Source organism: Zootoca vivipara, chromosome 15, assembly GCF_963506605.1.
Source record: "Zootoca vivipara chromosome 15, rZooViv1.1, whole genome shotgun sequence".
NCBI classification, from domain to species: domain Eukaryota; kingdom Metazoa; phylum Chordata; class Lepidosauria; order Squamata; family Lacertidae; genus Zootoca; species Zootoca vivipara.
This window is the reverse complement of record NC_083290.1, coordinates 22,524,076-22,645,772: the sequence shown is the minus strand read 5'-3', so window position 1 is coordinate 22,645,772 and position 121,697 is coordinate 22,524,076. Positions and strand designations below refer to the sequence as shown.

Here is a 121,697-nt window from a genome sequence, read left to right as displayed (position 1 = left end):
GGCGGCGGTCTAGTTTTGGGCAACTGTTTTGCTAGGTTAATGGGCTAATGCTAACTTTTCTGTATTTCAGTAACGGTGCAATTTTGATTACATGTAATGAAACAAACCCAGCTATTTCCTAAGGCCTACTAGCTCTCCAGAACCTACATGCAAATGAAACTAAATAGGAGAGCCTCGCTGTAATCAAAAGTGGTACAGTCAGTGGAGGTTCTTGTAACCCGCCCTGTTGCTGTTGTAAGCTGGCCTGGGACATAAAGGTAAAGGACAGGTAAATTAATAATAAGAGTAATAGTAATAAAATACTACTACTACTACTACTACTACTACTAATAATAATAATAATAAAGAATAGGTAGGGTGGAAGACAGGGAGGCCAACTGTAAGTGATTGGGGGGAGATCATTATCATTTTGTCCCCACCTGCCTCCCTGCAGAGTTCTGCAAGGGCAAATCTGAGACTGAGGAGGAAGAAGCTGAGAGGCAGGGTTATCCTTCTGGTTGTAAGAAGACAGGCACGTAGGTGGGGGCTGGCTGAGGGCAGAGGCAAGTTAGTAGGGCAGTGCCCCCTTTGCTCCAATGAAAACAGCATTCACTGCATACAGCGCAGTCACAGATTTCTCCCCCCATCTGCTGTTTGTGATAAGGAAGCCATGAAGCTCTGTTTTGATTGGGGAATTATTATAAATAAGGCTGACTACATTTACAGGCTGCAGGGCTGGCCCTACTATTAGACAGAATGAGGCAATTGCCTTGAGCAGCATACACAGGAAGTGGGGAACAGCAGTGAAGTGTTGAAAGGCAACACTGGGTGAGCCTCCATGGCCTGCCCTATATCCTCCTAACCCAGCTTGCTGCCCTTAGGAGTGGTGGAAGAAGCAGTACCATCTTCAACACTAAAGGAAGACCTGGTCTGCTTCAGTGCATGGAATGGGAAGACACCATTTTGTCCTTTGCCTCAGGCGGCATAATGTCTTGGACTGGCCCTGACTGGTTTCATGACAAACAGCTTCTAGGACTCGGCAGGTAGCCTGGCAGGTGTGTGTTTGCTTGTTTGTTTTGAACAGGAGTTGATTTCCCTGTTGTACATCTTAAGGGGCTCTCAGATTGCAGGCAGAGAACCTGAGAAGGAAGAGAAGGGACAAAGCAGGCAGAGAGCTGAGAGACACAGGGACATGAGGATAAGGTAGGTGACATGGGAGGTAACATGAGACAGGCTGTGGCCCACAAAAAAAAAAGAACAGGAAAGGAATGAGGCTGTGTTTGGAAGCAGGTCCAAGGGGCAAGGGGGCCTGTGTGTGGTAGCAAAAAGTGAATGGTGAATGGTCAGGCAGGAGAGCTTTGGAAGCCAGACCTTGCAGAGAGACAACTGTGTTAGGCTGGTGCAACAGCATTTCTGTGCATAGGTTTCCATGGAGTAGGTGTGCTGGTCTTCAGCTGGTGGGTCAGGACCTGAAGGTGCACCCCCCCAATCGTTCAGCCTGGGCACCGATGTCCAGCGCCGAGGGCCTTCTGGTGGTTCCCTTACTGCAAGAAGTGAAGTTACAGGGAACCAGGCAGAGGGCCTTCTTGGTAGTGGCACCCGCCCTATGGAACGCCCTACCATCAGATGTCAAGGAAATAAACAACTACTTGACTTTTAGAAGGCATCTGAAGGCAGCCCTGTTTAGGGAAGTTTTTGATGTTTGATGCCTTACTGTGCTTTTAATATTTTGTTGGGAGCCATCAAGAACGAGTGGGGCACGCAGTCGGATGGGTGGCAGGCCGATGGTGATGATGGTGATGATGATAATGTCATGGCCTGATCCAAAGTGGGTTGAGACAGGAGCACTACTGCCATGCAGATGTATGGTAAAAGATTAAGAGATCTTGGGTCCCCCACCAGTGCATGTTTGGGTTAAACGTAGGTCCTAGGTGTGAAAAGGTCAAAGATAATTGGAGTAAAGTAAGGATTCCCAAACTGTGGTCCACGAGTTTCCTTCAGGTGGTGGTTCACGGTGTGCCTGCATAAATACAATTAAAAACCACACACCATTTAGCACAGTACATTGCAATCATCACAACAGGCAGAGAAATTGTTAGGTGGGCCGCCAATACCGTCAGTAGTTTTCGACGGGTCTGTGGGAGAAAAGGTTTGGGAACCACTGGACTAGACCCATTTCATCGAATGCATGCAGTGCTAGTCTCAGTGGGTTCACGTGCAATACACACGCACAGACATAAATGAAACTGAACAGTGGTACCCAAAAGCCATAAGATACAGAAGGTACAGTATGTAGCACTTCAGCAGGAAACTCAAAACATAAACAAGAGAAGCACTGTGATGATTCTCAAAAATGGTAACAAACAGATCTCTTTCTGGCATTGTAGCTGTAATTTTAACACCTGATAGTGGGAGAAAAAACCCTTAGCTCAACTGAGTCCTAAATGAATATTTTATTCATTAAAATATTTGTATACTGCTGTGTCTATATATATATATATATATATATATATATATATATATATATATATATATATATATAATCAAGGTGGTTTTCAGCAATAAAAGCATATAATATAAACCATTTAAAAATTAAGAACAGGCATCAATTAACCACTATAGAAAAGTTTTCCATGGGCATTTAATAATAATAATAATACCCCACCCATCTGGCTGGGTTTTCCCCGCCACTCTGGGTGGCTTACAGCATACTGTATATAAAAACACACTAAAACATCAAACATTTAAAAGTTCCCAATGCAGGGCTGCCTTCAGACGTCTTCTAAAAGTTATGTACTGTAGTTCTTTATCTTCTTGACATCTGAAGGGAGGGCTGTTCCACAGGGAGAACGCAGAAGACTCCCGCTGAATCTCTATTGGTTGTACTTTTTACAGGCCAGAATATTACACTGATACATGAAGCCAAATAGGCAATGATGGGGAAACATGATGATTCCAGTGTGTTCTTGGATGTGATGGGAAGAGAATACAGCACTTTAGGTTTTGCTTTGGGCTGATCGCTGCAGAATATATATTTTTTTCCTACTTTTTCAGGAGGGAACAAGATGCTTTGCAAACATCTGACAGTTTCCTAAAACGAGATCCCCCTGAATTAGTGAGGAAACGCCAACTCCCTACGTTTCCTCAGCAGAGCTATGGAAGGGTTCATATTTGATAACCATTAAGCAGCTTAATGAAATAATTATAACTCAGGCTCCTGAGCCCCGAGCAATCGATAGCCATGAGCTCTGAAGCGGCCACACACTCTGAGCTCTGCCGTTTGCCCAGCGCTACCCAGCAGGCAGGCCATCGGCCTGCAAATGCAATTGATGCTAAAGTTGCATTAAAACATTCCCATCAAGGGCAATTGTAGATTAAAGGCTACCAAGGCACTGCGGTTTGCCGGTCAATATTCTTTATTTGCTGCATCAATCCACCCCCGCTCCAGCTCCCCCCCCCAAGTGCCTTGTCCCCTCCTGCACTCTATTAGCAGAAGTCAATTTGCTGTCAATGGGCAGCCGAGTCAAAGACACATTAATGCATGCTCACAAAAGCAGTGCACATGGCATTATCACTTCACTCGCTTTCAAATTACACTCTAACGCCAACTCCGGGTAGCTTGTGACTTGTTAGCACGATATGCGATTTGTTGCTACTGGGCGTAATATTTCATGCCTAAAGATTTCATCAGATATTTGATGACAGAAATAAACTGCCGCCCGTGGGGAAATCACTTTGAATAATAGAATTAGGTATTGTTGGGAAATCAATCAGGAATAAGCGAGGACAAGGAAAGCGAGGAACATATTCCCCCCCCCTTTGCCTTCTTAGAACCCATTTGTCTGCTAATTAAAGGGCTTATTATTAATAAATCATACTTAAGCAGCAGAAATTCGAAAGCAACCTCTTCCCTCTCTCAAGAGTAGGGAAAAGTTGATCGGTCAGGGTCTTTTTTCCACCCTTTAAAGCAAGGGGGGAAATAGAGTTAGTACAAACATCTCAACACTAACAGCACACCCTCGGTATTTTATATGAAATGGAAGCTAGCGTGCAATTTGCCTGGGTATCTCAGGGTTTTTCTTACAGGTCTCCCATTTCATTTTAGAATCAATTACTTTATATACAGTACGTTTATATGCATTCTCCCATCGGCTGTTTTGCTTTCAAGAAATAGTTTGCCTCTTGGCCATGGCTGGGGAGCTCTGAAGCATCCATTTCTTCCAACCACAGGTTTACCTTCTCCCCTTCCAGCAAGGTAGTCCACATCCCAGAGGAACTCATTTATACTGGATGAAGGAAAAAGGGAAAGGAAAGCATTTCACTGCACATGGAAAATGATCCCAGCAGGTCTGGTGGTTCTTGTGCCATTTCACAGAGACCAAACTGTATTTTGGGAACCAGCAAAGCAGAGTCAGCCTTACTGAATATGTGTATGTGTGTGTGTGTGTTGTTTTTTGCGTTGTCTGACTTCCACACACAGCAAGTGGCTCATCATAACTTTTCCCTCAACAGGCCCTCCTTAAGGAGCACTTACATATTCTTTTAATTTTCTGATTTGTATGCTGCATTTTCTTCTTTGTAGAAACACACACACTTCATCTGAACAAAGCCCATGTGATGTAGCGGTTATCAAGACAGAGGTGTATTAACAATCGGGACCAGAAGCCAGAGGAAGTGTGGGGTCATGGTGGTCAGAATGATGGAACAGAACTGGAGACGTCTGAGTTCAAATTTGTGCGCACACGCACACATACCACCTTTCAGAACTCAAAGTGTACTCGAGTGCGCTCAAGAATAGTGCACTTCAGCAGACTAGTTGCATCTCATGACGCATGCACAAATAACAGCTCTTCCTTCCATTGAAGTGAAATGGGGAAGTCCTTTGGGATGCTGGTGGAGAAATGCAGCAATGGCAATATCCCATTGGTTAGGATGTTTTCCCTGCCAGCGAAGGCAGTAGAGAAATAGCTTGGTGGCTCTCCAAGGGCAGGGAGTTCCAACGTTTAGGAATCACAGTAGAAAAATATTTACCTGTGCTGCCTACCCTGCTAATTTCATATCAGTAAAAGGGGGGGGGAGGAATTCATAGCAAGGATTTTTCTTCTGATCTGATGGGGCAAGAGGCTAGGTATTGACTGTATTAAGCATCTAATTCATTCCCCAATAAATGAGAGGGGGAGGGGGAGGGACTGCAATTAGAAATTGTACAATAAAGTTCCCAAGGGACCTTTTTTGCATTTGTCCCTATGCATCATGGACAGCCCATTTTTATTTTATTCATCTTTCTTCTAAGGAGCTCAAGGCATGGGCACTACAGTTCAAGGATACTGACAAGCTGGGACGTGTCCAGAAGAGGGCAACCAAAATGGTCAAAGGCCTGGAAACGATGCCTTATGAGGAACGGCTTAGGGATCTGGGTATGTTTAGCCTGGAGAAGAGAAGGTTAAGGGGTGATATGATAGCCATGTTCAAATATATAAAAGGATGTCATATAGAGGAGGGAGAAAGGTTGTTTTCTGCTGCTCCAGAGAAGCGGACACGGAGCAATGGATTCAAACTACAAGAAAGAAGATTCCACCTAAACATAAGGAAGAACTTCCTGACAGTAAGAGCTGTTCGGCAGTGGAATTTGCTACCAAGGAGTGTGGTGGAGTCTCCTTCTTTGGAGGTCTTTAAGCAGAGGGTTGACAGGCATATGTCAAGAATGCTTTGATGGTGTTTCCTGCTCGGCAGGGGGTTGGACTGGATGGCCCTTGTGGTCTCTTCCAACTCTACAATTCTATGATTCTATGATTATTCGCCATGTCATTTATATCCTCCCAACTCTCTCCCGGTAGCAGCCAGTACACAGGGCTGCAACACAGGATGGAAGAGAAGCAACACAAAACCATCACCTACCCAGCTGAGAAGCCAGGCTTTTCCCTCTGTTAACTGATCACCTGGCAACATAGCAGAGGAGGGAAGGGAAGGGAAACAAGGTCTCTGCATTGGCACAACTGAGATACTGATGGGATGGAGCAACTCAGCTCTCTAGAAAAGTTGCAACTTTTGTGGCCTTTTAGGTTAGAGAAAAGGTGAGTAAGAGGTGACCTAACAGAGGTGTATAAAAGTATACATGGGGTGGAGGAAGTGGATAGAAAAGGTTTTTCTCCTAAAACCTAGGGACAGCTAATGAAGGTGAATGTTTGAAGACACAGGACAAAAAAAGTCGTTTTAAAAAGTATTTATTTACATAGTGCAGAGTTAACCTATGGAATTCACTGCTGCAACTTGGATGACTTTGAAAGAGAATTAGACAAATGGATGAGGGAGACAGGGCTATCAATGGCTAGATTAGAAGCTGTGATGGTGATGTTGTGTCTCTGTTGTGGAAGCCGTATATCTCTGAATACGTGTTGCAGGGAATCACAAGTGGGGAGAGCGCTGTTGCCCTCGAATCTTGCTTGTGGGCTCCCCGCAACTGTGAGGACACGTTGCAGGACTAGATGGGCCTTTGGCCAGATCCAGTTGTGCTCTCCTTACATTGTTAGGTCTTTTTGCCTATACAAGGCAACCTGCAACAAAACTGCAGTTCAGATTGCTCTGTTTAAGGTTTCATCCAGCCATGTCCTTCTCTAAGATACCGTATATTCTGGCGTATAAGACGACCCCCAACTTTCCCAGTTAAAATATAGAGTTTGGGATATACTCGCCGTATAAGAAATACGACCCGGCGTATAAGACGACCCCTGACTTTTGAGATTTTCCTGGGTTAAAAAGTAGTCTTATACATAGGAATATACAGTATTTTGTTTTCACCCCCTGCTCAACAAATCAGTGCATTATAGGGGTTTCTTCTCGATGACTCCCTTGCAATTCTGCAATTCCATCAATGCAACCTTCTCCGCTTATTAGGAGTTTCCCTCACCACAACTGAGGGTTTTCCCCTCAAAAGTCCTTTTGCACTTCTGCAAATTACCCGCCCCCCAAAGCCTGTCATGTATGGATGGTGGTGTTTTGACTGCAGAAGGATCAGCAACGGAGGAGGTTGTTTTTAGTATATGTGATGACTGCCCATGCACATTAATTAGTCAGCAGTCAGGCCCAATCTAAGATGTTATTTTCCTCTAGCCTTTTGTCCTCTCCAGTTGGATGCTGTTGCGCTTGTTAATCTAAATTTAATGGCCATAATCCTAATATAGGGATGGGAGGAAAGGGGGGGGGAGAGATCTAGGGGCTGCTCCAAAGTGGTTGCAAAACACAAAAGGGAAGGAGCCAGGCTCAGTTTGCGCATTGTTTCGAGTTCCGTGAAGATTATGACGCAACTAAAGGGGCCTAAATAGCTTCAGATCAAACAGGCGGCTCGGTCCTTGAGGCGCCTGGCTGGGAATTATCCTCCTGAAAGGGGAACCAATGCAGAGATGGCCGAGACAGGAGTTAAAGTCTATGAGACTTTCCAGTCAGATGTGATGAGATAGCTTCTCGACCCTCCAATAAGCAAGGAATTAGCTTCCTGCCCTCTTTTAATCAGGCAGGAACTGGTTGATGATATAAAGACAGGCTCTCTCAGAGAAAGCTGGGGAGGGAGATAACCAGCTGGTTCTGGTGGAGGGCATATATACTGCGCCAGGCCTTTCCACACTTCATGCAGCAGCAAAGAGTGTGGTGTAGTGGCTATAGTGCCATACTTGGACCTGGGAGAGACCAAGGTTCAAATCCTATGAGCTCTTTGGAGGAAAAAAAATAATCCTGTTTTTTATTGTAGATATATTCCACCTTTTTCTCCGAGGAACTCAAAGTGGTGTACGTATGTGGTTTTCCTCATTTAACCTCCCACAACATGCCTGTGAGGTAGGTTAGGCTGAAAGGCACCGATTGGCCCAGGATCACACAGTGAGTTTCATGCTCCACTTCAAAATATGCTAAAATTTCCTTGTAGACCAGGGTCACCAAACTATGGCCCGGGGCCCGAATACGGCCCAATCGCCCCCCTGCTCGCAGCATAAAGCGGGTTATTTGTGGGGCCTGCCTGGTGTTTTTACACGAGTATAATGTGTGCTTTTATTTAAAATGCATCTCTGGGTTATTTGTGGGGCATAGCAATAAATTCATATTTTTTTCCAAAATATAGTCCGGCCCCCCACAAGGTCTGAGGGACAGTGGACCGGCCCCCTGCTGAAAAAGTTTGCTGACCTGTTGTAGACCTTTCATTACTGAGGCAATTGCATTCAACCTTTGCTAACTTCTCTTAGAATCCGTGCAGGTGTCTTGATTTGGGATGCTCCTTGCCAACTAGGGATGCATTGATTGGAGCACCTCACCCAAATAAGCAAGTGATGAGAGAAATTAATGCTTTGAAGTGCAACTGCTATGTGGCTGTCTCCCATGCTCTCTCTTGACATTTGAACTCATCCAGGAAGACCAAAAAACAAAACTAGCTGAGCTCCACATCCCAACTAGCTGAACTCCACATCCCCAACTCCACACAGCTTTTATAGATTAGTGACTGCTGACATCTGGTGGACAGAACAAGAATTTTGGTTTCTAACTATACTGCTTCAAAGAAAGGCCTAAAACTTGGCATGCCACCAACTCTGGGAGCTCACTGGGCAATCAAGCAATTAAATGGGGCATCAATACAGCAGCTATGCATGTGAAAGGCAAGTCTCCTTGCTTAAATAATTTTGGGAACTCAAAAGCTTTATTAGTCTTATATTTATTACATTTATATCCCACAGTTTTCTCCAAGCTCTCCCTCATTTAATCCAAACAGCCTTGTTGTGGCTGGTCCAAGGTCACCGCTTCTGGCTGAGTGGAGATTAGAACACTGGTCCCCCAGATCGTAGTATGACACACTAACCCAGGGTTTCCCAAACCTGGGTCTCCAGTTGTTTTTGGAGTAGAATTCCAATCATCCCTGACCACTGGTTTTGCTAGCTAGGGATGATTGGAGTTGTGGTCCAACAGCAACTGGAGACCAAAGTTTGGGAAACACTAACCAGTAAACACTGGCGCTCTATAAAGGTGTTAGACATGATGCAACTGCAAATTTTGGATCCCTCCCCCAAAACTAACACCACTTCCTCTAGGGAAGTGGACATGCTTCCATGCAGAATGCATGCGGTTTGGTTTCAATTAGGGATAGGAAGAGCTGAGCTTTTGTCTGAAACCCTGGAGCAACACTGCTAGCGGGTGTTGACAATTCAGTGGTAAACAAACAGATTTAAGACTGTTTAAGGCAGATCTGTGTTTTACTGGTCAAAGCAGCACCTTTATCAACATGGATGTTAAGGAAAACAGGACTGGTAAGGGGGCGAGAGGCTGCCCTGATGAAAGCCACAAAGACTGCCATCCTAAAGCCACTTGGGAGTAGGCCCCACTGAGTTCAGTGGGATTTACAGCATTAACTCTGGAGGTAGTCACCATCTTAATATGCTCTACTAGCTGCTATACATTTCAGGTTGCACCTAGAGTGCAGGGACCTTCTTCCTCCCTGCCCCTCCAAAGGAAAAACTGTTCTATCTCCCCCTACAAAGGGGTGGGGGGGGGGTGGAGAGAACTTCACCAACCAATCCGGCTTCAGTCTGAAAACATAGGTGTCTGATTTAATGAACTAGCATCATTAAGTGTATTATTAAAAAAAACCCTGCTAGAATACTTGTAGAATGTGAGGATGCTTTTGTGACAAAAAGGCCTAACCCCCTTTTGAATGTATCCAAGAGCAGGCCTTTCAATCTCAGGAAACCCTTGCAGGCAACTTCCATTTTGTATGCTTTTTTGTCACTTCTCTGAAATAAATATGGAAGACTAATTTTTAGGGGGCTGCCCTTCTATTGCTTCATCTAGGTTCAGATCCTCACACCCTTATTGTGGGTCATATGGTTTCTTTCCCCCATCAAACCTTGGGACAGAAAGAACAGATAAGCAAATTTGCATTGGGGTGGGATTGCTGGTTTTAAGGTTCTGGCTAGTTAATACCGTATTTAACCCATGTGTTTCATATGCATTCGAAGCATGTGTTATGTCGCTATTCACCGAAGTATTAAAGATACATTATGAAGGATTTCTGGAAATTAAGATACATTGTAACTTAGTGCAATCCCCCTGCTCTGGAACTCAGCATTAGAAAGGTATGCAAAATATAAAAAACCTACATATGTGTACTGTTGTGTAGCAATCATATTATGCCTCCCAGCTGAGTGGATTAATATTGGGTAGGATGCTCCAGAGGTTTTAAAACCCACACATTACAAACCTGAGGTGAGGCTATAACAACATGTTTGTGGGAGCTTGCAGGGTTTGAGGCAAAATAAGTCTGCCCTCCTCCCTTGTCAAAAGGTGGCAAGATGACAATTCAGCTAATATAGGAGCTATGCAAAAGCAGTGAATAGCCTTGAATTTTAAAAGGTCCAACCTCAGATCTACACTTACTGTGGAACAATTTAAATAAAAAAATTCCTTCAGTAGCACCTTAAAGACCAACTAAGTTTTTATTTTGGTATGAGCTTTCGTGTGCATGCACACTTCTTCATGTGGAACAATTTGGCATTCTTCTAGGTCTACAAATGACCTTATAACAAGGATGCTGCATAGTAGAAATTGGAAACAGCACCAGGAAGTTTCATGCAAAGTAGCTAAACGTAAATGTTGATGCCTTGCTCCTATGCAGTCTTTCCTGGCATACCAGAAGGATTGACCAAAATGGCTCCACCCCCTTTTGGAAGTTATTTCTTATAACCTTTCCCATTATAATGCACACTCTGCACCCATGGTTTTTTTATACCTGCACCCCATCAAATTCAGAAACTGTTCTACTTCACCTATTTCACTCTGGCTGTATCATGAGGGGGGGAAACCCAGACTGTATCCCTTTGAAACAACACAGCTGCATAAAAAATTGCTACCAATTACTCCCTACAAAAATCCTTCCAGTCTCTGGGACCTTCACTTATTGCTGCTGGTGTCAATCTGAAGACCCAACATTTTATTACCGCTGTTTCTCTTGCCAGGTTCTGGGCTTGTTATCTGTTAACATTTTAAACCACAGGCCAGATATTCAGCAATCCAGATTTTACTTTGCCACCTGCTATTTGACTCAATAAGGATAGCAGATGTTAAGATTCTGCTTTTGCCTACTAAGGAAGCACCACAAGTAAATATTTAATGTTGCCAATTAAATAAGTTTATTGGGACTCAAGTTGCATTTCTACTTTTATACAGTACTGGTAAAGTGCAGTGTTTGCCTTCCCCTCCCTGTGCACATGTTCAAAGTATCAAGAATGCCCTTTGTAATTTGAGTCCTTCAGTTCTGAAGGTGGTCCACAGAAATGTCCTCTCTAGAGCTTTAATCCACCTCCTCAATGGTTGGTCCAGAAGATGCTCCTCCAGAGGGGGGTGCTCCACCACCAGGGAAGCCACCAGGCATGCCTCCGGGCATCCCACCTGCACTCTGGTACAGCTTGGTGATGATGGGATTGCAAACCTTTTCCAGCTCCTTCTGTTGGTGCTCAAATTCTTCCTTCTCAGCTGTCTGAAAATATACAGGAAAAAAGCATCCGTGTTAGTAGTTTCCCTGTACAGTCGTATAAAAAGGGAGGATGCTTGGCTAAACCCAGTTACCACATCACACAGTTACTGCATCACATATTAAGCTATATACAAGCCATTCTAAGTGAACTTTGCCTAGTTTCGTATGATGCATAAAGCGTCTTTACTGGGCAATTGGGGGTTGCAATGCCCAAGATAAGAGATTACCAAGTGGTCGCTCAGACATCCAAGGAAGGTACTTTGAGCCAACACAGGTCTTTCAACCTCTGGTGGAAACTACGAATGGTTTTGGAATCTCTTTCATCATTGCAAACCACTGGGCTACTACTCTACTCCACACCTTTTTAAAAATCAAGGACAGACCCACCGTTTAAAGATTTGTAGCGCCACCCTACGCACTTGCTAGCTTTTGAAGTGTAGGCTGCCTTCTGCCATACAGAACAGCTTTGTGGACAAGCAACGTTTAAATGCTTTCCACCACTATTATTTGAGGCTTGAAGTGTAAAAACCCCTTCCTTTATATATCTGGGTTGGGGCGGAGCTACAAACCTGGTTTTTATCCAGCCAGTTGATGATCTCATTACACTTGTCCATGATCTTCTGCTTGTCTTCATCACTAATTTTGCCTTGAAGTTTCTCGTCTTCCACAGTAGCTTTCATATTGAAAGCATAGGATTCTAGGGAGTTCTTGGACGACACCTTGTCACGCTGCTTTTCATCTTCAGCCTTGTATTTCTCAGCTTCCTGGACCATACGTTCGATGTCTTCCTTGCTGAGACGGCCTTTGAAGAATAAAATAAATCTTGTGTTAAGTTTTTTTTTTTGGCAGTCAAACCACTATTTGCTGCCTAGGTTTTTTTTTAAAAGAAGTAAAGGCATCCTGGCATCTGGATTACCATCTTATTCCAAAGGGAGCCTACTGATGCCAGTGGGAAGGCCTGAACATTAGGTCAATTAGCTTTGGCTCATCTATACTGAGTTACCTACTTCCATTTCATAAACTTATTTCCACCCCAGTAACTTACCTTTGTCGTTGGTTATTGTGATCTTGTTCTCTTTGCCAGTGCTCTTATCTACAGCCGACACGTTGAGGATACCATTGGCATCAATGTCAAATGTTACTTCAATTTGAGGTACGCCCCTTGGAGCTGGAGGGATGCCAGTTAATTCAAACTTGCCCAGCAAGTTATTGTCTTTTGTCATTGCTCTCTCGCCCTCATAAACCTATAAAAACAATATAAAGTGTTTATCGCCAGTGTCTTTCACAAGTGTAAAGGGCTCTATTTATAGGTTTAGAATGCATTTGAAAATTAACTTCTTCAATAGGAAACTAAGCAGTTATGAGTCAGTTGGTCGCTCAGACATCCAAGGAAGGTACTTTGAGCCAACATAGGTCTTTCAACCTCTGGTGGAAACTACGAATGGTTTTGGAATCTCTTTCATCATTGCAACCAAACACCAGCCTGCTATCCTTACACAGAGTAATTCATGTGATGTCCCCCAGAAGTTGATACTCCCGTAAACTAAAACAAACACTGTCAAATGTCATGTTAGCCAGAGTTTCAGCACATCTGGAGGGCACAATTTTGGCTAGCCCTAGATTAAATGGCAGTATTTTTAGCCAAACACCTATGAAACATTTTTACCATACCTGAATCAGCACACCTGGCTGGTTATCAGAGTACGTGGTGAAGGTCTGAGTCTGCTTTGTGGGAATTGTGGTGTTTCTTTTAATCAAGACAGTCATGACACCACCAGCTGTTTCAATACCCAGCGACAGAGGAGTGACATCCAGCAACAGCAGGTCTTGCACGTTTTCAGACTTGTCCCCAGACAAGATTGCAGCTTGAACAGCTGTAAAAAGGAGGGGGGAAGGTTATGCATAAACCAAAGCACACACTATGCCCCTTTTAATACCCATAAATAATTCTACTCGCTCAGACATCCAAGGAAGGTTTGGACCATCATTATCAGCTTCTGGTGGAAACCGCGAATGGATTTGGAACCAGTCATCAGTGCAAGAAATCAAGTTTACAGGAAGGACTCTGGGTTCTTGGCTTGCGTGTAACACATGCTTAATCTACAGGTATATTGCCCCCAAAGTTTTGGTGTAACTGCAAGGGTGCATTGCTGATAAGCTTTCAGACTATTACTAGCTCTTAGTACTGACCTGCACCATAAGCCACAGCTTCATCAGGGTTGATGCTCTTGTTCAGTTCCTTGCCGTTGAAGAAATCCTGAAGGAGTTTCTGGATCTTGGGGATGCGAGTGGAGCCACCAACAAGTACAATATCATGCACCTGAGATTTATCTAGCTTGGCATCCCGCAAGGCTTTCTCCACAGGGTCAAGAGTGCCACGGAACAAGTCAGCATTCAGCTCCTCAAAGCGAGCTCTGGTGATTGAGGTGTAGAAGTCAATACCCTCATACAGGGAATCTATTTCAATACTGGCCTGAGTACTGGAGGAGAGGGTACGCTTTGCACGCTCACAGGCGGTGCGGAGTCTTCGAACAGCTCGCTTGTTTTCACTGATGTCCTTCTTGTGTTTGCGCTTGAATTCAGCAATGAAATGGTTGACCATTCTGTTGTCAAAGTCTTCCCCGCCCAAGTGGGTGTCACCTGCAGTTGACTTTACTTCAAAGATGCCATCCTCAATGGTGAGGATAGAGACATCAAAGGTGCCACCACCAAGGTCGAAGATCAACACGTTTCTCTCAGCACCAACCTAGGATACACGATAAAAGGAAAATGTAAGTGGAAATAAACACAAATGAGCAATACCCAGATATTCCTCACCATGGACTGGGATGGCTCCCACCACTTACTTTTTTGTCCAAGCCATAAGCAATAGCAGCTGCAGTTGGCTCATTGATGATCCGGAGCACATTGAGACCAGCAATGGTTCCAGCATCTTTTGTAGCCTGGCGTTGGGAGTCGTTAAAGTAAGCTGGGACTGTGACAACAGCATTTGTAACAGTCTGCAAAAGGTAAAAAGAAACTCGTGTTAAAGTATGGAAACAATACAGCATACAATCTGCGATTGCAATGCTATCATTTAAAAACCTCACCTTTCCCAAGTATGCCTCTGCAATTTCCTTCATCTTAGTTAGCACCATGGAAGAAATTTCCTCTGGATAAAAGCTTTTCATTTCTGCTTTGTACTCCACTTGGACTTTTGGTCTGCCAGCATCATTCACCACAGTGAAAGGCCAGTGCTTCATATCAGACTGGACAACAGCATCATCAAATCTACGGCCGATCAGACGCTTGGCATCTATTAAAATATTTTAGTTACTTGTTAGTAATCCTTCACTGGTGACTTCCTGTATCATTTTAATAATGGCACATTGCACTTTTCTAGTCTGAACAGTTTCCAAAAAAGTAGCTATGTTAGATTGAATGCAGCAAAAAAGGGTATTTCAGATTTAATTATACCAACTTTCAAAGCATACATGCACTTAGCAGAAAATGCTGCAACTTAATGGAAAGATGCCTGAATTTATTGATTAATTGAATTTGTACACGAAATAAAATGTACGTATAGATGTAAAATTTTACATTCTACTAAAGAAACATTTTATACACCCACATATACAAGTATATGTATGTATATGTACTTATCTCTGCCTAGTAAGAATTAAGTTAAACAGATCCATAAAACCTGATGCTGCAACAAACTTGTTGGCCTTTTAAGTTGCCACAAGGCTTATTTCCAATTTGAAGGGAGCACACACAAAGGGTTATACAACTCAATAAAACACCAAATCTTCCCAAAACTCCAGGTGGACATATTAAGCCTTCTCCACAGCACTATGATATTCTTGCCACTAATGCAGCTATTCGTATGGGGCATGTGGTATGGTCAGGGAAGTGACTCCCTTAAGGAAGTGGTTTTAAATATAATTCAAGTGGTGTTGAGAAACTTCAACTCCGCTGGCTTTTGAAATGTTCCAAGTTTTAATTAGCTGTGCCCTGCTACTATAATACTTTATTACCCAATCTTGTTATTACAGCAGTTGTATGACAGAACACCTTAAGCAAGCCTTAATCTAAATGACTATTGTGCAAGACAAATGCTTCCAGAGAGTCTTAATGATCCTTACCAAAGACTGTGTTTGTGGGGTTCATTGCCACCTGGTTCTTTGCAGCGTCACCAATAAGCCTCTCTGTGTCAGTGAAAGCAACATAGCTGGGAGTGGTCCTGTTACCCTGGTCATTGGCAATGATTTCCACCTTGCCATGTTGGAAGACACCCACACAGGAATAGGTGGTGCCAAGATCAATTCCAACAGATGGTCCCTTAGACATTGTAGCTGTGAACACAGTAACATTTAATTAGATATCAACAATTCATACCTGTAATGTTTAAGCATGAGAAAGCAACATATTGGAAGCAAAAACTATGTCAGCCGATTCACATTAAGAACAATCATTAAGACATTAAGAACTATTTAGTAAAACGTTTATCCTAGAGCCAGCCTAGTGAAGTTTCAGAAATGGCCAAGAGGACCATTTACCCATTTAAATCCCCATTTGGCCATAAAACTACCAGTAGATTAGCTCTCTGAAACAATTTGGAATTTTTCCTTGCCTTGAAATCAAAGCATTATTTGTGCAGGACTAGGCCTCTTTCCCAAAACGTTTCTTGCTTAGAGTCCCACTGCTCGGATGTAAAATTATGTTTGCTTTTACGCATTCCATTTTCATATCCCACCAGGCTCCCAGACTTGCAAATCTGAACCAAAAGAATGGGGATTGAAGGCGGTGGAGCGACTTTGGAGAAGCCACCACGTGGCCGAGGCGGAAGCGCCGTCTTTCCAGCCTCGAGGGGAACCGGAAGGATTGAATTACTCTTCCCGACATGCCCGCGCGGAGGGAAGGAGGTGGGGCTGCGCGATGGATTCTGGTAACCTCTTTCCCCCTCCCTCCGCGGCCTGCATTTGGAGCATGAGGCCTCGCCGTATGGGAGGAGCAATACCATACCACGTGCAAAGATGCCGGCCGGAACCGGCCGAGGGCGCTGCTGAGCACGTGGCGGGGAGGAGGAAGGAAAGGGCGATTAGGTAAGCTTCCTGCACCAGCAACGAAGGGAGAAGACATAAGATTCCTCCTTCTCACCCTAAAAAGGAACTAGACCTTTCGCCAGCAGTTACTTTACAACTTCCGCTTTTAAAGCAAGAATCCAATTATCTACGGCCCAGAGAGACAGCAATCCTGCCCCGCCTTGCCATCTGCGGCTCACTTCCTTGCCTCGATATTTGAAGGTCATCGGGAAAATAACGCCCGCTCCCATTTTCTAAGGCTTAGCGCCTGGGCTCGGTGTCCTAATGATTAAGACGCCCTCTGATTTCGTTAATCTCCCCTCATCCAAGTAAAACTGGATTAGCGGCACACGATACATAAACGTGGGGGGGAAAGGGGGATATTTAACCCCGTATTTAACTGGGGTTGCCCCCACCTAATTTTCCCGCATTGAATCAACGGGCTTGCCCGTGCAATCCTATAGCTTGGTTTAACGGGGCATAGGCTGAACAAATGCGTAGCAGAATTCAGTCTGCCTTCACCCTACCTTCCTTTTCACTCCCCCGTTCAAAGAAAAGGCCAATGCAATGCAGCTGCTTTATTAAAGGAGGGCGGCCCGCCCACGTGTACTTTAATCGCCTTAGCAGATTTAGCCTAGTTTTTCCAAAGCCAAGCCATACTATTATCTTCCCCCCCCCCCGCGCGCGCGCTTCCTCCTTTTCTTTCTTTAATACGATGCGTTTCGCGGAGCCTCTCCTTAATTTTTTTTCCTTTTATCGGTTTCCCTAAAGGAACACCCGTTCCAGGCGCCATTGTGACCCCCCCTCCCCCCCGACTCAGGCAGAGACCTCTACGTTAGAGAAGGGGGGCGCAGAGGAGAAAGAGGCTTGAAAGACGTTTTGTAGAGCTGAAAGGAAATGGAACAAAAGGAATCGGAAGCCTGCGAAATTAAGGAGCAACACGGGTTTTTTTTCACTTTAGCAAATTCTCTACTCTCCTCCACCCCAATCACAGAAGGAAAATAAATCAATGAATCATCTGCAATTTACCCATTAACTAGCGCATATAAAGACACCCACTCTGCATTACTGCCCCCCTTCAAAGAAATTACCTGCTTCGTTTTCCTTCAAAAACCAGGAAACGAGTAGCTGCTTCGAGTAGCTCTGGATAAAAAGCGGCTTTCTCGGCCCAGCCACAAGTCATTATATACTGCGGGAGAACCTTCCAGAAGGGCCACGCCTCTTTCCGGCCGACGGGCCAATCCTGCCGCGTCGGTCGCCCGCCTTCCCCGCCCACTTCACCCAATGGCCGTAGAGGCATTGCGTGAGGCCTATGTGACGCAACAAAGGAAAGCGAAGGGGGCGGGGAAAACCAGTGAGTCAACGGGAGCCGGCCGGCTTTCTCCTCCTTCCTTCTTCTGGTTCTAGAACTTTCATCTCTCCCAGCGCGGCAAGACATTGTATGTGGGTGGGAGGGAGAGAAATTGAGCTGCACGACGTGGATCTGGCCCAATGAAATTTCTCCCTCGGCCGCCTTTATTTGCATAACCGGAGAGCTGGGCCTGTTCTTTTTCTGTCTTTTGTGTTCTGATGTGGAGCCAATCCCTCGCAGAATCGGGTTCCCCCCCCCCAATATTTACACAATACCCGATTGGAGGGATTGGGCGGAGAAATGAGACAGGGAGAGAGAAGGGGAGCCGAGCTGAGTGCAAACTGAATATTCGGACGGGCGTGGGGAGTGACCAATGAGATGGTAGCGCGGGAGGAAGGGTTGAGAAGCTGGGCAATCGGATCGCTGGTTACCTCACGGAGCGGGAAGGCAGTGGGCGGGACGAGGGCAACCGCATTTTTGGAAGTGAAGGAGAGAGTCTGGCACAAAATGGCGGATTAGCGAGACCCGTTTGCCGCAGGGCGCTGGCTGACGGCCAAGGCCGGGGTTAGTTGGGGACGGCCGGTGCATGCTCGGGGGCCAAGGGGTGGACAATGCCGAACTATCTCGAGAGAAAGTAAATCGACTCACCACACTTAGGATTGTTGTGGCTTTTTTAAAAAACCTATTTTCATTTATTGCATTCATATTCCACCTTTTTCTCCAAGGTGGTGCACGTGGTTTTTCCCCTCATTTAATCTCCGCAGCAACCCTGTGAGGTAGGTTAAGCCTAGAGGCAGTAACTGGCTTCTTTCCAAGGTCACATGCCGTGAGCTCCCAGTTCCTAGTCGTGACACTTTTTATCAACTATGCCACACTGGTTGTAATATGAGAGAGTTTCTGAAGGGCATTCTGAAACCGATAGTCTTAACCTTTCTCCCTTTGCCGACCTGCTGTGCGAGGGAATTGCCTTTATAGAATTCTGCACATGCTCAAGGGCACATTGCACCCCACCCCCAGGCATAACCTGAAAGCTGCATAAGCGCCACGGGGAAAGGCAAGGGCTGGCCCAATACATTTTGGTACATGAGGCGAACTACAAAATGGTATCTGCCTACCCCTGCCCAGCCAGGGAAGAAAGGGTGAGTGAAGAAAGGGCGGTGTGTGTGTGTGAATAAAATCTTCAATGGGTACAAGGCTGGAGGAAGGGGTCTGCTCTGAATCCCACCTGGCAGGTGCAGAGTCCAGAGGGGAATTTATTAAGCAAAATCTCAGACCACTGCACACACTGTGGCTGTTAGATTTCATTACTGTACTGTATTTTGTATGATTTACATACCTATTGATTGTTAAACAACAACAACTGCCCTCCAAAGGGTTTACCAAACAACAACAACCCCAAGTTGTTCCTCCCACCCCCCCTACCACACAGCCTGTTGGAGAGTAAAGAAGAAGCTGAAAGTTTGCTTCCTGTTTCCTGTTGTGTTCCATTTTTGTTGGCCTAATAAGGGTCTTGTTTCTGCTCTCCCCCCCCCTAATGGGGTGACACTTTGTTTTTCCCTCTTAAGTTCATATACAGTACTGTAGTGCCCAGGTACTAAAATCAGGTACTGTAACAGATTAGCTGAGCCCCTGTCAACCTTGTTTGCAGTTAGCTCCACATCTCTCCTCAACAATATATGATGCTGAGATGGACGGTGGTTAGTTTCATTCTGACACAGAGTTATGTATTTCTGGCTTTAGAACAGGGGTGTCAAACTCAAATTCATCGGGGGGCCGCATCAGCAGTTTGGTCACCCTCAAAGGGCCGGTTGTATCTGTAGGACTATGTGTCCACTCTTTCTTATCATAAATTATTGTCACTGCATTCAATTATTACTGTTTTTTTGTAATAATGTAAGTAATAACTAACATAGTCAGAATAATGGCAAGTAGATATTCAAATGTACAATTATTGTACAATTTATTGAAAAATGATTTTTGGTAACTGCACTGGGTGGTGGAGGCTCGCTAGGATTTCATGCAGGAGCTTTGCAGAGCTACTGGTACCTGGAGATGCTGGGGTCCTTCTGCATGCAGGACAGATGTTCTGCCAGTGAGCCACCACCCTTCACCAAAGGGACTGGCTGAGGTTGACTCACTGGAGCTGTTCTCCTGGTTCCAGGGTTTAAGGGCCAGAAGTATAAAGCAGCATCCTATGTTTCTGAGGAGAGGGAGAGGGAGGGGAGGGAGGAAGGAAGGAAGGAAGAAAAGAGGGGAGAGAAAGAAGAGTAGGGAATAAAGAAGTAAAGAAAAAGAAAGAGGGAGAGAAGACAGAGATAAAGAAGGAAGGAAGGAGAGGGAAAGAAAGAATCAGAACGAGAGAGAGGAAGAAAGAAAGGGAAGGGGGGGTTGCCGCCTTGATTCAGCGCCAGAAAAGAGCGCAAAGGGACCCAGGGGCAAAAAGCATTTCCCGTGCAGCGTGAGGCAGCGGGTATCCATTTTAGGAGATGTGCGTAAAGCCTCAGAGTTGCACGTTCGTGAGGCTGAGCCGCTGCTGAGCTCACGTTCATGAGGCTGAGCCGCAGCAGGAGGAGGTGAGGCAAGAGGAGGAGAAGGCAGCGGCTTGCCGGGTCGGTGCCCGGCAGCGCCGTACGGAGAGTCCCGAGCCTCTGGGACGCAGCAGTGCTCTGTAGCACTTTGAATCCTCCTCCTCCACGCGGCGCTGCTGGGTGCTTTATCTGTGCTTCAGCAGCAGCAGCAGCAGCCGTTTCCTGGCGCCGAGCTGTGGCAGGAGGAGGAGGATTCAAAGTGCTACAGAGCACTGCTGCGTCGCAGAGGCTTGGGACTCTCCGTGCGGCGCTGCTGGGCGCTGACCCGGCAAGCTGCCTCCTCCTGCTGTGGCTCGGGGTGCTCCACGCAGTGCTGCTCCGGCCGCCTTTCTACCCCCCCCAGGCCCCAGCTGTTTGTCGGTGCTTTGTCGGCGTGGCGCTTCAGCAGCAAGGTCCTGCTGCTGGGTCCCGCTGGCTGGGGCGCTCGGCGGGCCAAATGACGAAGTCTGGTGGGCCGGATTTGCCCCCCGGGCCTTGTGTTTGACACCCGTGCTTTAGAAGGTCTTTCTTGTAATTTAGATGCCTGATGACCAGCAGACAGTTGCACAAAAGAAAGCAAATGAATTATTCACGTTTTTCATAGTTTAGCCCTGAAAAGGAATGCTTGGTTCTGGGATTAAAGGTGTAGGCCTAATGTGCAAGGGGAAGGGCTGAAAGCTCAGTGGTAGAGCACTTCCTTTGCATGCAAATGGGCCTGGGTTCAATCCCTGGCATTTTCTGAAAGCATTAGGAAATACTATCTGAAACAGTTGCTGCCAAAGTGTAAATAATGAGTTAGATAGATTTATAGTCTGACATGGTAAGGCAGCAGCGTCCCATGTTCTCTCTGTGAAAATCCCATTTCACAGTGGAACTTGTTTTTTAGTAATATGCATAAGCTTGCTGGCAGATAGAAGTGTACTTACTGAGGAGTAAAGCCCATTAAATTTAGTTGGATGCTTCTGAGTAAATGTATTTTTATTGCATTGACCTGGTTTGCATGCTCCTTTAAATTCTTGTTAAAATAAACTATGGATTAAATTTGAGTGTGCATTGTGCTAGTGCTTTTCCTTCCCCATTCCTGGGGAAGTGGTCTGACTTAAAAAGTGGTCTGACTTAATTCAGACCCAGACCCATAGTTTCCTCCTCTCCAAAAGAACCACAAATAGTAATCTAGTTTTGTTCATATTTAAACCAGAATTTATTTTAACTGTGGTTTACAGTGGCATGGGAATTGGGCCATTGTAAACCATGGCTAATTCTTGCTCCAATTAATTCCTCACATGAAAGAAATCCTTTTTTGCTATCCTCTGACTATTGATGTGGAAATTCCACTGCCCACCTTTTGGGTGAAAAATGAAAGTTGTGTGCAATTTATTTCCCTATCAATCTCATTATTTTGGGGCACTTATTCATACACAAATTTCTCTTTCCCCCAATTGTTACTAAATCCCTTTGGTTTGGGGGCAAAATTAGGATGTCCTTGTATTAGCCTGTTAAAAGTTTTCTTTTTCAAGTAGGCTCTTTGAAGTTGAAGAAATTTCTCCCACCTCTAATCCTGATACTGATGGATCTGTTTGAGGTTGTCAGAGGGAAGCTTTGTCCCTATCATCTTATGTCAAAATGTGCTTGCTAGGGTTGTTGGTTCTGAAGGGTGACTAAACCACTGTAGATCGGATCTATTTATAACTTCATTGATGGTTATATAATCCATAGGGCATTCTAGTTATAAGGTAAAGGTAAAGGGACCCCTGACCATTAGGTCCAGTCGTGACCGACTCTGGGGTTGCGCGCTCATCTCGCATTATTGGCCGAGGGAGCCGGCGTATAGCTTCCAGGTCATGTGGCCAGCATGACAAAGCCGCTTCTGGCAAACCAGAGCAGCACATGGAAACGCTGTTTACCTTCCCGCTGTAGCGGTTCCTATTTATCTACTTGCATTTTGACGTGCTTTCGAACTGCTAGGTTGGCAGGAGCTGGGACCAAGCAACGGGAGCTCACCCCGTCACAGGGATTCGAACCGCCGACCTTCTGATTGGCAAGCCCTAGGCTCTGCGGTTTAACCCACAGCGCCACCTGGGTCCTAGTTATAGTTATATGTGCATTCAAAAGCTTGAAATTTCCATTTTGTTGTAGGATTTCTTGGAATTTATGTTTATTCTGAAATAAGGCTTATTGCTGCTGTAATATAATTTAGCCTAATTAGCACCGTACAAGTAACTGCGAGTGTGAATAGCCTACTCTGTTTACATAGAAATGTGACAGGCTTGCATCGCATGACCATTAGGTCCCACTGCATTTTGTGAAGTGGGATCAGCAAAAAAAACATACCAGTAGGTCACAAGAAAACCATCAGACTCTTCATTGTTTATGTATAGTATAGACTCCCAAGTCCTAGATTTCCTGCTAGCCAGGATATGGAAGCCTACTACTACCCCCTTCTCTAATCTCTCCTCTAAACACTGAGTAGGTACCAGTAAGAGGAAGTTCCTCTCATTTTCCCTCTCTTTGATGCAGTTTGAAATAATTATTTGGACCATAAAGTTAGTTACATAACAAAATTGTGACACTTTTCCAGGTTTGGTTGAACTACAGCATTTATACTGCAGCCTCTTTTATTTAAAAACAACAACAAAATAACCTTACTAAATTGTTGATTCAAAGGAATCTATAATAAATGTTTGTTTCATTTTGTGTTGCTCATTCTGAGCACAAGTACACCAATAATAGCAGGTAGACGTAATCTCAGTTTACCAATTAAGAATTAAAACAAAACTAGAGAAGATTTATGCACCCACACTAAGTAGCAATTGGTATACAGAATAACAGTAAATACTTTAAATAGAATATTTTACAAAATAAAGCTTGGTTTCCCATAACATGAGTGTGATTTCCCTTATAAAATAGTGTTTAGTACCATGTCTACTTCAAAAGCCATTGCACTTAACATTCTCTTTAATTGTGAAATGTTTGATGATCTGAAAGAATATATTCCACCTTTATTTAGATCTTATCTCCCTTCTTAATACCTGTGTAATTCACTTGGGTTAATTTTAACCTATAATGCCACTGATGATGCGCTAAACTAGTAGAATCCATAGTTTGTACTTCGCTGTCAAAGAAATGACAGGCGTTTGTTTGGAAATTTAATAGCATGTGAAGGCTCAAAGTACAGTGGTACCTCGCAAGACAAATGCCCTGCAAGACGAATTTTTCGCAAGACGAATGCGTCTTGTGATCTGATGGTGACTCGCAAGACGAATTCGTTTTGCGAAAAAATTGTCTTGCAAATCGCAGTTTCCCATAGGAACGCATTGAAATTTAATTAATGCGTTCCTAGGGGGGAAAAAAGAAATTTTAATGCATTCCTATGGGAAACCGCGATGCGCAAGACGAATTTTTCGCAAAACGAATTGACTCACGGAACAAATTAAATTCGCCTTTAGAGGTACCATTGTACACGTGTACCATATATTTACAACTTAGCCAATTTGAATACAATGATGTAGATTTTCCTTTATAAATTAGAGTAATTTGTATGGGATAATTTAAATTGGAGTGAGGATTCAAGCTTCCAGTGCAAAATATTTTGATGCCCTAGAGAGTGATCTGGTTTAGTATGTTTATTTTACTTGTACAGTATTTAGTAAACAAAACTAAAAACTTTGAAATTGCCAGACTTGCCTAGTATTTTATTTGCAGTTAGTATCCACTCATTGTTACTACTGAGCTTCATGAATGGAAAAATTTCCGGAGGAAAAACGAAGTGTTGGAAAAAATTCCGCCACTTATCACTGTTTCAGTGTCCTTTTTTGTGATACAAATCATTAATCCATTCCTGTACTTGGGTCAGATCCTGAGTAAAGTGATCTAAACAGCTTCCTAGTTAAAAGTTTGAAAAATGAAGTTTACAATAAATCATAAACTGTTGACCACCTTGCAATCTTCTCTGTGGTGATTCAAATCAGTGCAGTGCTAAAACTGCTCAGTGGTCCATAAACCTTATATTTTAATTTATGCATGTTAAGGATGTGCATAATATGAATTCAGTATGACCTGTAAACTGTATTAGGTTTATTTTGAAGAAGGGGAAAGTAGGTTCCTTAGTTGGGGATAATAAAGTACTACTTTATGCACATTAGGAGCATGTTCTTCAACACAGTAGAATTCTGAATAAACATGTGGGGGTACTGTTAGGGTTGCATCCAGCTAGCTATACTTACAGTAGACCCATTGAAGTGAATTGACCTAAATAATTCATGTCCATTATTTTCAGTGGGTCTGCTCTGAGTAGGACTAACTGGATAGAACCAGGGCCGTCTTAAGCATACTGTATCTGGTCCCCTGGCGCCGTGGTGCGAAGATCCCTCCGGCGTCCCGTTTCCCAGTGCGGCTGTCTGGCAGGCGCAGTAGCGCGGCGCCCCCCTGGCGCCTTGCGCCACCAAGCCTTGCCTTAGAGCCGGCACTGGATAGAACCATTAGTATTCCTAGATACCTGATTTTAATCATACTGGAGCATGCTTCAAATACTTCCAAACGTTTTGTTAAAGAGACTCCCCAAGTAAAGGCTTTTCTCTCTTAGGAAGAAAACTCACCCCTGATTTCCTTTGAGAAACCTTTTTTGAAACCCCTTGTATTGTATCTAATATTAATGAATTGCCAATACAGTACATGATCCACTGGTACTTTCTAAGCAACCATTTGGGAATCATTCTTGTACTATGTCAGGCTAGTGGTTCCACTCTGAATGTGATAAAATATCAGAATTTAGGCTTTAAAACAATCAGCTGCAGTATGAACATTTTAAATCAGCCTAATTAGAAATTTATATCTTCAGTAACAAATAGTATTAATGGAAGTGTTTTTGTACTTTGGAAAATTTGAGGAATTCTTAAAATCAGCTATGGAATTCTACAGTTCTGGTCGCATTGTGTAAACAAACTTTCATTGGCTTTTTCCTTTAAATTTTGGATGTCTGAGTGTTTCTTTCACAAATATATTTACAACAAGATTTCCCAAACCATTAATTAGAAGTTTTACTCATCACATTTTCCATTTTATTCTGGCCTTTTAAAAAGCAACAACATAACTTTGGCAATATCCATCCTAAAAATGGATGGTGTTATTTCCAGTACAGAGAAGAGAAGTACACTGTCCATCACCCCCCCCCCCCGACACACTTCTGTATTGCTTCTTGTATACATTTCATGAAAACTGTACCAAATAAATTTCTACTTCAGAGATCTATTGGGATTTTTTGTGTCTCTTTAATTTTTTAAAAAATGGTTCAAGACTCCAGCACTTGATACCTGCCACTTCAGTGTTCCCTTTTCTTCCTTTTAGAGTTAATCACAAAAGCATTAAAAATAATAATAAAAAACAGCATGAGTTCACTTTTCAAGGCTACCTGTAGCAGAGAATACTGAGTGATGGGTTTTATTATGTAGTGGTTGAGTGTGTGTGGTGGGGGAGCTCCCTTGGAAGGTAAACAATCTAATACAGTGCTGCTGGTTTTGTGTGTGTGTGTGTGTGTGTTATGGGCATAGCTGGAGCCTGAATAGATGCGGAATAATCAAACTGACTGGAAAACCCGACTCTGAGCAGGCATCATGGTTGGTGTGGCTTCTGTTTTCATAAAGTTGGTGTGGTTTATTTTCTTTGGCTCAGTTTCCTTGCCATCTATCTCAACCTGGTTGTGTTGCGTTGGAGTAATATGAGGAGTGGCCTCTGTTGATAATGTCTGCTGGCTTCGGGAGGCACTGTTTGCTGTTGATCTTGTTGAGGAGGAACCAGAATGTGAACTTCTGGAGCCAGAAGAGGAAGAGCCAGGCTTGACTAATCGGGCTTTTGGTGCCTCTGCATCTTCTCTGTAATCAAGAGATGGTATGATTAAATGTAGAAAATAATAAAGACCAGACATATTCATTTCATTAATTTTAAGGTGCTTTAGAAGTTCAACGAGGTTTTGAATTAAGTGCTGATATATTCACCTGTATTACACATGTATATCATTCACAATGCGTGAAAAGAATAAAAATGCTTACTTCCATGTTATCCAAATCATCCTAATACCATTCTAAATAATTCAGGGTTTGAATGCAAAATGTAAATCCTAGAGGATTAAAAAAAATGACCAGTTACCTACTGTCAGGAAAGTTTGCAGGAGTTATTTAGCAGGAATATTGTGCATTGCATTGTGGGTGGGGGCAGTCTCTGAAACCAAAAGCTCATATGAATTGATATGCTACAAGTAACACCATAGATCTAAACTCTAAACTATGGCTTTTACAAAACCTATTAATTTGTATAAATACAGTATAAGTATTACCACAGCAAAACTGGCTTGAGTCCCTCCCCTTACACTATTGATTGTGTTGGTGTGAGGGGACACATTCTGCCTTCATACAGCCAAGTATGACATACATTTCACTTCTGGCCCCATGCACTGTGAAGATAATTAAGAACATAAGAAGAACCTGCCGGATCAGGGAAATGACCCATCTAGTCCTGTATCCTATTCTCACAATGGGCAACCAGATGTTCTTTTAGGAGTCCTTTGTAAATTTTCTCCTGTGATCGCTTAAATAAAATTCATGTGTATGTCACATAGCTGTGATGGGTCATTACTGCATTGGGTCAATCTTATATTGTGCAACAACTGCCATGCCATGCCCCAAAAACAAATCCAAAAGAACTACCACACTGAGTAAGATCAGTAATTAATCAAGTCCATAGTCATTTCCCAATAAGACCAACCCTGGAAGTTTGAAATGAGGTTGAGCAGCAACACAACTGAACAATCTAGTTTCCTGAGTATTTGCTTCTAGCAGCCAAAGGTTTAGGGGTTCCTTAACAATGTGTTTGTATTCCCTATCTTAATCATAGAATTGTAGAGTTTGAAGGGACCCTGAGTACCATCTAGTCCAACCCCCTGTAATGCAGGAATATGAAGCTGTCCTGACATTCGATTGAAAACACACACAATTGCACTTCTAGGCTGCTGTTGCTAAAATAACACATTCTGTCATAGTCTGCTAAAACTGTGTTTCTCAAGTTATCTGACATGGTGAATTGGCAGCCCCTTCTTCCCCGTGCCAAGAATTTACACCATATTTGGTCTCTGAAACATCCTACCTAACTTGGACCATGGTGGAAGCTGATGTCTCGTGGACTGGCACATGTCCACAGACCCATCACTTTGAGTAGCATTGCATTAAAATGTGATTGGGTAGAATTATTTTTATCTGCTTTGAAGCATCTTCTGAAGTGCTTTAAAACATGGTTTAAAGTTCCAGGGTAATAAAACCTTTGAGAATTTTTCACCCTTGACCAAGGTTGTAGTACTAGGGCAAAGTGCTGAGGCAGACTGTGTTAATAAGTCATTCCTTTATGTGTGATCTAACCCATATTAATATAGTGGAGTCAGCTGATGAGCCTGAACTACCTGTTGCAGCTTGAAAGTGGGTCACAGAGTGCTTTTGGGACTTAGGACAACTCTAGACATAAGTTGGACAAATCTAGTGTGTGTTACATTCCTGATATACAATTCAGTTGTGATCTAGAATTTGTTTTTTACATTTGTATCTCATCTCCCAAGTAACTAGGCTGTGCAAGTGTGAGTTGCCTGGGTCATCCAAGTGAACTTTGTAGGTGAATGGGTATTTGAGCCTGGGTTTCCCCACAGCCAAACTCAGTGCCGTAGAACTGTACAGTACTATACTATTTCTTGTGTCTTGAGAGATGTTCCTCTCTCAATCATTAATGTTATTTTTTGTATACCTGTCCTATATAAAATACTCAAGGTAGTTTGTGCACTTCTATTGTATCCCATGGCTTGCAATTTCTTCCTGTATCATTCTTGTGTATAGAAAAGGGCAGTGGAGTGAAATGAAATTTTCCAAAGATGCTAAAGTTGAAAGCAAGGGACAGGACAAAGTCCAGGTAAGTGTCACATAGGCAAATAATCTGTACTAATGATTTATCTTAGAAAATCCCAACCCTAATATACAATCAGAGAGATACAGAGGTTTTTTTAAAAAAAAAAGTGAAAGAGCACAGATACCAGCTTCATGGCTGGATTATAAAGAGAATAAATGGGATATTGTGAGTCATGAGGGCTGGGCAATCTTAAAGGATGACTGTTTCATTTTCTCTCCTGAGGGTGTAGGCTGAATCATGTAGTTTAGACTTGTTTTAAACATCCCACAAATAAAGTTCAGGAAAGATCTGGTAAGGGTAATGTGCTAGAATAAAGAGAGCTATGTACACTAAGTTTGTTGTCATTTGTCAGTTCTTGAAAGTATGTGCTCTTCCTTTCAAATGAATTAGTACTTCACAGTAGTGACAGAAATTATCATTGTTATAGCTATTAAATAATATACAACTTCAAACTAAATTATCTAAGAAGATCACTTAAAACAATAAATATGCAAAATACAATTACAAATTCAATTGACAAGCATAAGTATATAGCTGGGTGAATCTTGTATGGAATAAACTTTGTATTCAGCTCTGGGAAATGGCAGATAAAAGCTCTTTATATATAAAGAAGAGAAGAAGAAGAAGAGTTTGGATTTGATATCCCGCTTTAACACTACCCTAAGGAGTCTCAAAGCTGCTAACATTCTCCTTTCCCTCCCCTCCCCACAACAAACACTTTGTGAGGAGAGTGAGGCTGAGAGACTTCAGAGAAGTGTGACTAGACCAAGGTCACCCAGCAGCTGCATGTGGAGGAGCTGGGAATTGAACCCAGTTCACCAGACTACAAGTCCACTGCTCTTAACCTCTACACTCCACTGGCTGTGTCAGGGCAGTGGACAGTAAAGATACTATTTTCTACATGACTGCTTACTATATACTTCTGTGATATTGTGGTTGTGGTCCTAAATCAAATTTGGGTTTTTTAGTCTACAGCAGTGTTCCTCAGATGGTTGACTGGGAACTAGCAGTTCCCAGTCCACTAGCCCCCAAAGGGGAGAGGAAAGTGGGGACTTGCTCCTCTTGAGCAGAAGAAGCCAGAGCAGAAGAAGCCAGAATGAAATTAGAAACAGATTAAAGTTGTTGTTGTTGTTGTTGTTGTTGTTGTTGTTGAATAGTAAACAGAATAAAAAAGAATAGGATAGGAGAATGAAGCTGTTACAGGAAGAAATGAATGTTAAAAGAGGATTTTAAAAGGGACAGTTTGGTGGACATGAGTTAGAAGTTAATTGTGAAGGGGAGAAGAAATTACAGGGGATGAATAAAAACAATTTGAGAAGCACGAAAGGGAAAGTACCGGGATGTAAAATTAAAAGCTCTCTGTACATAGATCAGCACATTCTTCCTATATTGGGGAGGAGAGTCAAAATATTTCCAGAGCTGAAGTCTGTATTTAAATGGGGGGGGGGGGGGACGATGAAAAGGAACTCTCTGTCACAAGGGAAATGCTTTGGCAAAGAATTTAGCCATTTCTGAAGAAGCAATAGATATCAATAGACAATGATTTTAATCATCAGCTGATTATGCCAAACTCTGCCTCCATCTGCCACTATTTTGTGGCTGACTGCCCTGCACCACTGTTTTGTGACTGGTGAGTCTCAGTAATTTCCAGCCATCTCAAGTAGCCTTAGGAATAGAACGTTTGAGAACCTCTAGTCTACACCATGTTCATTAGCACTGACAAATTAAAGAAATGCACAAATGAGTATTTAATACCTCTCCAAAGGAACACAAGGTGCACAGTATTTTTTGTTAAGGATCTCAGCATTCATGGGTTAATGAGAATGAATATTTTTGAAATAGCATGTAACTGCACTGTTGTCCATACCCTTTCCCTACTGCAGGAGTGGGAAACCTGTGGCCCTCCAGGTGTTTTAATTAGACTCCAGCTAATCAGTTCCACCTGGCACGCCAATGAATATGGATGATGGGAGTTGTCGTCCAACAACATCTGAAGAGACACCAGTTCCCCACTATAGAATAACACATATCTAGCCTTGAAACTTCAGTCTTGAGTCATTTATACACTCCACTTGCCCCAGGCTTGCATATTGTAATGCAGCTAGATTCATACTGCATTTCCCTTTTAAATAGGTAGGAACAAACTTTAGTAGACAGTAATATAATTTATCTGTGCAATGACATAAATAAAAACTGGGCAGGTGAGTGATATGATAGCCAGTCTTTTCCCCTGCCCACATGTATTGTGCCTGATAACACAAGACAGTGGCTGGTATACAGGCAGCAACCATTTTAAGTGTGTCTGATATGTGCGTGACTGCACACCTGCATCTCGATGAACCTAGAAGTGACCCAAAAAGTCACAAAAGGGTGGAATGGGGTGTTTGCAGGCCTTTTCAGTGGTGTTTCAAATATATGCAATTTCACTTAAATGTGTGGTGCCTTTCAAACTTAACCCTCGTGTAAATTGGGAGTTGCCTGCATGCATATAAAGCTGCCATTTTCTGCATATGTTTAGGCTTCAGTGGAGTTGTCACCGACTGTATTTTTCAATATCATTTTGATGTTGCTAACATTTTTTCACTACACAAATACCTGCCTCATGTTGAAGTCCTGAAGCAGACTTTAGTCCAGGGAGGCTTATACTGTAATACTTTTGTAAATGTTTTAAGGATCACAAAACTCTTTGCTTTTGTCATATCATTAATCCAGCTGGCGTAGTACTATCTCTTGTTGCCTGTAACAGCTCTCCAAGGTATTGGCAGAGATCTTTCCCAGCTCTGTTACTTGGGGGCCTTTTAAATTGGGGTGCCAGTGATTCAGTCTGGGATCACATGGTAATCATGTGCTTAGAATCATAGAATTGTACAGTTGGAAGGGGTTCTGAGGATCATCTAGCCCATTCCCTGCAGTGGAAGAATCTCAACACACGGTGCCCCATCCTATTAGAAACCTCTATCACTGAGTGATAACCTTCCCCTCCCCCCTTCTGCCAGTTCTGAGACGCTTCTGTGACACAGGAAGGTAATGTGGTGTTAATTTGGTCTTTGGAGAATTGTAAATAGAAATTCTTTTGAGATAATTACTTGATTTCATTTGGAGTCTCTTCTTCTTCATATTTCTTCTTCTCTTTTTTCTTGATTGTCAGCCACACCGCCAAGAGAACCAGGGCAGGCCCCCCCATTGCTCCAAACACTGCTCCAGCAACTATGCCAAAATTTTGTGCATCTGTTAATTCATAAATGGATACAGTGTTACATTTGCCAAAGAACAAAATATTTTGCCACAGTATGTTGTGTCTCTTTCAGTGAGTTTCCGTGCAACTTAATCCTCTTGTATAGGAGTTCCTAAAGAAGTTCTAATACTGTGTCCAAAAGATAACAGCATACTCAAATTGTTATAGTGAGCTGCATTAACACTGTAGTCCAGGTTAAGCCCTTTTTACCTCTTCTCTGTTGAATGTCCCTTTATTCATATTTGCATTTATTTTAGGAAAAATAAAGCCTTGATAATCTCTGTCTACTTCTGGGTTAAAGAGGTGAAATTTAAGTCAGATCACTTTCACAAAGTGCTGTGAATGTTTTTAATTATGTTTATGAATTTGTATTACTGTTATTTTTTGTTGTAAATCACTTTGGGAATTTTTGTTGTGAGAAGTAATTGATACATTTAACAAATTTAAAGTAACTATAACAAGACTGGCTGGTTGAAAAATTCCTTTTATGTAGTGACTTCAAGTTTTCAACTTAAACATGCTCTCTGATACACATTCATTCAGTCTACAAATATTTTAAAATGTATCCATAATGTACATTTTATGTTTATTACAGTAAATGTTATGAAATGTGTAATATAGTATCCAAATGTATTATCGTTGTTTATTTACCGTATATTTTTGTTGCCTAATCTGTTGTTGCTCACGGATTCTTTTCACCTTGGTGTGCCATTATTTTGGCATTGTGACCCATGTATAATGGTTGCCGGGCACAGGCTTAAAGTGTTCGGTTAATATTTATTAACCAGCACATTGTAGTACAGTAGAACCTTCTAAGCTATTTATTACTTGATTGGGTAGTTATTACATTTATAACCTGTCTTTCTTCCATCTAGGAGCTTGCGGTAGTTTCCAGTCTCCCATCCAGTCATTAACAGGTTTCAGACCTCTTTATCTTGAGCAAGGTGGCTGCATCATGCATCATCAGACCATGTCATAGGACAATAAAAGTCTGTTGAGAAAGGTGATCTTGTTCATAGGTGATTGCTGCTGGCAGCATGGTGGTGTAGTTGGGGCTGTGGGGGTGCATCAGTGGAACTAATCCAGTGCTTCTTCTGGTATGCCTAAGTAGCCCTGACTTTGCTGCTGCCCAGTTCCACCCAAGGTCTTTCTAGGTAGGCTGCTGTGGCACCTGTCTTGGGAGCACAGCTCCTTCACACCACACAAAGCAGTTACTGTTTATTGTTGTAAGGACTCTTATTCCTCCTGCCCATTTATTTAAAAGCAAATCTATTCCTCATGGTTGCACACACCTAGATTTGTTTGTATGTTGGCAAAGACTTGTTGCCAACCATGTGAGGCTTACACTTACTCCCGTGTCATGGGGAAAACAGTTTCCCAAAAACCCTAATTGCTGGTTAAACTAACTTGGAAAACTTCATGACCCACAGTATTGCTATCATTAAGTGTCTAAGCAGGAAAGCAAAACTTATTCATCGCTGTGAACCCATCCCTTCCCATGTAGTTTTTACTCAGCTTCTGGTTATAAGTATATTTTATTGCTCTACAGGAAAAAAAAATCTTTCTGCCTCTTCAGTCAAATTGGAGGCTCAGTATAAAATTAGGTGAATGGATAATTCAAAAGTGTGGGCTTTACTTCAGAGACATAGCTAATTAATGAAAACTAGAGAAACTGCTTAGAGATGCAGCTGCTGCCAAAAATATCTTAGTTTGTAGGGATCCCTAAAACATGGAATTATAGAGCTGGAAAGGGGCCACAAGAGTCATCTAGTCCAACCTCCTGCAATGCAGGAATCTCTTGCCCGACCTGAGATGCAAGACCTCAGAATAAGAGCCTCATGCTTGGCCAAAGGTGAGCAGAGGCCACCTGAAATTGATAAATGAGAAAGAGGGGTGCAGCTTCTAGACCTAATGGCCGACTGCAGGGTCTTGGTTACTGTGCCTCGGGAGCAAAGCTTCATTGTGTAAAATGACAGCTATTGTGTGAAGAAACTGGGAGATGGAGAGTGATGAGGCCAAGATCTGAACAGTGGCCTTCTAGTTCTTCTGTTTTTCTAAAATGTTCATGAACTGCCTTTTTGGTTCAATTGACATTTATTGCGAATTTAATGTTTAATTTAATATTGGGCTACTTTTCCCTCCAACCTTAAAAACACTTGGGATTCCCTGTATACTTACACTGCACAGTCACTTTTACAACACAACTTTCCTGCCCTACTTCATTAGAGGCAGTACACTGGTATAACCCTGTTGCCATCCATGTGAGGTTCTTCAGCAGAACTTGTGCAGGATTGGAAAAATCTGGGGGGGAAATCAAGATTTAATGAATTAGGTAGCACAATGATACATTGTTTAAACTATGAAAATTGTTGTGACAAATGTGGGGGTGGCCACCAACTTTGAGGCTTTACATTTTATTTGCATTTTGGGTAATATTGCATATAGATTTTTCTTTTTTCTTTTTTGTACAGTATTGATCTTGGAGATATTACAATGTTTTATGTAAACCACTTTGGGATTTTGCATATTAATATATAAATATAATACCTAAATAATTAATGTAGAACCTTCTCGATCTCTTACAGGGAGTAAAGGTACTCTACATGTCAAGACTTTCAGCTTTTTATACTTGTGGTGAGCAGAAGACCCAGAAACCTTCCCTGCTTTTGATAGCTGCCATAATGAGCAGCCACAAGAGAAGGTGAAGGTGGTTTGGGGGCAACAATGGACTTACTGATATGTGCCATGGGTGGCAGGGACCCAGCCTTTCCATCCTCTTCTATACGCTCCCATTTGTACATTATAGGTGTAGTGCCAGAGGCAGTATTGCACTGTAAACTGATTTCTTTTCCTTCTATCATCTCTCCTTCTTTCCAGCATTTGGGTTTAGAAGGTTTTTCTGGGAATGGGGAAAAAAATATCAGATTCCTACTCTTAATTGTAAGCCAGAATAACATGATACTCAATAGATAAACTAAGTGCTTATCTTGGAACAACTTCATAAGAGCCTTACCCAGAACCTTCAGGGTTATGTGGGTCCATTCATACTGCCCGGCATTTTTAACTTTGCATGTGTATTGGCCAGCGTCACTAGGCTGCAGGAAAGAAATCTCCAAAGAGGCATCTCCAGTCCGGTTGTTGGAGGCAAATGAAACACGACCCTTTTGTTCATCATTAAAGTAAGTGTAGGTGTTGCTTCCTGCATAATTTATCACCTGAGAGGCAGAGACAGTCCACTCATTAGTTACTGTGTTCTTCATTTCACCATTGCTAGTTTAATAAAAACAAAATCTCTAGGATTTATTCTTATCCCAAGGGCTTTTCCACACTTGAACATTGTTCATCTGCTAATCCACTAGCATGACTACCTCTCTGGAGAGTTTTAATTCTGACTTTCATAATTTGTCCTTTTAGTTAAGGGTTAACCTTCAACATTCTCTGAATGAAAATTGGAGAAGTCTAAAGTGTTCTAGATGTGTCCTCAATGCTGTGATTCCTTCATTGCAGGGGGCTTCACTAGATGACCCTTGGAGTCCATTCCAACTACAATTCTGTGATTTTGACAATGCCTTTTTTCCTTCTACAGCTATACTTCCAATTATAGGAATTGTTTTGCGTTCTTAAATGCAAGATTGTATCCTACACACACACACACACACACACAAAATGATTTTGAGATGAGATCTCTAAAATTTACATTTTGTTTAAAGCCATGCTTTAATTCATTTCCTTTAATTTGTGTCTGGGGAAGAATATGTATTTTTATACACAGTAACATTGTTACTTGAGACAAAAGTCTTCTGATTCAAGCTTTAGCATAGGCTTTTAGAGGTAAAAATTTGCCTTCTTGTATGACAACAGATGTATTTAATCTTTTCACTTAAGATATTTATTTATACTCCATCTTTTTCCCTGATGGGATTCAAGGTGACATACAGATGAAAATAAGAACTGCTATTTTTTTAAAAAAAAATCATTGTAAAAAAAAAACATTGATAGAGTTAAAACTATATACAAATATAAAATCTATTGAAACCATACAAATAATTACAAGAAAAACACTGTGGCACCAGCCCTTTCATTAAAACTAGTCAGTCCCCCAAAGCCTGTTGGAACAAGAAAGTCTTCACCTGCTGGCAGAAGGACAACAAGGAGGGAGTTCCAGAGTCTGGGAGCAGCCACCAAGAAGGCTCACTCCCATGTCCCCACCTAGTGCCTGTGAGGCTGGCCTCTCCCAAAGATCACAAAACCCGTGCAGATTCATGAGAGGGAGTGCAGTCTTTCAGATAGCTTGGACCTAAGCTACCATGTAGGGCTTTATAGGTCATAAATGAACTAGTAGCCAGTGGAGCTGTTTTAACAAGTTGTATGCTCCCTATAACCAGCCCGAGTCAACAATCTGGCCGCAGCGCTTTGAACCAGTTTAAGTTTCTGAGCAGCTTTCAAAGGCAGCCCCTCATAGAGTGTTACAGTACGTAATCCAAACATAAAATAACTAAGGCATGTATATCCCTTCATGGAATAGTTTGGTGTTTCTTACACTGTTGTTGATGTCCATCTGTCTCACAGTGTGCCTAATGTTTAACAGAAAACATTTACAGCCAAAAAATATTTTCATGTCTAAGGCTGCAGTTGTATATACACTTACCTTGGAGTAAGCCCAATCAAACTTAATGGGGCATACTACTTAGTTAGACATGTTCAAGACCACTCCAATTCTTCTAAATTTTCTAAGCTACCCTTTTCACCAGAAATCTGTTGTCCGATGCAGAAGCTCTTTTAAAATGCTGACCTTTAAAGCCCTAAATGGCCTCCGTCCAGTATACCTGAAGGAGCGTCTCCTCCCCCATCGTTCTGCCCGGACACTGAGGTCCAGCGCCGAGGGCCTTCTGGCAGTTCCCTCGCTACGAGAAGCCAAGTTACAGGGAACCAGGCAGAGGGCCTTCTCGGTAGTGGCACCCACCCTGTGGAATGCCCTCCCACCAGAGGTCAAAGAGAACAACAATTACCAGACCTTTAGAAGGCATCTCAAGGCAGCCCTGTTTAGGGAAGCTTTTAATGTTTGATGGATTTCTGTATTTTAATGTTTTGTTGGAAGCCGCCCAGAGTGGCTGGGGGAACCTGGCCAGATGGGTGGGGTATAAATAATAATAATAATAATAATAATAATAATAATAATAATAATAATAATTAAAATATAAAATAGCTGGTTTGCCAAGCAGGCTCCTTGTATGCTTTTAAAATGTGTAGTGCTAAGTAATCAATGTTAACTAGTTTTGCTATCTTGGTATGACCAAAGGTGTGGCTGGCTCGTGTTTCCCAGTTTGCATTGTAACAAAAGCCTCTTCATAGGACTCTGAAGTCTCATATTGTTCTAAGCCAGGCATTCCCAAACTTTGGCCCTCCAGATGTTTTGGACTACAATTCCCATCTTCCCCGACCTCTGGTCCTGTTAGTTAGGGATCATGGGAGTTGTAGCCCAAAACATCTGGAGGGCCACAGTTTGGGGATGCCTGTTCTAAGCCAACTTTATAAGCATACATGCAGGGGCGAACAAAGGCTAACTGACACCCGGGGCGGGGCAAACTGCCGGCTGTGCACACGTTGCGTCACTACGTATGATGCATGCATGGCATCTCTATGTAGAGGGCATGTGTGGCGTCACTATGTACAGCGCATGCGTGTGACACCGCGCATGCGTTGCACATAGCGGGTTGCCGCTGCCGGCGCCCGAATGCCGTACGGACAGTGGCAGGATCCTTTGCTCGCGGCTGCAGCAGCGGCAGAGGGATCCTTGACTTGCAGTTGTAGCGGCGGCGGAGGGTTCCCACCAGCCTCTGTATGGTGCTCGGGCGGCACCAACGGCAAACCACTATGTACAGTGCATGAATGCGACACTGCACATGCATTGTACATAGCGGTTTGCCACCGGCGCTGCTCGAACACCATACAGATGGTGGCGGGATCCTCTGCTCGCGGCTGCAGCTGCGAACGGAGGATCCTCCACATGTGACTGGCGGCACAATGGCTGCTCGCGCCGTTGTGCCCGGGGGCAGTGAGCGAGCAGCTCGTGGAGTGCCACCTTGTCACCCTCCCAGACATGGCACCCAGGGTGCACCGCCCCCCCCTTGCGACGCCACTGCATACATGAGGGCAGAGTTATTTTTCAAGAAAAAGGTGTCTGAGCTCATTGTGAACTTCTCCCCCCTTCTCTTAGAATGGCAATGACGTCTACCTGAGGGGTGCTGGAGCTGAGCTCTAATGAGCTCCAGCTGAAAAAAGCCCTGGGGTGAGGGCAAGGTTGTTTTATTCCTTTAATCCCAGAATCTAGTGTTAACTAAGGAACTTTGAATTTCAGGGGATGGACATACCACTTTCGGTTCAGCATCGGAATTCTTAAGCAGCCATTCTATGTCTAGGCTTGTTTGCCCCAGGCGGTACAGTCGATGGTGACAGGGCAGAGTAATGTTTGCTTCGGCCACTTTCTTAAATTCTATCTGAGCCCGTGAAAGCCAAGTGGAACAGGATGCTGAAAGAGAAAGAACAAGTCAGATGCTTCCAGTAATCCTACACCAATAAATTGCTGCCTTGGCATTTCATAACAACATCAAACCTTTGGTTACGTAAAACATGCTCAATACCCACACGAGAATTGACCAAGAAGACCAGATAGGAACATTTAAAGCAATATTATTCCTATTACAAATGCAACTAAAATGGAGAGGGAGAGAGTGACTTGCCAAGATGATGAGGCTACACTGAGGTGGAATCTGAATACATCCATCACTCTGTCAAGAGGATCATAGTGACTTTTACCTATCTTTGTGTTATCATGGGATGCTGGGGGGCTTGTTCTGTTTTGCAGATCAGTTGCTTGGTAGGCATGTCACAAGTGCAGCCTCACTAAAACAGAGTTTGGTTATCTCTTGCTTTACAAAATAAAAGTTTATTTGTATCTATTTCAGATGGGCTGGCTGGTAGATTATTGACTGGTTTACTGCTAATCTACGGTAGATACTTTTTACATACTTTTTTTTTTTTAAAAAATTATGCTGATGCTGGTAAAACACCAGTGGTAAAAACCAGTGTTGCCATGTGCACCAAACAGATGGTAAACATAGAATTCTTTTAACTGTTGGAGTTGATAAAAGGAACATAGGAAGCTGCCTTATACAGAGTCAGACCTTTGTTGGTTTATTTCTGCACTGTCTACACCAGGCATGTCCAAAGTTCAGCCCAGGGGCCTCATCCGGCCCTCTGGTCAATTTAATCTGCCCCCCATGGCAAAACCCCCAGTAAAAGGTCAACAACTTCAATCCTAAAAAAAGGTCAACAACTATGGTCGGCCCTCACACACGTTCACTTCATCAAATCTGGCCCTCTGAAAAAAGTTTGGACACCCCTGGTCTATACAAACTAGCAGTGGTTTCAGGCAGGGGTGTATCTGGAGAAGCCATGGATTGAAATAGGGCCTTTTTGCATGCAAAGCAAGATACTTTACCACTGAGCTGTGGCTCATAGTATATAACAGTTGCTAAAATAATGGTAGGTTTGGTTGAGCCTAAAGGTACTGGTATTTATACCGGTAGTGAATGAGTGCATGAGTAGTGTATGTTTTAAAGCAACAATCAAAACACTTAACTCACTTTTCTTGAATAGTGAGTTGATTTTCGGCTGTTTGAGTACTCTGAGTATTCATCACAACAGTACTGGTGGTAGCTTCCCTCAAACTATATAAAAAAAGTAGAGCTTGAACTACTGGTTTTTAGATTCACACACTCTTGGCAGAAGCCCTGCCCAGAGCAAGGGATTTAATTTATGTGGGCTATGCATAAAGAACCTGTAGCTGAATATAGGCAGGGCTAACCTGGCAGCGGTTGTCCTGGTTCTACTGGCAGCATTTCCACCCATATTGTGTTGCAGTGCATTGATGGGTGGTGAAATGCCATGGACGCCAGTTCCCTCTCCTCAAACTCCATCCATCGGATTCTGCTACTTTGTGGTGGGATTAGGAACCAAATTTTATGACTTATGATTGATAAAGCTTTTGCTTACAGTTTGTTAATAAGAAACATGTTATTTTTAACTTAAAACCCTCCTACCAAAAGGAAACCAAGTAATCAATGGCAAAATTGTATACAGCTGACAATGCTATATTGATGCTTCCAGAGTTGGCCGCTAGAGGGACTCTGATACACATGTGAAATTTAGGCTGAGAAAGTAATGTAGACAAAACAAATAGATATGGAGTGTCTTTGTTTTTATCATGTGTGCTGTTTTTGAGAAGATCTCTTTTTTTATTAAAAAAAGGGAGAGGAGACGCCCCAGTGACAGCTTGTTTTAATTGTTTTTATAGTTGACCATCTTTAGAGCAGCCAGAAAAGAGAAGCAACAGAAAACTAATAATAAAATGTCACCCCAGTTCAGTTTACATTATTTTACTGTGAAATGGTGTGTTCATGAATGAGTTGATTCATTTGTGCTTGCATTTCAAAAAGCTGTTTGGCTTCATCTAGTTTTTGGCTAATTCCCTTATGGGGTATCCAGAGCCCGTATAGGGTCCCTCAGGAGATTTCTATTGGTCAGAGAGAAAGCAGAGGCAAAGCAGAGTATATTGAAAGGAAAGCAGCTAGTAAGCCTGACCTTTATTAAAGAAAATAAACTGTTGTAACAGAGTCCCCACTCACCACCCACAGGAGGGAGGAGAACCCCGAACAATGGTGTTCAAGCCCCTATAAAAACTTTTGAAATTGCCCACCCTGTAGCCCAAGACCACCCACAAAACATCATACATACATCACAGAAGGAGGCAGTCTCCAGCAGAAATTTGAGAGTCTTGCTTCTCTCCTATCTGCCATGATACCTGATAATGCCTTACTTGATTGCCTTTTCTGGGTTGCCTGGCCTTTCCTTTGAGATGGTAAATACTTTAGTTCCTGGAATCTCTTACGCATATTGATAGTTTGCTGAGCATAACAGATACTTGCCAGACTGTATTTGAAAAGGGAGGTGTAAGCCCCTACAGTCCAAAGACAATTGGAAAGCTTTTCCCATTTCCTTCCTCGTAGAGAAATATTTGTGGACAATTTGGGAGAGTCAAAATGGCTTCAGGATTGGTCTCCTGTACTATTTTAGACATGAGGTTTATATACTTATGTATGTGTTTGCCTTGTACATTTATGAACATTTATTCTGTATTTGAGACCTTAAAATTCTTATAACACTAGTTTGAGGAAACAGGAACAATGAGAGTGACACACACACACACACATTCCTGCATTCACCTTTTCAGGACAAATCCTAGCCTCCCAGGTATGCAAAAAAATTCTGCTTAATTCACTGTTGGCAAAGTAGCAACAAAGACCTTAGTCGTGTATACACAATATATGTAAATAAAAAACAGGCAAGAAAATGACCCTTAGATACATTAAGTCAATGATAGGGTGATAGGATCACATTCAAAATGTTCGGGCCTTGCATGTTACCATTTTTTCTTGTGTGTCAGAATACACATTAGGATTACTGTACTTATTTGAAAATTAATTACCATGACTTAACACGGGAGTCCCTTAAGTGAGAATCTAATATTCTGGGAGGAGAAAGAAGACTATTGCTTTCAACTATCACAATCTTAGCAGCTTTTTCTATCCCCACCCCAAACATACTTGTACATTTTGCAAACTATGCTGGGGTATATCGTAAATTGAAATGCAACCCCTTGAAAGTACACATATCTACACAGAATTTGCTCATGGGCAGGCATCCTTTGTTTTTGTTCTTCAAAAAATACTGCGAGAAGTTTCACTGAATCAGTGAAATTGTGTGAAAACAGTATTCCTGTTTTACACACAACTCAGCGCATATTGATGTACAGTAAATGCTCCACCTCTCCCCAGCTATAGCTAACACTTCTGTTAGTTAAACAGCCCAGGAACCAGGTCCATATTCCCCACCTTGTCATTGCATTCAGAAATCAAAGCATATGGCAGTGAATGTGCTCAGATTTGGCTTCATGAATGGCATTGAGGTGGAGAAAATTAAAATGAATGGTATGGCTAAAATAGTCATTTTTAATAGTGCTTTGTGTTTCTAAGAGTTGTACCACAAGAGGGCAGAATTCCCCCAAAGGCCATGGGCGTTTGAGCTTGTTATAGCTCTCCCTCTCTCTCTCCCCCCCCCCTCTTTCTTGATCACATGTGATAATTCATAATCTAGTGTATATGTGTTCTCAGAATTCAACCAGGTCATGTATGTGAGTTTCTATTTGTAAGCTGCATTTATAATTTGGTAAACCTAAAATCTGGGAAAGAAATAACATGTATTTTTGTATTTAGTGTCAGTGATTCTGAAGAAAATGCTACCTAACTTAAGACCTGAAAATCTAATAGCAAGGAACTTTCAGATTTCTCAAAATAGTTTGGGGGAGCCTAACCATCAAAAGGGACGCAGGTGGGTTAAAGCTGTGGGTTAAACCACAAAGCCCTAGGGCTTGCTGATTGGAAGGCCGGCGGTTCAAATCTCCGTGATGGGGTGAGCTCCCTTTGCTCGGTCCCAGCTCCTGCCTACCTAGCAGTTCGAAAGCACGTCAAAATGCAAGTAGATAAATGGGTATCGCTATGGCGGGAAGGTAAACGGTGTTTCCGTGCGCTGCTCTGATTCGCTAGAAGCAGCTTAGTCATGCTGGCCACATGACCCGGAAGCTGTACGCTGGCTCCCTCAGCCAGTAAAGCGACATGAGCACCGCAACCCCAGAGTCTGTGACTGGACCTTTAAGTCAGGGTCCCTTTACCTTTAACCATCAAACTGTTCATATTCACTAGCTAAGGCTGTAATAAAAGACTTCGATTTATTGAGCCTACAGTTGAAAGGGTTAACTAAGAAGGCACGGAGGTAGGAGATAAAATGGATTGTGATACACACTGCAAGTGTTTCTTCACTTTGCAATTTGGATTCACCTTTGAATCCTAGGCATCTTGAAAATCCTTTTCATCTACAGGGAGTTTCCATAAAATCCTATGTGAAATAACTGGAGATGGCCTTTTAACGAGGCAGGGATTTCATGTAAGCAGTTGGTACTGTATGGTGTTCATGTCTGCCCTTGCATCAATTGAAAAGCTCAGTCTTAAGCAATTTTGCAATGGAGTGTTCATCACACATAAGAAATGCATGTGTATCCTTCAGCTTGTGTCATGAGGAACTTCAAAAGTATATCTAAAACTGGAAATGTAAAAAAATGGACTCTCTAGTGAAGGGTGATGGTGGAGAAAGGTGGAGTTTAGAAGCTTTTTTATTTTTTTACTTCTCTTTTTTGACAATAGTAGTTATTAATTTGTTAAAGATGGATAAAGAGAGACATTGGCAGGCTGCCGTACAGCCATAGAAGAAATTGATGTTTGATTCCCATTTTAGCAAAACATTGCATATGCTCAGGAAATGCTTTTCCTTGAAATGCTTCTCCTTTTGGGTCTTGCTTCTGCATTGGTCCTGATGCTATCAACTATAATTTTATTAGATCAAGTGGTATCTTAACCACTCTCCTGCTGCTTCCTTGTGACAAATTTCCACTGCCATGTTATAATGCCTACAAACACCATGAGCTGTGACAAGAATAAAATATTGTGTAGATCAGGCATCCCCAAACTTCGGCCCTCCAGATGTTTTGGACTACAGTTCCCATCATCCCTGACCACTGGTCTTGTTAGCTAGGGATCATGGGAGTTGTAGGCCAAAACATCTGGAGGGCTGCAGTTTGGGGATGCCTGGTGTAGATTAACCTGGAGATGATTTTTCCCCAAAGAGTTCTGTGAATCTCATTCTATACTAACAAAAAATGATACATTAAAAACTGGGTTGTAGCCAAGTAAGTTCTACTCAGAGTAGACCCATTGAAATTAATGAACCTAAGTTAATCATGCTCATTAATTTCAATGGGACTACTAAGTACATATAACTAACATTGGCTGCAATTCTGTTTGCAGGCTTCCTTTTCTTCACCTAAACTTTAATTTTGCTATCCTTAATAACCTCAAATCTTGAGCCAATGTGCAAGTAGTGCCTTTTTGCAGATTTTTTCTTGCAGAGGAGGAGAAAGTTGGAACATTCTGTGAGATAATCACTCAGTTATGCCCAGACGATGTACATACTGGGACATCTGCTCTTTGTATTCTTTGGCTAGCAATGGAAGAGAGGCTATAGGTCACCTTCTCCCGAGAGTGTGAGCGCTCAGAGTAAGTGAGACCCGGCCCCACATGCATGATGCTTGCAGCCTGCTTTCCTAGTCTGATCTGTGGTTTCAGGAATTTGGTAGAGAGTCAGAAGTGTCTGGTTAAAAAAATATTTTATTGCAGTCAGCTCCCAGAGGGAGCAGCTAGCTAGGCTCAAAACAAAGAGGACAATGAGGCCCATCAATATAAAACATAGTGCCACAGAGGCGCTGACTAATTTGAATCACATGCGCTTGAAGTTTCAAGTGACACAAAGATAAAATGAAAATAAATTTCTTTGCTCTTTTAAGCATTGTGAAGCATTTGAGGTCTGAAGCTAAAGAAATTAGTAAGGATCAAATCAAACTATAAAGAACAAATTGTAGATTTAAAGATTGAATCCCCCCCCACATACCATTTAGAAGCAGTTATAAGGAGAAAATGTGATGGGTCCTGTGCAGATATATATATATATATATATATATATATATATATATATATATATATATATATATATCCCTGTTGAATCATGGGTGGTAGTCAGCAGCTGTGTAGGTGGGGAAGTGACCATTATTTTCCTGGCTTCTTCACAAAAGTTGCTGTACTAGCACAGAATTTACAATGAAATTTTGAGAGAGTATTAAAGTGGAATTGCTGATGGAAAAGTGGGCTGGAGATTGCTGCTGTTCTGTTTTTGGCAGAATGCCATAAATAAAAGGATATTGCCTTTAAATGTGGCTGAACAGCCATCATAATCAAGCTTCTTGGGGAAGAAGCTGAAGAAAGCATTATGTGTCAGAACCGGCCTACTTGAGAAATCACACTGAAAATTGGAAAGAGTTTTAGAATTACAACTGTTTTTTCTTCATATTTTATGTCAATATGTATTGCTAGTAAAATATGAGAAATCTAATAACCTGGCGATCAACAGTGGATAATGTCTGCTTTGAGCAATGTCTTCCCATTTTAACTGTTTACAAAATATTTATCCTATGAGCATTGCAAAGTTTTTTGTTTCCTGTTAGCCTGACAGGCTAGGTGCCCTCTCAACAGACAAAACAGTTTTTCCCCTGATTATTGTAACCTAACAAACAGCAGGTAAATTATAGCCTCTGATGTTCAGAGCTTCACAGAGAAGTTGACAGTACTGTACAAGAAAATTGTCTGTAGTTATTACAGCTGCAGCTGGAGACAGGAATACCTGAGGCATTTATCCAACTTGTTTCAATTGCAGGTACAAACTCCTAGGGAAGGGAAGAGAGATGGAGGGCAGATGGGTGCATGTACTTGCTTGTCAGATGTTCAGGTTAAGATGATAGCTAACAGAAAGCCCAATATATTTGGGTTGCTAAACCTTGCCCTGGATCTGAATATTGCACATATCAAACCTAATAATGCTGGTTGAAGGGAGACTATGATGAATGGCTAGATGGAAAAGGATGTTAAGAATAGGCTGAGGGGTAAACCCTACACATATCTGGAGTAGAGTCCCTAAGATGTTTAGATGGCATCTTGTATGCATCCTTCCAGCAACTCTTGCAGCCAAGCTGGTGCCAGATGTATTGCTCTGCTTTCCTTTGGACCCATCAGTGAGGGGCTTGCCATCTGGGCAGCCCAGGACCTTCATACACACTGCCCAGGATTGTGCCACGGAGAGATCGCTTTGATGCTACTAATGCAACAAAAACAACGCAGTAGGAAGCAGATATGAGTTACTGGTCTGTGCAGTAACAGCAGGCATTGATGCTCCAGGGTTTGACTTCACTCCCAGAAGCGCACTCCATTGTCTTTTGAGACAGATGGATGCCAACAGCAGTTTACGTATACAATGTATTCTGCATCATCATCATCATGATCTGGGATTGTGACTGATCTTAACAGTGCTAAGGAAATTGTTTTATAAAGGATCAAATTAGCCCTTAGTTCAATCAACTTCTGGTTCAAGTCCCTAAGCCAGAAAATTAAACTTTTACCTATTATATGACAAATACATAACTCTTCCCACAAGGATGCCCTGAGCACCTATCTCATAATTGTTGGACTATGTAAACATTAGATTTAATTATAATTTGTCCTTCTGTAGGCCATCAGAAGATTGTCACCATTCTGCACAGCAGAAGGCAAAGATCTACGAATGACAAAAAGCCTCAGCATGCATGCAGAAGGTTTCTTACTTATTGCTATTTAATACTTTCAGACATGTTTACCTCACAGCAAGGTACTTGTCTAACAACCTGTCTGGTTCCGGTGACAATCATATACTTGCTTGTGTCAGCTTTTCAGGTGTCCTCTAGATAGAAATAGTACTAGTATGATATCTGAACACCAAACATTTCTTGTACTGTATAGCAGTAGAAAAGTGAAGAGGGGGGAATAGGTGTTCAGAAGCACACGTTGCTAAGAGTTTACCATACAGCAAAAGGCAACATGAGGCAAGATGTGGATATTTCCAAGACCAATGCCTGTGCATGATAACACTAGCAAAAAGTGTGATGCAGAAGGCAGCAGATGTTGTTGCCCCTCAGAGACAAAACAGTATGTAAAGTTTGTGCATAGAGGCAAGTGAAGATATACATGCCGTTCTGTTGCTGAGTGTTCGCATTTATCCCTTCTATTCAGCTGCGTTTTGGGAAATCTGTTGTTCATACACCGATGGTGCATGTAAGATCAAAAAGTTACATTTATTCCAAGACAGCTACCCGCTTCTTGACATAGAACTTAACATCTTTATGTTGACCTGACTATAAGTGGCCAATTCAAGAGAAAATACATTAGGACTATAATGGCTAATAAGTCATCAAGCAGATTGTTGCCACCAGAGACCCAAACAATCTCCAAAGGAGAGATGAAGGGGCCAGCTGTAAATCTTCTAGTCCTGGGAGAAGATTTGTGAAGTTAGGCTGCTGAAGTTCCTTGACAATGGGTAGGCAAACTAAGGCCCGGGGGCCGGATCTGGCCAATTGCCTTCTAAATCCGGCCCACGGACGGTCCGGGAATCAACTTGTTTTTACATGAGTGTTTTATTTAAAATGCATCTCTGGGTTATTTGTGGGACCTGCCTGGTGTTTTTACATGAGTAGAATGTGTCCTTATATTAAAAATGCCTCTCCGGGTTATTTGTGGGGCATAGGAATTCGTTCACACACACCCATATACTCCGGCCCCCTACAAGGTCTGAGGGACAGTGGACCGGCCCCCTGCTGAAAAAGTCTGCTGACCTTGACAGTGCAGTAAGACCAGCATCAGCAGCTGGAACTTTATTGTCTGTTAACTTCCTTTTTGCTTTTATGTGTTTAAGTTGGGTATTTCTTTCGTAATATTGATTCTATTCTGTGTTTTGTTTAATTGTTGGTTTTGTCCTGTTTGAATTTATTTCTATCTTTTGCAGTGTGGCTAGATCTGCTAATTTTTGATGGGATTGAAGGTTTGCCTGACTCCCCCATGGATCCTGCTTCGTATTAAAGACTGGGGCCCGTGTGATTTGAACTCTTACTGCTGGCACTGGGTCTGGTTTAGTTCTGTTTAAAGTCCAGGTCCCAGTCCAGTTGGTAGTTTGCATGACATTTGCAGTGATCTTTTTTGAAAGGGGAAGATCTGAATTTTTTTTAAGTCATCAAAATTAATTTCTAGACGAGTCATGTTTATATCAAGACATTTGACGATAAACTGGTAGTGCTAGATATGTTGTTGTTGTTGTTTAGTCGTTTAGTCGTGTCCGACTCTTCGTGACCCCATGGACCATAGCACGCCAGGCACTCCTGTCTTGCACTGCCTCCCGCAGTTTGGTCAAACTCATGTTGGTAGCTTCGAGAACACTGTCCAACCATCTCGTCCTCTGTCGTCCTCTTCTCCTAGTTCCCTCCATCTTTCCCAACATCAAGGTCTTTTCCAAGGATTCTTCTCTTCTCATGAGGTGGCCAAAGTATTGGAGCCTCAGCTTCACGATCTGTCCTTCCAGTGAGCACTCAGGGCTGATTTCCTTAAGAATGGATAGGTTTGATCTTCTTGCAGTCCATGGGACTCTCAAGAGTCTCCTCCAGCACCATAATGCAAAAGCACCAATTCTTTGGCGATCAGCCTTCTTTATGGTCCAGCTCTCACTTCCATACATCACTACTGGGAAAACCATAGCTTTAACTATACGGACCTTTGTCGGCAAGGTGATGTCTCTGCTTTTCAAGATGCTGTCTAGGTTTGTCATTGCTTTTCTCCCAAGAAGCAGGCGTCTTTTAATATCGTGACTGCTGTCACCATCTGCAGTGATCAAGGAGCCCAAGAAAGTAAAATCTCTCACTGCCTCCATTTCTTCCCCTTCTATTTGCCAGGAGGTGAGTGCTAGATATAAACCTTGCCAAATTCTAACAAGTGATTTTGCATTTAGGAAAAAGCTTTATTTTGAAACACATGCACGGATCTTAAGAAGTAACCTTGGTATACCTCCCATCACAATCAATGAAAGTCACTTTTCAGGTACAAGCTTCATTCCCTGTTAGCCATTTTCAAGTTACAGTAGTGAAGTGCTCAGTTATGTTCCAATACTTGCTCATAACAAGATATGACAGTTCACGTACCCACTACAAGTGTTGCTAATATGAGACGAAAATGAATGCCTAATGTTCTGTGTCACTTTTCATATTCCCACCTATTCCAAAACATGCATGGATGACCACAGATTTCCTCTGGGCAAAAATATGAATGACAACAACAGCCACTCCCCCATGTTCTTTATAGTGTAGACTAGAGAATGTGAGTCTGTATCATTAATATATTTTTGTTTGGTACAGATTTCTATATTGCTTACTTTCACCCTTGTGGTGTGCATATCTACGAATGTTTCTTCATGCAAAAGTCACCTAGCATAAAAAGTATTGTGGGATTCTCAGTACCTCCAGACACGTCATTCCAAAGTTCTTCCTAGCCTACCCAAACCAAAAAAAGAAGTATATTTCAGGTTCTCCAAGTTGAATATGTTTGTCACTGAAGGGCGACTGGGGTGGGGGTGGGGTGGTGGGTTGTTGTTTTTTAAGTGCCTCCAGTATGTTTTTTTCACCACAGATATTCTGTGTCAGTAGTTCCACTAAACTGATATATTTGAAGCAGTGGTAAATCAGGTGTTTGGGAGCTAGGCCACAGTGAGTCTATTTAACCATCTAATCTACATATGGTACCAGAAGGCATTTTGCTGTGTATACAGAGAAAATAAGTAATAGCACGTATCCTATGCTGTACACACAGAAAGTAAGTAATATCACGTATCCTATGCTGAGGCTCTCCTCAGGCATATACAGTATAGTAATGAATCGATTAGATTATCACGTCTCCGAGCTATGCTGGTGTCTATTACAGTGGTACCTCTACTTACGAATTTAATGCGTTCCGAACGCACATTTGTAAGTCAAAAAAAAATGTAAGTCGAATCCCATAGGAATGCATTGGGAGAAAAAATTCGTAAGTAGAAGCAACCCTATCTAAAAATTCGTAAGTAGAAAAAATCCTATCTAAACCGCATCCAAGATGGCGGACGGAGCTCCATTCGTAAGTAGAAACATTCGTAAGTCGAGTCATTCGTAAGTAGAGGTACCACTGTATATTCACATTCCTCATAACAGTGCTTTTCCTTCTGAAGTGAACCTGCTTATTGCTCCCTTATTCTTAACAGCCTCACCCCTGCCTAGTTTTTATAGGTTTTGTCCCCCGTCACTATTTCTTCACATTCTATTTGTGTGTCTATGCGCGCGCACACACACACACACACACACACACAGAGCCTCTGATGTTTTCTCCTCTAGCTAAGGCCAAAGAGCCTAGGGATGTTGTCTGAGGAAAGCCCTGAACAAGAATAAACTTGTACTGTGTCCCAACAAGCATTCCTGTGACCTTTGCAGCTTCCATTGGGCACTTGTCCCAGTTTCAGAGTGAAGATGCCCTAGGTCTGGCTGAAGCTGCAAAGACCTTTGCATAAGCAACCATCTTGCTATCAGTGACCTGAACAGAAAGATGTTCCAGCTGAGAGCTATGAGATGTCATTGAGCTTGGGTGAGTGAGTGAGCATAATGTTTCTAACATGCTGAACCAGAACAAATGTTGCTTCACGTGGGCTGCTGCAGAGCATATCTGCTAATTAGATGTGAAAAGGCCAGCCATGTTACCAAGGAGCACATTCTATGAAGGTCAGAGGAAGTATATGTACCTTAGCCTAGGAAAAAGGGGTAGAGGGGTAATTTTCATTTGTGCCTAGGGCGCCCACTATTGCAAGAAGTTCTTTTGCGTTACAACACCTCTTAGTTGCGGATGGATTTTGGATCAGGTTTTCAGGATTCCCCCACCCACCCAAAAAAACAGCTGATATGCACACCAATAACACCAGCAGAATGTTTTTAGAAGTTCCATTTGATACAATGCTAGTTAGATTGGTCCTCTTTGATTTGTACTTGATAAAGATTCTTGAAGGCCTCAAAACGAACTTCATAGTTAGCTTAAAAAAACCTTCTTGAATGGGGAAGAAAGGAAATGCTCCATTTTGAAATCATCTTAAACTTTAATTTGATATAATGGCGAAACATTGACATTAATGAGCATTTTTGCAAAGGTATTGTATGCATACATTATGTGATGGGGGGGGGAGAAATGAGTAGCTTTGAAACAATGCCTGCCTTATTCATTTTAACTTCAGTGCAAACATTTAAATCAACTCATTTTGTCTCACTGGTGACTCTTCATAGCACATAGAACAGTGACTCTTAGCCTCAGGGAAGAACAGTTCTCTACAGTGAGGGGAGACAACAAAGAACAGCAGACAGAGGTTGCACAAAGGTAGCTCTCAAAACTGGTGAAAACAGTCAAACTTTACTAACGCTTATGATTTTTTTCTGTGGCATTTCCCCCACCTCCCTAAGATGAGCTCTCTTGGCAAGTGGTGATTGTTTTGATAAATCATACAGGGATACATCCTGTTTGGGTTAATGCAAAAGCAAATACACATGTGAAATTGAGAGCAGTATTTGATGGTATTAGAGAAATATATAACCAGTTTTTGCATCTGAGAAAACAAAGCTTATTTGAGATCTTGTTTTATTTGTACCACCTGTGTTCCGAGCTAATGTAGAATAGAATGGGACAGAGAAACCTAATCATTTGTAGGCTTAGAGATGAGTTTAAGCCAAATGCACAGTAATTCTCGGGGACCTTAATGCTAGTAGCATATATAATAAGAGTATTTAGATTTAAGCTGATACCTATTCACTAGAGTCAGGAAGACAAGGCAGAGTGCACTGATGGGCAAGAATCAAGTATCCAAGTCCGAGATTTTAAGTGAGGAGATCTGAGATGTGTCAGGATGCAGAAAGGATTAGGGGTTAATGCTGAATAAGATGTTCAGAGTTAAGGCAGTTTGGGTCCTTATATTGACAGAATGAACCTTGGGTATGTATTTTAGTACAGTGTTCCATTTCCTGGTGGAGCTTTACATAGTCTGGCATAACGTATAGGAATGGGCACAGTATGGCTGTCATCTTGACTGATTATCTGTAATTACAAATACTTTTTTGTTCCTCGCTTGACGCTCCTGCTGAGCACCAGAATCCACAGGTAGAAGGCATTTAAATCTTGTTTATCTTAAGCTTCATTTGTGAAATGCAAATTCAAAATTAATGAGTTTTCTCTTTGTTCGTTAATTAGCCAACCGGGTTAGGGACACGGCATATATGCCGGGTGACAGAGCCAACCCAGAGTTTCATCTTGCAGATCCTAAGGCCAATCAGTTACCCCTTGCAAAGGTTTGCTAAAACCACCCAGCGTGCATTTTATACTATTAAAAAAGAAACAATCTCATGGTTGGCACATTCCCGCTAAATATGAATTTATTTGGCAACGTTTGTGTATGGTAGGAATATGAACCTTTTACCTTTTATTCCGCTATGGAATATATCTTACACCACTCATTCATTTTTCAGCTTTCGATGAATCATTACAACTATTATTTTATTATCCTGTAATTTTATTCTTCCTGCTTTTATGACTGCTTTTATTATTACTTTCACCTTGATGTTTTGTTGCTTGTTTGAATAAAAAAATTTAAAGGAAAAAGAAAGAAGCTTCTAGCTGCTATCAATCTGAGATTCCAATGTGCTGTTTGCAGCTATTTGTGAAGCAGACACCACAGTTCTGCTGTGGCTTAAGGAGTAGCACAGCATTTAGCTTAAAGAGAGGCTCAGTGGATATAGAGTGCTTCCAGACTTCACATTTGCTCCCATGAAGTTGCCAATACCATGGGAGTAAAAGTAATGCCTGCGAAGTACTGCAGCCATTCTGCCATCAATATTTTTGGTATGCTTCCCAAAATTAGATTTTCAACTTTTTCCATGTTATTTCTTATTCTCATATATCCGATGCTGAAAATTGATAATGTAGTGAACATCTGTAAATATATTTCCCCACAACTTCCAGTACCAGTCTTCAAAGCGATTGTGGGCTGTGAAGGTAGAAAGACCTGTTTAGATGGGTAGACAATTATCAGATAGATGACATCAGTGAAGTGCAATTGAGAGCTATCCTAGGGTTTTTAGCTTGATGAAAGGCAGTTTAGAATTCCTATATATTTGAGTAAGGACAAACCCTCAGGAAGCCCATGGCTGCCAACAGGGTTGTCTCTGATGTTTGTCTTCTTAAGTCTTTATACCTTCCTAGGCTTTGTTTCAGAATTACCCATTCTTCAAAGTAGGGCAGCTTGACTTTGCAGACACAGATCTCTCCACGGCCATTCCTGGATATTTAAGTATAGACTCCCTTGGTCAGCTTCCCGTTAAATCAGCTTCACCCCGTCTTGACCTGGGCAAACTCCCTTGGTAAGCTGTTTCCTAAATAATGTCTGGTTTGAGTAACATGCCCCTGTGGACCTACTGTCCTGACAAGCCCATTGTGGCTTGTATTGGGTCCTGGTATTGTATGAACTAGCCATACTTTTCTGGCTTTGTTTTTGTTTGGTTGTGCAAACAAATTATAGAGTTGGGTCAGGCTGCTTTCCAATGATGCCACTGCAATGAGGAAATGAGGAAGTGTCATATGATGGAAGAAAAGGGGGATATTTGATATTTTTAGATACTACTGTTTTCTTGTGGTATTGAAACTGCTTAGGTGGTGGAACTAGCTCAGATGTAAGCCTGTAGGTGGCTCTGGGTTTTTGTAAGATACATTTTTTTCTCTTAGCCAAATCCACATATTCCTCAGAGAGCAGAAATGCACACAAAAACTATTATACTGAAAACAAAGAAAATATTGACTGAGTCAAGAACACTCACCTGTTAAACACAGGCTTGCACTAGGATTCCTAGATTTTAAATAGAACTGGGTCTGTTTGTGGCTGATTTGTGGCTGATTTTCCTCACATAAGCACGTAACCTAAGGTAATGTTCTCACAAAAACTTTTTTTGTAAAGAAGAAAGGTATAACTTCCATTTTTCAGTTTTGTGTGAGTGGCATGAAAATGTGTTGGACTTCTTATTTAATGGCAATTCAATTCAACTGTTGGGCCAAGAATGGAAATTCAGACACAGCTGCTTTCTCTAGGACATAATACAAATGCAAGCAGGCAAACAAAAAACGAAGCTTTCCTGCAGGAATGAGAATCTCCTTGAACAAAGGGCAAAGTGAGGCACATCCCACTAAGAGTGTGAGCTTCCATCATTGTCTATGGTGGCTTTTTTTTCTTTTTATGTACGCTATAGTTTATATTGTAACATGTTAAACAATTTGGTGGTGCTAAACTGTCTTGACATCAGTGGTTGGCTGAGTTCTGTTACAGAGAGGAACAGGGTGGGCAGAAGAACTTGGACAAGGGGAAGGAAAGAAGCACATCATATAAAAGGAGAGGTGGCAGGATATCTAGGGGGAAAGGGGGCTCTACTATAGGGGGGTTTTGTTTAATTAACATTTATAAAGCACACTTTCTTATAAAATATCACAAGGCAGAAGGTATAGGCTAGTGGAGTGATCAAAACAGGAAAGCTGGAAAGAACGTGGAGAGAGGAAAGGTGCATAGTGCATATCATAAAAAGCAGATATAAGGAAGGTTGCCTATTTGTTTAAAATAAGGTGCAAAATCTAGTTTTAATTTTAAATACTGAAACCAGTATTTGTAATTCTAATTTCCTTTATCCTTCAGATAGTGCTGGAAGACAACCCCTATTATGCCTGACCATTAGCCATGCTCAGCCACTGCCATTTGGAAGAATTCAGTGACAACTAGGCATAAAGAAGACACTTTTATGTATTGGGTGGCAAATGTGTAGAAAACAGGCTGCATTATTGTAACAAGATACATGTAGTTTCAGCACTTGCCTTTATTTAGCATAAAATTATAATTTGATAAGAAAAAGTGTTAGGTGTGAGAATCATATGGATAGCAGAAGACAACCCCCCCCCAACTTTCTCTTATTCTCCTTTCGTCCCGAACACTAGATTGCACCCATGTAGATAATGGAACAGCATCAACCCCACCATAGGCACTGAGTGTGAGGGACTGTGGGTGCTCCAGCCCCCCCAACATTCCCCATGAAGGGGCAGGGCACCCACAAATTTTTGCATGGGGCCGCACACTGTGGGGGTGTGTGCACCTGACATCAGCATGCCCAGCGGTGGAGGATATGCTCCCTTTTTTGCAATTCATTTTTATTAGTTTCTTTAAACATACATTCATCACATCACATTGTCATAACTTGGTTTTCCTGTAGGTTAAACATATACCTATTTATAGAATTTTTTTAAAAAAGTAACACAAAAATGCATACTTATTTGTTTGATTCAATTGTAATCCATTTGCATTTGACTTCCTTCCCCTTCTTACTTGGGTCCTCAGTTTCACTTAATTAACTGCCCCTCCTGAACCAACCTTTTATTTAGTAACCTAATTCCATTATATTTTACTATTTTTTTCTTATAGGAGGTATTCTAAACCAGTCAAAACTTTTAATTCTCCATGATGGTCTTTCAAATACTGTTTAAATATGTTCCAATCATTTTTACATTTTTACTTTGTTGCATCTCTTATCTGACCTGTCAGCTTGTCCAATTCCACATACAGTACGCCATCAATTTGATCAACCAGTCTCTCTTTGTTGGTAAGGTCTCCATTTTCCAGTTTTGGGCAACCAAGACTCTTGCTGCCGTGGTGGCATACATAAAGATTTTCTCAAAATCTCTTGGGATTTCATTCCAAATGATCCCTTTGGGCTTTGGGGGGAATGAGACTTTAAACATCTTTTTTAATTCGTTATAAGTTTCCTCCCAAAATCCCCACGTCTTTTTGCATGTCCATCAAACATGATATGGAAGACCACTTCGCCCAGCCATGCAGGGTATGCTGCCCAGCTGAGGAAAGGAGTGGTAATGCTGCTACAACTTTCCTTCCTCTTTCTGCCTCCGGAGTCAGACCTGACCCAGGAGGCTGGGTGAGAGGGAGCAGGCTGCACACACATGGCCCCGGGCACCCACTGTCCAGGGGGCCAAGCCGGTGGGCTTGAACCCTACAACCTTGCCTTGTTTTTATGTTTATTTTCTCCTGAAGACCGGATTGTGTCCTCAAAGGGAATTGTGGCATTATCAATGAAACAGGAACAAAATCCCATTGACATTTCCCATCAAAGTTCATTCTGAGAATTTAATCCAGCAATGTAACGTAAACTCTGCAACTTTACGAAACACGTCCTCTATCTTGAAATAGGCTTATACAGAATACCCACACGTTCGTAGTGCCCCATTACAGGGAGAGAATCAAAAGTAGGGGAGGAAAAGTGTAACAGGCAAGAAGTAAGGGAAAGACTAAATGTCTGAATGTGCTGAAGCTTGAACTCCGGAGTCTTAATAGATTCCACCTCAAGCATGTATCAAACATAATTAATGTTAATGTCATAGCCATCTTAATGTCAATTACTTTTTAATGTCATCGCCTTCTCTTTGCTGGTGACAGCAATGTTGTATTGCTGGGAATAAATTCCACTCACTAATTTAGAAGTTATAAAGAGAAAGATCTAGAGAAACACATTGCTGGCTTATGGTTCTTTGCTGTAGCTTCCTGATCTACGAAGGAAGCCATGAGTTCAATTGCATTTCAAAGGGCATTGATTATTAGAGCAAAATATAAAGCAGTCCGTCTCCTGCAGTGAAGGGTTTAGGATTTCTATTTTCTGAAACATGGTTTAGGTTGTACTAAATCTTTTGTGGTAGTCCTGCTGACAGTTGTTGAATTTCATTGGGACTTCTCCAGTACAAGGAAAATGTAGATGGCATGACAGGGAAGGGAGAGAGAGGAGAAAAACTTGTCCACCACATTTGAATAGAAGCAATTTATTCTGATGCTCTTATGCTAGAGTTGTACAACAGGAAACATGCAACTTTCAAATACTGTAATTAAAAATAAAACTAATCTATATATATATAAATGTAGGCATTGTGCATGCAGATGTAACAGCCTTTCTCCGTAACCGCTGAACTGTAATTTAACAAATTTGGCCACAACATTCCATGTCCATCAGTGAGGGATCTGGCATAATTTTTTCCCCCAAAAAAACAAACCTTTCATACCTAAAATAATGATTAAACACAAAAAGTGGCACTCAAATTAGACATCACCAGCAGAAGCTCTAAAGATTCCAGCAGCATCCAATAGAAAGGCAGATCGCCCACTGCTGCTTGCAAAGCCGCGCCACCAGATGACATCACAAAATTCCACAGCAACCAACTGAAATCAGGCTTTTGCAGCAACAAGGCCCAACCAACTGAAAACAGGCCTTTTGCAGCAACAAGGCCCAACATTGCCAAGTGGAGGTAGGGGCTGTCGGGGGGGATGCAGGGGCTGAATAGGAGGCAGGGATAGGTAATGGGTCAGAACAGGGTGGGGGGATACACAGAGATGAAACCTGCCCTCTCCACATATCTCGCCTCGGCTTTGCAGACTAGGCTGAGTGGATTTAGGAGCCTGCCGGGGGGGGGGGGCTGAATAGGCCGCAGCATAGAATCAACTGAATATGGGCCTTTTACAGGGCCGTGCCTTTAGGTAGAATAAATGTTATTTCACATAACACACATAGGTAGGGGAGTCAGGGTTGGGACAGGGCAAAATTTTACAGAACATGTGCATTGGGGGATTGATTGTGTGCAAAATGAATGGATCAAAGGGATAACCCGGGGGGGGGTGTTGGACGGAGGAGAGGAGGGAAATCACAGGGGTAAGGGGGTTAGGGGGCGGAGAGGGGGGTAGGTCATGGATCAGGACAGAGTTGGGGGATTCACAGGGATGAGGGAGAGGATGAGGGGGGAATCACAGGGATAAGCGGGGGAGGAGTGGGGGAATCACAGGGATATGTCATAGATCGGCACGGGGTAAGGGAAATCACACAAATAACCCACAGCAACGCGTGGCAGGGTCAGCTAGTATTAAATAAAAATCATTAATTTTAAGGAGGAATTCATTGTAGTGCTAAGGTGATTGTTTCATCAGCACAAGCATTTCAGCTCGTCAAATGGAATAATCTCCTCCCCCCCCATTTCTTCTGGTGGTTTTCCTAACCCCCTGGCCAATTTAGAGGGTGTGGGCTTCCTCTGGTGGGTCTGGTTGGTTGAATCTGATCTTGAAATAATAAAGAAGTTCAAAATACTTTGCAGCTAGGTGGGTTGTTGATGAGTTGTGGTACTTATGATTAATCAGATCAGCTCCTTTGAAGCTCATTTACATTTTCCAGGTATAAAACATTGTGGTGTAAGTGCTGTGGAAATGTAATATATCTGTTAACAGGAGCCTGTTTTCCAGAGCTGCTGGTCAGTTTCACACTAAGCATGAAATTCTAGGATCTAGGTTCTTTCAGCTGTCTTTGCTCCACTTTCCAAACATGACTGCTTTCTTAGCTGAAGTGATGCAAAGCACTGTAACTTTAACATGGACATGGAAAAGTCATGTGGCTAAAGACCTTGCGCATAGGTAAGCTTCCAAGAGGGTGGGAAGGAGAAATGCATGGCCAGTAGTGAAGACTTGTGCAATCATGCATATAGCCAGCACAGGGAGAAATGAAGAATCCTACACGACTTGGAAGTTAAGTGTATTCAACCTAGGTTAGTCAAGGTTTTTTGGACTAAATTGGCTTTTGTACATTTTGTACAGACTGTGACCCACACACAGACAATTTTGAAGGCCAGCCAGTTGAAGAAGAAAAATATAAGGAGTTTGCAAAATCTCAAGCCCACAAGGCCCCTAAAAACAGAGCAGGGTCATCAAAATAAAGTCTTGACCTTCTGCTACATTTTTCCACAACCACGAAAGCTAGAAATGTATTTTATGTTCTTTAATAAGCAATGCACACAGTGATATTGTGCCAGGTTTCAAATCTGAATTGGCCGCGCAGCTCTTTTTGTTGTTCTGCATACAGAATATCTTGTTCAGTGTCCAAAGCAGAATTATTTCTACCTCTTAAAAATTAGGCACTGGGGATTTCTTTGTATCCAAATACTTCCTCAAAGTAGTCCCATGCTAAGGTAATGCTGTGGGCATGATCAGGGGTGAAACCAGGCTTTATTTCACTCTGGTCAAAGATCCAGTTTGGCACCCCTCATGCGCATTTCTGTACATACCAACACAGGCTGGGAGCCTCAACGGCGCCCCTCTGGAGGCTTAACCCGGGCACAAAAAAACCATCTCGCCCACCCTCAACCCCCACCACATAGCAACGGCATGATCCAAGCAAAGTCAAGAAGTTAGTGCATGTGGGGAGCAGGAGAGTAGGAGAGTTATGGACATGATCAAATCGATTGGGCACAAAAATATTTAACTTTGGCTGGATCCTGTCACATATAAATAACATCCCATTTTCCTACGAAGTACTTGAGAAGTTTGTCATTTAAGTGTACATAAGTACAACAGCTAACTGCCTTCTTTTACACACTGTGCTTGGTTGACCTTTTATGGCCTCCTCTGCCAGTGGCAGGGAATGTCCTGGTCTTGGCTCCTTTTGGATGGGGGGGCAAGTTACATCATGGGCCATGCCTTAACTGTCGCTGGCCATTAGGATCTGTGGCTCATTCAGAATTTTAAGCAGCAAGAGGAGGAGCCCTCACTACTTTATAAGCTGCGTGTAATTCTTCAAGCAAGCAGAATTCTGCCCAGTGTGCCTTGCAATCTTGGGCTGTTTCCCATCTTGCCTCTTCGTCATTGCAGGCCCAGACACATCAGGCCTCATTAAAAAACATTTACTATAAATGGTAATCAGGTGAAATAAGCACAACTGCCAAAAGAAATAAGGCGTATCGTTCTGATAAGGCTTGTGTACCATACAGCTGACAGCTACCATAGCCCAGAGAAACCTCCCATTTCAAACAGCTCACATTCCTTCCCCCCAAGCTAAACTCCACACAGCCCTGTTGTTTAAACAAGCTGAAAAGAAATCCATGCCAGAGTTTTAATGCAGGGACCTCCTTCCATAACCCCAGTGCTCCCCAGGCGCAAGGCTCCCTAGCAAAACGCCACACGCCAGCCTCTCTTGTTTACACATTTCTGCATTATGAGACAGCCAGGAGGAGGTCATAAAATCTACTCGACTCCAGGGAGAGTGATGAATTCAACCAATCAGGGCGTAACCCAGAGATCACATGAAGTCAAAACCTGGACCATGTGTTTTACCCATTCTACCTACCTCTCATACTGGTGTGCAACTTGTTTGATACTAAGAACAGCTATAGAATCCTATTGTGAACTCAAAGCATCCTCCAGCAAGTTTTAATATGTTTTTAGTTAGGGCTGAAATGAAACGGGAGTCGAGGAATAACCGGTGCATAAATATTTTTATACATACCACAGTATGAGCCCCGCCTTTAAAACAATGTTCATACTTTTTTGTGGACGGTTATAATGTTTAGTAAGAGGGTGGTTGCCGGGACACTCTGAAGATGTTGCTGAATCGAGAGGGGCCAGCCTTTCTTCACGTGCAGATACACATTAAAATGCATCCTAGGAAAGTAGTTCAATTGCAATGGAACAACACCCACACTTGAATGTTATAGCTTTTGACACAAAGTGTGTGGGTGTGGGTGTGTGATCAGTGTAATAATCTTGGGTTAGACAAGTGGTTCTCACAGGGTCTGGCGCGCCACACAGGTGTGGCGGGAGAAGATGGCAAGTGTGGTAGGAAGATTCAAGGACAAATCAATATAATACTTTTGGAACGATGTTTTTATAATTTCTGGATGTCCCATGATCATATTAAAGAGTAGTTGTGTTCTATGTTATAATATAAAATCACACACTGTTAAGCGTTGTTTGTTTTTGTTTTCCAATGTATTTCTTGTCAATAAATTTTTTGGTGTGGCACGAGCAAATTTTTATTCTGAAAGTGTGGCCCAAATAAAGTTTTGAGAACCACTGGGTTAGATGAAACGAATTTTGAGGTCCTCTCCAAGCTGTGATTTTAAAGCTGTAAGAAAGGGACTACAAAAAAAAAAAAGCTCAAACCAGATTCATTGTTAGGAAATCTAGCTAGACACTTTACTTAACTATCTGCTTTGTTATGTAAACGTAGTCCAAAGTGAAACTAAAGAGCTGGAGACGCTTCTGGAAGGTAAACTGAAGAGGGTGGTAGGGGAAGTAGTAGGGGAAAAAATAGCAAGGCCATACTGGACTTGGAACAATACAAAAAGTATTTTCTCTTTTTTCTGAGAAACTGCTGCTATGGTTTTCGGAAGCCCACCCTAAAAAAGCAACCTATGGGGGAGCAGGATCTCCTCTCATAAAATGTATCTATATACCACTATATCATTTAAAAGAATATCTGTCTATCATCTATTGTTGTTGTTTAGTCGTTTAGTCGTGTCCGACTCTTCGTGACCCCGTGGACCATAGCACACCAGGCACTTCTGTCTTCCACTGCCTCCCACAGTTCCACTGCCTCTATACATACATACATACATACATACATACATACATACATACATACATACATATCAGGAGTTCTCAAACTTGGTTCCCCCCCAGCTGTTGTTGGACTACAACTCCCATCACCCCTAGCTAGCAGGACCAGTGGTGAGGGATGGTGAGAATTGTAGTCAAAAACAGCTGGAGACCCAAGTTTGGGAAACTCTGATCAATATACACACATATACATATTACAAACAATGACCATCAACTAACCATTATCCCAATAGGTTTTCTGAAGGTGCCTGCTATGTAATCCATGAATTGGTTAAATTTTTAACCAGCTAAAAATGAAGTGATTTATAATAAGAGGGTTTTATCCAACATTCTTTCAGTAAATTTTAGATCTGGCCTTTGGCCTTGTTATTACATCTTTTTCAGCAGGGCGTCAATGGAATAAGTTGACAGCCAAAGTGACTTGGATAACATTTCAACATAAGGAACACAGTGGAATTGTGATGTTATGTGGAAAGAGGCATGATTTTCTGGAATAAGGACTAGTTCACAATGTCTTAACTATTAATCTACATGTTTTACTTGCCATTTTTATATTTCTTTGCTGCGCATAATATCTGCTTGCACTATGTGGATGGGAAGGTGGAAGTGAGGCAACAACCTTCAGCGTTCTGTTCAGATCCCATTTGACCCTTGTAGCTACAAATTAATATCCTAATGTCACACCTAGATCAGGAAACAGTTCTCCTAAGAGCAACTTATATTAAATGCAAATAAGTATTGCATAAGATTCATTGTTTCCCACACTGTTTTTAGTGGCTCAAGAGTGTTACAGAGGAGCTTCAGATAGAAGAGATTATTACTGAAAAACTTGCTTTGCATGATATGTGTTTTGTTCCTAGTGGGGCTGTTTCAATCTGTAAGGTCCCAAAATTGGTCAGTCAGTCACACACACACACACACACACACACACGAGAGAGAGAGAGAGAGAGAGAGAGAGAGAGAGAGAGAGAGAGAGAGAGAGAGAGAGAGAGAGAGAGAGAGAGAGAGAGAGAGAGAGATTTGTGTTGCAGTTCAGGCCATTTCACTCAAAACAACATTTTTATTCCAGATTGCGACATCTGGATTCTGTTCTTGAGGATTTAGAAATGCTTTCCGGACGGAAGGATGAACAAATTTCTCTTACTCAAGGTTCCAGAAAAGCAAATGAAGATATTTGGCTGAGGGTGCTAGAGATATTTTGTTTTGCAAGAAAGTGTTTGTTTCTTTGCAATGAGATTTTAAAAACATCGTATTATTTTCCTTGGGTTGTGTTCAACTAAGTTTCATTCATAGCAGATCCATTAAAATAAATGACCATGATGAATTCCAGTGACTCTCTACACTGAGTAAAAGGTCGCTGAATACAATCCATTCAGCTCTTACTTTTCTTATCGTTAATGGCAAAAGTATATTTCATGAAACATTATATTGCACACTTAATATACTGTTGCTCCTTTGCAGATTGATCTACAAACACTTCATATTGCATTTAGAATTGACACCCGTTTTTACATTATTATGTATGGATTGTCTCAGTGCACACCAAGCATGAAGATCATCAAAAGCAAGTGCTTATAATACATGGCAAAAATTGCCTTCCTGTTTACAGGAGTTATAACACAGGAGTGGTTAGAAATGAATGCTCACTGGGTAAGCTTTTGAAGCAGGGAAAAAAAATAGAATGATAGAATTGTGGAACTGGAATGACACAAGGGCTCATCTAGTTCAACCCCCTGCAAAGCAGGAATCTTAACTACATCAGCCATGGGTGTAAAGCACAACAAAGATAATTACAAAATTGTATTATTTGCAGATGATAGCCTTTTATTTATTACAAAACCAGAAGATACAAATCCAAAAATTATGGAGAAAAAAAAACCTTTGGCAGAATATCGGGATATTCCATTAATTGGACAAAATCAGAGATTTTACCAATAGGGCCAAGGGCTACATTGTATAGAATTTCAGATGTGCAAAGATTTCATTAAATATTTGGGTATAATGATTTCATCAGATATAGACCAAATTGTAAAGTTAGCGATCGATCAGTTGGACATGCCTGTCATAAGGCTTAGTTTTTAGGCCCTTTATCATCTTCGTTACCAGTAGTACCTGTGAAAAGGGTCTAGGGGTCTTAATAGACCACAAACTTCACATAAATCCACAGTATGATGCAGCAGCAGCAGCAAAAAAAAAAAAAAGCTAATGCTATTCTAGGCTATTCTGGTACTGGGCCAAAACTAACATTTGTCCCTATTGAAATTCATTTTGTTAGCTTTGGCCCAGTACTTGAATCTGTTACGGTCATTTTGAATCTCAATTCTGTCTTCAGCGGCATTGGCTACCCCTCCCAGTTTGGTGCCATATGCAAATTTGATGAGCATCACCACAATATCTTCATCCAAAAAATTTTTTTTAAAAAAATCCTTCCAGTAGTACCTTAAAGGGTAAAGGTAAAGGGACCCCTGACCATTAGGTCCAGTCGCGACCAACTCTGGGGTTGCGGCGCTCATCTCGCATTATTGGCCGAGGGAGCCGGTGTACAGCTTCCAGGTCATGTGGCCAGCATGACAAAGCCGCTTCTGGCGAACCAGAGCAGCACATGGAAATGCCTTAGAGCACCTTAGAGACCTACTAAGTTTGTCATTGGTATGAGCTTTCGTGTGCATGCACACTTCTTCAGATACACTGAAAGTCACCAGACCCTTATATAGTGGTACCTTGACTTATGAATAACTCAACTTACGAATGTTTCGAGTTACAAATGGAGTTCCCTCCGCCATTTTGGATGCGGTTTAGATAGGATTTTTTCGACTTACGAATTTTTAGGTAGGATTTTTTCGACTTATGTTTTTTAAAAAAAAAAAATTCCCCCATTGACTTCAACTTACACATTTTTTGACTTACGAAGGTCTGTTCAGAATGGATTAAATTCATAAGTCGAGGTACCACTGTATATAGTGAGAGGGTGGGGAGCGGTATTACTCAGAAGGGTGGTGGGAATGGGTGATTGCCTGATAGGTGTGGTAAACCTGTTGACGACTGTTAACGACTGCAATTGGTCTTGCAGGAAAAAGCAAGGGGTAAGGTCTGGTGACTTCTGTTTCAGTGTATCTGAAGAAGTGTGCATGCACACGAAAGCTCATACCAATGACGGTGCTACTGGAAAGAATTTTTTTATTTTGTTTCGGCTACAGCAGACCAACACGGCTACCTACCTGTAGTTTCATCCAAATTGTTTATAAAACCTTACATTAGGATCTAGATTTGTTTGCTGGTCTCGTCCTGTAACAGTACTTGTGTCGCAGATGAAATCAAGGCAGTATTGGTATCTAAGATTCCCATATTTCAATAACACAAGGCATTCCAGAGCGGTTGTGTGTTCAGTGGAGGATGTTTGTCATGTTATGCAGTTTATGTAGCAATGGCAGTGGTATGTGCCAGTGACCACAGCATCCTGAGTTGGTGGACCTGATTCCCCTCGCCTTTTTTGCATCTTATCCCAGGATTTCCCCCCTCCATCAATCACTTTGTCCCTCATATAAACAGATGAGTCTGCTCGCCACATCCTTGCTGAAGGGGATTCCTCACTTTCAACCCCCCCCCCAGCTTGCTAGGGTAGGATGGCCTCTTTTAGTTGAGGCTTATAGGCACTGGCAGTGATGACACAGAAAAATAAAACCGAGAGTGATTTAAAGCAACAGGGAGGGCTCTCCTTTCAACATGCAGAGCAAGCAACTAATGTAAATTTATTGTTTTTATGGTTCAGCTGAACTTGGCTACTTTGGAAGTATTTCCAAGTATTAACTGAAAGCCTTCTGTTAGTTCTCAATTTGGATATAGATTTCAGCTCATATGAACAGAAGATTCTTTGCTACACAATATTTGCTACATAATATTTTTTACAAATTGTGGAAATGAAGAAGTGCTTGTAGGAGCATCATTTCAGGTTTTGGGAGAGCAAAGAGATTTAAGTGTGGGTGTAGAGGGAAAATTTTTTTCAATCAGTTTCAAATTGTGGGTGGTGGGTGGGTGGGTAACCCCATTAGGAACATTTGTTGTTTTTAATGTCATAAGCAGAGTTTAGGGCACTTAGGAAAAGTAATTGTATCAGGTCTGAAACATTCACTAAGCGGCACAATTGATGAGAAGGCTGAGCTGCACTAAATGTTAAATTTATTTTTACTTCAAAGCCCACATGCATAAAATGTGCTAATTTGGGGAGATAATTTAGAGGAAGATGTAAATTGGTAGCCCCGGTTAGTGCTAGGAAGTGTAAACTTGTTACATTGCAGTTATATTACTCTTGCCCTAATTTATCTACAGTACTGGGAAATAAGAACATAAAAGTCCAATAAACCCCTGTAAGTGGTATTGTAGAAGGCAAATTAGGTAGAACATTCTCCTTCAGTTCAAGAACCTCCTTAGGGCTTCCTACATGTCATCAAAAGATTGTATTGTGATGTTATGTGGAAAGAGGCATGATTTTCTGGAAGAAGAACTAGTTCTTGTTCATGATTATTTCTTACATGCCATCAACTGGGAAGCAAAGGGATCTCTCTCTTTACACACACACACACACACACACACACACACACCACTTGCATAGCCATACTGCAAATTCCTATAGCTTGATATTAATCCTCTAGAGATAATTGTATGCCAGGCTTTTCCAGATGTGGGCAGATCTTTTTTCTTCTTAGTTACGTGATGCAGCTGGAATCTGGAAATAGACATTTGAAGAGAATATTCTGCCTTTAAGCAGGAATATTTTCTAGGGTGGAACACCACAAGAGAATATACTGAGAAAAGGGCCGGGGGAATGCACCCCCTGCATTTCTGGGAGAGATCTTTGTTCCCAAATAGGCTGGCATTTGTCGTCGTCGTCCCCCGCCCCGATATCACTCGCCTCTTGTTCCCACCCCATCAAATGATAAAGCCAGATTTTGCATCTGAAGGGAGCACAGCTCTCTCATTTGGCACAGAATTATGCCACTGTGGTAACCATGTGTGGATTTCTACTGGGTGTGTACTGAAGTTGAAGCTTAAGTTGGACTGAGTGGGGGGTTATGGCTTGCTATATCTGACCCCTTGAGTTGCTTAGTAGTTAAAGTATTAAAATAGGAGCAGGGGGTGGAGCAACTTTGCTAAAGAGCATCAGGTGTCAATCTGTCAAAGGCCTGGATGAAGAGGAATTTTTTGCCTAGTGCCTAAAGGTCTATAATGAAGGTGCCTGCTGAACCTCCTTGGGGAGAGCATTATAAAATTATTCATGGCATGATGAAAGCGGATGGAGGTTTTTTCCTCCCTCATAATGCTACAGCCTGTGGACATTCAATGAAGATGAATGTTGGAAGATTCAGGACAGACAAAGTACTTCACACAACACATTGTTAAGCTCTTTATGGACCACATTCCCACATGAGGCAGTGATGGCCACCAACCCTGATGGGTGTAAAATATGTTAAACAAATTAATGGAGGAGAGGGCTACCAATGGCGACTAGCTATGGTGGCTATGCTCTGGCCCACGGTCAAAGGCAGTAATGCTTCTGAATACCAGTTGCTTGAAACTACAGAAGTGGGGAATGAATGCTTTTCTGCTTGGGTCCTGCTCATGGGTTGTTTCGCATTAGGACACCTGGTTGGCTACTGCGAGAACAGGGTGCTAGACTAGATGGGTCATTGGCCTGATCCATATTCCAGCAGGCTCTTCTTACCTACCGTAGGTTTAAACCCTCATTCAGTCATGAAGCTCATTGATAAACTTGGGCTCATTCTGTCTCAGCCTCACCTTATATCACAGGATTATTGCAAGTTTGAAATGGGGAAGAGAGAGTTTTGTCTTCCATCCTACCAACTTGCAGAGTAATAACCTGCAATAAAATAATAATAGCACTGCAGGATATTCACTCACTATAGTTCCTAAAAGTTAGTGAACAAGTAGTTGGTTCAGCTGGAGATTACAATTATACAAAAGAGAATTGAGGCTGCTTGGCATTCCTCTCCTCCCCTCTGATCTTTTCTCTGGTCAAACAGGTTTCATAGGATTTTGTAGCAGGACAACCCCTTCCCCATAAATTGAACAAACTGGAATATGTTCATTGTGGACAATAATGCCACTATATCAAAGTACCTTCAACTAGGGGGAGCAAACCCCAAACTATTGCTTGGATCTGCAGTATGGGAGGAGGTCACCACTGCACTATATCCTATTAAGGAAGGCTCCTGTGCCTTTAATAGACAACTTGAATAGCTTTGGGAAGAGTCGAGTCTCTTGTTTGCCTCACCATTAGAGAAGACAGACAATATTGGCATCTCAAGTAATTTATTTAACGGGCCACTTAAATAAATCCTTCCTCATGCATGAATGTTATCAACCCTCTTTCTCTTACATTTGTCTCCTATCAGAATTTTTCCATGGGAGGATTATCCAGAGAGGGAAAGGAGACCATTAATGCAGCTTCAGTTAGCTTATTTCAGTTGGAAAAAAAGCATTAATATTCTTGCAAATGTGAGTAGGAGGGGGCTGCTGTGGGGGATGGAGGAGCAAATAAATCAGAAGTAGGTTAGGCCTGGAAAGTATGTATTTGCAGAATTACTAGGGACACCGATGCTGTGCCAAGTCAAATGCACAAATTATTCCAAATTCACAGGAATGAAGAATAAATTACGTTAATTTCAGAAGTTCTGGTGCCACTCCCTGCTGACTATTGTGCTATTGGTCTGCGTACAGTTCCAGCTCTTGACAGGGAAGTGCATGATTAAATAGGAACCCAGTGCCTCATTTTCTGCTGTTTTGTGCGGGTCAGGTTAGGACATAAGGAAAGGCTTAGAAATGAAGAGTCCATGGAAGTACTGTTCCCTTCTCATTTTGGTGTTGGAAAGATGGCAGTTTGGTGGCTGTCTTTACTGATGAGTGTAATAACTGTTAAATGATTTGCAATTCTGTATGACAGGGGTGTCAACCTCAAATTCATCGGGGGCCGCATCAGCAGTTTGGTCACCCTCAAAGGGCCGGTTGTATCTGTAGGACTATGTGTCCACTCTTTCTTATCATAAATTATTGTCACTGCATTCAATTATTACTGTTTTTTTGTAATAATGTAAGTACAGTAATAACTAACATAGTCAGAATAATGGCAAGTAGATATTCAAATGTACAATTATTGTACAATTTATTGAAAAATGATTTTTGGTAACTGCACTGGGTGGTGGAGGCTCGCTAGGGTTTCATGCAGGAGCTTTGCAGAGCTACTGGTACCTGGAGATGCTGGGGTCCTTCTGCATGCAGGACAGATGTTCTGCCAGTGAGCCACCACCCTTCACCAAAGGGACTGGCTGAGGTTGACTCACTGGAGCTGTTCTCCTGGTTCCAGGGTTTAAGGGCCAGAAGTATAAAGCAGCATCCTATGTTTCTGAGGAGAGGGAGAGGGAGGGGAGGGAGGAAGGAAGGAAGGAAGAAAAGAGGGGAGAGAAAGAAGAGTAGGGAATAAAGAAGGAAAGAAAAAGAAAGAGGGAGAGAAGACAGAGATAAAGAAGGAAGGAAGGAGAGGGAAAGAAAGAATAAGAATGAGGGAGAGGAAGAAAGATGGGAAGGACGGAAGGAAGGAAGAAAGGAAGGAAGGAAGGAAGAAAGAAAGAAAGAAAGAAAAGAGGGAGCAGGAGGGAGAGAGGAAGGAAAGAGGGGAGAAAAAAGAGTAGGAAATAAGGAAGGGAATAAAGAAGGAAAGAAAAAGAAAGAGGGAGAGAAGACAGAGATAAAGAAGGAAGGAAGGAGAGGGAAAGAAAGAATCAGAACGAGAGAGAGGAAGAAAGAAAGGGAAGGGGGGGTTGCCGCCTTGATTCAGCGCCAGAAAAGAGCGCAAAGGGACCCAGGGGCAAAAAGCATTTCCCGTGCAGCGTGAGGCAGCGGGTGTCCATTTTAGGAGACGTGCGTAAAGCCTCAGAGTTGCACGTTCATGAGGCTGAGCCGCTGCTGAGCTCACGTTCATGAGGCTGAGCCGCAGCAGGAGGAGGTGAGGCAAGAGGAGGAGAAGGCGGCGGCTTGCCGGGTCGGTGCCCGGCAGCGCCGTACGGAGAGTCCCGAGCCTCTGGGACGCAGCAGTGCTCTGTAGCACTTTGAATCCTCCTCCTCCACGCGGCGCTGCTGGGTGCTTTATCTGTGCTTCAGCAGCAGCAGCAGCAGCCGTTTCCTGGCGCCGAGCTGTGGCAGGAGGAGGAGGATTCAAAGTGCTACAGAGCACTGCTGCGTCGCAGAGGCTTGGGACTCTCCGTGTGGCGCTGCCGGGCACCGACCCGGCAAGCTGCCTCCTTCTCCTGCTGTGGCTCGGGGTGCTCCACGCAGTGCTGCTCCGGCCGCCTTTCTACCCCCCCAGGCCCCAGCTGTTTGTCGGCGCTTTGTCGGCGTGGCGCTTCAGCAGCAAGGTCCTGCTGCTGGGTCCCGCTGGCTGGGGCGCTCGGCGGGCCAAATGACGAGGTCTGGTGGGCCGGATTTGGCCCCCGGGCCTTGTGTTTGACACCCGTGCTGTATGATCACTTATATAGAGACGCGGATGGCGCTGTGGTCTAAACCACAGAGCCTAGGGCTTGCCAATCAGAAGGTTGGTGGTTTGAATCCCTATGACAGGGTGAGCTCCCGTTGCTCGGTCCCTGCTCCTGCCAACCAAAGCACGTCAAAGTGCAAGTAGATAAATAGGTACCGCTCTGGCGGGAAGGTAAACGATGTTTCCATGCGCTGCTCTGGTTCGCCAGAAGCGGCTTAGTCATGCTGGCCACATGACCCGGAAGCTGTACACTGGCTCCCTTGACCAATAACGCAATATGAGCGCCGCAACCCCAGAGTCAGTCACGACTGGACCTAACGGTCAGGGGACCCTTTACCTATGATTGCTTATACACCACCCAGACACCCATCCCTTTCATATAAATTCCAAGGCAATTGATAGCCATACAACAAAAACAACAGTTAAAGGTTGGGTTGGGTTAAACAATACAATAAATACTGAAGGCAGAGACTTAAAGAATGTTAACTTCATTAACTATGAACCCTTGAATTTTGGGTCACCTCCAAACCGCTGCCAAAGCTTTGTAGTCATTTTGTAGGGTTTTGTTGTGTGAACCTGTGTTTTGTAGCACCCCCCCCCCAAAAAAACTGTGTAATTGAGAATCTATTATGTTTCAAGATTGCAGCCTTGCAGCAATTTACTACTGAGTAGACTTGCTATGGAATGTGCTGTGCTAGTATACTTATATTGATCCAAATTGCAATGAGCTCACTGGGATTTACTTAGGTGTGTAGGTACTGGGTGGCAGTGTACAGTGTTTGAAAATCAGTTACTGTGCTCAGCTTGGGGGCACTAAAAATGTGGGGTTTGTGCTACAAACCCTAGATAACTACTACAAAACTTTGGCACCAGTTTGGTGTGAATCAGACAGGGTTGGATTTCTGGGTAATACCTATGACCCCTGGTTAGTATGAATTACTCAGCTTGGGGGGCCCAACAAAATGAAGAGTTTGCGTCAAAACTCTACAAAATGACTTCAGAAACTTTGGCACTTTGGGGTATGTAGTTAATGAAGCTAAGAATGTTGTCTGTTGTTAGGTGTCCACACTGGAATGCTGTTTCACAAAACAGGAACAGCCAGGCTGAAAGTCCTGCTGTGAATTGTTTTGGATCAGGCGTCTAATATTTCAGAACTGCAAGGAGAGATTCTCCTGAACAACACAATGACCTATTGCATGAAGAGAGGGTGAGGCAGCCTCCCGATTCCCAAAACCTTAAACGCCAGTGCAGATTATACAGACGAGGGGTGTTATAAGCTGGCCGCAGTTTGCCTCACAAGCAGCCTAGGTGCCATATTCTGCATTAGTGGCAGCCTCCAGACAAACTGTGTGGGTACCCCACCTTGAATGCACTGCAGTAAATGTGAGATCCAACATAACGTAATTATGGGCAAGGAAATGCTTTAAGGATGGCCAGGTACCATTCAGGAAGGGTTAGGTTAGGTTGGCAGGTGTGAGAGACAGGACCTTTTTAGTGGTGGTCCCAGTAGAACTCTCATTCTTGGGAAATGTGCAATACCCTTTTTCTTTCAGGCAGATCCTAACAACATTATTTCTTTAAGACTGCTTTTGATTGTGGGTTCAGTATCCTATTTTAGTTTCTGTTGGATGACTTGCTGAAATAGATTTGGTTTTATTGTCTCTTCTTATTGAGGTATGTGGTTTTTATTGTGCATGTTTTCAGCTGATTTTATCAGACAATGTGACATTGAGAAAAGACTTCTGTTTCAAAGTTGACTTAACAAGCCTATCAAATAATTATTTTAAAATGCAGCTAACCTGTTTTTGTCTCTGTGTTGCAAACTACCAGTGCACATAGTGTCCAATGATGTTTTCTTTCTGGCACTGCTACACCTATATCTAGAATGATAGTTGTTGTTTTTTTAGTCTATTCTCCACATATGGTTAAAAAAGGAAGCTACAATAGCATGGTGGGGGGAACCATGAAAAACCAAGAAATTGATGCACCCTGTTTCTTTCAGTAGGTTCATTTACTAATGGATGTGCATTCACTAGCCTAGAATTGCAGCAGCATGCCCAGGGCATTGCCTAAATTGGAGAATGAGTTAAAGTAATTAGTGTATTACTGTGTATTACAGGATCATTAGCTTCAAAGCAAATGACCTTGGAATCCTCAAACTTTCTCATACTCCGGTCATTGTGTTTCCACGACAACTAGCATTTTCTGTACCACCTCATGTAATGGGCTTCTCTTTTTACGCTTGGAACCTCCTTTGAACTCTCTGTGATCGCTGCAAATCTAGTTAAAAAGCATCTGTAATAACAAAGAATCTTGCAGCACCTGAAAGACTAGCAAATTTATCGTGGCGTTAGCTTTCATGCACAAAAGTCGATTTTTATCAGATGCATCTGATGATGTGGGCTATATTCCACAAAAGCTTATGTCAAAATAAATCTGTTTGTCTTAGATGTCACAAGATTCTTTGTTCTTACTAATGCCCTGGGCATGCTGCTGCTATCCTATGTTTCATTGAAGTTCAGGTCACTGATGGGGAAACTGGCTTTCAGAGGCTCCGTACTTTTTCTTGTGATAGTATTCGCCAGTACTGTTCTGAGTACTGTCACCTCTTTTTTTTCCTGCCCCTGGCAGCCATTTTGTCCTGACGCCTGCAGCACTTTTGCCAAGATATCAGTACCACACCTAATTAAAATAATAATACCGTAATAAATTAGAAGCAACAGCAATGAAAGCATTGGGGAGGCTGAAGCTTATTCCCCTCCCAAAACATACACGTGTTTAACAAAAATGAGAGCCTAGTCTATAATACATTGAAAATAGATAACCGTGGGTGGAGTTTTGGGGGCATTTTAAAATGTGATTCTAAAACTGATGTTTGAATTTTCAACATATTAACATGTAATTAAAGAGCCGCATAAGAACACTGAACAAAAGGTGTACTTTAAAAAAAGCTCTTTTCCTATTGCATTAATAGCATTGGGAGGTGACATATTATAGGCTAAAATATGTTCCTTCTTTCACTTTTGAAAGTGCAATTGGAGCTTGATTCGAACATTCTGTGCCTCTAGCGCTCAGCGGTTCCATGATCCATCTTCCACAAATATTGCTGTAGCTATATGATAAATACTAAAAGCTTTTTAAAAAAGTTTTAATTCAGCAATCTAATACTTATATAATGTTTCAATATAAACCATTTTGTCACCCAAAGTTTTATATTAACAAACCTGATGAATTCCATGCAAGCAAGTATATATTGTTATAAGGTTCGGGGGGGCAAGACACCCCCCCAAAAAAAAACCCCTCTAGATTCAATAAAAGGTTAGAAATTTGAGCAAACTCATAATTTCAAGAATTTAGTAATGGCTGGAAATAACACCAGCTAGTTTCCTTGTGAAGCCAGCCTGGTGATAGCTCGTTGGGGGAAGGTCGATAATGGCATGGTTTGTTTGATAATGCTAAGCCACCTGCAAAACATAAGACTCTGACCAGTATAGCGTAGTTTGTCCACCTTTGGTCTCCACCCTGCACTCAGCTCTCATCTATGGCTCCTAGAAGCTGTCAGCACACCCCAGGAATGGCTTCAACTGGCTGACTTAACCAAGTGAGGGTTGCTGCTGGGTGTCAAACCTTCAGTGAGTTAGGGACTTCCCCAGCATGCGAAGACAGGCTCTGGCGGATTGAGTGGATGAGACCAATAGTGGGTCCAACGGTCAAGAAGGTGGTTTCTGCACGTGCTGTAGAGGGAAGTGAGGGCCAGATGGGGCCTGTGAACTTGAGAAAGTAGCCCAGGCATCCCCAAACTTTGGCCCTCCAGATGTTTTGGACTACAATTCCCATCTTCCCCGACCACTGGTCCTGTTAGCTAGGGATCATGGGAGTTGTAGGCCAAAACATCTGGAGGGCCGCAGTTTGGGGATGCCTGAAGTAGCCCATCTAGGAGAAGGAAAACTTCACTTCTTCTCTTTGGAAGAAGAAAGGCTAAAGAGCAAACCCTGCACAGTTCTGGAGTGGAGTCTCTAAGACAGTTGGATGGTACCTAGTACTGTATACCTCCTCCTGGCAATTCCTGCAGCCAAGCTGGTACTAAACGTATTGTTCCGCTTTCCTTGAACCACATCAGCGAACCTGGGGTGTGTGTGTCTTGCCCTATGGGCAGCCCAGGACCTCCATACACACTCCCCAGGCTTGTGCCCTGGGGAGATCACTTCAGCGCTCCAGCGGTTTGACTTCACCCCTGGAGGCACACTCCATTGTCTCTAGACAGATGGATGCCAACAAGAACTTTTAAAGCCATCCAAGTTGTTGGCCATCACTGCCTCATGGGAGTGAGTTGCATAGTTTAACTATGAGCTGTGTGAAGACGACATTTCCTTCACCTGTCCTGATATCTTCCAACACTCAGCTTCTTTGGGTGTTCACAAATTCTAGTTTATAAGTCAAGATAGGCAAAACAGCTGTTTTCAATGGATTCCTTTGTTGAATTTGTGACATATGGATTTATGGATCAGCCACTCAAAAGGCAAGGAGTGAGTTCCTCTGGAAACTTTACTCCACAGAAATCGAGATTGAACTTTACTTAACCTGTCATCCACTATCCAGTGAGCAGCCTTTTCTGGTTTATTTGGCACACACCACCACAAAGGGCATATTCAGACCCTGAACTAAGAAAAACCTATCAACATGTCTCACATACTATTTATACCATATATGAGCAAGGTTCATAGGATGCTGAATTGGGCTTAAAACTGAAACAAGGGGTAGAATCCTCCCACCTATTTTGATTAATTTGATGCTTTTTTAGAAACAAGGAAAGTTTGGGTATAAGGAGAGAGCTGAGAAATAGGCAAGAGTTCTAGTGTTGTTCCTTCAGTTTGTATCTTTGAATCCCCTGTTCACTAATTCTCATCTCCAGCTCTTCTGACAGGTTTCAGCTTGCTTCAGACACAACCTGATGCAGCACCGAAGAGCGTCAGGAGCCAAGTCACAGTTATTGTTCCTTTTATGGTTGAAGAGATTAAAACTAATGAAATTTGCTATGATCTCGTCTTAACTGATTTTAATCTCCCCTAAGCTGCTTTTGAAGTAGTTCTACTTTCTGGTATTGTGAAAACTGTTCCAACGCTAGCTGTGCCCCAGTCTTATGAAGGACATCTGACATCTGAGTGTATCTGTTACTTCAGCCTTGATTGATTGGTTGATTTTGTTCAGTCTTGTTTAATATACAGAGGATCCTACACAGGATTCTTAACACATAGTTGTTATGACTTCAGCTTTAAGTGATTATACACTTAGGGTTGCCAGACGCAATAGAGGACAGGACTTCTGTGCTTTTAATTGCCCTGCTCATTTTTGAGTCTGGAAACCTTAAAGAGAAACCAGCAGACCCTTTGTTTAATTTTGAAGCAAAGGGTCTGCTGGTTTCTCTTTAAGGTTTCCAGACTCAAAAGAGAGCAGGGCAATTAAAGGCACAGAAGTCCTGTCCTCTATTGAGTCTGGCAACCCTATATACACTCTGAGTATACACTGTTCCTGAAAAATACCAGCATAAGGCCCACCCAGTCTAGCATTGTTTGGATAATCCCAGCAACCAGTACACAGTAGTACAACGTCCACTGGAAACTGACTAACGCTCCATTGTGATTTTCCCAGGCCAGTAGTCTTCTGGTGGATTACTCCTCCTGAGATACTGAGAGCTGATTCTCACATCACAGTAAGAAGATATAAAAACCCCTCATAGAAACCAAATGATATTGTCACTCATTGTAATGATCCTAATGTCATGGGGGGGGGAGTGAAAATGAAGCAAATTACTGCTACAGTATCACATGAGTTCATTGCTCATGCAATTTGAGCTGTTAAAATGCACAAATAAGCAGCCAATCTTAATTTTCAAGATAGCCATAGCTTATTAACTATACATCACCGTTTTCTAATGGAGTACATGGTAATATCCTGTGACATACACAAAAACTTATCCTTTTGTTGAAATGGGAGTTCAAATTTGCCAGCTCCGGAATATTTTTCAGACTTCAGTTGACAGCTTATTTCAGGGGTCAGCAAACTTTTTCAGCAGTGGGCCGGTCCACTGTCCCTCAGACCTTGTGGGGGGCCAGAGTATTTTTTTGGGGGGGGCGATGATGAATTCCTATGCGCCACAGATAACCCAGAGATGCATTTTAAATAAAAGGACACATTCTACTCATGTAAAAACACCAGGCAGGCCCCACAAATAACCCAGAGATGCATTTTAAATAAAAGGACACATTCTACTCATGTAAAAACACCAGGCAGGCCCCACAAATAACCCAGAGATGCATTTTAAATAAAAGGACACATTCTACTCATGTAAAAACACCAGGCAGGCCCCACAAATAACCCAGAGATGCATTTTAAATAAAAGGACACATTCTACTCATGTAAAAACACCAGGCAGGCCCCACAAATAAACCAGAGATGCATTTTAAATAAAATGACACATTCTACTCATGTAAAAACATGCTGATTCCCAGACCGTCCATGGGCCAGATTTAGAAGGCGATTGGGCTGGATCTGGCCCCCGGGCCTTAGCTTGCCTACCCATGGCTTATTTCATACGAAAGACTCCAAAGTCTACAGCACTTTTGATCACAGTTCCTGTTTGGTTCAGTCTGCCTTGGCGGGATTTGCTCTGGGTTATTTCAGGTAGACCCCACAACGGAATCTGCTCCCGATACCCTTTGGTCCATCTTGGGCAGCACTTTGGTAAATTGCCCTTTTGTTCAGGAGGTGGGTTGGGCGGGAAGCATGATGATGAAGAATCTGGCTCAATTTCCCTCCTGTCTCTAGAATGGTGATTGGAAATAATTGGAAGTGGCACTGGAAGTAATCGGAAGCGACAGCCCCTGTGCTCTGAGGCTTTTGCTTGAAGTCTTAACAATCCCCCACAAAACAGAACCTAAATTTAAACAATGAAGTCACAAAGTGATTTGCCTTCAAGGTTGAAAGCCCTGTAATTTTAATTAATTAATCAATTTTTTAAAATAAATAAATAAATTGCAGCTTGAATGGGTTGGAGAGGAAAATGTTCTTGGCTATACATTTCAGCTTGGTTTTTTTCAAAGCTCTGTTCAATACTTCCTCGTGTTCCTCTGCTTCTTTGCTCTGAAGGAGAGTTCAGTTCTATATTAAACATTTCCATAGCCCTTAAAATTTTTATCAAGGCTCTTTTTTTAAAAAAAAAAATACTCGGCAGACTCAACTGTACAAAGCATCCAGTGGATGTCTCATAAATATGTACAGAATGGAGGAGTGCCGCCCTGCTCTGGTGATGCTTGTCCTAGGAAACAGCCTGGGGAAGGAATTGAGCTTTCTTTTCTTTTCCTTTTTTTAAATTTGTGCTTGATCCAGAGACCCAATTGGAATCGGGGATGTCATAGACATGCATACGCGGCGGACTTCCGGTGAGCTGCGGACACAGAAGGGAGCGCGCAGCGACCGCTCTGTGGTCGCTCCGGTTGAGGCGTGGAATTTACCGGGTTTCTGTAAGGCTAACGGACCCGAGATTCAAGGGGGACTTACCTTGAAGTCGCAGGTACTCAGCGGCGCCCAAAGCCGCTCTCCTCCCTTTCGGGGCCCGAATTAGTGGCCTCGGGGGGGGATTGAGTGGCGGGTGCGAGGGAGTACATCGCCTACCACGCCCCACGCAGCCTCAGGCTCCCGTGGCAAGCAGCTTATCTCCAAGACTTATAAAAGCAGTCTTGGCAGATATCTCGGTAAGCAGATTTACAAGCCGGGATGTTTGCTGAGCGCTAGAAGGCTTAGGAAGACTTATCGGAACCTCTCTCTCAGCTTGGAGTTAAATATGGCGCCCGCTACAAGGTTGCAGGAAAACGCCGACTATATCTAACCACAGCAAGAAGAAACATTCTATCGGTTGAGGGGGTTAAATGGACGGCGCTTCGCTTTTGTGATAGAGATCTAAAGACCCGCCTCCCCCCCCCTCCTGAGAAGGGAGAGGAAAGGTAAAACTACTCTTTGGTTTGCGTTCTTGGAGTCGCCTAGACGGAGAAGAGCTTATTTTAGGAGAACTCTCCCCGTTTGCGCAAACTAGCTTATTAGCTAGATTGACTTGAGATATATGGGGAAGGAAATTATATATGGCCTATCTTATAATGGAATATATCTGATACCTTTTTTGTTGGGGCACGGTGGAACCACAGCACGCTAATTTCTCGGATGTGTGAGTCTCTAGTGCAGTGACTTCGTGCCGTACCCTCTCTTTTCTCTAGTGTACTATTGAAGGAGATACCCAGCGACATAAAGCTGTTCTCTCTCTAAGTACTGTGAGACATAAATCTGCTATCTTTTGTGTTACATGAGGATTACCCTACCCCAGGATTATTGGAGGCTAAGTGGACTCTCTACCCTTAATTGGGGTGTGAACCTCTGAGATAAGTGCTTCTGAGTCAATATTATCCCAGAAGGACAGAACTAATACGGAACTACTGAGCTTTACCACGATTATTGAACTTTAATAGACTGTAAAGAACCTACCAGCAGTGAACCTCTATTGTTACAACGGAAGAAGAAGGAGAAGAAGAAAGAAGAAGAAAGATACCAACTCTGTAAATAAAACAGTAACAACGTCCCACTGAGACTTTGGGGAAGGTGGGAGGGTAGGGAGGGTAGGGAGTTTCTTTTCTCCTTTTTTGGGGGGGTTGTGTCTTTTTTTCTGTATCTTCTCTATCCCCTCCCACGGGGGGGAAATTTAAACAAATAAGGGACCTCGGCGGAAAGGAAAGGTTAAAACTAGTGGAGTGTTAGGGGAGGGGTGGATTGTTGGTAAAATGGGGGAGAAAAGAGGAGCAAAATCAATGGCAACGCCATCTGATAGACGCCCCTCCAGGCAGGAGGAAGGTAAAGAAGGTAAAGACTGGGAGGGACTCTTAAATGAAATCAAAAAAGAAATTAAGCAAAGTGAACAGAATATTGAAAAAAAATTGGGTGATATACAGGCTTCAATAGATCTAAAATTTGAGAAGGTGGTGGGAGAATTGACTCAAGAAATTAAAGAGGTAGCGGGGAAAACTAAAGGCTTGGAGGAAAACACTAAAAGAGTGCAGAAAGAGGTGAAAGAGATAAAGAAAGAAACTGAGGGTTTAAGGGAGGAGATAGCTAAACTAAAGAAGGAAAAAGAAGAAATGTTAGATAATATGGCTCTTATGGAACTTAGACAGAGGCAGCAAAATTTGAAATTTAGAGGCCTTCCTGAGGAGCAAGATGAGAATATAAAGGAAAAACTTTCAAATGGAATAGCGAACTGGTTGGGACGCACCAAAGAGGAGATAGAAGGGGCAATTCTAAATGCATTTAGAATCAAAGTCAAGTCAGTGAAGGCAAAGGCGAGAAAACTCCCGGGGGACTGCTTGGTAATATTTAATTCGATGTTTCTAAGGAATGAAATCCTTAGACAAAGCTTTATAAGTAAACTGGCAATCGATGGGAGGGAAATAACCATATTTAAAGAAGTGCCTACTAGACTGTTACGCAAAAGAGAAAAATTCCGAGAGTTCATTGAAGTATTAAGGAGAAATGATATTGGTTTTAGATGGGAAAACCCGGTTGGACTCACCTTCTATTATAAAGGCATAAGAACTACGGTCAAAAACCAGAACGATATAGGAAAGTTCAGAAGAAAGTACGGACAGGCCTTAGGAATGGAGAAAAGTAGTGAAGAAGGGGCAATAGGAGGGGAGGAAAACGATAATGAAGAAGACATGTTAGGGGAAAGAGAAGAGAAAAGCATTGATGAAGAAGAAAGAAATTCAGACGTAGATATTGATAAAGAGGAACAGTCATAGGACCAAAACCGGTATTTTCATAAACTTAATAAAAATCTATTTAAAGGAATAAACCATGGTATTGAAAATTAAATCTTGGAACGTGAATGGACTAAATAATAAAAGTAAAAGAAACAAATTCGAATATGTCCTGACAAAAGAAAAATTAGATCTAATATGCTTACAGGAGACACACATTTCAAAAAAACACGAAAGGGTCCTGGTGAATAAAAAATTAGGAAGGGAATTTACATCTTTAAGCGAAAAGAAAAAGAGAGGTGTGGTATTATATATCAAAGAGAAATTTAAACCGGAATTGGCTTTTAAGGATGAAGAGGGGAGAGTAATAGCAGCCCGAATCATGGTACAGGGGGAAAAGATTCTGGTAGTGGGAATATATGCTCCAAATCAGAGGAAAGCAATATTTTATAAAAAATTAGAGAAAAGGTTACTAGAGTATATAGAGGAAAAAATGCTCCTAATGGGAGATTTCAATGGGGTGGTGGACCCACTACTAGATAGAACGAAAAGGAAAAAAGTGAGTAAGGATGGTAAATTACCAAGTTCTTTTCTTAAAATGGTGGAAAGGCTGGACCTGATCGATGGCTGGAGACATAAAAATCCCACATCTAATCAATATACGTTCTTTTCCGAACCCAATCAAAGTGCGGGAAGAATAGACTACATTTGGCTATCGAGAGAACTAAGCACTAAAATTTTGAAAATAGATATTCCACCCAGGACACTTTCAGATCATAATCCAGTATATCTAGAAATGTCAGATGAGCAACCTTCCCCCTTTCGGTGGAAAATGAATGAAGGCCTGTTTCAGGACCAAAGAATTGTTGATAAAGCCCGGGAAGCATTCAAGGAATACCTTAAATTTAATCTAAAAGAGGGATCAGAACTTAACTGGGTCTGGGATGCAGGGAAAGCTTTTATGAGGGGTTTCCTAATAAAACAAAATAGTATAAAAAAAAGGGAAAGAGAAAAGAAGAAAGATCAAATAACAAAAGACTTGCTAGAAAATGAAAGACAACTGAGTTTGAACCCAGGGAATAAAGATATAAAACAAAAAATAAAGATGTTGCGGGCCCAATTTTCCACTCTGCTTAGTCAAGAAGTGGAATGGAAATTAAAATGGATTAAACAAAAGAATTTTGAACACGCAAATAAGTGTGGCAAACTTCTAGCCTGGCAACTGAAAAAAAGACAAAGACAAAACTATATTAGTCAAATACAAAAAGATGGTAAGGTGACAGGAAACCCTAAAAGTATAAGGAATGCATTCCAAAAATTTTATAAGGAATTATACCAGAAGGGGAAGGAAAAAGGAGAAGAAATAGACAGCTATTTAGAAAATTGCAGATTAAGGAGAATAACAGAAGAGCAAACTAACTTATTAAATGCCTATATAACAGAAGAAGAAGTACAGGAGGGAATAAAAAAAATGAAAATAGGAAAGGCGCCAGGCCCAGATGGGCTGACGGCCAAGTATTACAAAGAACTGAAAGATGAGGTGACGCCTATCTTGACTAAATTAATGAATGAAATTATGTTAAAAGGAAAGATTCCAAATTCCTGGGAAGAGGCCTATATTACCCTAATTCCGAAAGAAAATTCAGAATTGATGGATGTCAGAAATTATAGGCCGATTTCTCTTCTGAATTCAGATTACAAACTATTCGCCGATATCCTGGGAACTAGACTTAAAAAAGTGCTATCCGAACTTATACACAAAGACCAGACAGGATTTTTACCAGGCCGCCAAATGAAAAACAACGTGAGAACAGTGGTAGATATTATTGAATACCTGGAGTTAAGAATTGATAAAAAGGCAGCTTTGATATTTGTCGACGCCGAAAAGGCGTTTGACAATATATCCTGGGAGTTTATGAAAAAGATATTAGAAAAAAGAGACATGGGAAGGGAATTTAGACAAAGCATTGAAGCAATATACACCAAGCAGAGGGCCAAACTGATAATAAATAATACATTATCAGAGGAGATAAACATCAGGAAAGGAACAAGGCAAGGGTGCCCCTTATCCCCTTTGTTATTCATCTTAGTTTTAGAAGTATTGTTGGATAAAATAAGAGAGAACAAGGGGATAAGTGGGATAAAGATTGGAAAGAGAGAATACAAGCAGAAGGCCTTCGCCGACGACCTGGTGATAATCCTGGAAGATCCCGACGTTGGTCTAGCAGAATTAATGAAGGAAATGGGCGCATTTGGAGCAGTAGCAGGATTTAGACTAAATAAAAATAAAACCAAAATGATAGTTAAAAATCTGATGAAGAAGGAAAGAGAAGATCTGCAAAGGAATTATGGTATTGAAATAGTGAAAAAAGTAAAATACCTAGGAATATGGTTATCGGAAAGAAATATAAATCTGTTTAACGACAATTATATAAAAACTTGGAGTGATATCAAAAAAGACCTAGAAACATGGAAAAAACTATACCTGTCACTGTGGGGTAGGATCGCCACAGTGAAAATGAATATATTACCAAGGCTTTTATTTTTATTTCAAATGATTCCGGTAGTAAAAGGTGTCAGCATCTTTGAGGAATGGAGGAAGGAAATCTCTAGGTACATATGGCAGGGGAAACCCCCACGAATAAAGTATAAGATCTTAACAGATAGAAAAGAGAGGGGGGGGTTCTCATTGCCAGACCTTAAGATTTACTATGAGGCTTCATGCATGATATGGCTAAAAGAATGGGCAACTTTAAGTGATCCCGATCTCTTGGACCTTGAAGGTTTCAACAACAGGTTTACATGGCACAGCTACCTTTGGCATGAAAAAGTAAAATCGCACAGAGGCTTCCTATCACATGTGTTTAGGAGGCCACTGTATGAAGTTTGGAACAGAATTAAAAGCCTAATAGAAAGGAGAACCCCAAGGTGGCTGTCGCCAACAGAAATTTTAACAATCAAAAAAACGAACATGGAAACAAACTGGCTTTGTTATGAAGATCTCCTTATAGAAACTGAAGAGGGATGGAAAACCCTATCTTATGAACAATTGAAAGAAAAGGGTATAGGCTGGCTACAATATCACCAGATATATGATTTGTTCAAAAAAGACAATAAGAACCACGGTTTCGAGAGTAAAAAATCTAAATTTCAACTAGAAATACTGGAAGGTAAAGAAAAATTGTTAACTAAGATGTATGACCTCCTTCTAGACTGGAATACGAAAGATGAAGCTACTAAAGAGTGCATGATTAAATGGGCATTAGATCTAGGTCATAATATCAGTATTGATCAGTGGCAAAACCTTTGGAAGTACCAAATTAAATTTACAGCTTGCACTCTTTTAAAAGAAAACATCATGAAAATGATGTTTAGATGGCATCTTACGCCGGTCAAACTTGCAAAAATTAATAAGTCTAGTAATAAAAAATGTTGGAAGTGTAACATCAAAGAAGGAGACTATTACCACATGTGGTGGCTTTGTGAAAAGGTAAAAATCTATTGGGAACAAATATACAATGAACTTAAAAGACTGTTAAGATACACGTTCCCAAAAAGACCTGAAGAAATGCTACTAGGAATTTTAAGCAGAAGCATAAAGAAAGGAGATCACAAACTTTTCATGTACGCCACCACGGCCGCAAGGGTTATTCTAGCGCAAAAATGGAGAACAATGGAGGTGCCAACAATAGAAGACTGGAGAGAGAAGTTGATAGAATACTCAGAGCTAGCGAGGTTAACGGGGAGAATTAGAGACCAAAAACAACAAAAGTTTCAAAAAGAATGGGAAAAATTTATAATTTATAGGAAAGACTACTGTAAGATTTAGCAAAAGTAAGACCAAGGAGAAAACAAAATGGGGAAGGAAAAAAAAAATCGGTAAATGGCCATTACAAAATGCAACAAGAGGGTATGTAACCAGGACGTAAATATACAGCCAAGAATAAAATGGATAAGGGTATCTGGTAAAGCATATAGGGACGAAAATAATCGGATGGAAATAAAACCATAAGAGAGAGAGGGGGAAGTCAAATGGGGGAAGACGGGGCGAAGAAGGAAATGTGGATCAGGAAAGAAAATATTGCAATTTGAGATATAAACCCAGGTTGACGATTTGTATAAGATGATAACTTTATTTGAGGGATGTAAGCTGTAAAGGGATACCTGTGGATTACTTTTCCTTTTGGGTATGGTATTGCTTTTTCTTCCTTTTTAGGTGATTTGTTATTGTATATAAAATTAATAAAAAATTATATGGAAAAAAAAAAAAAAAAAAAAAAAAAAAAAAGACATGCATACGCTATGCATATATAATAATAGTACCTGGGACTTAACACAAGATGTGAGAAGAGATTGCCAGTTTACAAAGCCCTGAGGGGAAGGTGAAAGATAGGGACACTTCCACAAACGGCACCAAGAACGGCACCATCTGAGTTTAAGATGAATAATGGATGGATGGTGTTTATGCCCTATAAAAAAAAGTGCAAGAGAACCTTTTTAGAAATCAAATATACTTTCTAGTCGATGTAGCGCTTTGACCCGATTTACAGAGACGGGGGGAAAACAAGAACCGAAAAAGAGCGTCCAAATTAGACCTTTCGAGATCCTGTCATGGGCTTAAGTGTGAAGCACGACGTCCTATCTTTTTGAGTGCCCCATTAACGATGGCTTCTAACAGTGACTTTTTGGATTTGCACCTCTAAACTGCTATATAAATGGGTTCTGTAAGTGAGCCTCTTTCAAATCTTAGCGTGCGCACGCACGCACGCACGCACACAAACCCGTGTGGTGTTGAGGAGTCACTGTTGTGTAGCGGTTAGAGTTTTGAACCAGGATGTGGGCAGCCAGGGTTCGAGGCTGTTGCTCTCTTTGTCACACACACACACACATCCTCCATCTGGAATATATAATAATCCAACTGCCATTGATGATGATAGAATATAACAAGTGCCAGCAAACCTTCCACCACAGATAATCCAATTAACACCTTCATTTGAAATGCCATCTGTAGGATATACCCTGCAGGAGCATTGCTTAGCAGCTTCAGCATTGAGGGCAAGGGAATCTGGTTCTCACAATTGCTTGTAGGATTTAGGATTCCTTTTCCACAAGTCTCTTGTCAAAAACAAAAACAAAAAAAAACCCACCCCTCATCTTATCTTATCTGACCATGCTTTGTTTTACAGGACCTAATAAAGCTACATGCCTGTCCTCAAATGGCTACAAGCATATACTGCTGGCTATAGAGCAGCATTTCTCAACCGCTGTTCTGCGGCACACTAGTGTGCCGCGAGACGCTGGCTGGTGTGCCGCGACGTGCGGCGACGAGAACGGCGATTTGCATTGTCACGTGCCAATGCACACCGCTATTACCGCCGGAAAGCAATATTTCTCCTCCTCTTTCCCAAAGCTCAGTGCAAACGACTGGAGGGTGGTTTTAGAGTCTAGGGAGGCCCCCTAGGGAGGCGCACTCCAGATCTGCCGCCGGCCCCTCTTAAGCCGCATCGAGGTTGCTCCGCCTCCCCTGCCTCCTTCGCCTGTCCTTCGCCATGGCTGCGTGGCGGACGCTGGGCTTCGCAGTCCGGAATTACTCACAAGCAGCAGCCAAGGTAACCTTTCACCTTTGAGCCGCCCCGCAGCTCCCCTGGAAGTGTGCGCGCCCTTGTAATCCGGGGGCAGGCAGAGCCTTGCCTGGACTGTACCACTTCGGACCGCGGGAGAGGAGAATTGGGGGTCTGAAGGCTTCTCCCCTCCCATGGGGCGGCGGGAGGGAGATTAATTTCCTCCTTCCTACTTAATAGGGGGCCTATACATATTCAAATAAAATAAAATGCCTAGGGGGGAAATAGCAAGACAGGGAGATAGCTGGCTGAACTATTGTAATATTTTTTTTGGGGGGGGAGGTAAAGCTTAAAAAAATATTCATAATGTATATAAAACAGAACAGTTATGACAGCTGATGGAAATTAAACGATGAAAAACAAAACTATAAAATAGGCACGAAGTACAGTTGCACATGGGTTAAATTACAGTCATAATTATATAGTCAATATAGGGCGGCACAGAGTTAAATTTTTTAACTTTTTTAATGGTGGTGTGCCTCGTGATTTTTTTCATGGAACAAGTGTGCCGTGGCCCAAAAAAGGTTGAGAAACACTGCTATAGAGCAAGCGCTAATCCATCAGCTGTGTAAACAATTGAATGCACAAGAAAACATCAGCGAATAAAACAGCCTTATTCCACGCCCCCATGCCCCAATGAATAGCTGATTTTAGCTTGTTATATACATTACTAGATTGATGGAACATGGGAAATTAACAATGCAATGTGTGTAATCCTGTTTGGGGGGGGGGATTGTGCTCTGTAAGTCCAAGTTCTACAGCCAGAAAAGACATCTCCTGTGCATAAGTTATGCAGATTCGTATAATGGGCCAGATTATCAAACATGCCAAATATAATCAGTGACGCCCTGTTTCAGACCTTACAGCTCCAGGGTATGGTATCTCTATGCACAGCTCTAGGTATGCATTGGAGCAGTGGTTCCCAACAGGTGGTCCGGGGACCCCCAGGGGTCCGCGAGCTATACCAGAGGGGTCCGCAAGATGCTATTAGAATAAAAAAAAATTAAATATATTTTGTATGATAACAGATTTTTTGTTTTGGCCGCTTCCTGCATGAGCAGAGTCTAGCGCAAAACTAGAATTAGATAGAGGCAGTAGTTCTGCTGTATGCCGTTAGGTGGCGCTTTACAAACACTACTATTTTGCAAAGAGGCAGCGCGCGCATTCTACTAACGCTCACCTCCCCAAGATGCTTTGCGCACGTCGGCTTCATTTGTGCGCTACTGCGCAGGTACCCTGTCTTCTCCATTCCCCTCCCTCCTCCCTGGCATGCGCTGCCTCTTTGCAAAACAGTAGTGTTTGTAAACAAAGCGTTGTTTTTCGCGGAAGCTACAGTTCGCGTAGTTAAAAATGGACCGTTGGTTAAAAAGTGGTTCGTTAAAATGACAAAGGCCTACAGATGAAGAGGAAGAACTGTAAAAAACGTATAAATATAAAATATAAAAAGACTCTTAATTTGGCTCTCAGTTTTTAATTTTAGGATTAGGAATTAATGGGGGTCCTTGTCACAATAGCGGCTCGATGAGGGGTCCTCGAGAAAATTTTGTTGGGAACCCCTGCATTGGAGTATTCATAAGACTCGTTCAGCATACCAGAGTCTAAAGAAAACAAGGAGGTGCTTTGAGAACTTCAGCTTGGAAGTGGCTTGGAAGTGCTGGGTGGTATCAAATGAAACAGTTTCTCTACTGCAAGAACTATTAACAGCTACCAACTTTTTGTCCTCCATCATTCCTCATGCTTCCATCCTCTGTACCAGGCATAGGCAAACTCCAGCCCTCCAGATGTTTGGGAGTACAATTCCCATCATCCCTGACCACTGGTCCTGTTAGCTAGGGATGATGGGAATTGTAGTCCCAAACACCTGGAGGGCCGGAGTTTGCCTATGCCTGCTCTGTACTCTTTATAGGTAACCTGCCCTCTCCTCTAGGTATTTGATCTGCCCTGCCTCCATAAATCTGCAGGGGTTTGCGGAACCCTAATGTACGGAGCCGATTTACTGAGGGCACACAGTGGCACACGGGGAGAATAGTGGACAGGGCAGTGCCATTGCGCAGTCCTTGTCCCTGTGAAACTCTTCATTTGGCTATGACCCATTGTTGTTAGTAATAATAACAGGGACTGAAATAATTGGAACTTCTTTTTGTGCCAACACTACTAGATATTGGGACTCCTAACTTCTGCAAATTTTGTGCACGTAGGACCATGATGAGTGTGTTGACTTTCCATATTCTAACTTTTACTAGTATGGGACAGAACTTGCACAGTGAAGTCTCCTGCAGCATTTTCAGAACAGTAGCACAGCACAGCTCTTGGAACTCCTTTATTTTTTGTTACTTTGCCCAACTGCACATTACACATGAAAAATCTTTAAAGGCATTCTTTTCTACCAAAGAAATGGACAATTTGGCTATAGCCTTTAACCTTGCACAAAGCAGAAATGAAATACAAGCATGAATTTCTTCAGCAGGAGCAACATGGGCATAGTTAAATGGTTGCACAGAAATATGAGGATGGGTATGTGCTGTGTTAAAAGTGAATGTTTGAAAAAAATGCATTTCTGGTAATATTTGCCCACAAATTTATACGTTGTGCTGTCCTGTTGCAATTTCCATCCTCTTGCCTTTGAACAGAACTACAACTCTCCATACTCGTGTTCCTGCTAGTGAACTGGCCTTGAGGGCTGGCCATTGCTCAGTTTATCCATTACAAATCCCTGATATTATCCCAAAGGAGGAGGGAAACTCCCCGGTATTGCGATTTCATTCAAATGGCCACAAAATGTGAAAACTAGGGGAGAAACACTGCATGCAGAAGAAACCTCATATTACATGCTCTGTTGGATCATGCCAAAAACCTATTTACTCCAGCATCCTCCTTCCCACAGCAGCTGGCCAAATTGCCTTCAGGTATCCTACAAACAGAGCCTGAACCCAACAACCTTAATATGGAGTGTCTCCATTAGTCTTTTGGGTGGGTCATAAAGCAGTTTGTACCCATTTGTACTTAATTTGTTCCCATTGTATTCTATCAGTGCATATCACATTTCCTGCGAGTAAGCTGCCTTTGAATAGTTGTAGATTTTGGCAAAAAAAGGTTTGTGCCATGTTGGGGCTAAAGCAAGTGCAAGATATTGGTTGTCTGTCTTCTGATTAAGTCTGATGTGCCCAGAAAGTTGGGAAATGTGAAATACTGTCATTCTCAACCTACTATGTATTGGGACTTGGCGCCAAGGCTAATGAGAGAGGGCACGTGCTCCCACTTGCCTACCCACCGCGGACATTTTGCAACATCACCGCAACGTCCCATTTCCTGTGGGAGACCCAAAAGTTTGGAGTTGCTCAAGAGATGGAAACCTTTACACAGACTGCAGTATGTGACAGCTGGTAGGAGACAAGAATTTGAATAGGTCATTCATGTTTATGCCTCGCCCAGCTCTTGCTGATAATCCAGGGTCCATCGATTCACACCCTTAGAAGCATCAGCTAGCAAAACCTTGTACTCCATCCTTCCTCATGCTTTCATCCTCTGTACCATCTCTGGGTGGTAATGCTTCTGAATACTAGTTGCTGGAAACCATGGGGAGGAGGTTACTCTTGTGCTTGAGTAGTCTCTCTGTCGCACAGGCATCTGGGTGGCCGCTCTGAAAGCAGGATCCTGGGCTAGATGGGCCCTTGGCTTGATCCAGCAAGCTCTTGCTATTTTCTTATGTCCATCTGCTTTCCTAAAAGAGGAGGAGTCTCTGAATCTACTCTGGGTCTTCCAGACTGGTGAGGAGGGATGAAGGCATAGCAGCCCTTTGCGATGCGCTGATATGGGATTTTTCACAGAGCTGCCTGCTTGTCAATCCAATGTGGAAAGTGGAATTGAGGGGAAAGCTTGTTCTCCACACTGTGATGTCTCTGGAGAGGTGGAGGAGGCTGTGGCTGCCTCAGTCACAAGGGAGGCCAGCCTTCGTCTCATTTTACTCAAGCCTGCCTTTCTTAATCATTTCCTCCATCTTTTTACCTCCTCCATTTTACAGAGAATGCCTTTTATGTGGGACGTATCAGTACTAACTTAGTTTGCCTTTTATGAAGATGACACAACAGCCAGCAGCTTTTTGGGGTTGTTGTTGTCCTTGTTTGCCATCTACGGCAAATAATTATCAACCTTTTGTTGTGGTATAAGTAGCTGACGGTGATAACATGTATTATAAAAAAGCATTTTAAATAGACTTTTGAATAATTTTCAGTGCTTCACTGGTTCCCCTGGATTTCTCTCCCTGCCTTTCTGGTCCTTTCGCACACTGGACACAATCCAGCTCAAGTTAAACACTTAGAAGTCCCATTGATTTCAACGGAAGACATTTAAGAACATCTATAACCATGTAATTTTGTTCATGTCTGCTCAGAGGAAAGTCCCATTGAGTTTGGTGGGGCTTACTCCCAGGTAAGTGGATAAGCTCCCACTACTTAAATAAATGGTTTCCCAAGGTAGCTTAAAGTCAGCTGAAATGCCAGATATAATTTAGTTATGCAGCTAAAAATGGAAAGCGTGAAGGTGTAAGCAACACATTTGGGAAAATTTGAATCTTACAGGTACACTCATCAGCAAGCCGTTATTAGCTGCTGTTCTCTGTTGACTCTGTGGCAAACCTGATTCTCCTCTCTGTAATGTGTTAAATTACTTTCCTTTTCTTCCACTGTCTTTCTCTTGTTTCCTTTCCCCTTTTATTTCCCCTATGTTTGTCTTCGGCCCATTCTTATTTTCTCTCTTTTGTTGGCTCCCCACTTCAGTTTGTCTATCTTTTCTTCTCCCATGCATCCCCGCTCCCTCTTTTCCCCTTCTTCACCTCCCTCCCATGTACTTTTAACACATCTGTTTCTAATTTGGGGCTGTCGATGGTATCAGTTGGAAACAATGGGCTCCTTTAAAATATCAGAAATAAATTTCCGAGCAGAACGACATACAGTACACAAAAGTGAGCAGATTGGCCCCCGATCTTGAAACAATGCTTTGTTGGTCAAATGTGCGGATGGCAAAGTTGTCTAAGGCTTTGTATCGTAAAAACCTCAGCATTTTTATGTGTGTGTGAGCTCTGTAGGCAGCGTTTAAGATTTCTTCAAGAGAAGTATTTAACATTAATCAGTTTCAACAGCTTTTTGTGTAAAACAACAGCAGCCCACACCTTTAGGAGAAGAGAGCCTCATGCTTTAAACTCTATTCATTCCGATATGGGAATTGAGTTTTAACTCTCCCCCCCCCCTATTTTTGTTCTCCATAAAAATAATAAAAATGCCAAGAAATTGAAAACAGATGATCTCCATGCTCAACAAACTTCGATGCCAGCCCCCCGCTTTATATCATAAAAAGTAACTTATTTTTCCAAGAGCCCCTCCCTTGCTAGTTACTGTTGTGGTTGCAACTCCTTTTTTGTTAGAATTTTTTTTCCTTTTAGAAAATACTAAAACAAAAGCCTCCAACTTACCTAGAAACAGGATAGAAAGTGCAGACATTCCGTCTCTGTGAGAGAGACTTTTCTTCCCCCTTTTTTACTTCTCTCCACTCAGGAATGGCAGGCAGACCTGCTCAGAATTCAAAGTAACGCCTCTGGAATGTGCTCCATGTAATTGCATCCATGTGCCAGAAAAATAACCAACTTTGCTCCTTCTTCCCTTCTGCTATTCATTTCCCCCCATCCAGTTTCCATGCAGATACGAGGAGAGCCTGTTTCTCTCTGTCCGCTGGTTCGGAGCCTGTCAGCATCTGGAAGAGGAAAGACAAGAGGCGGTGCAGCTGAGAGACACATCTATGGCTGCACAGAGTAATTTCGCATGTCTGGAAAGAAAGAGAGAAAAGGGGAAGGAAAATACACAGCGCACAATTTTAACCATATGGCTGAATCCCAGAACAGCCCCTCCCTACCAACCATCAACCAGGATTAACAGTGAAGGGCTGCTCATGTGGTGAGCTGTTACTTACTCCTGTACGTTCTGTGGCAAAGCAAGTAGATTGCACTGGTGTCAAAATGGTTAAGTAGATTAAACTTGGAAAATAATTGTCCCTCGGGTAGGAGGGGCCTGTGGCATTCCAGGTGTTGCTGAACTTCAACAGCATGTTTTAAATATGTTTTGATTGCTTTGTCAGTTGTTTGCCACCCCAGGCACCTTTGAAACGAGGGGCAGGATATAAATTTAATAAATATTAATAACCACAGCAGCAGCAGCTCCCATCTTTCCTGTCCCTTGGCCATCCTGCTGAGGCTGATAGAAAGTGAAGTCCAACGACATGGAAAATAACAGTAATTCTCTCATAATTCTAGAACGTGTGGAAGCTGAATGTTGGAAGATTCAGGATAGATAAGAGAAAACATTCATACAGCACATAGTTAAACTATGGAACTCACTCCCACAGGAGGCAGCAATGGGCACCGACTTGGATGACTTTAAAAGAGGATTGGACAAATGCATGGAAGAGTAGGCTATCAGTGGCTACTAGCCATGGTGCTTATGCCCTGCGTTCATGATCTGAGACAGGAATGCTTCTGAATACCGGTTGCTGGAAACAACAGGAGGGGAGAATGCTTTTATGGCTGTGTTACATACAGAGGCGGAACTAAGGGGGCGGGGGGGGCACTGGGTGCTGCACTTATCGCAGGGCCTGCAGCGTGCCCAAGCCACACATCTCTCCTGGGAGTGACATGGTGGTTCGGGTGCCTGCAGGCTCCACACCGCCCTCAGGGTGCGCCCGCCACCCTGGGCGCCCGAGCAGCTAGCTACACCACTGGTTACACAGTCTTACATGCAGAAAAGCCTAGGTGATGCCTAGTGGTTTGAGGATTAGTGAAGTTAGACTCCTTTTCCCTCTTGTCTAGGTTTCCCCCATACAAATCCCTGTTGGCCAACATCATCAGTTGAACTAGTCAGAGGGAAGAGCAACAGGTAGCTGTTAACAGGTCACAGTACTGATTTCTTTTTTTTTTTGGTCTGGGTGTGAAGGCTTACCCCCCCTTCCCCCAATTCCAGGACATATCTTACATTATCTAGCAGCTGTGGTATTATGTAGAAGGTCGACCAAATCAGTTTCATTCACCCAACCAGAGTACAAGGTAGCCTGTGGTATTTCTGTACTTCAGCTTATTCTTACCCTAAATACAGGTAGGAAGTCGTGTTGGTCTGCCGTAGTCGAAACAAAATTAAAAAAAAATTCCTTCCAATAGCACCTTAGAGACCAACTAAGTTTGTCATTGGTATGAGCTTTCGTGTGCATGGTGTGCATGCACACGAAAGCTCATACCAATGACAAACTGAGTTGGTCTCTAAGGTGCTACTGGAAGGACTTTTTAAATTTTGTTTTCTTACCCAAAAGTTACTGGAATTTGAAACCCGCCTGGGTTTGGCAGGATCACACAGACACACACACCTCGTTGTTTGTTGCAACTTTTGGTCCCGCTCAGGTGGGGACAAAGAATGGATGGGTTTGTTTTTTTTAAAAAAAAAAAAAAGCTCTGCCTTCCTACTCCTTTCCGAGTGCTGCGTTTCTTTCAAACTCCAGTGGCTGCAAGTATCACTCAGCTCAGCAATGGAAAGACCAATGGGTGGCTGCTAACACTGGCAATTTTTGGTTTGGATGTTTAGCCTGGTCCTGGATTTGGGGGCAGTGTGTGTGTTGTGTGGACACTACAACTAGGCTAAGATGCCTAGTGCATCTCCCTGTCTCCAGTTTGCAGAAAGCTGAGTAATCTATCACCTTCCATACACGTGCCTGAAGGAGATGCGAAAAATACAATAAAAACAGTCAAAAACAAACACAACACAGCAGTTAGGCAGCAGGTCTCACTCATGGGATGAGCAAGTTAATACCAAACAGCAGATATCCTACGATTCTCTTTTCACAGTTGCCCCTTCGGATTAGCATTATTCGGCTGCGGTCTCAGATTCACTTAAGAATCTTTTAATCAGTCTTTTATTTTCACAGTCTGGTTGCTTAAAATTTGGTGAAAGGGGGGGGGAGATAACCCCCCCCCAACTCCATGTCCTGTGCTTCCCCCTGCTCAGATTAATAGACACTTTTTCTTAGTTCTGCATGGTAATGTATGTACTGCATGCCTATGTATTATTTGAGTTGATTATATCCTCATATGTCTTACATATGCCAACATTTGTTTATAATAATCGCTTCACATCCTACAGTATTTGAAAGGATGTAAACTGGTCCACCCCTATTTATTTATTTATTTATTTATTTATTTATTTATTTATTTATACATACCACTTTTCAGGCAAACCTCATAAAGCAATTCACAAAAGCCCATTAAAAAGACAAAATTGACACTTATTGTTGTAAGTTACAATAAAGGGGAAATGCAACTGTTTGCTTAGAATGAGCAAAACTGCTTCTTCTCCACTCAGGGCAAGATGGTCCTTCAGAAACCCCTTTGGTAGCAGCTGGAGTGGGGGTAAGACATAGGCCTCAAATATGTTACAAGATTTCCAATTTCCATGGGGAGAGACCATAGAACTCTCTTTATCTTAATATAGAGCACAGGCTTTGAATGTAGGTGTCAGGAGTCAGGACCAATCTCAGGCTTCTATAGTTCGGAAAGGATGAGCTAGCAAGTGAGGAGCAAGGATCTTTCTGAGTTCTTGCAGAGCCACTACCAATCAGAGCAGGTGATACTAGCTAGATGGACCAATCCTTTGACCTGGTTCTGTGCCTACAAGATGTTTAAAATCAACATGAAAAGGACGTCCGATGATCTAAGCGGAAAGCCACTGGGTGCTTTGCCAGATATATAACAGTCACCCTGACTGATAGATGAAAGGTATTGTATGAAAGCTATTGCTAGGTCTTGAATGAAGCAGGAAAATAGAATTTCTAATAGACTGGTGGATCACAAGCTTCTATCCTGTACCCTCCCTCTTCAAAGATAGCTGGACTAAATAGATGCAAAGGATCAGAAACAATTGTAAAGCTGAAATTGCTTTTGAGCTTTCGTTGCTATTAACTGATCAATGTGGAAGGGAACTCAGAGGAGCATTTGTAATGTAAATGAGCATTTTGGCAAATGTAGGCTTTATATTTGCATTACAGGCTATTGAAGCAAAAGGCTCCTGAAGTCTCCTGTGAAAAAAATGTCCATAGGCTTGGCCTTGCTCTTTCCATTTCCCCTCTATATGAGCTTCATAAGGATATAAGAAGTGCCCAGCTTCTGGATCAAGCCGAAGACCCATATCATTCTGTTCTCACAGTGGCTAACAAGAGGCCTTTGAAAAGTTTGCAAATGAGACATGGGTGCAACAGCTTGTTCTCCCTAGTACTGTATTTTTCACTCCATAAGACGCACCTGACCATAAGACTTCGTTTCAGAGGAGGAAAGGGGGAAAGCCCTGTTTTTTGGGGGGTCAGCTCACAGTTGTGCAGCTTCTTTTGCAAAGAGGAAAACCCCCATTTTTAAAGGATCAGCTCAAAGTTGTTGAGTTTACTTTGCAAAGGGGAAAAAATCCTGTTTGACTCAGTTCTGCAGCTTCTGATAATCTAATAAACCAGATAATCCTCCTGTCACATGTTGCTGGGGAAACAAACAGCCTCTCTCTGCAGAACATTCAACAATGAAGGCCTGGGCAAGGGGGCGGGGTGGGAAGGGAGCTAGCCTCCCTTATCTCCCTCCCTGATCTCTTGCAATCAGCTGCTGAGCGGCTTCTTTTCAACACCCCTCTTTCCCTCTTGTTAGCCTTTAGCGCTCTCTCTCTCTCTCTCTCTCTCTCTCTCTCTCTCTCTCTCTCTCTCTCTCTATGGAATATGTAGTCTTCCTAGAGCAGCCGTAGGAAAGGAATACGGTAACTTAAAATACTCTCTTGGCTAAATGCTTTATTAAAAGCAAGCCCACCCAAAGCCAGCAAAACTCATCATTAACAACCAAGCGCAACCTTTGCTAAAAGGGAGCAGCATCTACATATTTTGCTTACAAAAAAGAGAGGTTGGTTTCCTTTTGAACTTCAGTACTTGCCTGACTGAACAGGCTGCTGGTTTCTAAGCACTGGAGCCAGGAGCATGGCTGAATTTTCAGCATAGGACACAAATCAATGGAGAAAAGTGCATTTCCCCCCATCCCCCACTCTCCCAGATTCAAGAAGCACTGAGCTTGTCACTCCACATTACAGCTCAGATAGACGACATCCCAAGCTATGCCGTGAATGCTACCCAAAATGTTTCATCATTTTAATAGAATCAATGCATCAGGAGTCGAGAGAGAAAGAAGCATCATTCCTTGTGCTTATTCCCCAGTGTCCATGGAAATCATCTGAGGAACGCGAGAAGGAAAACCTGCAATTCTATATCCATTCTAGCTCAATGAAACTTACTTTTGAGTAAACATGCATAGCAATGCACTTTAAGACAATGATGGAAGCAAATGTGTTGCATATCCCATGCTACCAAGAGGAGAGAGTATGTGTGTTGAAGTAGTGGAATATCTTTGCTTCCATTTCTCTTGCAAATATTCTTTTAAGTAGCATTGACTGGAGCCCATGATAAATGCTCGATAATGATAAAAATTAACAAAGTATGTGTGGGATGCTAGGAGATAAGAGACTGATGGATTCAGGTAAAGGTAAAGGTATAGGGACCCCTGACCATTAGGTCCAGTTGTGGACGACTCTGGGGTTGTGGCGCTTGTCTCGCTTTACTGGCCGAGGGAGCCGGCGTACAGCTTCTGGGTCATGTGGCCAGCATGACAAAGCCGCTTCTGGTGAACCAGAGCAGCACACGGAAACACCGTTTACCTATTTATCTACTTGCACTTTGACATGCTTTCAAACTGCTAGGTTGGCAGGAGCGGGGATTCGAACCACTCACCTTCTGATCGGCAAGCCCTAGGCTCTGTGGTTTAACCCACAGCGCCACCCGCACTGAAGGTGATAAGAAGCACCTTTCCCATTCTAGTTATGTTTGAGAGCTCAGAGGTTGAAAGCATAATTTCTTCAACCATTATTATTATTAATAATAATAATAATAATAATAATAATAATAATAATAATAATATACTGCCCTATACCCAAAGGTCTCAGGGCGGTTCCCAGAAAAGATCAACATAAAAACCACAATATATATAATAAAAACAAAAACCCATCCCCCAAATAGCCACATTTTAAATGGGCCTAGGATGTCAATCAGACCAACCAAAGGCCTGGTTAAAAAGGAACTGGATTACTGGATGGATGGACCAGAGAAGAACCAGAATGAAAAGGTATTCTCTCAGGAGGTGGTGTTCGGATTTCATTTTTCCAGTGTGGTTTTATTCCAAATGACCTCCCCCATCTGCTTGGACATTTGTTCCTTATTTGGGTCATCTGTAGATATGTGCTTCCAATGCTGGACAATGAGTTGTGACATTTGGAAGTACGTAGACTTATTCTCTCACTGCTCTGGAGTGTGTTTAGATTAGCTTTCTTAAGTGTATGTATTTCTTCATACAAAAGGAGTCTCAAAATGGTTTACAGGAACAATAGCATATAATACCCCCCCATTAAAATAAATATACTTAAAGTGTCAACAGTCATCACCCAACAACATAAAATAATCACCCCACCAAAAATGACCAAAACAAGACCATTAGCGTTGTCCAAATGCCCAGGAGAATAAAAACATATTTGTTTGGGACCGGAAGGATGACAAATTCAGCACTTGGCGAGCCTCTGTGAGGAAGGTATTCAACAACTGGGGCCACTACAGAAAGGACCCCATTTTATGTCACTCTCTCGGTGGGGACACGTAAATAATCCTAAGATGTTGTTCTCAGGGTCCAGACAGGATCATATAGGGACAAGAGGTCCTTGAGGTCTGGTGTGGGGTCCTGAGCCACGCAAGGCTTTATAGATCAAAACCAATACCGTATTTTGAATTGGGCTCCCAAGCAGCTGGAGGTAAGCAAGAAAAGCCATACAGTACACAATAAGTGCAGGTGAGCCAGAACTGGAGTTATATATGTTCAGGTCATCAAGTTCCAGTCAGTAGTCTGATCACTATTCTGCGCTGGCTGCTGTTTCCAAACAGTCTTCAAAGCCAGCCCAACACACACTGTAGCAGTCTAATCTAGATATTACCAGAGCATAGACCACTGAAGTCCAGCTATTCCCACCTGCATAAGGTCATAAACTGCTAAAACTGGTGGAAGACACTCTGTGTACCTGGGTACCTAAGACAAGCAAGGTGACATAAGTGAAAACCTTACACATCTAATGTATCTGACCCCTCTCCTGTATGTTCCCCCCCCCCTTTTAACCCCACACAAAGTATATCAACCTTACATGCCAGATAACAGCTTTCCTGCGATACAGGTGAATAGAACTTGATTCAGAGTTCACAGGCTGTTCAAGATGTCTTTTCAGTACCCACATACACCTTAAGCAGCTTTGAGAAACAAGCTACCGTAACAAAAGCACATGCAGAATTCAGGGCTTGCAAACAAAAAGACCCCCTCTGCCTCATGAAGATAGCTTAGCACATATTACCGAGTGTGAAAGCTTTGGTTAGCAAACAGGATTTTTGTTTTAAGCTTACAAGGGCCTTTCCCCCAACACTCAGTTTAAATGAAGCAGTTGAGGTTCTGTTTCCCCCCCTTCCCCACAAAAAGAAGAAGAAGAAGAACACACTTAAGAGGTTCCTTTTGTTATATTTATGGATGCCTAGCAGTGAACTGGAAATTGCTTGGGCTGTGGCATTGAAGTGGTTTAGCAATACCCAGCTAGGGATAGATGGCTCTGACTCCCAAGTTACTGTGGTCTCTCGTACTTTTCATTTATTCAAGCTCAGCTGGGGGGGAAAGCCATTTCTATGTGGAAACAGTCAGGCTGCATTACTTCCGCGTCCCTGCAGCTCATATCCTCCTCTCTGAAGGTGGCACCAGTTTGTCGGCCGTCGTGGGTGTTTCATGAATTTGCTTTCCATGAGAACGCTGTGTTGCATGACCCTTAAAACGAAGAGGATAAACTTACCACTGAGCTGTAGCTGGAAAGACGGTTACCACAAACTAGGTGGCTTTTCTCTGTTCAAACTCAAGTATCGCTATATGAGCACTCTCTTTCTATAAAGAATTAAGCAGTTGGTGTGCTCAGGAACTGGCAAATGAAGATTGCGTGTTTGACTTTTCGGCAATGTGCCTTGGTTGGAAAAACATGTTGCCGTTTAATGGTTCCCTTGTGGCTTTTGCAAAATGAGTTTGGTGGCTGTAGGCCAGGATTTTCTTAAGCAACAATTCAGTATCTTACAGACACTATGAAATCAGAGGTTACAGTTTGGAGTCCATTGTGCAAAAAACCAATTGCCTGGAAAGGCGCCTTGTCTGCTTTCAATGAAATCCTGTCATACACCAGTCCCATCATTCCTGTAGATCTGGAGGTATGGCCAGCCTCTTCAAGCTCTATTCATGAAATGTGTGGCAACAGGTTAAAGAAGAAGGGTCTCAAGGTGGCCTTGGGAAGAAGAGCCAGTTAGTTGCTGCAAGAGGCAGGACAGAAGGCAGAGAGTTACCAGGCTGGAATTGCAAGGCTGGGATGAGAGAGGGATCACCATTTAAGTGGAAGAGTAGAGTGGCTGCTTTGCAAGTGAAGGGGGCCAATTCAGTCCACCACATCTCAAACTGTGAAGGATAAGGCCATCATTGGCTACTAGACATGATGGCTACTAGACAAAGATGGAGGCAGTATGTCTCTGAGTGCCCATTGGGTGTTTATTTCAGCGGTTGAATGTACAAGTTTATGACCATGCTGTAGTGTAGTGCTTATGCGACTGTGAATAAAAGGTGGCTGGGCTCATTGTCTCGGGGTTGGGGGGGGAGGAGAGGTGACAAAACTGATTTCCAATTAGTGCCCCCCTTTATTTCCATAACAAGTCTTGAGTCTGTACTCTGAATGGGGACACCAGGGACCCAGAAGGCGCAGGGCTTGTCAGTACAACCCCTGCACAGTCTCATCTGGGTCAATTGGAGCAATTGGCCCAAATTGGGCCCTGTGGGCTGCTCCAGGGGAATCTAGATGGATTTTATTTATATCTATAAGATTTTTGCAGTCTTTGGCTGTGAACTTGGGCCCTACACACAAAAAAATTCAAGTTGTGCCCCACTGCTTCAAATTGGGCCCCACTGGCTAGCCCTGAGTCTCATTGTTGTTGGGCCTGAGTTTGCAATTTTGGAAGAGGGGAAACTGCGGCACTGGGGAGAGGGCAGGCTGAAGAGGCCCCCTAGTTTTAGAGGTCCTAGGCTTCAACCTACTTAGCCTATACAATACATAAATCCGGCACTGCCTGTCCTGGTGGCAGAGAGCAGGAGGAGAGTGGGCAGGAGCTTCCCTGCCCCTCTCCAACCCTGACCCCTGGTGTGTGGGGTGGCATACGCTCCACCGCTGGTTTCAGGTGGCACCTTCATTGTACATCTTTAGGCGCCATGCAAAAAAGTCCCTCTTCAACCAGGCTTTGGGCTGACTAACATCCTATATCTGTTTAAAGGTGTTTGGGGGTATGGGGGACTATTGTTTGTTTTGTTCTTGTATTTCTTATACATTTTGTGTTTCTATCTATTATTCTTATGCTGTGAACCGCGCTGAGAGCTATGGATGAAGGGTGGTATACAAATGTAATAAAATAATAATAATAATAGTTGATAAATCTAGAACAGTACAGTGGTACCTCTACTTACGAATTCAATGCATTCCGAACACACATTTGTAAGTTGAAAAAATTTGTAAGTCGAATCCCATAGGAATGCATTGGGAGAAAAAATTTGTAAGTCGAAGCAACCTTATCTAAAAATTCGTAAGTAGAAAAAATCCTATCTAAACCACATCCAAGATGGCGGACAGAGCTCCATTCGTATGTAGAAACATGCGTAAGTAGAGGTACCACTGTATGTGGATGGACTCTGGGTAGAAGAAGTAAGAATTCTGACATTGATGAGTCCTAGTACTGTGTAGGCTGTAAAGAAGGCTGATCGCCAAAGAATTGATGCTTTTGAATTATGGTGCTGGAGGAGACTCTTGAGAGTCCCATGGACTGCAAGAAGATCAAACCTATCCATTCTAAAGGAAATTAGCCCTGAGTGCTCACTGGAAGGACAGATCGTGAAGCTGAGGCTCCAATACTTTGGCCACCTCATGAGAAGAGAAGAATCCTTGGAAAAGACCCTGGTGTTGGGAAAGATTGAGGGCACTAGGAGAAGGGGACGACAGAGGACAAGATGGTTGGACAGTGTTCTCGAAGCTACGAACATGAGTTTGACCAAACTGCGGGAGGCAGTGCAAGACAGGAGTGCCTGGCGTGCTATGGTCCATGGGGTCACGAAGAGTCGGACACGACTAAACGACTAAACAACAACAAAGTACTGTGTAGGAATGCATCTAACCCCAATTGGAGGAAAGCAGTGACTGGATTTTATCTTCATACAGACATACACACACACACACTGATCAGGACTGACAAGAGGAGTAGAGCATTCATGGTGTGGTGTTCGCTTATAAATTCATAGAAGAAATGCATAGCTAATTATAGCAATGTGACACAGTTGCCCATTGATTCTAGCTCTGTGTTGGTTCTGGCCCTGGTGTATCTTGGTTGACGAGCATTAATGTAGCTTTGCAACATTCCATTTTCGAGAGCTGCCCAACCTTGGACATCCTTTGGAAACAGGGGGGGAAACCAAAACAATGCATTTCAGTAGTACAAATTAACTAGAATCAGAAATATCTTCTCAGCTGACATTTTATATTTTACATCTACAAATCTGTTTTGAAGGTTGTGTTTCTCTCCTGTAGCTTGCAGGTTAGGATAGTCTACAAATATTAACTCTTCTTCATTTAATATACAGTCACCTTGAGGAATATGTCGTGGCATTCACTTCAAATCATTCTGTCCAAAGGAATGCCTTAAAATGTGTGTTGCTAATTTGACCTAAGCTGTAAAAAGGAGGAAGTAACAAGATAGATTCTTTCAGATCCTATAAAATGCCTGTCTCATTGTTGATGTCTTGGTGGTTTTCTCTTCCCAATCCAGAGGAACTCTACAGTGGTTACTGTTTGGCACCCAAGCTGTTTTCTGACAGTTTTTTAGTTGCTGAAAGCAACAATTTAAACCCAGTGAATTAGGAAGGCTGTGGTGGACGCGCAATCGTTTTGTTTGTTTGTTTGTTTCAGAATTTATAAGCTCACCTACATTCAGAGAATACCCAAATATATAAAATGGATTATAAAACAGTATTACAATATAAAGACCAACAAGACTTGCAAATTGCAGAAATTAAATAAATTGATTTTGGAAGATGTGAGAAGAAATTTTCCATTGAACATTGAAAACATAATCTATGTTGTGGCAACTTGCTTCACTTCTTAAGGAAGAGAATCCTAGAGAACTGGTGTCACAATGCATCATTGAGTTGCATCATGCTTAATTTCAGAGGAGCATGGCACCATCATCTTCATCCACACATCTAAGCAACCAGGGTGAGATGTAGAGGGAGCAGCCGCTTCCACGTTTCCCTGCACCAAAACCGCACAAGGCTTCACAGTGGAACACTTTCGACCGAGGTGTCACATATTGTTGATAGGTTGTCTGTGCAACCGTGCAAAAAATGTTTTCACTAGCTGCAACTTTCAAACTAAATTCAAGAGCAGCCCCATGTAAAGCACATTACAGCAAACCAGTCTAGATGTTAGCAATGCATGGATAACAGTCACCCAAGGATCCCTGTCTGTGAACGGTCATAGCTAGTGTACCAGCCAAAGCTGGTAAACGACACTCCTAGATACTTGATCATTCTTGAGTGTCAAGAATATTCCCAAGCTACACAGCATTTTTCCCAGAGGGAATTCAACCCCATCTAGTGCAAGCAACTGACCAATATCCCAGACTGAATAACCATTCACCCACAAGGCTTTCATTTTGCTGGGATTCCTTTTCAGTTTATTGGCTCCTTTTCAGCCCATTGCTATGTCCAGAAACCGGTTTAGGACAGTCTGATTAATATATTACTGATAAATAGAACTGATTGATCTTAGAGGCCTCATATGAATGTTGATTAGCTCCGAGGACAAAAATATTTATTGATGTATTTATTATATTTATATCCCACCATTTTGTCCAAGGAACTCAAGGTGATATATACGGTTCTTCTTTCAGCTAACCTACCTCACAGAGTTGTAGTGGGGATTAAATGAGGGTGAGAATCATGCAATCCACCTTGAGCTCCTTGGACAAAGACATGGGGTATAAATGCAATCAAGAATAAATAGTATTGTTATAAGAAAAAACTGCTCCTTTTCCCTTATGGGGTATCCAAGAGCCCGTATAGAGTCCTTAAGTGGGTTCCCTGTCAGTAGGAGAAAATAACAGAGGCCAATCAGAGAATATTGAGAAGCAAAGCAGCTAGTAAGCCTGATCTTTATTAAATTGTTGCAACAGGGTCCCCCGCTCACCCCACGCAGGGAGGTAGAAAAGGAACACAGAAAAATGGTGTGCAAGCCCTTATATAGACTTTTGAAATTGCCCACCCTGTAGCTCAAGACATCCATTCTTTAGCCCAAAACATCATTCATACATCACAGAAGGAGACAGTCTCTAGCAAAAATACATCATGGACCTGACAAAGGTCACTGATTGCTCGACCTGGGCAACCTGGACATTCCTTTTGGGATGCCAAATACTTAGTTCCTGAATCCAGGTCATAGACTCACCCTATTCATACACAAATACACCCTTAAGACAGGATTTGAGCAAAGAGACAATGGAGAGGCTTTCCCCATTTCCTTCCTCACTGCGGGGTATATTTGAGGTCACTGGAAGAGTCAAAATGGCCTCAGGATTGATTGCTCTTCTGTACTATTTCAGACTGGGACCCAGGTGGCGCTGTGGGTTAAACCACAGAGCCTAGGGCTTGCTGATCAGAAGGTCAGCGGTTCAAATCCCTGCGACGGGGTGAGCTCCCATTGCTCGGTCCCAGCTCCTGCCATCCTAGCAGTTCAAAAGCACCTCAAAGTGCAAGTAGATAAATAGGTACCATTCCGGCGGGAAGGTAAACGCTGTTTCCGTGTGCTGCTCTGGTTCACCAGAAACAGCTTAGTCATGCTGGCCACATGACCTGGAAGCTGTACGCAGGCTCCCTCGGCCAGTAAAGCAAGATGAGCGCTGCAACCCCAGAGTCAGTCACGACTGGACCTAATGGTCAGGGGTCCCTTTACCTTTACCTTTACTATTTCAGACATGTGGTTTATATACTTGCAGTACAGTAGTCCCTCGGGTTAAGAACGTAATTCATTCCAGAGTTCCGTTCTTAACCTGAAACTGTTCTTAACCTGAGCTACTACTTTAGCTAATGGGGCCTCCGGCTGCCGCTGCGCCACCACCACGCAATTTCTGTTCTCATCCTGAGGTAAAGTTCTTAACCCAAAGTACTACTTCCGGGTTAGCGGAGTCTGTAACCTGAAGTACCACTGTATGTTTTCCTTGTAAATTTATGAACATATGATACACTTGGAATTCCTATAACAGTATGATGGAGAATGGAATGGTGTACACAGTGGAATGGTGTACTCTAAAGAAAAGCAAGCGTTTACTGCTCCTGGATGAATAGATAGGCATTTATTCAGCATACACTTTAGGACGAGAGGTTCAGTGGAAATAAAAAGACATTATCATAGCCATGTGCCTAGCATAAGGTTACCAGATTTTTTTCAATGAATCTGGGGGAACTTTAAATAAATACTACACGTTCTGGATGTTGATGCTGAAGCGATGGTGGTGGCATGAGGTGGCCACCGCCTTGACCTCGACCGCCACGTCTCCCCTTCCTCCGAGGCTTCTATCTTCTTTCTCCGTGAGCCTGGGCAGCCCCTGAGTTGTTGGTTCTTTGGTGGTGGTGATGAAGCAGTTTGCGGTGGGTCAGGCATGGGAGGCAGAGGAGGGCTGAGAGCGGCAGCGTGGCTCGGGCAGCATCGTTCCTCCCTTCCCATCGGAGCAGTCCCAATCCCACTCCTACTTGCATGCAAGCAGGAGGGGACGGGGATCCCTCAGCTGGTAAGGGAGGCTTCCCGTTGCCTAACTGAGAGATCCCTGCCCCCTCCTGCTTGCATGCAAGCTCTGATAGGCAGTGTGAAGCCTCCCTTCACAGCTGAGAGATCCCCGCCCCGCTCCTGCTTGCACACAAGTAGGAGTTGGGAGGCTGCTCCGATAGGCAGTGTGAAGCCTCTCTTCACAGCTTAGTTGCTGGGATCAGGGAAGGCGGAGGCAGCCCAGAAGCTGCATCTTAGAGCTCCTACACCACCATCATATGGGGACTTCCGAGCAGCTCCTGAAGCCAGCCAGAGCCTGGATATTCCTGGGGATGGAATTTGTCCGGGGACTTATTCGCAAGTCCGGGTACTGTCCCCGGGAAATGGGGACGTCTGGTAACCCTAGCCTAGCAGCATTTTGCTTTCCCTGTCCCAAATCTACCCGGATCCTGTCTCTTCCCATATGAAGAAAAAACAGAAAGAACTATTCCGCCCTCCCCATCCCCGACCCCCATCCCTAGTGCATTAACATGGTATGGCACAGATACGTCAAGCTCAGCTATCTAGCTGTCCACTAGCCATCTCTTCCTAGACTGTCTTTCCACAGGACCCCAGATCTAGGCAATTTAGGGTTCGTTTGTGATGCCACAGTAAGTCATGCAGTAACCCCAGAGGAAATCAGCTCCCTGTCTGATGAAATTAACATTAGCAGCCTAATTCCATCCCTCTGCGGAATGATTGATGAAACGAGGAGCTCTGGTGTTTTAAAAGGTTGTGTTTGGCCTTCAGCTAATTGCAGCTATGAAAAGCTTATTCGAGGCCCCCAAGAAAAGGGGGGGTAGGGAATTCCTTTAAATATCTACAGCCACAGAGTCCTTTGGGGGGTGAAGATGAAATGTAGCTGCTTGGCAGCAACTGAAGCATAGCAGCTTGTGAAAGGTCTCGGGGGGGGGGGGGAATGAGAGAGGGAGAGGGTGGAGAATGAGGATAAAAGCACAATTTAGTCCACAGACCCCAAGTGAAGGGCAACTATTGAAACTGATCATGGCCGTTCCTCCACCCCCCCTCCGCCCCCACCCCCTGCACACACACACACACCCATTCAACAGTTGCAACTGTTGGATCTGTCTTCTGAAAGGTAAAAGGGCCCCTGACCATTAGGTCCAGTTGTGACTGACTCTGGGTTGCGGCGCTCATCTCGCGCTATTGGCCGAGGGAGCCAGCGTACAGCTTCCAGGTCATGAGGCCAGCATGACTAAGCCGCTTCTGGCGAAGCAGCGCAGCACATGGAAACACCGTTTACCTTCCTGCTGTAGTGGTACCTATTTATCTACTTGCACTTTGATGTGCTTTCTAACTACTAGGTTGGCAGGAGCTGGGACTGAGCAACGGGAGCTCACCCCGTCTCGGGGATTCGAACTGCCGACCTTCTGATTAGCTCTGTGGTTTAACCCACAGTGCCACCCGCATCCGAATCTGTCTTCTACTAGAGGTTTAAAAGCCTGTAACAATTCGTAGAAGTTCATAGAGGAGGCAAGAAGCAAGGAGGAAACAGTCAAGAATGATATGTTTTACTATGAGAAGGTATTGGTGTTCCCTCTGGCTAGATATCCAGATTACTCTCTTTGCTGTGGTCATTTGATCTGTCTCCTGCTCCTCCAGGTATGCAAAAAACAAAACAAAACAAACCTTTTAAAGTATTTTCTCCCATTTTAAACTTATAAAAGAATGAAATGGGTGGGGGGAGGGGGGAGAGACACAACTTGGATGAATTGATGTGCCAGGAATAACGTGAGGCACTTCAGAAACATGGATAATTGTTCTTATCATTCTCCATCCCCTTCCCTGTTTTGTGAAGAGATTTCCCTAGCAATAGTGGTCTGTGATTTATAGCCTGCTCCTTGTTACAGCACAATTAAGTTCACCATAGGATGTGTGATGTTGGCAAGAGTTCCATTCAGAAGGCATTAACTTCCTGTCAGGTTTGTCTGATAGATATGGCAAATAACAAAGGGGGCACATAAAATGAGAATGATGCCCAAGGGGTCTCGAATTTGCTATGAAAGCCTGTCACCTCAGGTTGCCTTTCTGGGTCCCTCCACAAAATCCCCAATTTTTGAATGGCAGGCATAAAAGCTGAAAAATGAACAGTAGTGAGCTTAATTTAATTCAGTCAATTAAGACAAGATGACTGCCAAGGGAAAGAATCTGTGAGGAAATATTTATGCGACGGCGTCTTGTGTTTCACTGTCATATGTGAAAGATCATCCTAAAATGTAAAATGTTGCTGCAGTGGTCTAGAGTTGTCACTGCAAAGATCCCATGGCGACGAGAGATACAAGGTGCTACATAGTTCATTTCTGTGTATGGTAAGCCTTCAAACCTTACAGAACTCTTAACCAAATAGTTAAGATAAAGCAAAGTGATACAGAATATGATAGTTTTTTATGTTGCTGGATAGAAGCCCAGTTGCAAAAGTGTTTTAGACAGACACATAAATTGCTTAGTAGGGTTGTTTGTTTGTTTGACAAATCACTTGCAGAAGAACTTAAGGTCTCTTTGTAACTGGACTCTGCCAATGTATTTGGCAAGGCTACCTGCAGAGCTGTGCCTACTATGCAGTTGAGAAGGACAAGGTAATTCTGCAGTCATTGTACAAAATTCTGCAGTCATTGTACAAAAGGCCAATTTGGAACCTTATTGCCAAAATAAAATAATATTTCTAAATCCTGGTACTTGAGAAGTTCGTTTTGATTTTGTTTCTTTTGTCAGTCAGTTTCGTAGAAGTTTTGATCCACATAAGGCCCAGTAAAACACGACTCTTGATGGAGCCTGGGTCCAATGCTAAATAGCTTGAATGCCCAAAATCAAAGTAGTAATTTTGAAGATTGCCACTCCCCCTCTGGTTTTTTAATTTGATTGGAAAATCCAACTCTAATAGTAATTTTTTTTATAAAAAAAGATTAAACATAGATTTTAAAGGAGGACAGTGGCTTATCAATAAAACTTCACATTTATATATTTATCATCTAAAGTTGGGATTTTTCATATTTGCACTTTACTTTCCCTTAGAACAGTGGTCCTTGACTGATTGAGACCCAAGACCAACCTCTGACTCCCAGGCTGCAATGTGGGATCCACTTTTGCTTTTGCTTTATACTTAACAGTGCTGATAGTGTTCGTTCTTAATCCTAAAATGGCAATTCACAGAGCAATATACCCAGTGCTTCCCCCCCCCCTAGAAAATAGGTGCCGGTACTCATCATGAAGTTGTTACAGTAAGTGCCACACTTTTTGACAACGAAAAAGAGGTGCCATTAGTGGGTACTCTTGCGTACCCCCTGAAACCCCCCACTAAATATACCTACTATTACCTTGGCATTAACGCGGGTGGCACTGTGGGTTAAACCACTGAGCCTAGGGCTTGCCGATCAGAAGGTCAGCGGTTCGAATCCCCGTGACGGGGTGAGCTCCTGTTGCTCAGCCCCAGCTCCTGCCAACCTAGCAGTTCGAAAGCACGTCAAAGTGCAAGTAGATAGATAGGTACCGCTACAGCGGGAAGGTAAACGACGTTTCCGTGTGCTGCTCTGGTTCGCCAGAAGCGGCTTTGTCATGCTGGCCACATGACCTGGAAGCTGTACGCCGGCTCCCTCGGCCAATAACGTGAGATGAGTCGGTCACAACTGGACCTAATGGTCAGGGGTCCCTTTACCTTTACCTTAGCATTACTACTAAATGAAAACCATTCATTTGTGGCAGGAGAAAGGCATGAGCGTGTGGTTAACCAGAAATATGTATCGTATTTAAAAAAAGAAGAAGCAAGCCTTGTGTATCTTTCTCCTGCCACACTGCAGCATTTGTGGAAATTGATAAAATGAGGATCTTATCAGAAGAACATGTCATAATACAAACGTGTGTAGTGCTCCTTTGCTCTGGTCAGCCTAAACTGAAATCTGACATGGCAACAACAGCTTTGCTGAGACTTGCCTGGTGTGGCCTCGACCCACCTACTGGTTAAAGACCTGCGCCTTAGAAGGCCTTGCCTTTCAAGCCACAATGCAGGAGAACCTAAGATGCCCCACTTTTAGACAATGAAACTCATCTCTCTGAAAGATCAAGGGTGGGGTGGAATTCCTTTAGCAGCTTGAAAGGAAAAACCATAATAAATATTTCCTCTAGGAAGGGATAACTTCAAGTACGTTACTTAATATGGCCTACAAGAGAACCAGTTTGAAATGGTAGGCAGCAAGCCTTAAAGAGTGTTTTCCAAAAAGTGAAAAAGACATTGCCACAGAAGGTTCAAGTGGCACCACAATATGAATGTTTTGCACATGCAATCACCAGATATTCTCCGTATTAATGTAAGCTATGTATATATGGGGTTCCACATTCACTATGCTTCTGGCTCATTATGCTCTTCCAAAGTGGCCACCAGTGTGAAGTCTCCCTGTGATGATTGGCCACGGAAGATGATGTCTCAAAAGCACAACAGTTTTGGGGAAAGCTAAAGCATGGTTGTCGGAAAGATCAGCTCGTTTGTTTGGGGAGAGGTGGCCTTTTTGCTTTCTCATCTTTCCAGTTGTTAACAAATCTCCTTGGAAGAGAGAGCGTGTCTCGCATTGTTTTCAGGAAGAAATCACTGCCATTCCTTGTTGGGAGAACTATCCATTGCAATAACCAAATGAAAGCTTGACATTTTTAGTGTCTAAAAATATAGGAGTTTTACAGCCTGTATCCACATTAAGGAAATGCCGACAGTTCTGGGTCATCCTGCGAGGCTTAGAAGATAAAGTTCCATCATTCCTTAATGTGAAAAGGATTAACTTAAATGGTGACTGTCATTAGGGAGCCACAAAGGCTTTTTGTGTGTGCACCACACCGTACAATATGTAGGTAATATTTTCACAGATACAACGGCTGATGCAATAACAGCTACATTTGCAGCCCAGTTCAACTTTGTCTTCCTTGTCCCAGGAAGGCAAATGTTAAACCAAATACTTTCAGGCCTCCTTGTCAAAGATGTGGCTTTTGTAGCATCAACATCTTCTGACCTCCTGTAATTTGGTTATTACAAAGAGAGAGAAAGACTGACTTGCCTTGCACTATCCCAGTAAATTAAACAGCTGTTAGGTATTTGAAGAAGTGTGCATGCACACGAAAGCTCATACCAATAACAAACTTAGTTGGTCTCTAAGGTGCTACTGGAAGGATTTTTAAAATTTTGTTTTGACTACGGCAGACCAACATGGCTACCTACCTATATCTAGAGCTGTTAGGTGGTGGGAGTTGAATTAGATCTTTGGGAACAGGCATATCCAATCTGGTCTTTGGGTGCTTCATGTGTATGGGAAAGAGTCCCTGAGCGACTTAAAACAGACTGTAGCCAGGTTTAACAAGAATGGCATCCCAAATGGTACACATTATACCTTTTGGGGTATTCCTCTTGAGAGATCTGCTTCTGCAAAAAGGAAGCACACAGCATCATGTCAGAGTTCTTTTGTATTTGTACTTCTATTACTACTGTTATAAGAAGAAGAAAAAACTGCTTCTTTTCCCTTATGGGGTATTCCAGAGCCCGTAAAAAGTCTTTCTAAGGTTCCCTATCAGTAGGAGGTCAGCCAGAGTATAGTGAGAAGCAAAGCGTCTAGTAAGCCTGATCTTTATTAAAGGAACTATTGCAACAGGGTCCCCACTCACCACACGCAGGAGGGAGGAGAGAACCCTGAACAATGGTGCTCAAGCCCTTATATAGACTTTTGAAGTTGCCCACCCTGTAGTCCAAGACCACCACCCCCCCCCTGAAAATCATACATACATCACAGAAGGAGGCAGTCTACAGCAGAAGAGGCGGCCTACAGCAGAAATCTTGTTTTCCAGGATACTTGATAATGGTCACTGATTGCATTACCTGGGCAGTCTGGCCATTCTTTTATGGTAGTTAATACTTCAGTTCCTGAATCCAGGTCACAGGCTTCCCCTATCCACACACAAATACGGCCTTAAGACAGGATTTGAAAGCAAAAAGATAATTGCCTTCCTTACTGCAGAGGAATATTTGAGGTGATTGGGAGAGTCAAAATGCCTTCAGGATTGCTCTCCCATACTATTTCAGACACATGGTTCATATATTTAGATATGTGTGCATTTATGAATATTTATATTTGAGACCTTAAAATTCTAATGACAGTTTTTGGTATTGATTTGTTTGATATACTTCAATAGACAAACACCCTAGCATCTGGGGTGGTGGATATATTATTGCCCTCCTTAAATAAGCATGACTGTCCAGGAGGGAGAGGAGTGGAACACAATAGAGTTGGGTAATGGTTCTGAAAACCATGCTGGAAAACTTGACAAAAGGAGTTGAGAGATGAGAATATTTTGCAGAGAGCTAAGGAGAGCCCTGCTGCTCAGTTTTGGCTCCAGGCAACGACATAAATATCCCTTATTCTACATAAAGAGATAAATGCTGGTGTGTGGAAGGCAGATTAATTTAAAGCAGTGCCTTTGTGATGGCAGCTGAAGGCAAAAGATCTCTCTTAACAATATGCTTGAACTGTTTCATGCTGCAACCTGGAATGCATTGATAGGAGGTGGAAGGGACTGGAGGAAATATTCTCTTGAAATGTTTTTGGTTGTTTCCACACCAGGAGTACTGTAAGCCTTCTCTCCTCAAATTCTGCATTAGTCATAACAGGATTTTGAACGCCACCAGTCTAAGAACATCTGAATCAGGCCAGCAACCCATCTAGTCCAGCTGAATCAGGCCAGCGACCCATCTAGTTCCGCATCATGTTCTCACAGCGGCCACCCAGATGCTTGTGGGAAACCAGTAAAAAGGACCTGAGCACAAAATCACTCTCCCCTCCTGTGGCTTCCAGCAAACTAATAATCAGAAGAATTCTTGCCTCCGGTTGTGGAAGCAAAGCATAACCATCATAGCTAGTTGATAGCCTTCTCCATAAATTGGTCCAATCCTCATCTAAGGTGGTGGCCATCACTGCCTCTTGTGGAAGTGAGTTCCACAGTTTAACTGTCTCTTCAGTGTCAGCTGAGACCAGACAAAGAGAGCAGCAGTTGTGGGGATTCTTACTGGGTTTTGTTTATTATTATTATTAGAACTCTTTTAGCAAAGTGCTTATCTGTTCTCACATTAACTTTAGTAATTGATTTTGATAATGAATTTATGAATAGTATAAGATTACTGAAGCAGTGTAGAATTAAAAAAAATTAATATGATATAAAATAAAACTCAAAAGAGTATAGTACAAAATTACAGGAGCAATGCTTTGAAATAGGTTGCTATTTCCACTTTGAACGGAGGCTAACGAAATAGGTTGTAAAGGTCACACAAACGGAATTAACGTCTGAAGTGAAATTTGAGCATGGGCTGTCCAGCATTGTTCAATGTGCTGCAATGAAATGTGGAGGAACCTTCATTTTCTGCATCCCTTTACCTACGTTCAGCCATTGCTGGTTAAAAAAAAAGGTTCAAAATCAAAAGCAAATTTGTAGGTAGATGGTCCAACTCTGTAGGCATCACAGATCATGCAGAGCCTCTTCTGCCACAGTTTCCTGTTGGTTATCCTCATTCTCTGGTTGAGGAGGGAGCTCTGAGAATGTTAATCCACTGCCAATTGTACTGGGCAGTGCATAGAGAAATGTGGGCGAAAGGTGCCCTTTTGCTGGTCACAGTTTATGGAGCTGAACTGGAGTTCTAGGATACAGGTTCAGAGCATCTAGGTGGCAGCAGTACTCCTGTGTGTATACAGCTTCCAGGACCCGGGTGCATTTATGAAATTGCATAAAATGGGGAGCACCCTAAAGTGTCCTCCTCAACCAAGCCCCGCTACCCCTTTGGCTCCCATGAGCTGGAAGGCGGTGGAGCTGGCGCTGACACGTATGGATGGGGAAGGAGCTTCCCCGTGAGCATCAACTGGACCGATGAACTGAGCCCCGCTGTCCCTCTAGGGGCTTGATTGACCAGGTGCTCACCACTTCTGGGTACCCAGCACCTTGTGTGTGTGCAGTTGCGCGTAAACAGAACACATATCAACAGGGAGTTGCCTGTAGGTGTGCTTGCATGTCCTTTCCATCCTATGGCAAGTTTATTTTTGGAAAGTTTATTTATATTATTATTATTATAATTAATTATTAACACTGCCCAATTTATCCTTGCAACAACACTGAGATTAGGCTGTGGGTAAGTGACTTGCCCAAGGCAAAGGCATAGCCCTAATTTATTTTACAGGGGGCAGGCTTTATGTTGGGGGGGGGCAGAAAGGAATTATCTGTGATGCAATTGGTCATTTGGCTAACTATTTTTATTTATTTACTTGATTTTTACTTATTTTAACTACTTACTGCCCCCCTTCATCCCATGGCTACACCCATGGCCCAAGGTCACCCAACGAGTTTCATGGCTGAGGGGGATTTGAACCCTGGTTTCCCAGGTCCTAGTCCAACGCTCTAACCACTACACCGCTCTGGCTCTCATTAGGATCCTTTGGTCTTTCCCCTGCTAACTTGCTAAGCAGCCTCACTCTTCCCTTATGAAAGACAGAACCTGCGGGTTAAGGATTCTGTGTGTGCTATTTTCAGAAAAGTGGGCAAGTTTTAGTGCGTATGTCTAATGGCTTGGTGTCTTTTGAGAAACTGCTTTCCTGGGTCCCAGTGGGGAGAGGATGGTGATGGAAGAATTCTCCACCCCCCCCTCACATATGTAAATATTCATGAAGCTGCTGAGGCTACCAGGTGGGAATGAGAGGGCCTCATCCATAAGTAAAGAGCATCAGTATCTTACGGCATTAGTGAGAAGAGACTGACATCACTTTGCTTTTATTTCTTTCTATTTTAAAACATCCTGGTTATAATACTCAGCTCTGGCGCATCCAGCAAATTTCTGAAGATTTTACTGTATTTAAAAGAAAACAAGAAACACACACAAACGAGCCCACTCTGTGCTGCCCTAAAGGGATATATTAAACTCAGCAGTGATGGTTATGCATGCTAAGATGTATAAATGCCCCTTCCATGTTAGGTTGGGTATCTTGGAGTTCTTTTATATGATTGGATTTTGTGTGTCCTATCTTCTCCCAGCTTAGGGTTCCAAAGGAGGCTGTATTGATCCCAGGACACTCACTGGTAGAGCGGAGGCTGTGTCCTGAAGGGCAAGGCTGGGGCTGGGCAGTAGTTCAGGCATATCTGATGCTCCAGAGAAGATCTCAGTTGGGGCAGCAGGCCCAGGCAGGACAGGACAAGTAAGGGCAAAATATAGGCTTTAAGTATGCTAGAGAGCTCACAGTGGCCAGTGTTGTCCAGGGCTCACAAATACTTTAGCTTGACCTGTATTGTATTGTGCATTGATTAAGTCCCCCGGGTCTTGTTCCACGACTGTGCCTTGGGGAAATGTAATGTTACCTGCTGAATCAGAAGCTCAGTAAACCACATCTCTCTCTGATTTTCCACACATCTGATCAGATCCAATTCAATAGGTAAGATTGGATTTTTGCAAGGCACAGCTGCAGAACAGAAGAATTCTCAGACCTGGGAGAATCACTTTGTATACAATACAATCAAAATCCAAGCAAAAGTATGGAGGAACCCTAGGACTTGCTCAGAAATAGCTTTTTTTTTTTGCCCTAACCTATGACAAATGATGATCCTATGATATGACATGAAATCATAGAATCACAATTGTAAGTTGTAAGGGATCCCAAAGGTCATCTTCTCCAATACCATGCAATAAGGGATGTGGGTGGCGCAAGGGACATGGGTGGCGCTGTGGGTTAAACCACAGAGCCTAGGGCTTGCTGATTAGAAGGTTGGCAATTCGAATCCCCGCGACGGGGTGAGCTCCCGTAGTTTGGTCCCAGCTCCTACCAACCTAGCAGTTCAAAAGCACATCAAAATGCAAGTAGATAAATAGGAACCGCTACAGCGGGAAGGTAAACAGCGTTTCCGTCTGCTGCTCTGGTTTGCCAGAAAGTGGCTTAGTCATGCTGGCCACATGACCCGGAAGCTGTATGCCGGCTCCCTCGGGCAGTAAAACGAGATGAGCGCCGCAACCCCAGAGTCGGTCACGACTGGACCTTAATGGTCAGGGGTCCCTTTACCTTTACAGGAAGCACAGCTCAATAATCCTGATGGATGGCCATCCAACCCCTGTTTAAAAACCTCCAGTGAAGGAGAGTCCACTATGTTCCAGGGTAGTTTGCTCCACTGTCAAATAGCTTTACCACCTGAAAGTTCTTCCTAATGTTTAGTCAGAATCTCTTTTCTTGTCATTTGAATCCATTGGTTTGGGTCCTCTCTTCTGGATCAGCAGAGGACAAGCTTGCTCCACCTTCCATGTGACAACCCTCCAGGTATTTTTGTGATTGCAAGTTGTTTAAAACTGCTTTTAATATTGCATTTTACTGTTTCAACTTGCCCTGGGACCTTAGAGTGAAGGGTGGGTATTTGACAATGGTGGTGGTTATAATTTCATACTAGAAATTGGTATGCAGGGGTGCAAAGAAAATTGCTGCTGTTCTTGATCCAGCATTGCATATGTGGCATAGCGACAGCAACCTGAACAGACATTGTGGCTTTTAATCTATCAACAGATGATTTGGGATCAGGTCTCAGTTGAACATCTGGATTGTGCAGCAGTGAAATCCACGGCCCTTTTTTTCTGGCACAGCAGCTTCGCAAAGGAGAAGGAGGAACTTCACCATTGTGAGCTCCTGTTATGAATGACTTTACCTGGAGGTGATATCTTCCGCCAGGCTGACTTTGACATTAAAAATGGAAGAGGCCAGGGACGTTTTCCACCCAAAGCTCAATGGAAAGTGGCAGGTGTCAGATTTTTGCAAATTTCTAAATGTAATCTACAGGCTTCTGTTGACAGGGACATGAAGGCTGCAGCCTGGAAAGGAGCCAGCCTAAACTGCCACAACCTAGAAATACAAATAATTCTAAAACCAGGAAAGAAAGAGAAGTTTAAAGCTTTCATTTTAACTCAAAAGGCCACAAGGTGAAGACCGAGCAGGTCTAACATATGCTGCCTATGTCCATGGCTGTAAAATTTCACAGTTTTGCTATGGTCAGGACTCGAGGGGAAATGAGGGGCGGTTGAACCAATGTTTGTCAGATAGATGCATAGATACTTGAAAGTCACAAGTAGCTTTCCCTTGCAGCCATACATAATTTTGGAAGCCTGAGAAAATGGATGAGGTGCTTTGATAAGTGGCAGTCAATCTGCTGTTGCCCCTCTTGGCTTATTACATCAAGCAGGGAGGGAGTGGCTGGATCCAGAATGTCATAAAGGCTCCCTTCAGAGAGGAAGCAGCCCGTTTGCTGTTCAACAGCTCCTGCAGAAGCCTAGTCTGGACCTTAATAATTATTTATTATTAAATTCATATCCCACCATTTCTCAAAGGTGCTGAAGATGATGTGCCTGTTTTTCTCATTTTTATTTTTACAATAATCCAGTAAAGTACGTTAGTCTGAGAGTTGGTGACAAGGTCACCCAGTGAGCTTCACACCTGAGTGGGGATTTGAACCCTGTTCTCTCAGGTCCTGATCCAACACACTAATCACTGCACCACACTATCTCTCTTGCTATTAAGAATGTAAGAGCCTGTTGGATCAGGCCAGTGGGATATCTAATCCAGCATCCTTTTCTCACCCAGATGCCCGGGGAAAACCTGCAAGCAGGACCGGAGTGCGAGAACCTTCTCCCTTCCTGTGTTTTCCAGCAACCACAGAAACATTACTTCCTCTGACTATAGCGGGTGAGCATAGCCATTATGGCTAGTAGTCATTGATAGCCTTCTCCTCTTGTGAAATTGTCCACTCTTCTTCTAAAGCCATCCAGGTTGGTGGCCATCGCTTTCTCTTGTGGGAGTGAGTTCTAAAGTTCAGTGGTGTCCAAACTTTTTTCAAAGGGGGCCAGATTTAATGACGTGAAGGGCCGTGGAGGCTGACCAAAGGGCTGACCAAAATTGTTGACTTTTTTTGGATTTTACCCTGAAGTTGTTGAAGTTTATTTAGGATTGTCCCCCAGGAAACAAACTGCCCCAGGGGCCAGATTAGGCCCCCGAAATGGACTTCGAACATGCCTGCTATAGTTTTCTTTTAATTTTCTTTTAGCTGCCTTGAATCTTCCAACATTCAGTTTCCCTGCATCTCCATGAGTTCTAGTGTTGCGTGTGGAGACCCTTTAACCTGGCCTAGAAATAAATTCAGACAAGACTCAAATTTTGGTTTGGTTTTTGGCAGAATTTAGGCCACAATTTTATTGATTACAAAATCAAGTGAGTGGTTGCATAGGCTCTGGTTCCTAAAGCTACCTAAGGGGCACACCATGAGTCAGCCAGGTCAACACCTGGGACGGGAGCCTTGACTAGTCCCCGACCCTGGTTCCCCCAGATGTGCCCTGAACTCAGGGCACAACCCTGCTTGGGAAAGACCAACCATGAGTCCGTGGATTCCTTCTTAAAGGAATACCCAACACATAGGGATGGCTAGGAATCCTGCCACCCCTATCAGCATGAACCAGAGCCTATCCGCCAACCTTACAAGTTGTGGTGATTTGCTATGCGGCAGGCGAAACCCAAGTGGCCCCAGCCAATCAGCCAAATGGGGAAAATCCCTGCCGTGCCCCTGTCCCAACAACAGATGACACACGACGGCATAGCAAGGTCAAGTGCAAGCCCTAAAATTAGGGAGAGGTGGGCGGGTGTTCCGATGCACTGCGATCCGAGAAGAGGATCTCGAGGGTCATGTGCAGCAGTTAAGTAGTGGTCCCTCTGCCAATTGAGTGACATGCCCTTAGCCCAATTGTTCCCCATCAGAGGGACCACCAATAGGGTGTTGTGGCTGCTCCAAATGTCCCCGCCCCAACACCTAGGCCTAATTGCCAGGACTCTCTTACAGGGAGGACCCGATTTATGAGAGAGGGAGAAAAAATTTTCTCTGTCCGCTTTCTCCATGTCATGCATAATTTTATAAACTTGCCTCATGTCACCTCTTACTCGCTTTTCCTTTAAATTAAAAAGTCCTGAATGTTGTAACCTTTCTTCATAGCTCCATCCCCTTGTTCACTTTTCTAAACTGTTCCTTTTCTCAACTCTGCAATATGCTTTTTGAGGTCTAATTTGCTTCTGTATTATTCCCTTCCTGGGCGAGGCACTTGAATGGGTGGTTTCTGTGCAACTCCTAGTACTACTGGATGAAATGATGTTACTGTATGTCATCATCTACATGCATATAATATACACACTTAAAATAAAATCGCATGTGTTGAAATATAGAGTCAGGGTTCTCCCCAGCAGAAACGGGAGAGATTCCCAAGAGACAGAATTAGCAATACAGCAACAAGCCAGAGTCCAGAATGCTCAAATATATGATTTATTACAAAACAGAAACAAGGACATAGGCAGTATTCAGATGGAACCAGCAATTGTTTGGTTAAATCTACAGAGGAGATAGGAGATGGAGAAGTGTAGACAAGTGTTGGAATGACAGAGAAAGGCTACGCTGGGGAACTAATGCCAAATAAGGAGATTAGTGGGCGAGGGGAGCCACATCAAGATGCAGAAAGGAATGAAAATGTAAATAGCAGGTTGCTAAGGCACCATGGGTAGAGGAGACAGAGTTAAGTAGGGAAAGGAGATCGGAGTTTTAAGTCTGAAGTCATTCTCTTGTTCCCACAGTGTACAGTGAGTGCAACAGTTTGTGTGAGGGAATCGAAAAGGATTCCATGTGCATCTTTCTGGGTATGGCTTTCTAACCTTAGCACTGGGTTTCACAGTGCTTGTTTTGTATGGTCTTTTCCCTCTTCAGGGCCCTAAGAAGCCATTCAGCAGGTATACAATGGTACCTTGGTTCTCAAACTTAATCTGTTCTGGAAGTCCGTTCCAAAACCAAAGCGTTCCAAAACCAAGGTGCACTTTCCTTGGAAAGTAATGCAAAACGGATTAATCCGTTCCAAAAACAACCCCTAAATCAGGAATTTTACTATCTAACAAGACAATTGATCCATAAAATGAAAGCAATAAACAATGTACTGCAGTCACACAGTCAATCAATCAGTAGCTGAACTGGGTTCCACACAGTCAAAAACAAAACAAAACAAAAAGAGCTACAAAAACAAAAATACAAAATACATAGCAAAAACAGTGTAACACTCAAAACGGAAGTGTGGCACTCAAATTGGAAGCGTAACACGCAAAACAGAGCATGTTCGGCTTCCAAAAAAAGTTTGCAAACCAGAACACTTACTTCTGGGTTGGCAGTGTTTGGGTTCCAAGTTGTTTGAGAACCAAGGCGTTTGAGAACCAAGGTACCACTGTATTATGAAGCTTGGTTAGTTTGGACTCTGGTTGCAGTGGTTGGGGCATACAGTATATGTACTCTGGAGTCCCCTGCAGCACAGCGAGGGAGCTGTCCCTTTTCATATCAGTGGAAGAAAGCTAATAAGGTACTTCTAACCTTTAACCCTTTGTGACCAGGAAAGATGAAGACTTCTTGAGTTAAGGTGCTTGGGGAAAAACAATTTGGCGAAAAATGTGCTCCCTTCGAAACTATGATCCATTTTAGTTGGAATTCAGGCATGTTTATCACTGCTTTGATCATCCTCATAGATGACCAGGAGAAAGGTAGGGAAAATAAACCCTGCTGATCCGAGGGGCACCTAGTCCAACCCCCTGCGATGCTCCTGTTGGTGCTTGCAGAGACATAGCTGGGCTTGCAAGCACCAACAACCTTCTGATAGCCATTGCCTGCAAAGGCACAGGACTTTAGGCTTTTCAAAAGGGGGCTCTGTACTTCTGCAAAGCCTCTTGGTTCACCTGGGCATGCTGACATTTATCTTCTGTTTCTTAGTAGCCACATCTCAGTTCCATTTCTGTTGGCACTCACTACCTGAGTTCCACATTAAGCGAGAGTCATTGGATTAATTTGCACGATACTTTGAAATGGCACAATTTGGCTTTCTGGATATAGAATGTAATCTTTTTATTGTTGTTGGCCAATTTATTGTCATTGCCCTCTCCCTGTAAAAAGAGAGACCTTAGTTAAACAGCCAGGTGGTTTATGTTGAGATCTCCATGGAATACAGTGAAGCGCAATAAATAAGAGCCCAAATTTATTTTGCAGCCGGTGACATTGAGCTCTGTACAGTATCATAGTTGTTATTCTTCTCAGTCCTTAACTGCACCTGGCCAGGAACTGGAAGAAATGTGTTTATTTATTTACTTGCTTCAACTGGATTAAGACTTCCAGCCCTAGTTTAAGAAACAAAATACTGGACGGAAACATTCTGAATCATTTCATCTTGGGTATTTATATGTTAATAAACATCATTGGCTTTAATGAGCGTCATTCTCTGTGAATGCACATTCTTGAGGCTTGACAGCAGTTATAGTATTTACATTAGGCAGCTAAGAGGGATTGTTGTGACTGAGGATTTCTTTAGCCATTACACTGAACACGGGCATGAGGGACTTGTGTGTCCATTTTTGGTGCTTCTGGTGTCCAAAAGGGAAAGTTGTGCATCTTCTCTATACTGAGATGTGTAGGCACCAGACATAAGAACAATTTAATGTGAAGGAGATCAAGAACACCCTGCTTTGAATGTTGGAAGGGCAGTCGGGGCAACCACCCCAGGACCTGTGCCTTTGGGAGGCCCACAGTTTGCACTGGTGGCCACAGCTGGCAGATCCATTGTGTGGTTGCCCTGCTGCCTCCTGGCCACCAGGCTGGGCTCACCAGCTCTTCCTATCCTTGAGTTGTGCAAGGAAGGATAAATTGGAGGCAGGGAGTATGTGGAGAGGAGAGGGGCTGCAAAAGAAGGAAAGGAAGTAAGGTTGGGAGGAGGCAGTGGCCAACGGTGCCACTTGGCTGCCTGGGGCAGCACCCCCTGGGGCGGGGCATCGCTCCACAGCGCGCATGCGTCGTGACGAGCCAGGACGGACTGCGCATGTCTGCACATGCACTGTCCATCCGGGTTGGCACTGCTGCTCGGGCGGCGGGCTCGGGCGGCAGCTCCTGGCCGGCGGCACTCTGCTTCAGAACATGCTACGGAGCGGGTTGCTGGCCGGCGGTTTGCCACCCGGCAACCCTCTCCGTAGCGTGCTCTGCTCCGTAGTATGCTCTGCTCAGGTGGAGGAGGCGAGGGGTGGGCCAGGGGCCAGGGGCGCTGCCCCCGCGTGCTGCCCCTGCCAGACTGGAGCTGGGGTGGCCCGCCCCCTACGCCCCTCCCTTGCTACGCACCTGGGAGGAGGAACGGCCACCATGTTTTAAAAGAGGGCAAATGACAGAGGCAAGGTGGAGGAGATGGCAAGGGGGTCCCACACAGTGTGATTTGCCACACATCCAACACACTCCAGGGATTGCCCTGCATGGAAGAATGGAAATGGGGTACTTCTCTTACTTTTGCATGACACCCAAAACCAAACACACGTCACGTTTTCACGTGTATTGGAAGGTGGGGCAGGGGAGAACCTTATTTGAAACTGGAATCAATGACAGCATTTGATCGTATGGAACCAAGTCCCCCATCGGGACTTGAAAACACAGGGCTTTGTTGCAATAATTAGAAGTTCGTGTGTTAGGACAACATTATAAAAATATTGTGTGTGCATTAAATGGCAGGTGCTACTCCTTCGTTTTGATTGTGAATATACAAGCTCGTCAGATTTTTTGTGTTGCCCAAATCTTGTCAGAGTATTTATGCCACCGCCAGCCTGCCCGCTGGATGCTTCACCTTACATAAACAGTTCTAATGTTCATCATAATCAACAATTGTTTTACTATTTGGGGATTCATATACAGGGTTGTTCCTTCCTGCTTTTATTTTGCTTCCATATTACAGTTTTCTTCTCTATTTGAGCCTTTTGCCCCACTCCACTCTCTCCCTGTCTCTTTCCCCCTTCACCTTCCCTAAGGCACTCACCCACCCCAGCCTAAGGACACTGGCATTTTGTGAGAACTCAGGTCCTCTTTTGTTGCTGGCAGTAGGGCCATGTTCCTTCCCATCCCCTTCCCCCATCCCCTTCTAGTTATAAATGTTTTAGTGATCTTTAAACAGGTTGTCACAATGTGTTACTGTGAGAATTAACAAGGATCTCCATAAACAGATTGTAAAGTGATAGCCATGTGAGTTGCTGCCTGTTACTCTAGCAACAGCTCAACAGAAAGAAGGCTTTTAATTATGGACTCCTTCAGTCATGGCTAAAAGGGACAACTGCTGCCAGCTCATTTACAAGGCAGTCCGGAGCTTCTAGGTGGACAGTCTTGGTGGCTACACAAGAGGTGATAAGGCTTGGCTTGCGGCAGTCGGGGGGGGGGGGAGCTATCGGCTTTTCATGCTGATGCAAAACAACCCTGTTCCAAAAAGGCAACTCCCATCCCAACCAGCTTGCAAGCAAATCCTAAATGCATTGACTTGGAAGCAATCCATGCTGAAATTTAGAGGGCTTCCAAATATACCGGTATGTGCCTGGAACTGGGCTGTGATAAATGAAAGCCGTGGCTGTCCTGGGCTTTCCCCTCTCCCCAGAGCTCAGAATGTGATTGTTTTGAGGTTCCTCTTCCCAGAGTTCCAATACAGTCAAGGATAGTATTTGTAAAGTTGGTTTCCTATAGAGGAGGAAGTAGTGATGATGTGGGACATCTTTATAGCAATCTCTTAGGGTTGCTCCTCAAGGATCCCATGCTTTGGAATAAGTACCTTCCTCCCTTCACGTGCAACCTCCTTTTTAATAAATATTTAAGTTGAGAAGTTTTCTAGAATCACAGAATCATAGAATTGTAGAGTTGGAAATGACCCCAAGGGTCATCTAGTCCAACCCCCCTGCAATGCAGAAATCTCAGCTAAAGCATCCATGACAGATGGCCATCCAACCTCTGCTTAAGAACCTCCAAGGAAGGAGGGAGGAGTTACAGCAG

General features: G+C 42.9%; 2 protein-coding genes and 3 non-coding genes across 6 annotated transcripts; all 5 read right to left on the bottom strand.

Moving 5' to 3' along the window:
• Positions 1 to 11,117: 11,117 nt before the first annotated feature.
• Positions 11,118 to 17,772, bottom strand: HSPA8 (heat shock protein family A (Hsp70) member 8). Its single transcript, XM_035138752.1, has 9 exons — positions 17,640 to 17,772; positions 15,610 to 15,819; positions 14,575 to 14,780; positions 14,332 to 14,484; positions 13,676 to 14,231; positions 13,157 to 13,359; positions 12,531 to 12,729; positions 12,055 to 12,287; positions 11,118 to 11,488 (listed from the first exon to the last, which is right to left on the bottom strand). The coding sequence occupies exons 2-9, from the start codon at positions 15,812 to 15,814 to the stop codon at positions 11,303 to 11,305; spliced, it is 1,941 nt and encodes a 646-aa protein (XP_034994643.1). The 5' UTR covers positions 15,815 to 15,819; positions 17,640 to 17,772; the 3' UTR covers positions 11,118 to 11,302.
• On the bottom strand, positions 11,720 to 11,817 carry LOC118097431 (small nucleolar RNA SNORD14). Its single transcript, XR_004694041.1, has one exon. It is a non-coding gene; the product is annotated as a small nucleolar RNA SNORD14 (small nucleolar RNA).
• LOC118097430 (small nucleolar RNA SNORD14) lies at positions 12,859 to 12,956 on the bottom strand. The gene has a single exon (XR_004694040.1). It is a non-coding gene; the product is annotated as a small nucleolar RNA SNORD14 (small nucleolar RNA).
• On the bottom strand, positions 13,439 to 13,526 carry LOC118097432 (small nucleolar RNA SNORD14). The gene has a single exon (XR_004694042.1). It is a non-coding gene; the product is annotated as a small nucleolar RNA SNORD14 (small nucleolar RNA).
• A 5,264-nt stretch (positions 17,773 to 23,036) lies between the features above and the next one.
• CLMP (CXADR like membrane protein) lies at positions 23,037 to 90,726 on the bottom strand. Of its 2 annotated transcripts, XM_035138753.2 has the most exons (8): positions 90,712 to 90,726; positions 90,218 to 90,495; positions 38,011 to 38,168; positions 34,653 to 34,854; positions 34,374 to 34,538; positions 33,818 to 33,940; positions 31,491 to 31,632; positions 23,037 to 26,333 (listed from the first exon to the last, which is right to left on the bottom strand). In XM_035138753.2, exons 2-8 carry the CDS (start codon positions 90,243 to 90,245, stop codon positions 26,039 to 26,041), a joined length of 1,113 nt encoding a protein of 370 aa, XP_034994644.1. In that variant the 5' UTR covers positions 90,246 to 90,495; positions 90,712 to 90,726; the 3' UTR covers positions 23,037 to 26,038. The 2 variants fall into 2 exon arrangements, with proteins under 2 accessions (XP_034994644.1, XP_060124423.1); XM_060268440.1 differs by lacking the exon at positions 90,712 to 90,726 and having other exon boundaries at positions 90,218 to 90,591.
• Positions 90,727 to 121,697: the final 30,971 nt, after the last annotated feature.

What these genes read in the sequence shown, in the direction of transcription:
- HSPA8 (XM_035138752.1), bottom strand. Translation starts at nt 15,814, where the DNA reads ATGTCTAAGGGACCATCTGTTGGAATTGATCTTGGCACCACCTATTCC. An exon ending in CCCCACAAACACAGTCTTTG is followed by an intron (nt 14,781 to 15,609) that starts GTAAGGATCATT and finishes ATATTTTAATAG; the next exon opens with ATGCCAAGCGTCTGATCGGC. An exon ending in CACAATAACCAACGACAAAG is followed by an intron (nt 12,288 to 12,530) that starts GTAAGTTACTGG and finishes TATTCTTCAAAG; the next exon opens with GCCGTCTCAGCAAGGAAGAC.
- CLMP (XM_035138753.2), bottom strand. Translation starts at nt 90,245, where the DNA reads ATGTCTGCACTTTCTATCCTGTTTCTAG. An exon ending in GCCACCCATGGCACATATCA is followed by an intron (nt 33,941 to 34,373) that starts GTAAGTCCATTG and finishes TTTCCCCCCCAG; the next exon opens with ATTTTTCCAATCCTGCACAA. An exon ending in GAGACTCCAAATGAAATCAA is followed by an intron (nt 26,334 to 31,490) that starts GTAATTATCTCA and finishes TCTTGATTACAG; the next exon opens with AGAAGATGCAGAGGCACCAA.